We start from the raw sequence: 144179 nt of genomic DNA, 5'->3' as shown, positions 1-144179 counted from the left end.
TGATACTGCTCATTATGAATAAAGTTTATGATCTGTTTTGGATAATTTTCATGTCAGTTATATTTAGTGCGAAACCTGTATTTCTTTCATTTTTATTAAAAAAAAATAAGATAAATCCGGCATGTTTAGAAAATCATACTACTGTTTCAGTTTCAAAGTAAATAAAGAAATGGCGAAATATGAATAAACGTGCTTTCATGCTCTCCTATCATTCTCGAGATATAACGAGAGCATTACGACAGAGGAGGGAGGAATGAAAATGACGTATTGCATATAAATGTAGACCAAATTGCTTTTAATATAACATTTAAGGACAACCTCATTTTATCCATGCTATCATAGGTGCGTTCGTTTCACAACACCTAATGATACCCTTGATGTGTTTTGATAAGCTTTTACTAGTAGTAACAGCCTGGTACACCATTGAACGACCATATACGATCGTACCTTCAATGTATAGTAATGCACTTTGCTATTTGCACAGAGATTATCACACAGGGATAGGACATAATACGGGTACACTTTAAACTTTGGAATTTAAATCTTGTCCGTTGATTTGATAACATACCAATCTGTCTAAATGTGGGTCGTTGTCATGGTGTATTTGCCCTCGGATTGTTTTTGTTGATTGTCTCTATAGTTTATCATCAACTGTTATTGACATGAAATTTTATGAATTGACGTGGAACGTACACGTGGTATACACATAATAAAGTGCAGATCAACCCCTAAGCGATATATATTCGTGTCGTTACGCATGGGTCGTAAACAATGTACCCCATAGGGTGTTATTACAATAGACATTTCTTTATAACTCGTGGTGGAATATCATGGTCTTGTCTATTTAATTAACGTGTTTTGGTTATCGTGTTGTGATCACCATAATTAACATATTTCTCCATTATACGTGTGGTGAAATACATTAGTAAATGGGTATTGTTTAGAATATTATGTAAAATACCATTTGATATACACGCCTGACAAAAGTACCGCTGTTATATTATCTAATGTATATGCAAATTAGATGGGGTAGGAATACCACCTAGAGACGGGTTCAGGCAATTAGAGCCCTAGAAAGGTTGTAGAAATGGTTGATGCCAATTAGAGCCTCATAAAGGATGTATAGATACTCGATGCCACTAGGAATCCGATAAAGTTTAAAAAAGGGATTAATGCCACTTAGAGCCTAATAAAGGGTGTACAGAGATCCGATGCCACTAAGAGCCCGATAGTATTGTAAAGGGGATTGATGCCACTAAGAGGCTAGTAAAGGCTGTGAAGAGGGTTAGGACGCTCACAAATTGATACGAGGCTGTACAGGGGTTTGATGCCGTAATACACAGTTGAGATTTGCTATCACTACATAATGTATGCCTGTGAAGTTTTCTCTGATAATGCTTTGAAATAATATATTGATATTTGTTTGCTGTCATGCTTTCAGGATTTTATCGTTTCATTTCGAGACTGCACTTTACTCTAAAGAATTTGAAAATTAGTTATGTAATATTAAAAAATCCAATACTTTGATCATTGTTAGAAAAAGATTGAAAATAGCACAGGTTGGAACTACTTCATAGCTAGCTATATTACACACTGAAAATAAGTCCCAGTAAAGCGAAACTATTATAATGACACTTATACAATTTTCATCACAAAACATTTCTCAGTCTATCATTCACAAAATATTGAAGTTGGTGCATGTAATAATTTATCACCAAATGACGTGTTATCAAGTACAAGTTATAACCTTCTATATAAAATCTATACGTCTTCATTAATAAGTAAGACAATTTCAAGAAGAACGGCTTTTATTTCTCTCTTGGGAAGTTGACATGAACATACGATGAATGAATGAAAATGTAGTGTATTGTCGTGATGAAGCTATCTTCGGTACAGACTCTTACCCAGTTCTATATTAACATGTTTTGAATTTTCACTGTCACCATTGACGATCTATATACCTTCATCATCTAAATCAGACATAACATCATTTGATGTCAAACATTAATTATATATGTATATGTTATGTATATATTATTATTGTTGATAAAAACACTACGGCAGTATATTCTGTCTATGGTCTCCTGTTGGTAAGGATGAGGCCAAACATATTTTCACAAAAATGAGTAAAAACAAACAGATACATTTTGGCAGTATAAAATATTAAAGAAAGTATTTTAAAAGGAATTCAGTGGCACTTTATATAGGTGTATTGATACCTGTGGTACCACACGAGTCAATTGCATCTGGTGTCTTGATTAACCTTGAAACAACACACCTGGGACTACTTTGAAGCTAATAAGGTATAAAAGACAGCTAGGCCAAATGTATTATGTATACATTGTAAACCTGAGAAATATTTTAATTACGAAAAGTCTCATTTGGGATTGGTTGTGTACTAACTAGGTAGAGTCTTCCCAGATTTACCTGTAGTTTGTCGGCAGGTGATTGGCCTGGGGGAATAAAGGTATAGATTCCTGAACACTAAACAATGCTATAAACTTTGGTTCCTAATCCGGAGTTTATATTGTCTAGAAATTTAAGACTTATCCTTTCAATCGCTAACATTATTAATTTGAGCAGGCGAGGTTCATCACAAGTTCATTAATATTTGTTTTGCTAAACCGCACCCCGTGTTTGTTTCACAACAAACGTAACTATAGATTTGATACACTAGCTTAATACACACTATAATCTTTTTAGTATACGGAAACAAATCCGCGTTTAGAAGCGAGCTTGAATAACTCCTCTAAGTTGAATAGGCGATTGTCTTAGTGAAAGTTCAGATAATAAAACCAGTAGTTAACAGGCTGTTTAGCACTGGCTGCTCTCGGTCACTTGAGAGGTGTGGGGCCCCCACAGCCAGAAGGAAATAATATACGCGTTTTGTATTGGCCCACTCCTACTTCTACGTGGGGCGTATGTGAATAGTGCAAACGGTACAAAAATGTAACAAAATTTTAAGCGATCGGGTTTCTTACAATTTAGTTTGTTAAGGCATGAGGTGTTTTTTCTTGTACTCCATTTTCTGACGAAGCTCTGGACACCATTCGCTTTTACTTGTCATTCGTAAAAACATACATCTCTTGATAACTTTCTATCACTCATAATGCTGTTATAATATTCGTTTTGAGATAAATATCATCAAAAATAAGCTTTGAAAAGAAGCATATGTACAACAATATTTCTATCGATACTCAATTCAATCATAGAGAAGGAAGAGTTGACATGGTTGTAGGAAAGGCTCAAATGGGGACTAAAATAATACAAAGAAAGGCCCAGCAACAGAAAAAACCACGTTACAACAGTACAGTATAGACATCAGAGAAGGATCCAAGGCAGAGACGAACGCAAAAACAAACAGCCAAGATCGGCTATATGTAACAGCAGGAGGACAACAAATAAGGACTACAGACAGCAGATTGTGCACACCACAGAGTAGAAAAAAGTATAGGCATTATACAACTAATTTTTAACAGGGTACAGTCTATATCGATCTTTAAAGTCATATAGCGTGGTATATATTCTAACATTACCTTCGTATTGAATTCTAACATCAGAGCCTTACGACTGGCGACAGTTCTTAGTTCAAAACAAGATTTTTTATTTCTGTTACCAACATATTATTCATATTTTGTTTTTTTATTGTCACACACTGCTACGTCATTTCAAAGTTATGTTTGTTGTTAACAATTCGTGGTAACATAGCATTTGTGAGTTTCAAACATCCGGGTCCTTTTCGGTTTACAGTTTTTTTGTAATTAATTGTGTTTCGTAATATATTTTACATGGAAACGTGTCTCACAAACCTGCATATATCCGTTATGTTAAAAAAAAGTAAGAGGCATAAAATCCATTGTATAACTAGCTAGCATCGTGAATTTATTGTAATCTTATCTACTGTTACAACAATTATACCTTTAAATATTTTGTTGTATACGAAGATAAATCATCAATGAGTGTTCTTGTGAATTCATGAACTCATTTTACACAAATGTTTGTCAACTTAATGTGTTATTTGTTAAAACGTGTGTTGACTAAGAAAATAAAATGCGAATGTCCATGTATACCGAATAGATTTACAATAATTTAAATCATCGCAGGTAAGGAATACTCGTATAGAAATGTAAAACAAAATATAAAAATTGGACGATACTTTAGCTTGTGAGGGATGAAGCGTGGTGATATAATACCCCCTATGGTATACAGAGTGCATCCGCCTCTACTTTATGACGCATATACACACATTTATCTCGCTGTGAGATGTGATACAATTATTTGTGATTGGATAATGTTCAGCTGCAGAATTCAATAAGTACACCTCAGGTAGCAATGTTTTACAATTTACACAAAAGACCATCCTTTTGAGTTACACTATCGCAATTAGATTGCAGATGTTTTTAAACAACATAACCCGCTTTTGTGATGTGTTGTACTTAAAATGTGTTAGTCAACTCGACATGTAGCTTCAAACATGTAAACAAAATAAACAAGTAGGTCTAAGTTGGCATAAAACAGATCAGAATCGGGAGTGTTTCCGGTGCTTTAGTTTATTACGTATATCAAGCAGAGCCTCACAGCGAGTGACGTAGTATGGCGGATGTATCACTTACTTACCGAGTGTGTAATAGGCAGATTACACCGGGTTGGAATTGCAGATAAAAGTATTTCATACTACGTATATATACAGGTGATAGATACAGGTGTACTAGGTTCCCTGGACCGTACAGCAATTCATAGGCAGTTAGCTTGACAAAATAAAGTTTTGTGTATCAAGTTGAAACTCTACAAATTCATTTTCCTGGATTATTCACAACAGACACACAAGATAAAAGCACATTTTCAGTAAGAAAATAGAAGTAGTGTTGTAGCCAAATAAAGGATAAAATTGCATCACTTGGCAATTGTTTCGTCCTTCTTGCATTAGTCAGTAATGCTAAGGACCTGAATTCTTATTCCTGAAACCTAGAAAGCGATTGAGGAAACTTGAATAAGATGTAAAATACATACAATTATAATCAAATGATGTCATGAAAAATCTTACAATGTACAAATGATGAATGAATTTCGATAAATTAAGCTAACAATGCAGGTATTTGAGATAGTCTGGTGAACAAGCGTGACTACCACCATTAAAACGATGAATCGCAGCCCTTACGTAGGTAAAATGATTTATCACACACCGTGAAATAAACAAATTTATATCACTTGAAGGATGTAAACAAAATTTGTAATATTTTAGTCCTTTTTCACCCAATTCGGCAAAAGGAAGATTTTAGGAGGGGTTCGTTATCAAAATACAGAGGATGTTAAAGTTGTATATCTGTTGTAGCGAAAGCTATTGCTTCTACACTATAAAAACATTACATAATCATGAATTATACGAAGTTGTTGTTGTAATAAAAGTTATATATTCAACAAAAACAGTATATTTTCATCAATAAATTATCAATATGTAATATTTTAATGTCTATTAATGTATATACACATGTATATTTATACAAATCAGAATAGTTCTATTCCTTATATAACGCCGTGTGATCATTTCACCTATACGTCTTGCATGACTATGAAGTAAAATCGATGTTCGACACAGGCGTCACAAATTCAGCGTTTCAACATTATATCCATGCTGCATTTCCAGCTCACGCGATGAAAATATTTGTTATTCGTCAAGAAAGAAACATTATCTCTATAAAATGGCCGTTTGGTAAATTCTTTTAATATCTATTGGCAGAAAAAAAACCAAAACCATTCATTTGATATAACAGTGTATAATAATTTCACCCACACAGTCTACATGGCATTGAAGTACGTATGTCCCAAACAGGTGTGACAATGTCAGGCTATCGTGTTTCTTCCACACATCTGCTACCACATTGACAGTTAATGATGGATGTTTAAATTCAATTGAAATATGTTTTCCGTGGGTGTATAAATTTAAAATAGAAAGTACGTCGTTTGAAGTTCAACATATTCTTCATATAATCAGAAATAAGTTTACTATTGATCTTATAACAAAGTCTTAATTGGAAAAAAATAGTTCAAACTTAACTATGAATATCATCATCGGCATGATCGAAATAACATTCCATATGTTATGTTAACTATCTGATAAATGTAACATTCTTTTCTATGGAAACGTTTCATGATTAGAATATCACATATAGTTTTTGTCATCAAAGGTACTTCCATTAAAGATATCTGAATTGACTTGACACTAAAAGGTTTTTAATTGACTTAATCAATAGACCATGCGGGATAAGGAGACAAAAGAAAACACTGAATTTCTAAAGTAAGACAAATTCTTGTTATATAATTTCTTTTCTTGTTAGCAACAAAAATCTTTTGTATACATACTGTCCCAAATTTACCTGCAACACTCTGAGATATTTCAATTTATTTATTTAAATAAATAGAAAATGTCACACTTAAATAGATGTTACTACTTTTTAGTTAATAACAGATCTAAAGAGCAAACTGTTTTATACAGTTTTGATAAATAAAGCTGACAGATCTTACAATGAGTTGATCCAGCTGTCACCAAAATAACAGAGTTATCACTGGAATGTGTCTAAAAGGTCCTAAGTGGGAATGGATGATAGACACATTCAATACAGCTTAATTATAATGATACATTATAACAGCTCTTTATTGCATTAGCTAGAATATTATCGATAGCTTAACGATTGAAAACTTGACAAAAACTAAGAAAATTTAAATTTCTTTGTATTTCATGGTTTTCTACTATTAAAAGTATTTTAAATATAATACAATATAATATATATTGTACATTATTTCAAGAAAATAATTTTTGTCACCTTATAGCATTGAATGTTTCAGAGCTTTTATCAGATGTCTATTACAGATTCATCAATTTTCGCGGTTTTATTTATTTTCGTTGATAAATGTTGTACTCATAATCAACCAGTCCACGTGTCCATGAAATGTCAAAAACAGTAAAAGATTGAGATGACTTTATAAAACTAACGGATTTCGTGTGAACTATTTACCCGGGAAATAAAGAGCCAATAACATACTAAAAACTCTGAAATATGACTCCCAAGAAAATAGATAAATTTGCAGCGTTTTCTTTTGTCTCTAACAAATCTGTATATTTCGTTGAGGCTATGTCGGTTCTAGTCCTCATGTAATCGAATACGTGTGGAGGATGTTGAACTCTTACAAAATATGACTAGAGTGTCTAATGCGGAGAACCATGCAGTCTATTATTTGCTTATCAGGACGTCTTCCTTGACAATCATGGTCCCTCCGTTGTCAGAAGACTGTAGTGTGATGTGATACAATGTGAAGTTAAATGAACACAAGGTGTTATAAACTATACTGAACGTACACTACATCACATGAATATATCTTTATAACTCCCCATAAAACTAATAGGTAGCCACAAGGAAGAGACAGAAAAACTGTTCAGTACTATGGTGAATTTGAAAACAAGATTTCTAAACATTTTGGTATGTTATTGTTTTAATATATAGTGAAATTTATTCGTTTAGAGGTTTTCGGTCCTCTTGACATGTGGGGATATAAAAGGTCAGAGGTCAAGAATAATGGGTCACTCAAGGGCGGTTTGACAATGACATTACATTGAACTATCTTAACGTGGACATCAACACTACCCGGTCATACCACACTGACAAAGGTCGTACCATTCCTTAAAACATATCAATACAAACTTCGGTTCGTTTTAGGGTAGGACCTCATAACCTTTCAGAATTGGGCAAACGATCAACAACACTACACAACGGGAAGAAATGCGCCCTTACGAAGTGAAATGTTCAAACCCATTACATTGAAATCTTATATTCACATTTGACAAGAATACTGTAATGTAACCGCCTACACAAGACAGCTGTTTCCCTTCATGACACTCAACAATACAATACATGGTATTCTTGGTTTCATGTAAACATGGTTGATACGATACATAGACGAATAGACTGACAAAAACATAACATCACATGTATTATCATAAAGTGTTAGTACAAATCCAAAAGTGTATTAAAAATCAATAACTGAAATAAAATAGAATTTGGTAATATGACAGTTAGATTACCGGAAATTCAGCTTCGAAGTGTAAACACTTCTCTTTCTACGCATGAGGTAGTATCTACGTCTTTAATATATCGTAATGATATATTCTGTTAGAAAAAATGTAGTTATTCTAAAGTTACATTTTAAATTAAATTATCGCATGATTCAGACAGCTGTACATTGGCTATGCCATATGAATTTTCTTCATACGGAGAAAGAGAACATTAATTTTCCATCGCTTTATTTACACTACGCAATATCTTCCTGAACAAAAACCCACGTGTGTATTAGTCCGCCCTGTTCATTAACGGAGTTCTATAAATAACTACAAGATCAATTTCATATCAGATCGACCATACATAATAGACGTTTATGACAGCGGGCTCTGTCTGAGCCAAGTTCGCTACGATCTTGTTCTGTTATTGTTTACACCACAACAAAAATAGATACACGTGGAACATTGTGCGCAGTTACCAATGACGATGACGCAACAGCGCCCTCCGGTTTACCTGTGTCTATTTTAAGGTTTTCTAGGGGAGGTAATCGATATTGCTCCAACCAACCAATAAAAAAAGGGTTTTAACATATTTTTTTACCAGTAGTTTTATAAGGCAAGCTTATATTGATCAGTGTTATAATGGTTGGTGACCACTTTAATGGTATATGATTGACCACTGTATGGGAACGTAATGCTGACCATTGGGATCGTGGCCAGTTATGTAAAAGTATTAGTGTTGACCGAGTCACGGCTATTCATAGTCTCTGTTATAGCCTACTGGGATGACGCAGTACAGATCTACAGTGAAAATCGTGCCCTTGGGGTGGCATCCATTGTCTGTAGACGACCTTCCAAGTATGATGTAAACAAGACATTTGCGTAATCCTAAAGTAGTGGCGTGTTGGATTGAAACCGATTTATTTTTAAATGAAGTCTGAAAGATGCGTCCGGCTTTCTTTGCCTGTTAACTTGACAGCATGAACAGTGGAATATCTAATTTCAGTTTGCATAACTTTTATTTAATGGCGAAATTATCTCCAAGAAAATTCTTCATATACAGATAAAATATATCCTTCCAAAGTAGCAGGGATCATGATACATGTTATCTGAACTGTTGTTGATAGTTCCTCGCGCAGTTATACGAGTGAAATACATCCGTTTCTCCTTTCGAAAATCAAAGTTCAAATAAAAATGAGAGCCTTCAGAATGATTCTATGGATATAAATTTTATTATGAACACATTTGAATAAAATTAAGATGTTTTTATGAAATTAGTTTGACATTTCCATCTCTTTAATTTCACATTTGACCTTTGAAATTAAAATAAGAAGTTATGAACTGATGTGACCAATGCTAACCACTACGTAGAAAAGTGCTGAAAGTTCAAACGTGTTTTGTCCGATTCAGAAACGATCTGTTATTTTCCCGCCATAAAACACTCATACGCGCAAGTCGCATCTGGTGGAGATTTGTTTTCCTTTCAATGAAACATGACATGTGTATTTACAAGCATCTGTTTAAACTATTTTTCATATTGATGTATATGAGCGATAATTTGACAAGTGCATGGATGTCAATGCCATAATTAACACTAGCATCGTCAGTACAACTGATAAGAGCGGGAGGCTAAAAAGTTTTGGTGACTTTTGTTAAATTAAGGTAACATATGTTCAATATCGTGGAAAAAGACAAACAAACAAGAAATCAGTTAAATGTTGACATACATCATAAATAACCTAAACAAGTTCAAGGAAAGATGATGCAAATTTTAGTGCAAAGAGGTTATATCACGGTCGCCCTCTTTAATAAGAGAGTACATACCTGGTGGGATCCTTAGTCAGAAAGATAATGTCTGGTGTACAAGAAAAGATGCCTATTTATTACCTCACAGCAGAAACCTACAGCCCTGGAATGTCATGGGACAGTAGAAAGAGAAATAGGTATATGTTTTGTTGCAGACTTCCGCATTTAGAACAAGATTTGGAGAAATGCCAAGCTTCCAGGTGAAAGCTTTGTTTAGTAGATCGAGGGAGTTTTCGTTTCTTTTCAAGTATTATGAATATAAGATTTCAAAATAACTTTTAATTCCTATTTAATCAAACGTATTTTTATTATTTATTTCTCAAAACAATTCCGTACATTTCTTGAGTGTTTTGAAACAATATTTTGAAGACAGGAGAGGTTTTATATTGATGGTCAGGTGATAGGATGCCATTTATGTTATAGGCTTTAAAGATTAATGTTTTTTTTTTATCAGGAAGACTTTAACGATTCTATTTGCATACTAGCTTGTCCATGGAGTTTGCACAGCAGCTTGTCGACAGATTTGGCATTTTATCTTGTCCATAGAGTTGGCATAGTAGTTTGCCCAAAGAGTTGGCATAGCAGCTTGTCAATGGAGTTTGCATAACAGCTTGTCCAATAGCAGCTTGTCTATAGAGTTTGCATAGCAGCTTGTCCATAGAGTTTGCATTGTAGCTTGTCTATAGAGTTTGCATTGTAGCTTGTCCATAGAGTTTGCATACTAGCTTGTCCATGGAGTTTGCATAGTAGCTTGTCCATGGAGTTTGCATGGTATCATGTCCGTGGAGTTTGCATAGTAGCTTGTCTATAGAGTTATTTTTCAGCAGTCACGACAGTTCTCTGCATTCTTGATAACTTACTGAACTTTTCTTTCGGGATCCATCACTCAACATGCTGGCAATAATCAACTCCTGTTGTGTTAAATTTTATAGAGAAAGCGACAAAAAGGAAGGAAACACGTGTTTTGTTCGCAATTAAGTGTGTATGTACTGGTGAATTAAGGTGGGGCGGGGTAATCAACAGCGGCGCGAACGTTCTGGCTGACATAGTGATAGCACGACTCAGCGATCTGTTTGAACAGCTCATGTATATATCAAAGTTTGTTTACTGTGACTCTGACATTTGCTGAATATACAAAATTAATAATGACGACACGATTTATGTGATTTCCAAAAAGATAGGTAGATTTTATTAAAATCAGAAACGCCAGGTACTCGTGAAGATTAAGTTCTCACGTTCTAAGGTTTCTTACTAAGTTGTACCGAGAAAAAGACGTCGTTGGTACAATCCGAGAAAGCGATTAGCGAGGTACCCGACTGTGAGACCATGGTGACGTCCCTGTTTCTCAATATACTTTATTGACAGACAAACAGGTATATAAGCTTATTAATATCACTCCTAGTAAAAAATCGAACGTATTAACGAATCAATTAATATACTGTCCACAGATGCGACCGTCACAATATTGTCAACAACTTTTTTCCCTAGTTTCGTCACAAATATTATTCTGATTTATATTCACGCAACAAATGACAACGCCCTTCCCTTCTTTTTGAATGGAGGAGAAAGTGCAAAAAAGCTAGAAAAGAAATAAACAAGTTTTCTCTAGACAACATCTGTGATGTTACATAGTATGTTATAGAGCTAGTAAAATGAAAGGGATTGTAGCATATGACTTGCCCTATGTAACCAGTCGCGGTGACACCAGGTGTGGTTCTAACACACAACTTGATGGATTTTCTCAGTCAATAAGGTGAAACAGTTGTTCGTCGTATTACGTCTCTCGCCCACACATATTTTATTTACAAATTCAGGACCTTGCTTATAATGCTGAAGCTATCATGTATATAAAAATGGAACAGGAAACCATTCGCTATTTTGATCCCATACCACAGAATAACTTAATAGTATTTGTATACCTGCTGCTACACGTGAACCGACAGAATTTTTTTTTCATTTTTGTAACATAGTAACACGTATGATGTATGATGGAAGTAGCATGACCTCAGGTAGCCATGGCAACAGAAATAGGGCTCTGGGTATTTTTGACGACGGTGTTATGCCCTTTGGGTTTCAATGAACAGTAGTATGACCTTCGTTACCTATGAAGATAATGACTTATGGCGGTAGGTGTATGACCTTGGGTAACCATGACGACAGTGAAAACACCATTGACCACAGGGGATTGAAAATATCTATGGCGACCTTGGTTCTATTTCTATCTTTTTTTTAAATGCATAATTTACAGACATCTTGATAGGTATCTAAAACTGTTTATGTTTAGATTACACGACACATATTTAGAAAAATATAAATATATTTTAGACATTTTAGGATTTTCAAATTTAGACAGTTGGGACCGTTTAAAATGAGTATTTCAATAAAACTGACGAATAGTTTTTTTAAGGGAAATTACACGATTAATTGATTTCTTATCTATAAATACGTTAGTGACTAATTAACGCTTCACTGATCATGTCTAGTCAAACATGATTTCACTAATGAATATTTAATACGTTAATCGCAAACTTTCAATTGACACAATTATGCCTTACGACTCCAGTTTTTTGTTTGTTAACATATCCTCTGTCATGATTTTGATTATGAATCATGTCATCCAGAAACGGTTCAATATAACCTTTAGAGTTGAATGTATCTGCTGTCACGGTTCTAAACAAACACTGTCTCAATGTATAAATATATTTGCATAATAAGCATGAAAAAAAGAATAATAGAAATCGTGACACATCAATTATCCATAAATATGTAATATAAATATAATGACATATAAAAAAGACAAACAAGGTTATATGAATGAAACGGGGTCATTATCTGACTGAAAATAATATGTTCATGAATGATGAAAATGAGCGTGATCCCTGAATTTTCAGATATGGCTTAAACAGTCCCATCTTTCTATACTGAAGCTGTAGCAGGATGAACCAGGTTCTCCTGGCAAGGATAAGGATGAAGTGCAGTTCTGTTAAATTTTACTTGTTTCGTAGAAATTTGATTGGCTGTCTATTATGATTATGTAATAATAAAAATGAAACCAATCAGCACTCCTCATTTCTCACCTTTGTGTCCGTACCTATAGCACAATTACTTTTGCCTACATTTCAAAACAAGTATCATTGTTGGGAAATGTACTGACGAAAATGCTACAATTTTCTAAGGTATTCAAAATTGAATGTTGATAATGGGGATTCTGCCAGACACTGTTGATACTGAGGAATCTGCCAGACACTGTTGATAGTGGGGACTCTGACACACACTGTATAATACTGTGTACTCTGACAGACACTGTGTAATACTGGGAACTCTGAAAGACACTGTTGATACTGGGGTCTCTGACAGACACTGTTGATACTTGGGACTATGACAGACACTGTGTGATACTGGGACTCTGACACACACTGTGTGATACTGGGGATTCCGACAGACACTGTGTAATACTGCGGACTCTGACAGACACTGTTGATACTGGGGACTCTGACAGACACTGTTGATACTGGGGACTCTGACAGACACTATGTAATACTGGGGACTCTGACAGACACTGTTGATACTGGGGACTCTGACAGACACTGTTGATACTGGGGACTCTGACAGACACTGTGTAATACTGGGGACTCTGACAGACACTGTGTAATACTAGGGAATCTGACACACACTGTTGATACTGGGGACTCTGACAGACACTGTGTGATACTGGGAACTCTCTGACAGACACTGTAGATACTGGGGACTCTGACACACACTGTAATACTGGGGACTCTGATAGACACTGTGTAATGCTGGGGACTTTGACAGACACTGTGTAATACTGGGGACTCTGACAGACACTGTAGATACTGGGACTCTGACACACACTGTGTAATATTGGGGACTCTGACACACACTGTTGATACTGGGGACTCTGACACACACTGTTGATACTGGGGACTCTGACACACACTGTAATACTGGGGACTCTGATAGACACTGTGTAATGCTGGGGACTCTGACAGACACTGTGTAATACTGGGGACTCTAACAGACACTGTGTAATACTGGGGACTCTGACAGACACTGTTGATACTGGGGACTCTGACAGACACTGTGTAATACTAGGGACTCTGACACACACTGTTGATACTGGGGACTCTGACAGACACTGTGTGATACTGGGAACTCTCTGACAGACACTGTTGATACTGGGGACTCTGACAGACACTGTGTAATACTGGGGACTCTGACAGACACTGTGTAATACTGGGGACTCTGACAGACACTGTAGATACTGGGGACTCTGACACACACTGTGTAATACTGGGGACTCTGACAGACACTGTAGATACTGGGACTCTGACACACACTGTGTAATACTGGGGACTCTGACAGACACTGTGTGATACTGGGGACTCTGACAGACACTGTGTGATACTGGGGACTCTGACAGACACTGTTGATACTGGGGACTCTGACAGACACTGTTGATACTGGGGACTCTGACAGACACTGTTGATACTGGGGACTCTGACAGACACTGTTGATACTGGGGACTCTGACAGACACTGTGTAATACTGGGGACTCTGACAGACACTGTGTAATACTAGGGACTCTGACACACACTGTTGATACTGGGGACTCTGACAGACACTGTGTGATACTGGGAACTCTCTGACAGACACTGTAGATACTGGGGACTCTGACACACACTGTGTAATACTGGGGACTCTGACAGACACTGTAGATACTTGGACTCTGACACACACTGTAATACTGGGGACTCTGATAGACACTGTGTAATGCTGGGGACTCTGACAGACACTGTGTAATACTGGGGACTCTGACAGACACTGTAGATACTGGGACTCTGACACACACTGTAATACTGGGGACTCTGGCAGACACTGTGTAATACTGGGGACTGACAGACACTGTGTGATACTGGGAACTCTCTGACAGACACTGTGTGATACTGGGAACTCTCTGACAGACACTGTTGATACTGGGGACTCTGACAGACACTATGTAAAACTGTGGACTCTGACAGACACTTTGTTATGCTGAAAACTCTGGCAGACACGATATACCAGTTATTTGATGGCTACAAACACTTCAATATGGGTGGCATCTAACTCTCATTAAGTAGCATATTTTATTGATTAATTTATTTAATTCAGAACATTGGTTCCTTCAAAATTACATATTCTGTAATTAAAATATGCTGCATATTAGAAACGTTCCGGTTTATCTTCATTGATCAAACCTTCAATAAATCTTTAATTTGTTTGCCCGTGAGCTAATATGCATTATACAATTATCTAAGTTTTGTCAGATTGAAATTTATGCAAACTATTCCTATCCCGAAGCTGTGTATTGTCTTTGTCTAACAGATTACAACATGAAACGTTAATATTGCTGGTGGTGATGTGTATTGTGCTTATTTTTTGTGAAAATAATGGAAGAAACCCCCGATATGGTTTGTCTCTTAGATATCAAACTCGATATAATGTCCCTCGTTTACATACATTAAAACATATAAAGTCCACGAAAACTCGATATAATGCCCCTCGTTTAAACATACAAACCTTCTTTCAATTTCCCTTGTTTATATATACAAGCCTCCATATAATTTCCCTTTTTATATTCAGTAAAACTTCAATATAATGACTCTCGTTGATACATACAAACCTCCCGATTCCTCTCGTTTATATACCGTAAAACCCCGACGTTATGTCCCTTGATTTGAAATCGTAAATCTTCGATATATTGACTCTCGTTTAAATACTAATTCTTCAACATCATGCCCCTCGATTAGATACAGCAAAACAGTGGTATAATTCCATTCGTCTTTATACAGTAAAGCCTCGATATATCATCCCGCAAATATCGATATAAAAGCCCCCGTTTATACAGAAGAAAGTCTCGATATACTGCCCCTGTTAGATACAATAAACCTCAATATAACGCCCCTCGTTTATACGCTGATTTTTCGACGTAATGGCCGTTTTTATCGTCTTCTCCGTAATACCGTCATATTTAAGGTTGTTCTAATTTGATCAAACATCTCCTGAAATTACGCTCCCACATGCGACAATGTAAGAATCGTTTAGACATAGATTTTTTTATCTTTCCCGTATCCTAAAATTACGATAAATGCATTTGATCAGAGTCAGAATTCATTTCACTATATAATATCTGAGATGATATATTAACAGAAACTGTACTAATTAATTTGGACGAACATATACCATAGAGACGGTAGTATTTCCTATATAATGAAATTATTTTATTGCTAAATGATTCCTTATACTCAGAAAGCATATTAAAGTTCCAAAAATAGAACCCATCGGATTCTATTTGTATAACCACACAGAAATAATGAATAGTAAAAAAGAATCGCTGTGACGTCATAATATGATAGTTGTCTCCCTAGGACAGTCCTCGGCTATTGATATCGTCAAGATATAATGGTATACTTAGCCTGGGGCGCTAATGGAACTTGTTATATTTCATTTGACATCAATACTGGAAATCATTGGAGGGGATTTTCAATCTAAATAACAAATGGACAGTTTAATTGAAGGAAATGCTTTTTGAATATTTTATTAAACAAGTATTCTTTTTCTCATACATTTGTCTAATTTGCAATATTTTTTGCTCATATTACGCATAATAGCAATTTTTCATCAGATAAAAACTACAGTTGCCATGGTAACCGAAATACAATATTTACATTGAATGTTCGCACTTTCAAAAAAAAATGGTCGATGTATTGGCGATCAATATAAATAATCCATGATACCAGCTGAATTGATCAGACAGGGAAAAATCGGACGTAATCAAATTTGCATGGGCACACGTGCAGGAAAGGAGATTATAGCTGTGTAAATGTCCTTACGCCATTATGTTGGGTGATATCATGTCGAACTAAAACTTAATGGATAATCAATTGAAATGGCGGAGTCTGAGTTTAGAGGGATGTAATATTGCGTTTATTCTCCTCTGATATATCTTTTTATCCTTGACACAAATCGTTGGTTTCAATTCGTAAACCTAAATCATTCATGAACGTTTTTAAATTGCCATAAACACAGCCAAACGTTATGAAATGATGTATATCACGATCTGGCGACGGATGATCTCGATTATAGGTTACAACACAGTGGTATGGTTTCATTTCATAATACATGTAATCTGAGTAACTTAAATATCATGCTTTGATAGATATATCTGTCATCTACACGGTAACGAGAAACGTTGGTAACCTTAAACGACCTTTCATTATGGATGACGTTGAGATAATTTACTGCGCCAGTTTTACGGTCATCTAGTATTCGCAGGAATTATATTTCTATGAAATTTCTAGAAACTGTTCCGCCCCTACTTTGAATAAAATATAAATTTCTTGATTTTATTAGCAGATATTCTGTTTTATACAGGTGATTTAAGTTTTCTTGAAAGTTTTTTTTCTCGCTCGTTCGATGATTCAGCCAGTGAAACCGTATATTGTATGGATCATTCTATAGACTTTATATTTTCGAGGACAATCAAGACTTCACGAATTCTCTGAGCAAATTAAAACTCACGAATTAAAATAAATCAAATTAACAAAGATGATAATGAAAAACGTTTGTTCTAGAGAACTTTCAAAATCAAATCTGCACAGTGAATTTGGTAAAAAAAGATCGAGTTCAAGAAATATTGAATTAGTTTAATTTGCTTTAAACGCCTCATTTCCTATTGTATATATGTGTGTAAGCTAGCGTTAATATTTTCTACTGTATGGACTCCATTGCTAACTTTCCCAAATACGTTTCTAATTTTCCAACAAAATATCGGTACACACAATACATCAAAGAGACCGTGTTTGTACATTTAGAAGCGAGCGTATATTTTTTTTCTGTCAGTTACTCGATCATCATCAACTCCAGATGTCGTTGAAGAGATCGCAGTAGAGATGCTGATGCTGAATATGTATGGAAACTGGCGGGAAATCGTACACGTGCTTTCTCCGCGTACTACTAAGACCCAACAACTGGCTCTGTTATCGCTTGTTTTATTATTGAATTTTACGGACCGGGACGATTCTCTCGTGAGAAGCAAACATGTACGGGCATCGTAACACTAACCTAAATACCAAGATCGGCAGTACACATTGACGTATGGGGAAAGCCTTTTGTCTGACGGAGGCCAGAAAATCGATATTATAATGTACAGACAAAATTGTACAAAATGAAATTGGTTTGACTTTTTTTCATTTTTAGTTTGGTGGCCTCCTATTTTTAATATAAAGTTAAATAGAGTGATTTTTTCTAAGCCAGGGATCAATGAAAATGTATTACACATAGTACTGTATCGTTATCAACGTATATTAATGAAAAATGTAATAACTTAAGTAAAGGGTGTAGGGTTCCACCAATGATGAATTGATTGAGAAAATGAAAATTGATTGAACATTCTACATATGTGAATGCCTTGTTAGATACAAATCGTTTGTTAATAACCATTTAAAAGCGTTCCAGTACCATTCCACTTATCGAAGTGCACGTGGGAATCGCTGACCTTTCATGACAGACAGAAAACACTGTGAACATTAATAATAAGGTATGAACCATCCTTTTATCAAACAATTGAGAAACTATTTCCAATATTGACCTTTCCAAGAAAAAAATAATTTAATGAATAAACGCCATGTAGGTCGTGATGTTTTGAATTAAATGGGCGGGAAAGAGCATGATATGGATTCGATTTCATGTCTGTTTGCATTGTTCATTCATGATAGGAACACGTGTCCATGTATTATTTCGCAGCGATTTTAAAAATTGACCATAACAAAGGTCATTAGGTCATGCTCGAATAGTTCCGAAAGGTAAACAATGAGTACCAGTGGAATAAAGTGGCAGCATGGTAGAACAAATATCACGCTTTGTTTGTAGCTTTCACCATAAGTAGCATATCATAGTGTCATGTGTCGAGTTGAAGGGACGCGGAAGTGTATTGTATACAAAATCACAGAGGAGGCCGAATAACTCTCAATCCTTTGTCTACAGTCATGAAATATGCGTCATGGTAATACGTGTCATATTTCAAAATAAAGTAAATCCGAGCAGAGGGGGAGGGCGGGGGGTTGGGATTTTTTAATGGCGACTAAACACCCGTAGGGTTATTGAACGAAGAATCAACGACACTGCACCTCCGAAACAACGATACACACTTCAAAGGAGGGAGTGAAACTATAAAGATATAAACACGTCGGGATATTATCGAGGCACAATGTACAGAGTTATCTTGGTATTATATTTCATTTAACTAAATAGTTACAATTTTTATGGTGGAAATACAGAGGATACTATCTCATTGTTCCACGGGTGTGGTATTGGGCGCGAAATCATTGTAGCTCTGACCTCAGTTAATAGACTGGACGACGGAGAGAGGCGATAATCTCCTTTTACGGGGAATGGGGACAAGGGTTATTGGAAGTCTAATTGCGGACACAGAGTCAGTGACCGGAGTTTAGTAACCAGACTATTCCAAAGAGTCAATGATGTTGTAGACAGCTTATCATGGAAGTATCCGTATCGGGTCTGCCATACGAAAACCACACGTACAAGCTCATTCGAGTTTAAGCGCTAATTGGAACACATCGATTTTAGTGGAACATTTGATTTGCTTATTACTTGCACGATAATAGGAATAAAGCTGGATAAACTATTTCTTTACTATCATGTATGTTCCATTAAAATATCCTCTAAATTAACATGTCATGCAGTGCCCTCATATGAAATGAAATATAATTTTTTATTAGATTTTAACAATAAAGAAGATCAATAAAAAACATTGTATTGTATTAAAAATGAGGTATTTTAAATATCTTTTTCCTTATATTAAACATCGATAATCCGTGACAATATCCATTGTCTTTATCATTTGTCTAAATGTACAGGGCAACGTCTTGAAGGACAGCAGGCTTTTAAAATAAAGATATATTCTGGAAGGCCTTACAAAAATTAAAAAGAAAAGCATTGAAACATGGAAAGAATAAGAAACACTGTTTATCTGTTAGAATTGACAGTCACTTGTAAGGCTTCAATTTATCACGGGAAGTTTGCAAAAATAATTAACAGACTCACGTTTCCTTCTTGGCCTCCTTTTAAGTACTGTCAATGACCGAAATATGATTGATGACCGATGATAATTGAACAAGGTGTTATGAGTGCTTGTCATTGAACCGGCGAAGTCTAGGACAATGCAAAGAGTTAACATGATCTGTACAGTCCTGTACCCCTTTTGTTGATATTTACTCATCAGCTTGACGAATCGTGTTGCCACCAATGAACTTTGATGTGAAAGATAACCGACACTCCGGTCATGTTCAATTACTTGAAAACATTTAGCTTTCTGGATAAAAAATATAATTATATAATGTTGATTTTATTGATAAATATTTTTGATCCATCCCCTTAACGCCATGGCATGTTGGTGTCAAATAACTTGCTGCCAAAGCAATTGAAAGTTGTGTTTACCGTCAATGCAAATGATCATATCCCCTTTAAGATAAATAGTATTCAATGTGCTTTTTAATTCTTTTGGAAAGATAATTAATTATCGCTAGTTAGACAAACATGATAAAAAACGGCCTTGACTGACGGAATCGGTTTTTTTTTCAACATTGAGATGATATTGTGAAGAAATTTACTTAATTGCTTCATCGGAAACAGCCCGGAGGACCACCAATCGGTTTTTCTAATTGATACGCTATAACTTATATAAGCAAAGGTCAAATTTAATTAGTTCTTTGTGTCTGTTAAGTACATTACATGTGAAAAATAAAAACGGTGTTCAGCGCAAAGGATTTTACTAACAAGGTAAACGAAATAAAAAATATTGCTTATGCGTTCCAATGTTTACATTTAAACCAATTAAAAGTAAAAAAAAAAGATTCTTAAACTTTCATTTATGCTTTTATTTCATGTTTGTATTATTTTACAGATAACCCTGGAATTATGAAGGGAAATGCGATAGATTTGGTACTGCACGTTGAGGTCTTTATTAACCAGTCAACAGAAGATTTATCATATCAAAATGTTAAATTAGACATTCTATAAGAGTCGTGCATTGTATCGACAACTAGAGAAATCAAATGTCACTTAAGAGAAGTCACGTCAACCTATTTGATTTGGCAAAGAGCCATAATCAGATACCTATGTAAAAGTATTTATGTCTAAATTGTGCAAAACGAAAATTATTTTTAAGGGTAAGTGAGTGTTACAAATCGAATAAAAAAAAAGATACGGCTTTAAACAGCTTCGACAGTGATTCGCAATTCCAAGGCTCTTCGGATAAATTGTAATTAGAATCTGTTCTTATTCAACACACGAGGTAAATAAAAGAACAATAAATAAAAACCAGCTCCCTTGATGGTTACCTGCCGAAGTTACAAAAAAGCATCATGGGAAATCCGATTTACTGTGATCCTTGAATAATTGTTTTACTGTCCCCGAAACACCCGTTCATATATCAAAAAAGTACATCGCGGGAACAAATGTTATCCAATTTGTAAGAGGATTACATTTCTTGTACTATAAACGAATAAAATTTGAAAAGTATATCAAGTTATAAAAGACATCGGTCATAAGTTTTCTCTCTTGTGCTTTCCTTGTTATCGTTCTACAGCGAATAAAGTAACATTAACTAGCAAGCGTCGCGTTTGATTACTTAATAATAATTATTGATTATCTAATTATTAAAGTTTTAAATTAATAAGATTTCAGTATTAGAATGTCTTTACTTTGATTTATCATAATACAAAAATAATGTCCAAAACAGTGGAGTTACAAGCGTTTTCTGCTGCATTTGAAGTCGCCGTTTGTTATCAAGTATTTATCAAGCAGGGATTTTATCCAGAACGCAAAAATGACTAAGAGATTTGTCGTTTATGAGAAATATAAATGTCAAATTTCAATTACACATTTCGTTTTTTGTTACATTATAATTATTGTCCGTTAAACATTCACTAACCAGTTTGCATTATGTGTGTCTGTATATGATATGTAACACATATGAAATACAGTAAGGAATACCATTATATTCCTACATAGAAATAAAAAAAACAACCGAAGTCAATTTGAAATTTCAAAATTAAAAGGTTATCACCATTTCACAAGCAATGAAACTGAGTGAGAAAATTCTGCTGTTTCCCACGGGCGCCTGATAACCTAGTCACCCCTTTGACATTGTTGGCGAAGGTATAGAGAAAATGGTACTGACTTTATATCACGGACTAGTTAGTTCACGTGTACTATGTTGGTGTAGAAATAAGATGAGCGTTTACTTCGTTAAAACACCTAGCCATGTAAATATTATGTAAATCATTCATTGAACACTTAAAGAGCATGATGTGGGAAAACATGAGTCGTAATTAGAAAATTCATTATACAAATCTGTTCCACAACCGTGGTTAAGCAAACAGGTGGGTAGAAAATACTGCTCTATGTAAACCAACACAAACTAAACAATCGCAGGAAGTCTCGAACACGTGCACCATTAACAATAAATGTTATATAAATATTGACAGTCACATAGCAGATAATGCACTACCATGTTGATTGTTTACCGTCAACGTGTAAAATATTATCTCACACTGAAAGGAGAATAATATATGAGAGCGGACATTTCGGAATTTTGAATAAAAAAAGACACAATCATTAATACATTGTAAAGGACTTCAGAAATATATATTATTAAATTCACAAGTATATATAACGTGTGCACAGTGGAAAAGACATCAACGCATGAACGTCTACGCTACAACATAGAATGTATATAAAAGAATACATTCTCTTATGTCAGTATAACAAAAAATAAAGTATTATTGAAGAACAATGATAAATCGGAACAATTAAATTGAATTCTGAAGGTTTTCCATGTATTATAATCAATAAAAATAAGATTTACCATAGCAACGAATTCACCTGACATATGGTGAGCTTTTCTTCACAAGTACACAGAATATAGTACTCTAAAAGCCATGGTGATAAATGATTGCAATTGATTAGAATGACAGAATGTGATAAGCAATTTCATCCTATGTTATCCTCGTCACCTTTGTCACATTCGATCTCAGATCTCATCTCTGTTTAACAGTCATTGCTTACATATTAAGTAACAGATAAACCGGTGGTGTTAAACTGGTCATAGTTTGTAGTTCATATTTAGCCCGACGATAGTAAGTCATTCCACAGTTATAACATCTGCTTTCATAACTGTGAAGCAGGTGATACTTCTAAATATAGAACTCTGACATTTGGCGGCAAAACAAAGCACGCGGATGACGTGTCAATATCGATGTGTTGGATTTTCAGCGTCACCTTAACCACGTGGTCGTGTTGTTTGTAAACAAAGAGCTGAGGACTGGCTTCGTCTGATGTGAGGGAATGCGTTCGAAGTTGTCCTCAATTTCACCCCTTTTAATTTCTCTCGGGTCTACCTGCTTCCCATTTCAACGAAGCAGGTGTTTGTCATAATAAACCTGATACAAATGTAACACATTGTCAAATCAGTTTACAACCGTTTTATTTGTATCGACATCGGGATCGTTGGTGGTCCTGATTAGTTCCGGTCAACTGAAAATATAAAAAAATTCTACAGGTACGTATAAAACATGTTTTTCTACAACAGCTGATGCCATAAACACAGTGATAACATGTTTCAAACTTAAGCCTATTTTGTATTCCTTTTTTCATGGCTAATGCCAGTAAATTTGTTATGGAATATGTTTGATGTTTAATACAATGTACTATTCTAGATTAATTCTTGTAAAATTTCAGGTCCTGTACCTTCATCGAAAAATCATTAATATTTTGATAACAATACTGATATTGATTCCGAGTGTTCTTTGATCCATAGTTTATATTCAGTGAGCTATTGGCAATGTAAGTTATAAAATAAGTTAATTAACATTCCCGCAGGGACCTAAATGGATATGAATCACACATAAATAAACATTAACATAATTCAAATGTTGAAATTAACATTTTCTATAAACAAATGAAAACTAGACTTTTCCTTGACTCTCAAGAATATGGACAGCTGGAGAGATAAAGTGATAACAGCAGAAAGTGTTTCAGTGTGGTAAAGACAGATGATATATAATCTGAAGTCTTAGATGTTTATCTCTCCACGAAGTTAGAAAAATAAAAGTTGAAATTAAGAATATAAGAAAAAGAAAGATGTCAAATTCTTTCTGTTTACAAACTGAAACGTATAGCTCAATACAGTCTGGAGAAACATTGGACAAAAATGAAATTCTGCTGCTAAATGTCGCAAGAATTGCTCAATATTTTATTCTTAAAAATGTCAACTAGCTCATTATGGGACGCATTTGGATTAATATCACTTGTTTTTTTTCTGGTCAATAACGTTTATAGGCAAGCAGATAAATATACTTAAAAAGATAGATTTTGGTACCTGTCAGAGCGAAATTCCTTAAGCATGCTTGGCCTGACAAGGGCCGTTTTATGTGACTTTAGCTTCCCCGCGTGATCACGTTTTGATCATGTTCCGGCTCGCTATCTATGACTTACTCTGTATTTAATAAAACTCTCAGTGCACATGAATGAAAAAAACATAATTCATATTTGTTTCAGTGCAGACGTGACCCAGACAAGTTAAGGTTATTGACCACAGCGAGAACAGTCACCTTACACAGCATCTGGTAGCGTCCCTCCAACTCCTCCCCCTTCTTCACACATTGTCCGGGGCCACGAGTTCACTCAGGTGAGGATTGCTAATTTCTAGCTACATCGAGCTTTTACAGGTGTAAAAAGCCCGTTGACTTCACCTTATGGTCGCTCCGGCACGTGTTTCTAATAAAGATACATGCGGTATGGACAATGGAATCTGGGTTGAAAATGTTGCAGCGGAACCAGTTAATTAAATATTCATTTCTTATTTTCCTAATCTAAATTAATGGCTCTTTATCATTATTTAATCAGATACAGCTGACTACCTGCCAATGATTAATTGGGGAGAGTCGATCTTTGATTTAAACACTGCATTGAAATCGAAGGAGGAACGAAGGTATGCAAACACATATGTGACCAACAGAATGATGCTCACAAGTATAGTTCTGTCTTAGACTTGAACAAAAGAATCTAAATATGAATAGTAATGAATGATTGATCTGATTAATTAGACCTGTCTTTTTGCCATCAACACAAGAATAACATCCGATCTGGAAAATAAAATACTTCGTCTATCCAGATAAGCTGATGATATGTGATTGTTAAATATAATGTAGGTGATTTCCGACTTTATCTCGAATACCTTGTTTTCCGTTGTTGTTTACCTTGTTCTCGATTGGAAACGTGAAATTACTAACTTGGATTGACCACAAAAGCGTTTTTCTTTCAGAACACATGGTCTTATTCTTTTCAGGAGCCTTCATGTAAGTCCTTCTTTTGTAAATATTATGCCCTAGTTTCATCGCATTTAAGTCCACGTTAGGATTCTGTTGACATTTCGGTACTTTCTTCCTTGTCTTTAACACCACACGATTTCAAATTTGGCACTATATGCTACTTGAAACGACAAAAAATATCAAGTGTAATTTTTTTCCATTGGATTATGTAATGACGAAAACAAATAAAATTGCAACTTCCCATTATGTTTTTTAATGAAAGTAAAGTCTTGCGTGAAGAGTAAATAGTAACCAAGTGTTTTGGAAAACAGGTGGTTTTCAATGGTTTTCATGAAAAAATAAGTACTTTTTTCGAGAAAGTTTTATCAAAAATGTAATTTTCATTAAAACTCTTACAAGTCATATGACCTGGATTTATTTAAACGATAAGGTGACTTTGTCTTATTGATACAGGTCATGCATGTCATAAGTTATGTGGCATGGTCATATTGAGACTGTGTGTGTTCTTGAAGAAACACGAGTAAAGCTATAGAAAAGTAGTACTCTTCGTTAATATTTTACATTCTTATATATAATGTAACCACTTATTTATGAAAGCTTTGAAGTTCGAAGGAGTTTAATGTTAATGGTTTATTCTGATGCTTTTATCTATATTTCATGCCCGCTACCTTGCCAATCATATTCATCAATCGACTATAGAATATATAGAATATATGATGTACTTTAATAGTAGACTATGATCACCTGCTACATTCTCGCGTGTAATTGTGCCTGGGCGCGTGTGTCGGAATTTCAGGCCGACTTCTTTCATTGTTACAATTTGACCCATATTTCCTGTGTTTGTATTTAAATCTGTATCGGTATTCAACCGTTTTAGTGAACCAGCTGTCGTCTGCATTAGGCACAAACGGTTTTATCACCTGTAAATTTGAAAAAGGAGCAAACATCGAAATTGATTGGTTCCTCGGCGATACGGTAGAGAGCCACCTGTTTGCGGTTAGTAGTATAGTAACCATTTAGCTACATGTATGACATTTGGAAAAAACTACCTAATTATTGTTATGGTTTTAAGAACAGGTGCTGATGCTGTCTCGTTAAGCATAGATCTGCTTCTTTCAAGTTTTCTTCGTGCACCCTTTGACCTATAGCACAACAGTGCTAGTTAATACTGCCATATATATTTCTATAAATAATACAGAAAGCAATGAAACAACAATAATTGTGCTTTCGTTATCTATAGACCTTTTTCTAGAACATGTTCACTGCCACTCAGCAATAATTGTCGCCATAATGGCTTTCACATTTGCATTTTAACAAGAATTGGGGGCATTCATATGCGTTTTATTTCATCAGTTTTATCTATTAATCATGCCACTAATTACCATACTCGCTTTCTGGCGCCTTAGAAAATAATCCCAGTATTTTGTATGGATATTTCTCTTCAGAATCCTTACAAGCATATGTATGAATCTTGCTTTTGTACACACGCTTTTCAGCTAAATATTCTTCGAATATCATTCTATGAGATGTGACAACTGTGGAATCAAAGTCCATATATTGTAACATAAAACCATATTATGGTAGTTGATTATACCGAGATAACTGAAAGCGTTTAAGCCGTCATTGACCATCTCTCGAGTTCATATCCTCCCAACATGCAATCACATACTTGAAATACTAGTCTGTTAAATAATGAAATATGTAACCCATCATCAGCAATATTCACTAACTATTGTCCAAGTGATGGCTATCTAAAGACAAAGATAGACTAAGTTGTTTGATCCATACTTTATGAATGTTCATCACGATTGTCAGATTAGATGCTTCTGTCACGCAGGACCGATATTCCTACGGCCGTCTTTGGTTGTTAATCTGAAGAAACAATGAAGACGAAATATTCCTTAACCATAACCATTAATGTTATTGTATGTGATCACGAGAAAAATGAATAGATTTTTGACATAGAGAATGACAAATTATGACAGAATGTTCACGTGACCTTATATATGATGGAAACTATAAGCGTGTGGTCACGGGTTCAAGTCCCAGCGGTGTCATTTAGACACCTACACTGTAACCGAGACGAGTTTGACGGATCAGCCAGTTCACAAGGAAACTTGCAGGGTGGCCTCCAGGGGATCATTTTAAGAATAAGTGATAAGAGAGAAAAAAATCTCAAAAATCCCAACTTTAACATATGGTAGGTCTTATATGATGCTGTTAGATATTCATACGTAAATGACACTGTTTTCGAAATTATCAGGGATCTATTCAGGTTTCTCATATTCGTTCTTTGTTCCTACTTTGGGTGGGATGGCAGTGTGTCATTCTACTTGTTGTGATGTCCTCTCGATTTTTGTGCCTTTCGATAGGTCTGGTTTTGACAACGTTGTAATGGACATTCACAAAGACATGACCATTCACTTAGTCATTTACAGACTAACAACAGATGATATTGACCTATGTGTATTCTGTGTGAATCTTCTTAGAAAAGTCACTCTAGACGTGAACAACATTTCTTTAGATTCATGGCATTGCTCCTGGTAAGCATAACTGATTTCAATTAATTAGATCCTCCTGTGTCATAGAAATCAATCTCTAGACTGGAAGGATCAAAGACAGCTTTTCCTCGATTGATTGCCTGGTGAGATTTAGTTATTAAATACCGTGTACCCTCGTTTTGTGATCTGACCCAGAAAGACAAGTTAATAACCTACATCTAGACATGTTTACCCTGTCCTGTGTCCCCATCAACAACGAATAACCTCTCAAGGGCGTTCCTTATATGCTGTTTACCATTATCGCCCACATTTCAATATAGAGACGATGACCGTTGGAATGACAAACAGGAATTGATTTCTTGTTTACCAGCATGTCTTACCGGATCTCGCTTAATTAATGCGACTTAAGTCTGGATCAGATGTATGGAATCGATAATTTCATTCATATTTAAAAAAAACACTTGTGTTATGGTGTATTAGATTGATAATACTTGTTGACTACGTGGCACAGTTTCCTATGCGGAGAAAGGTTTTCTCAGCACAGCTTATAAACAGATTAGGTCGAAAAGATTGACGTGCTTGAAATGTGTCTCGCGCAGGTGCGATTCTGGATAATTCGTTTGGTAGGTGTGATAAAGTGTTCATTTAATATGGGTTTACGACTTCGGTTTCCTGTTCCAAACACAAATATGTTTTTGTCAACCTATCGTTGATGAGGATGCTTGTTCAGATTCAGCATACCCAGTTGTCAAGGCTTCGAGTATATTCTCCACTTAGGGAGATCGAACTGTATCAAAAACATATGACACAGGTCTAAACATTGTTTAAAATCTTTCAGTGTATATTTCATATGTTATTCTTGTCCTGTGGTGACATTTCAGCACTAAAGTTGTATGTAAAAAGTTTATTGTTAATCAAGGCCAACTAGCCATAGAATGATTTACATTAAGGCACTGGTAGCGTGGTGAAGTCAACAATGATAAAAAGAAGACTAGGATTACTGTAAATTGAGTGATTCTGCTGAAACATCATAAAATTATTTACTGATACACCTCATAGATCTATATCAGTGTTTGTGATTTATTTCGTTGGTAATGGACGCCATGGGCGAAAATCGACCTTTGATATTTAAAGAAAACGTGATATTTTTCGAGATATTTCATCAAGTACACAGTAAGATATTTGTCCATACTTCTAACATTATAAACTGTAGGGATTGAATGATACTTCATAGATTCATATACCATATGCTACTTGTCTTTCATTAATGATAAGAGCACGGCACTCTTTGTTAATGAAAACAGCAGTTTTAGCAGTTTTTACGTTTCCTTAACAATAAAAGAGTTTTAGAAAGTGGTTTGAGTCATTGTACTGCACATAGTTAATTTTTTCAATCAGTCGTTTCATTTGCAATATGCTTGTAGGTTCTTTCGGGCCTCCGTACAAAGTTGACTGGTCACAAGGGAAACTGCGGAGGTAGCAAAAGTGTTACGTGATTATAGGAAAGCATTACATAACTTTGCGACATCCTGTATGCCGAGGAAATTGTCTTCTCGAGATGGTGACATTTGTCTGGCACCGAGAAAATCACTCAAAACATATATCGTATGTCTGCAACTCAATTTTTCTAAGCTTTGCAAGCATACATTGTCAGCTATAGAAATACCATAATAATAGAATATCTAAAATGTTGACATCTACTGAAATATCTGAAACACGAGGTTAGGACTTTAATAATGACACGATATTTGTGGAACGTTGTAAGTGACGGTAGAGTAAATGTCACTCCTGATAAAACTAACAGAGCTTTATCAGTTCTTAGAAGAGGATCGAAGACTTATTGAGTTTAGAAACTCCCTCTGGAAAGTCTTAGTGAACATTACGGTATCTTACAACAAGAAGACATTTAATAGAGCCCTGCTATTGGGTATGGACAGATTAGATATGAAAAATAATAGTTGTCTGGAGGTGAATGTTAAATCATCGCATACATCTATAGATCACGCCTGGAAGACGGTCTACAATTAGATATTCTAGATATAATCGCAAAAACAATCGGCTTAAATCTAATTTTGATGTCTGCCTTTCAACGCAGGCGAACGTGATTTTTAAACCAAATCAACTAGAGACGGATTACTGGACAAAGATATAGCATTACACTTATGTACATAAGGTATTACTCTAAAACACGTGATCATCAAGTTTGATTCTTGAAATCTATGAAAATATGAATAAGATCATAGCTCGTGAAAGAGATATTTCTTTTATTTGTTTACAGAAACGAAAAAAAATAATCATTCTTCAAGAATTTCTTTCCCTTTCTGCTCAACGAGACAGAAATAATTATCTCAAAACTTGGGGATACCTTGAGGTCGTTTTAAGTCTTTATCTTAGAACGGTATTGTATTATTTCTCTTTGAAAATTGTCCATTTCTTTTGCCTTTAAGATGTATATAAATGAGTCTCGCAGAAATGAAGACGTCTATTAATAGTTCCACAAAATCCATGATATGAAATGAAAACACTAAACAAAGTTACATTTTGACAGTTGAATCAAATGAAGGAATCCATTTTGTTGTGCTTTTTACATTTCATGACGTAATATCATTGTCCTTATCATAAGATTACAATCGATTTCTGACAGTGGCAGTCAATGAACACTCCAGTGTATATTTGCACTAGTGACTTTTACTGGATAACAGTTCGATTATTTGATAGAAAGATAAACTTGAAATTCCAATAGAATGCACATTTATTAAGAAAAGAATAACGTTTGTTGCCCGATATCAGCATTTTAAGGGTAATGATGAAACCTAATACATAACTACCTTATGGACGGATCCCAATGAAACAATTACATAATGAAAGCCCACAAGAACAATAAAATGAAAAAAAAAATAAAAAAAAGATCCATATAATTCATATGAAGATAGTTTTAAAGTAAGAGTATGTTAGAACTCAAAACACTAGAATAAAATTCAAAGACCTTTGACGTCATACTTGTGGTACCATGACGACGGTTACCCAGGTGGGCGATTATGCTCAGACAAAACTAAAATAAAATCCATCGTTCAATGAAATGAAAGAAATGTCTTTCTTAACAATTCTATTTCAATGGAAAATTCAGAAGAATAGTTTTGTTTGCACGCTCCCTAGTGCAGAAAGACGCATTCCCATGTCTATGATTATTAATATCAAAGGCATAAAAACGATCATTTTGTACGTGTGACTTTTAACAGATGGGATAATATTATCTTTCTTTAAACAGTATTTTATTTCAAGAGTTCATTTTTCGTTTTCAATATTCATTACTTACCTTGTAGTGAAGTATTCAAGTTTGTGAAGTATTCAAGTATTGCCGATGCAATCATACACATGTTTTCAAAGTTCTTACGTGCTTTTCTTCGATCGTTTACAAATTAAAATTATTTTAGTGCAGACTAATACTTGACAACAAAAAGGCTCTTGGGACACATTCCGTCTTTTCGTAATGCAGAGTTATCTGCTCTTATGAGAACGTATTGATTGTTATACCATACGTTGTTGACATAACAATGGATAGCTATTAACAAGAAAAGATAACTCTGTTTTACGAAAGGACGGAATAAGATGTTCACCACAACTCCCAAAACGCAAACAACAGATGATCCTATTTTGTCTTGGTGACATGCCATTCAAAGCAATTAGATTCAAGTGTCTAGCCCAATGCCAAAAAACTACAACAGAAACCGACCTGTTTCTCAGTTTCGAGAGAAACACGAACCGTCACGGGTAAGGAGTGTCGGACCAGGTACCTCTTGACGGAGGTAACCTAGGCCAGGCACTCTAGTTGACTGAGTTATCATTTATGATAATAGAATACTGTCTTCATTCATTGGGTATACATTCTAGATATAACGCAAAATAAAGACACATTAGTAAGCAGTACTTACATGATTAAAACACATCAGATGCTGACAATCAAAAACAACTTAAAGGCATACAGAGTATGCAAACACTCTCTAATGGATTTCATATTTTCTGAATCATACAATTAGGTGGACCTTGATAATCTAAAACTTAAAAGCAACATTATGAAATTGTTTGTATGAATATAGGTGTAAATGCGCTGATCAGAATATAGTTCGCTTACATATCACATGAGATTATTAAACTTGGAGAGAATCCAGCAAAGTTAAAACAACACAAAGTTCCATTTAAGAAGTCTCAGATGAAATGGAAACCCTTTTAAGATTCTCTATGAAATCAATATGTTTCAACTATAGTTATATACACGAAGATTTTTTGTTGTTTCGTTTTAGTTTTATGGTCCTAGATATATAACTATTTCCTGAATCCTCTTTTCTTTAGAAGCACTATTGGTTGGGTTTGAATATTCACTCTAGACATTGACGGTTGTACACGGTACCTTGAAACGGCATTTTCTGTCCAATTCACATGAACAATAGCAATTCATCAGAATGACTGATCGATCAGTAAATGATGCCTTAAGTTAATAATATCCAAACAAGAAAGGAATAGTGTTTCGAAAACAACAGGATGATTTTCAAAAGCAATTATTTTCTGAAGACATGGATATATCTTTATCGATCAAAATTTGTCAATACGATATTCATCCCTATGTGTTTAATTCATTCGCCAATCCCAAAAACTTCGATCTAAATCTTCGACAAAAATACACTATTTTTTTTTTTAATTTTTTGGCATAACAGGAGCCTTGTAGTAAGTTTAACAATGGTAATGTTTTCGTTTTTACCTATTTGGATGTTCGGAAAGCCTCGCATGCAAGTTTGTTTGGTTTTATTTGTCCTTTTTTCTAGATTTTCAGTTGTCTTATCATAAATTGGTTATGCCATTTTCTCTTACCTTATCTAACAATATTTGGACAATTCACCGCATGCCATTCAGAGCGATCGAAAGGGGCAAGACCACAGACATGTCACTACAACTTGGTCTATTTCCAGAAACCAAAACTTCAACGTTAAGGATCGTCGAAGATCAATATATTCACAATGTGTTTGAGAAGTCCTTTTATAAGCTTCGAAATGTCATTTTCTCATTTATTTCCTCGTTGTGTTCAAGGTATCTTGATATGAGATCACGTCCCCTTCAGCATTGCCTTTGTGACTGATGAGACATGGAGGATTCAATCGGCCCTCTTTACTTTGATCTTAAAGACAAGAGTATATCAAACAGAATCATCATAACATTCAGGTGTTTAGAAGTTGTGACGAGCAATATGTGTCGTAAAACCCTTTGCATAGCCATCGGACAGCCATTAAACATAGTTACCATTAAGAAAAGTCGTCAAAACACAAAAGGTCAGAAATTCCTGAGTGGTTTTCAACTGATTTTTTTGGTATGAAAAAATAATGCATAACACCTTCTTCATTATACTAACAGTTTCACTATCTGGCAAATTAAAAAAAAATTGACGATTGCATTCACAACCAAATCATTCAATTAAAACATGTACACTTGGAAGGAATCGTTTACAGCTTTGAATGTAAGATAGGTACTAGCAACGTTAGTTGTGTTGATGTTCAACGATTTGGTGAATTCATATAAAACTTATTGTACGTATTATGAATTAACATTTGCTTGTTTTCAATATGATCAAAATGATAAAAACGTTGCCACGTGATACAGGACAACTGCATCACAATATAGTGGATATACCACTCTAATATATATCTGTACATTGTCATGGTGTCTCCCTCCACTTAAATTGATTCTATAATCTTTCGATAGCGCGTTGTATATACTATGACAAGGCACTGCACTTTCTGCCTATAAAGTAACATTACATCTTGCTGTTAGAAGAGTTGCAGTAAGCACGATACCAGAAACATTTGCTGATCTTGCTGGCTCTCGTGAAACTATGACCATCACAGTCATCATGCAAAATGCAGTGTTTATAATTGAGATGATGTTGGTATTAGGATGTCACCATATATTCCCAAATATGCATATCGGTCAATTTCACAATGGACGTCACCAAAGACACATTGATTTCTCCCTGCCAAGCCTTTCAGGATTGGTCGGTCAGATACCTCATGATAATACTTAATACTTGATTCATTCTATTTATAGATTATCCTTTATTTTTAGACGCTGACTGCAGGATATTTTGATTGTTATCATCCTCCTACATGTAGAGGGGGTGGACATGTGTTATGTGATCGGTGGTTTGTTAGCTTGGCCGCGGATTTATATTTCAACATAATTCTGGAATAAGATATAATTTTGCCTGGATCCAAATAAATAGGTTATTTATTAAGGTATATATATATACATATTGATAAATTTGATAAAATGTATAAAAAAGATTTCATAACTTCTGTTAGGTATAAGGATTTACTGATTTAGATCAGTTCAAATCAGTCTGTAACTAACTGATATACAAAGTTAAGATTTTCCAGGAATTGCCAACTTTATCATGTTAATTATATCATTGAAAGAAAGCCAAATCATATACACGTGATTCAAAATAAAATGTTACGTTCCACCGATAACGCAAATATGTCATCATACCTGAATGTTTTATAAAGCATTGATTTGAAATCATTTAAGTAACGAAACATTAATGAATTGATTCTTTGTTGACTGAATAGTAAGTATTTTCATTTTGAAAACCTTTGATAATAATTCATACTGATATTTATCGACTATGTTTAAGGAAGCTTAACGAGCTTACTGAGCCTGCTGACCGTTAATTGACCATTATCCATTATATACCAATTGTCTGTGACACTCCGCCCTTTTGCTGGCAAGACTGCATTGAGTAAAGTGAGGACGTCGATAGCTTCCTGGAAAAGTCGATATGAACCTTGATAATACCGCAGTCAATATATCTGTCTAAGATTAGACGCACTTCATATTACTATTGGGGATTGCCCAACATGATTAATTAATCTGTCAATAACTAATGCCAAAACGACGCTCCTTTCAATTTTTATGTCGTTGTAGATTGTAATTTCTTCTTAAACTTGCCACGAGCGCCCACATCAACATGTTTACTAATAGATTACTACGAATAGATAATAATAAAATTGTACAGCTTCTGAAGCCAACGTCATTGAAGTAACATGTTTATCGAAATCTTATTTCAATGTAAAATCACCCATATCGGGATGCATCTCTAGGTAAAGGAAGCATATAGCAGCATTGTAACGAAAAAGGCTTCCTGGTTGTCACATAGCAGGCATTGGGATGGTGGCACTCTGACTAGGTTGTCATAACGATCGAATATCACTCTGGTGAGAATTTGTTTTATCAATCGAATCAGTAAATCTAGCGTGTGTATGACGTCACAGATTCAGCGATATAATCAACGGATACAGAGTAAAATACGTAATATATCCGGCTGTGACCGCCAAAGACAAACACACGTCATTCATTCAAACGAATATAGAACTGTTTTATTGTTGTCCATTAAGGTAAAGAATAAATAGAATCAGGTCTGACACAGCGTTTTAATTGAGAATTTACACATCTGCGGCATAAAGAATCAATTAAACAATATACGTAAGACTTCCTTTGAACGAAGTTATTATGTTTTCACAAAATAGACGATGAATGTTTTATTGAGAAATCGTCACTTAAATCAAATCTATGAATGAATGGGGATGTCGTCATTACAATGATCTACTTTTATAACACTACACGAGGAATCAATTGACTTTGATGGAAACGAGTTCTATGGGAGTAAAGATAAAGCTTTCTTTCTGTTGAACTGAATTCGCCATTCCTCCTCATTGTGTATCTCATTCGCAGCATTAGCACATAGACGAATAAACAGCTTTGCTTTCTTGACAGAATCTGCGTAATTTAACCAACATTTAGTAAACTACGATAAAAAGGTCAAGGTCTCTTTGGAAGTGTTCCCGTCATGCAGCATTATAAACCCATGACCCGCCCTGCCATGTATATTTCGACAAGGTCAAGGTTTTTTCAACCTAGTATTACATAAGATTCCTCTCCAATATTGCGAACAATGTGCCAACGTCTGTTTATCACTGGCGGCTGCACCATTTGCATTCTGATCAAGGTCAAGGCCGCCCAGTCTACGTGCCCTTCGTTCTTACACATGTACAAATGATCTTACATCTTGACGTAGTTATATCACTGTTAGAGGAGATAAAGCTATGTGTGCCTCGTTGCGTAACTGCCATACACTGTTGAGGAGATGGATAGTTATGGCAAGTAAAACATGGAAACAGTATAATATTAATCTACATAGCCTTTGGATTCGAATTTAGAGAAAATTAAGTTCTTTTTGGACACTTCGGTGATGCTTGGGGCCTCAATTGTGAGATCGATGACGAAGAAAGATATCGAAATAGACATAAATAAAAATTTCATAAGCAAGTAGGGCGATCACCAACAAGAAAATTCAGGCGAGCTCTAATTTTTCTAATGGTCCCAACGATATCAGAATAACAAGAATATGCTCCATTGTTCACATGTTGACATTGATACAATTTATTTCATTTTGTGTTTCGCACACCAAACCTTTATCATATCAATGGAATGTAGATGTTAAGGACTGTATCATGACAAACGTCCCCGTTTCAGTGTTAAAGGTCGGTAGCACTGTACACACTTCCAAGAGTTTTAGAATGATCAGGATATCCATCATTATAAAACATCAGTCCGGAACTAAAACCGCACTATTATCTGGCTACATATGTGCCGTCTTGGTTCTGTTGTTCTTTGTCTAGAAGTTCAGGAACTTAATTATCTTGACGATGTAGGTATTTTTTTCACGATCTTTTAATGAAACTTTCTTAAAGATTTGGAATGTTAGTGACGTTTTTCATTATGCACATCTTTGCAAAAAAGACACGCAAAAATGGAAATAAGCGTGCAGACGTCCTCACACATATATTAGGCACTGTTTTGAAGTCATTAGCGACATTTGTAATGTATGAAAACGTCATTGATATACATAAGCAGGACAGGAAGGTCCTTTATCATCATAGTTTGGCCATTAAAAACGCCAGTCTATGCTATAAACGCACCACGTGATACACATACCATGTGTCAAGTCGTGAACGGATTTGACGCAAAGAAGAAATACGAGCGAGCGAAAAAAAAACCCAGGGGTACCAAAGGTCTTCTAACACATACCATATGTCATTACAGGGAAATTCTTTTGACGTAGGACTCCAAGGGTAAGGTGAGCAAAACAGAAGTCATCTATGTCTCACGTGATCAGCAGTGTCATTATGTACCTCGTTAGTGAACTTTATAAGACCAATTTCGTCAGACTATATGTTACAAATATTTTGTTACAATCATGAATAGTTAGCAGTATCGAATTTTAAAGTGTCATTCTGAATCGAACGTCTGATCACAATAGTAGTGTTGGTTTTTGTTATTTAATGGGTAAATGTATACTTCAGACACACGTATCATGACTTCTATACACCGTTTTAATGAAATATGCATTTTACGTGAAATATGATATTGTTGAAATTAATGAAAATCTATATCCTGCATACTCAGCGCTCTGTCATAACGTGGTGTTCGACCTCGTGGTTCTGTCCCGACAATAGTCAGAGATAGTGTGACATCATTTACATTGACGTGCTTCGAAAGACATTCCGTAGACACCGTGAAACTGATTATAAAAACATCTATTCGTCCATATAAGGAACATTATATTTCGAGGCACCGACATCACCACAACTTATCAAGGACACGCCGATCACGTGCTGTCTCGTGATGGTAGCCTTGCTAAAGTCATAGTTTATTTGGAATGTTAAAACTTCTGTATTTTAGACACGCGGATGTGATTGAGTAATGATAAGTGATCCTGATACACAGCGTTTAATCTCTAATAAATTACTGTATTTATTGAATGCCGTTTATACAATAAACTTCGCTTTTCATTTGCCCGTCTATTGCACTATTCTCCTTAAATGAGAATTTTTCACCTTGTTATAAACGGTATGCACTTGAAACATTCAGTTCCAGATGAAAAGATATCAGGATTCTTTATTCCGGAGAACATACATGAGAAAGGTGCTAAAATGTCCAAAAATGTTCAATATCCTCTGTATGTGCGATGTGTGAAACAATGCCCTTCGTGACACAAAACAATTTCGAATTAAGTAAACTAGTACTTTCTGTCACCCGTTATACATTATATGGTACAGAAGAAGTTATTCACGTCATTTTTGCTCGCGCATGCGCATCATAAAAGACGTTACATGGACTAGTAGAGCCTTCTCTCGTACAACAATCAGTCTTAAGTGAATAACATTATAATAAAAATGCAATTACAGTTTGAGAATGTTATTTCAAATCACTCAATAAATGCCGATATGCGAATTTTTTACAATAAATACGCATTACAATACACAGGGTTATGAACACCGTCCAGGTCAAGCACCTTGCGGTAAGTATTCTCCTAGCAACGCGAGCCATCGAAGGAATCCCCCCTTATTCCATTCAATAAAACGCTTGGTGGCAATCATAGAACGTATTCACGTGTAAAACATCTATAGGATACTGTACTTTACGTTTCTGGTAGTGAGTGACATTTAATACTACCTCACAGAGAAGAATGGCTACGTGATATGACATCGATAAGTGTAATGAATGTAACTACAATTCCTGGAAACCCAAAGACAGTCAGTACCGTAAATAACTGTCGCGAAATAAGGCTTAAATATTTCCATCTTATAATACAGAAACCACCGAGACTGTCTTATGTTGTCAGTTATAGAAGGTGTTGCTGAACATTTCAGCCATAAAAAAATCAGACATAAAAAAGCAGCGATGCGACCTGAAATTCACAATCCTCTTCTGATCAGTTTGATTATGTAAAGATTATACTTGACTCGATATCATCGAAACTTCTGGTATATGTCAAAACTGATAAAAGGGGACATCATCCTAACATATGCAGTCGTGATTGAAACCATGTGCTACTGATATTGACCTATATTCCTTACTATGCATGTATCTTACGTAACCATATGCTTCATGTAACTTATGAAAAAAAGGTATATTGACCTTGACCGTTTTCGGAATGCAAGCTGTTGAAGAGTATGTATATGAGATATATTTCTCATCCGTAGCTGATAATACTGGGCTGGCTATGGGTGAAAGATGCCTGTTGTATCGACAGTTCTAGAGCAAAGGTCATTATGACATATACTGTAATGCACAGTATATATGTAAAGTTGTAATATAGTGTACCGTCATCATGATTAAGACTGTGTATGTAAGTATTAATGATGACTGACGCCATCCTCCTCGACCCATTTATAAAGGACATTATTTCCATATATCTATCCCCGTGACATAAGCGTGTTTGCACGCATGACTAACTACAACTGTTCTGTATCTTTTAAAACGAATTAACCCTCGCTTAAGATGTTTTCATTCTGGGACACATTATCTATTGTATCACACCTTAATTAAGAGAGATAACTAACTAAATAATATACAAATTTTATCGACGTCGTGGATAACACATTAACACTGATAAGTCACACAAAGAAAACAAAAACCAAAATATGGAGATTAATGAATATCATTAGGTGACATGATATTATACTTAAAGTGTGTTGAACTTTTAAAGCGTTACATTTTTCCTTGTAACATACAATTGTGTTAGAACGTGAGGAATGTAAGAAGTCTTCGAAACGGAAGTGACATCTACGCATGATCCGTATTTTTTTATTTGAAGTTCTAGATATATCTGCATACTTGTGAATATATAAGAATAAATAAATAAATAAATAAATAAATAAATAAAGAAATAAAGAAATCTGCTTTTACAGCTCATGAGCTAATGAATGACATATTAAAGGTTGTGGCAAAATGTCAAACGCGACATAAACAAAATGAATACTTAACGGTGTTTTAAATCTATGCAGTACTGTGAAGCTCGACTTGTTACGAAATCCTTAAAGGCGCAATTACCTGTCCAAACCCAGATCACAAACGGAAGTACTGAATGCATGGTCTCCCATTCATGAAATTTGTCCCCAATATGAAATGATGGATGTCAGTTTCACCTTCGTCTGACGTACGTCACTCCGCTGGCGGAATTAAGCGTGACCTAATGACCTTGAGACTGCCTGTCACGAACCATCTCCTTGCCTTGTGAGTAATCAGTAAGACTACATAGCATTCACCTAAAACTGTTACACTCACATTTTCATGGCTGACTAGAAGTTCTACTTTGTATCTTTGTCTGTCTGGGAACTCTGTTAGATATCTTTCACACACTGAGGTCCCAGTATAACCAAGTGAATAGTCTTGTTTTTAATCTATCAAATTATAGGTACGTATTACAATGAAAGAAACCAAGCGGTAAACCATGTTGTTTTCTTGATGTCGTTAAGTGCAAGATAATTGTCATGACAGAGGCTTGTTTCAATTTATTCCTCAGTTCCGGAATCCTAAAATACGTCGCTACTTTTTAAAAAAATTTTCGGTGGATCAAATTTTCGTGGTTTTAGCACAATAAAAACAATAATATATATTATATCAATTAACATGCTATTGCTCTCTCCAGTGACATGTATCTATTTTTTGTGGTTTTGTTCTTCGGATATAGCGGTTTCTATTACAGTACGATAATAATTTCTATTACAGCACGATAATGGTCTCTAATTAAAAAATCAAAAGTTACAACATAACAAATACCTAAAAGATGAAAGAGGGGAGTCGTATTTGACTACTCCAAAGCAGAGTCACCATTTTGACTTTTGAAGAGATTTTACAGTTGTCCTAAAATATAATTTACGACTTGCGTGGGCAGTATATTCAAGTATACATAATATCTATGCTGTTCTTAAATGTCACATAAACTATTAGTTTATATATTGTTCATGTGATCGTTTGAAATTTCCCTGTCTATCTTTGTTACAAAATTTGCATAAATATGAATCATCTCGAAGGCTAATTAGCATTTAATTTATACACAACGAAGCAAGATGTTCATATAATTTAATTACTTTTATAAATATAATTTATCATTAAATAATGTGATATTTTTGGATGTCCTCGTTAAGAGGACGTTTTATGAATGACAAAGTTATGGAATTGTGATAAATTTATTGGGTTATGAGTCATTGGTATGTAAAAACAAAACTTGATTTTGACACAATTTAAACCAGGCTCCTCTCGGTCCAATGTCACACATAAAATCAGAACTACCTGGGATTTTTCCAAGAAACAAAAAACAACTAAAACGATTATTATATATCAAGGTGGCAAATTCCCCACGAAATATAGGATACGTATATACATTTACAGACCTTATGTCGTTCTTGTTCGGATTTCGTCCGTAAAATCCTTGAACGTTGAAAGGTCACACAAGCTTTGTAACTCTGATAGGTATTTCATTATTCAATGCATGGAGCAAGCGTTTCAGATAGCAACTCAAGCCAAGACTTTCTTCGAGATTGTATAATAAAGACACTCATGAACACCTTTCGATTCAAATATAGAATTAGATAGTGTACTGTACCAAACAGGTGTTTCTTGTTATACTAGGCAGCAATACTAAGGATCTATGAATTGTATATTGCGTGTGTTGTGATTGAAACCAAACTTATTTAACATAGATCAATGAGTAACCCCTTTTCACGGAATATTGATGCTTGTGATACATTTCAAAGTAATAGAAATGATTTATTTTTATATTGTTTGGAGGAAACTCATTCACTACACATTACTTGAATATTTCTTTTCAGTTTATGCCGAAAACCTCATCCATCATTTTTTTTTCTCTTTCCATTTTCATTATATGTGGGGAATTTATAGAACGAAATGATGTTCGCCGTTTATTACATGCTGAGTGCATATGTACTTGTGTCTTTTTTTCTTTCGGAATATACCTCGTGTCATTCTTTCTGTTACTCATGCAGGCTAACACACACTTAGTGAACCGGAGGTTGACAAATATATTTATAGCTGATTTGCATGTAAAGGAAATTTGGCGGAAATGTTAAACTGTTTTATCTTTAACGTACACGTTTTCACATTTTTAGCATCAACATCCGGATGTCAGTGATTCATCTGTATCTAAATTAACTGTAATATCATAACTGTCTTACTAAAAACATATACTTCCTCTCCCTATCACAGCAGTGAATGCCTTTTTTGTCTAAAGTAAAACCTGAGCTAAAGCAGAACGGCTCTGAAAATATGTTTATTTGTATGACCGGAAGTTAGTTATTTGCGTGGGTCACTGGTCTGTATTGTAGAAATATATATACCAGTTGTATGTTTACAAACACCGGAAGTGTTTCGCCCATATCCAAGTCCTAAAACGGAGATAAGATACCTATAAATAGATAAACATGTGACAAACGTCCTGTTTTTGTCTGAATACATCCTTACGTGTATAGTCCGGGAGATTTATTAAACTAAACAATTCCAAAGTTTTTACTTTTCTTTGCCATCCTTGTTTGTAAGTGTTGTCATAAATCATTTTACTTTCTTACACTTTCATATCTTGGTGTGTTTTTATATTAGTTGATGTGGTGATATACGAGGGCTGATTGATAAGTTGTGAGTCCCATATTTAAGGGTTTGACTTTTGGTGGACATATTGCATTATTTTTCAACAAAATCCTCTGTAGCATCTATACACTTTTTGTTAGCGATGTTTAAGGGTCCAATTGCTACTTTTAAAGAAGTCATTTTCTTGACCGTTCTGAAAGTCCTTCATTGCATGTAAGACGTCATCATTTCACCGAAAGAGGATACCGGAAATGGTCCCGTTTTCAATTTTGGAAAAGATGAAAATCTGATGGAGCGAGATCCGGCAAATAAGGCGGATGCTCAATAAAATCAAACCAACAATCGTTAATGGCAGCCATGGCAATGTTAGAATGACAACGACAATGTCAGAAGTCTTGTTACGTAGGACTTGAATGTACCCTTTCCTGTGAAATCCCAACTGTATTTACCTCTGTAACTCGTCTGTCAGCCATAACATTATCGTGGACAATATTGACCATTTCTGGGACTGCAATAGTGACAGGTTTTCAATGAAGTGCGTCAACCCAACAGCTCTGCCTACCGCGCTTAAAAACCGCCAACCACCTTTAAAGTGTAGCATATGAAGAGGCATCCTTACCACTTTAATGAAATCTGCCGTTGCTTGTTAGTAGAAATTTGAAATGAGAAGAGAATGTGAAATGGTACTTTAAGTTTTGATGGTGTGTTAATATGTCTTTGGTATATTGTGTGGTGTATTGATATTGTGGTATATTGTGTGATGTGTTGATGATGTGGTATATTGTGTGATGTGTTGACACTGAGGTATATTGTGTGGTGTGTTGACACTGAGGTATATTGTGTGATGTGTTGACACTGAGGTATATTGTGTGGTGTGTTGACAATGAGGTATATTGTGTGGTGTATTGATATTGTGGTATATTGTGTGATGTGTTGATGATGTGGTATATTGTGTGATGTGTTGACACTGAGGTATATTGTGTGGTGTGTTGACACTGAGGTATATTGTGTGATGTGTTGACACTGAGGTATATTGTGTGGTGTGTTGACAATGAGGTATATTGTGTGATGTGTTGACACTGAGGTATATTGTGTGGTGTGTTGACACTGAGGTATATTGTGTGGTGTGTTGACACTGAGGTATATTGTGTGGTGTGTTGACACTGAGGTATATTGTGTGGTGTGTTGACACTGAGGTATATTGTGTGGTGTGTTGATGATGTGGTATATTGTGTGGTGTGTTGATGATGTGGTATATTGTGTGATGTGTTGACACTGAGGTATATGGTGTGGTGTGTTGATGATGTGGTATGTTGTGTGGTGTGTTGATGATGAAGTATATTGTGTGGTGTGTTGACACTGAGGTATATTGTGTGGTGTGTTGACACTGAGGTATATTGTGTGGTGTGTTGACACTGAGGTATATTGTGTGGTGTGTTGACACTGAGGTATATTGTGTGGTGTGTTGACACTGAGGTATATTGTGTGATGTGTTGACACTGAGGTATATTGTGTGATGTGTTGACACTGAGGTATATTGTGTGGTGTGTTGACACTGAGGTATATTGTGTGGTGTGCTGACACTGAGGTATATTGTGTGATGTGTTGACACTGAGGTATATTGTGTGATGTGTTGATGATGTGGTATATTGTGTGATGTGTTGATGATGTGGTATATTGTGTGATGTGTTGACACTGAGGTATATTGTGTGATGTGTTGACACTGAGGTTTATTGTGTGGTGTGTTGACACTGAGGCATATTGTGTGGTGTGTTGACACTGAGGTATATTGTGTGGTGTGTTGACACTGTGGTATATTGTGTGGTGTGTTGACACTGAGGTATATTGTGTGGTGTGTTGACACTGAGGTATATTGTGTGATGTGTTGACACTGAGGTATATTGTGTGGTGTGTTGACACTGTGGTATATTGTGTGGTGTGTTGACACTGAGGTATATTGTGTGGTGTGTTGACACTGAGGTATATTGTGTGGTGTGTTGACACTGAGGTATATTGTGTGATGTGTTGACACTGAGGTATATTGTGTGGTGTGTTGACACTGAGGTATATTGTGTGATGTGTTGACACTCAGGTATATTGTGTGGTGTGTTGACGCTGAGGTATATTGTGTGGTGTGTTGACACTGTGGTATATTGTGTGATGTGTTGATGATGTGGTATATTGTGTGATGTGTTGACACTGAGGTATATTGTGTGGTGTGTTGACACTGAGGTATATTGTGTGATGTGTTGACACTGAGGTATATTGTGTGATGTGTTGACACTGAGGTATATTGTGTGATGTGTTGACACTGATGTATATTGTGTGGTGTGTTGACACTGTGGTATATTGTGTGATGTGTTGACATTGAGATATATTGTGTGATGTGTTGACACTGAGGTATATTGTGTGATGTGTTGACATTGAGGTATATTGTGTGATGTGTTGACACTGAGGTATATTGTGTGGTGTGTTGACATTGAGGTATATTGTGTGATGTGTTGACACTGAGGTATATTGTGTGGTGTGTTGACACTGAGGTATCTTGTGTGGTGTAACGATGATGTGGTATATTTTCCTGGTCATAGGTTGATACAGTTGTGAATATTTTGATTATAAAGATGACGGTTCACTATTCCCACCCTGACCTAGACAAACAGGCCTTCATATTAGTGTTATTTACATGGAACACACAGTAAATATCATATATCAAGTTGTTATTGTAACAGTTCGAGACATAACATCACACTCTGTCTCGCCTACTTTCAATTTCGTATCAATCCTTGATATACCTATATTGTCTTTCCTACATATTTTCAATAAATCACAATCAAATAATGTTGATGAAATGACACGTGATAATAACACGATGACATTATTAGTTACCTTCAATGCTTTCGTTACTAAAGTGTTAATTGTGACTTAGCGTCATGCAGTATTTGATCTGTTAATTAAACGTTTCTAGCACACCTGACCAACGGGATTCGATACAAGGTCATCAGATAATGACTGCAATTAGAAGTTCGAAGGCATGTCAGGGTAAAAAGTTCAAGATAAGAGGACACTAAACACGTGCAAATAAGTCTCGTTATCATCAGTATTCATCAAATATCACCTCATTCTGCTTAGGGTTTATGTAAAAAACATACAGTAAAAAAATGATAAAAAAGATAAAATGCGTTTTTAACCGAATTAAGGATAAATTGTGTAGGAAATGTATTGCTACAGACAAAATTAGTGATGTATTGTTGTAATTATTGTTGTTGCTGCTGCTGTTTCTGTTGCTGTTGTTTGAGCTGTTGTTGTTTCTGTTGCTGTCGTTGCTGCTGCTGCTGTAGTTTTTGTTGTTGCTGCTGCTGCTGTAGTTTTTGTTGTTGCTGCTGCTCCTGTTGTTTCTGTTGCTGTTGTTGCTGCTGTTGTTGTTACTGTTGTTGTTGTTGCTGTCGTTGCTGTTGTTGTTACTGTTGCTGTTGCTGCTGCTGTTGTTGTTACTGTTGCTGTTGTTGTTGTTGCTGTCGTTGCTGTTGTTGTTACTGTTGCTGTTGCTGCTGCTGTTGTTGTTACTGTTGTTGTTGCTGCTGCTGCTGTTGTTGTTACGTTTCTGTTGTTGTTGCTGTCGTTGCTGTTGTTGTTACTGTTGCTGTCGTTGCTGCTTCTGCTGTAGTTGTTTTTGTTGTTGCTGCTGCTCCTGTTGTTTCTGTTGTTGTTGATGTTGCTGTTGTTGCTGCTTCTGCTGTAGTTGTTTTTGTTGTTGCTGCTGCTGCTGTTGTTTCTGTTGTTTCTGTTGCTGTTGCTGCTGCTGTTGTTGTTACTGTTGTTGTTGCTGCTGCTGTTGTTGTTGCTGTCATTTCTGTTGTTGTTACCGTTGTTGTTGCTGCTGCTGTTGTTGTTACTGTTGTTGTTGCTGCTGCTGTTGTTGTTGCTGTCGTTTCTGTTGTTGTTACTGTTGTTGTTGCTGCTGTTGTTGTTGCTGCTGTTGTTGTTGCTGCTGTTGTTGTTGTTGCTGCTGTTGTTGTTACTGTTGTTGTTGCTGCTGCTGTTGTTGTTGCTGTCGTTGCTGTTGTTGTTACTGCTGCTGTTGTTGTTACTGTTGTTGTTGCTGCCGCTGTTGTTGTTTCTGTTGTTGTTGTTGCTGCTGCTGTTGTTGTTGCTGTCGTTGCTGTTGTTGTTACTGTTGTTGTTGCTGCTGTTGTTGTTGTTTCTGCTCCTTTTATTGTTTCTGTTGCTTTTGTTGTTGTTGTTGCTGTCGTTGCTGTTGTTGTTACTGTTGTTGTTGCTGCTGTTGTTGTTGTTTCTGCTCCTTTTATTGTTTCTGTTGCTTTTGTTGTTGTTGTTGCTGTTGTTATTGTTGTTGTGGCTTTCTTCAGTTTTCCTTTTTACAAATTTCAGGATTAAAAAATGTTCTGTGAAGAATGTTTTAGCTAGTAGGAGCTCGTAAGAATAAGTACCTGTTTTAGTATTTACAATGTTCATTGTTCAATGTTCAATACATAATACATTGTTAAATGTTATATGATGTAAACGACAAATAACAGAAGAAGAAAAGAATAAAACGGAAGACAAATCATCAACAAATTATTATTGGTAAAACAATTATATGGTTGACCTAGGAGATGGAAACATGATTAAACCAATGCCCTAGAGAAACTACATTATACCAGAAACACGAACCGGAGGAGCATATAAACTATTAGTCGATGATAGTGTAATTGGTATAAATTGTCAGATAGCTGAGAAAAAAAATGTATCGCTGATTTATTGGCCTCGGGCCGCATATTAACCTACTTCGGACAAAATCCCGTCAAAACAATGACCAGTCGTTGGCTTCCGACAAACAGGTCTGTTATGACGGAACGGGTAATAAAATACAACAACGACCCCAGTAACAGTGATCTTAATACTAGTGCCATGTACACAAAAAACAATCAAATCGTAGGTTTTTTCATCTAACAGGAAATGACAGGGCGAATTCCAACAGATCAAAACCTTATTAACGACGTTGTAAAAACCGTCTGACCGGCACAGTTCCGGCCGTGTCTGAGACCTAAGCTTTGTCGGTGTTTAGGGAAAACAGATATCGTGTCTAGTATAATTTTGATATGACATTTTGAACAGTTTGAGTAATGTTAACTGATCCCTTACTGTTCAGTTGGAGATGATCCTGACAATACAGGTATAGTTATCTCTAGTTATGATCTGATGAAATAAACCAAGAAAAGTTTGATAATTGACAACAAATGCACCCAAAATGACAGCCGATTAAAAATAAATAACATGATAGTGGAGCAATTTTAACAGTAGACTCCGGCAATATCGTGACATTAGCCACGGGCCATAGTGTGACAGTAGCCACGGGTCATAGTGTGACGGTAGACACGGGCCATAGTGTGACAGTAGCCGGGTCATAGTGTGACAGTAGAAATGGACCATAGTGTGACAGTAGCCACGGGTCATAGTGTGACAGTAGACATGGACCATAGTGTGACGGTAGAAACGGGTCATAGTGTGACAGTAGTCATGGACCATATTGTGACAGTAGACACGGGCCATAGAGTGACAATAGACACGGGCCATAGTGTGACAGTAGACACGGGCCATAGTGTGGCAGTAGGCACGGGTCATAGTGTGACAGTAGACACGGGCCATAGTGTGACAGTAGTCATGGACAATAGTGTGGCAGTAGGCACGGGTCATAGTGTGACAGTGGCCACGGGTCATATTGTGACAGTAGACACGGACCATAGTGTGACAGAAGACACGGCCATGGTGTGACAGTAGACACGGACCATAGTGTGACAGTAGACACGGGCCATAGTGTAACAGTAGACACGGACCATAGTGTGACAGTAGACTCGGCCATGGTGTGACAGTAGACACGGGCCATAGTGTGACAGTAGACCTGGCCATGGTGTGACAGTAGACACGGGCCATAGTGTGACAGTAGACTCGGCCATGGTGTGAGAGTAGACACGGGCCATAGTGTGAAAGTTGACACGGGCCTGAGTGTGACAGTAGACTCGGGCCATAGTGTGACACGGGCCATAGTGTAACAGTAGACACGGACCATAGTGTGTCAGTAGACTCGGCCATGGTGTGTCAGTAGACACGGGCCATAGTGTGACAGTAGACACGGGCCATAGTGTCGCAGTAGACTTGAGCCATAGTATGACACAGGCCATAGTGTGAGAGTAGACTCGGGCCATAGTGTGACAGTAGATACGGGCCATAGTGTGACAGTATACACGGGCCATAGTGTACACAGTAGACTCCTACGACAGTCTGATAGTAGACTCCTGTCAAAGTCTGGCAGTAGATTCCTGCCACAGTCTGACAGTAGACCACGGCCACAGTCTGGCAGTAGATATCTGCAACAGTCTGACAGTAGACCTCGGCCACAGTCTGATAGTAGACTCCTGCCACAGTATGACAGTAGACTCCTGCCACAGTCTGACAGTAGATATCTGCCACAGTCTGAGTAGACCTCGGCCACAGTCTGATAGTAGACTCCTGCCACAGTCTGACAGTAGGTTTCTGTCACTGTCTGAGAGTAGACCTCGGCCACAGTCTGATAGTAGATTCCTGCCACAGTCTGACAGTAGACTCCTGCCACAGTCTGATAGTAGACTCCTGCCACAGCATGACAGTAGACTTCTGCCACAGTCTGACAGTAGACTTCTGCCACGGTCTAATAGTAGACTTCTGACTCAGGTATAGACTAAGAATCACCTGTCAGTAGAATCTAACCGTAAATTCCTGTAATAACCTGACAAGGCGTCATTGTGTTGATGCATTAAATGTCAACAAATGCCAACGACGTTTACGTGAGAGTGATGGAGGACAGCTTTATTGTATATATCAGACGCTGATAATAGATATTATATATACACAAATTCCAGAGAAAGTTAGTCATGCCAAACACTCTGGAATGGAACGGAAACATTCATAGCTAAAGTACAGTCTACAGTTGTAAATATTTTTTTGGCTATTATCTGTAAACGTTCAATACAGTGACCTTTTGTTTGCTCGGACTATTTTATTTGCCATTGTTTGCTGTCATGTCATAGTACATGAAATTCTGAATTTATTACGAAGGGCAAGAATTCAGACATTTACATAAATTATTATACAAAACGACAAAGGAATTTGTAAAAAATGAACAAAGCAAATTATTGTTACAAATCGTCTCTGTGCGAATTCTTTCATATATGATTTTTAACGACCTAGTTTTTCCGATTTTACTCGCTTCGGTTCCGTTGACATATCAATCCTTTAATCTTCTTTTCATTTCCGTAGTAAATGGAACAAAGCTGCATTCTCACATATGTCTTTGCCTGGAAGATATGTAAAACGGGTTTAGAAACGAGGTATCCAAACTGACATCACAGTTACAGTTACTAGCACTGAATTGCTACTAGTTTCCGAGGACACGAGTCCTAATTTTGGTCCTACCAGACTAGTATGGCCTTAATCAATGACAAAAAGTCACGAGTGTGACAAATAGTGACACTTTGATAAAACTATATGTGTCTGTTTTTTTGTCTTATTTACTCAACCATCCCATGTATCATATGACATATATATATTCAGTTCCAATTGTTATGTTAAATAAAGAAAAAACAGATCCGTGTGCAACTAATTTGGAAATGGCACACTTGTCACGGAAAGAAATTACACTTATATTAATACTGGAATAAAAAAATCTCTGTTCATCTTTGTGAAGTCAATTGAGCATAGATAAGTTACTATTTTGCCAACAATAAAAAAACACTGCCCATTTGAGAGACGACTGAAAATGAATTCCGCTTCTCTTTTTTCGTATGAATGGAAGTAGAGCGTTCAAAAGGTAAATGCGTCATCGAATTAACGCGACTTATACAACGAAAGTTTTTATTGACCTTATCAATAAAATCATCAAGATCTGTTTATATTTTTTGAAGTGAAGGTCATGTCCTCAGTCTAGGTCTATACAACAATTATAAATCTACACATTCCAATCCTCAAATATATCATGTCGAGACCACAGTTCGCATTCCCTTTCCTTTCATGTCTTTCACAATTTAAAGGGACCCAGTGACTTTATAAACAATTTTATTAGGTACTGGGCCATTTAACAACATACATTATCAATAAAATCAATGATCGAGTATTTGATTAGGAAAAAAATACAATTGGTGTTTTCTTTTTTATTTGGTAATACAAAACACGCTTGACCGGATCCCTATTTTGTGTTTTCACCTAATTTAAATATTAATCAAGAAAATCGTATTAAGATATCCAATTAGGTTGTCATTGACGTCAGCAATGGCGGTTTAATCAATTACAAGAACCGTTAACTGCTTTTCTGGCCTGGGAAAGTGGTTTGGTTCACAATGAACAATCTTTGGTCATGTAAATACAATATATATTGCCACATACTTTGACTCATTCGAGGCTATTAAATCCAACCGTAACTATGAGCCTTTAAATTCGCCGTTGTTAGGTTGCAGATACAGACGCTGTGTCGTGGGTTGCCCCTAGCAACAATACCAACTGAAATATACATGTTTTCTGTTACCTATTTTAGTCAAGGTGAAGTTGAAGCCATGAATTTTTAAATTGACACTCCATTAGTAAGTATACACTAGTTCAGATATTGTCAATGTCAAGGAAAAGAAAAAACAGTACGATTGTTTATTTCATAAAAAGTACATCAAACTTCATTTTAATGAAAATGTTTTTTATATTTCGAAAATCTGTTTTTATGACACTCTGCTAAAAAGATTTTATGCCTGGCAATCCAAAGGTAACTTTAATACTTTAGTGTTAATATTTTCTTTTTAAACATAATATACAATAGAACTGGGATGTCAGTAATGTTCCAATCACAAGTATGATTGATAAGAAAACAATATTTCTGAAGAAGGTTGACCAAACCGTTAGAACGCAACAACCACCTCATTGAAAATCAGTTTCAATTATTACATTAAGGGAAAGAAAGACACAAAAAACACCTAAAAACACAATAAAACACACACACATACACCCATGGACAACAATTTTAGTGATAGAACAGGAAAGAAATTTAATGTTTGACAATAAAATAAATCTCTTGTGTGAATTTATTCATCAGAAACGGATGTTAGGTATTTTACAAAAAACACATCCAATTTTGTCCACCTCATTAAGTCCGAAATCCAATTTCTTATCGTGGTTCTAAGGACGAATAATACATCAAAGCTTTGACCAAGACTAACTCGATCCTTGAAATGTGTTTTGTTAGTGTGTTACTTAAAATATGATAGCAAATAAATGACGGACATGAATTCGAGATGATCTTTTTGACCTCAGCTTTCGGAATGTTATTATTTTAAGTGCAAAAAGGCAACGAAGTCGTAGCTGAACCGTTTGCACTATGGCTCAGTTAAAAACGACATGATGACTATTGTTACAAGTAGCAACCGTAATCCGATAAAAAAAGAAACAAGAAGTGTTTTTCTCATCAACTGAAATTTATGACACGGAAATACCGCTGATTCGCTTTGTTAACATTTGTTTTATGTAGGAAAACTATGTAGTGTTTGGGAAGACAAATATCATGGATAACAGTATATATGATGATGATAAATTGGCGTCATGGGCTAATAAGCACAATTTGTGTACATAAGCAGGCTGTAATAATAAGAGGCTGATGGTGTTGAGTGGTGTATAGTATTAATCCATGGAGAATTTTTACGGTTTTCTTTAAAAATATGATGTGTGTCACAGAACGCTCTATTGATTCTGTCATGATTGTAGTAGTTTTAACCTTCAGCGAAAACGATTAATTTTGACCTAGAAAAAATAGACTAAAGATTGCATGCATTGTGCTCTTTTTTCAATGTCGGCTCTTTCGTAACGTCAATACAGTTATGAATACAATACATATTGACGCTAAAACCAAAATGGATGACGAAGTTCTAAATCGATTGTTTTCGATAAAAAAGATTGAATTTAGGTATATATCTAAATAAAGATAGGCATGTAACATTATGAATTGTATAGCGTTTGTTTTGATTCACTAAATATTACAGATTACTTAGAAGTATATATCTCATTATTACTGTAGGTCATATATTTTCGTGAGACTTAACTAATGTGGATTTTCAATAATGATAATAAAAAAATCCACTATTTCGTGGATACACATGCCTCTATAAAATTAATATACTTTTTCAACAGCCCATTGACTATGAATTCTTGGATTACGAGTAATCACAAAAACAATGAAAATAAATCCCTCGCGAAAAGGAATGATTTTACAGTATTTACGAGTAAAACTATGTTTTAACTGTGAAAAAGTTTCCCAGATCGATAGTGTTTATAAGATATTCTTAGAAAAAAACTGTCCTCGTATACCAAATTTTACATCAGATTGGTTCATCTTTTTTGGGTAAGACACTCATTCCCAATAGCTCATCATAGCAAGTAGCTACCATAAGGAGACTCCGTTTCAGAAGGACTATTGTCTGTAGTCGATAAATCTAGTAAAAAAAATGGAAATACTCTTTTTTATCTCTACAAAACTAAGGTCACAAAACAGAGTAAATTAATAGGATTTCAAAATTTCAGACATATAATTTCACCTGGTGCTCGGTAAATAAACTATTTATATTTCACACGACACCGTTGTCAGGTGTAATTTTACCTAATTCCTACTAACCTTTACCTAGGTTTACATTCTTTCAAAGATATCGTGGTGATTTTTCATTTCTAAGTATACTTCAGATTTAATTATATTAATTCATCACAAAGTCCATGTGTTGTTCAATAAATCATTCATGAAATATTTGCGCGTGAAAGCAGATAATATGACTAAAATTCCTCTTGGAGACACAATTTTAGTAGCTGTTGAATGACTTAGTGGTGCCACGTATACAAGACACACTTAACGAACAAGCTGTATTTGAATTTATTTAAGGTCCTTGTAAAATAACTCATATTGCTCAGACGTGTTCGTTCTAAACAAACGTCATACGACACCACAATAAATACTCATAACATACATGCATATTTTCGTCGTTTTTATGTAGTCGTTCAAAAACAATGGTATCTAAAGATTTGCAAAAATGGGTCAATTTTCATTATCTAACTTGTTTCCATGGAATTCAATGCCAGTGATTCGGTGCCTTGAATAAAAAAAGCGAATAGGAGAGATAGAATCACTTAAAATAATAATTTTATTGGATGTTTATGTTATCGTTGATAATATCACTTCATCTTTTGTGAAACGTAACTAAAATAATAAAAATATCAGAAGTTCAATAGGATTAGTCTTATATCTCTATATAGCAAAAACAGCTGTTTCCAAAACATCAGAAAGTATTCCGACACGACGGAACTCCTAAAGCAATCATTGTATGGTAGCTTGATTCGAGGACGAGCGCAAGTCTTTTCCTCTAAAAATGTTAAATCTAAATTCGTAGTTATATGTAGTTAAACAATATAAAAACAACATTTGAAGGAGGACTATGTAACTTTTCCTTGCGTGTTCTGTTTCTACTGAAGCGGTATAACCGTGATGTAACCCATTTTCTTAGTACATGAATGCAATGATGCGTGTTCATGAACACAGCGATGCTGGGTGTGACATTCATTATGAAATGAGTCATAATGTGTGTTTCTATGATAAATATGTCAATCAATAAAGCGATAAGGGATTACTCATATAATGATTAAAACAATTAACACTAATTATTTCTATTTCCAATGACATATATTGAATTCATGAGTTTAGAACAGGAAGAATTGACGTCATCGTGTTAATTGGCGGAGGAACAGCAACACTTACTGGTGAAAAGCGCAATGATAGATATAATGATAGACTAATCACGTATTAATTTTATCATTGCCATGGTAACAATTGAACTGGTGCGTGTGGTAACCGTTATAATAAATTGCAAAATACAAATGAGAGTTCTGTATATGTAGATAAAATATATCAATTTTGATCAGATTTCATGATCTGTTCCTATGATATATATATATTACATCCTATTGAGGTAGGAAAAAACACAAAACCTGCTTTTTTTTCAGTGATACTTTGTATCAGGTGTATGATCATATAGAATAAGATTTCATCTTAAAAACCTCCTGAAAGTACAATTCAATATAATAATATTCTATCAAATTAAGCTTAAACTTTTAAAAGAGATCAGATTTATGTTTATAACAAACAAGAAGTCTGAAAAAATGTTTATGTTTTAAACGATAAAAACATAGCATTATAAATCTGTTCTCATTTCTTAGGGAAAAAGACAGGAAAACAAACAAACAAACAAACAAACCAACAAACCAACAAAGATGTGTAAGGAGGCATTTAAGTTTGTATAGTGCATCTACGTGGTTACGGATTTAAGTTTATTATTTTCTTTTGTGTGACACTTATGTTGCTGACATTGTGTGAAGTTAAAATATGTTACAAAATAACATGTAACAACTCGCGTCAACACTGTCAACTTTTTGCACTAAACAACAAAGCAAAGAAACTGATATCAAAACTTTAAGGCAGTTCACACGGGAAAACCAAATAAATATTATAAATTTATTGACAATATCTTGTCCTATATCCAGTATTCGTGCTAGACTTAAATCCTTATCAAATATATAGATATAGATTGTAGATAGATATGGAACTCTCAGGACAAGTTCGCATTTCAGAAGGTGATGTTACTAAATAATTAACATTCCTTTTTACAGAGGTCAGGAATATTAATATGTCCAACTCTTTTATCGTGGTAACCCTATTAAGGAACAACCTCGTAAATACTCCTACGGCAAATCGTAGTAATTTATACAAGTGGGTCAAATATTATCTTAATGAATAATTCAAAATCCACTTATGTATGTTCTACAAGATAGCTATTATTAGATTTTTACTTTTCGCTGTAACAAACATCTGTTCCGTACGGTACTAGACTCGGTGACATTTACTAACATCAGAACAATGCTGTAATGACATCGCGAATCACACCTTCAGTAATTAATGCCACTTGTAAACCGTCCAGCATATTTATTTTTTTCCGTCAATCTGTACAATGACCTTTACCAATAAAGCGCTGTCAAGTAACTAACTTAATAGAACAATAAATAGTATGTGTTTGAAGTAATTTTCAGAGGGTCTTGTTCAACAAGAAGACACATTTAGTAGTCATAATCTGATAATTTGTATTAATTACGTCGCAGTTAAACATTTCTTAGCACCACGTGATACTAAGGTTCATTTTTATTTAAATAAAGGTCAATTGAAAATGAACGAACATCAGTAATAGAAAGATCTAAAAAATATTCGCATGTTTTTAATACAATGTTTCGCTCAAAATTGACGTTCATAAAATTTTTCAGAGAAATTCGTTTATATACATTGAGGATTAATTGATAAACTGTGCATTATCTACACTACCATAAGACGTCCAAAGTGTGTTGATATTCTTTTCAAATGATAATTATAAAACATCACATTCATTTGGTCTCAATCTAGATATGAAAGTGCATAACTATACTTTCATTCATACTGTTTTTATTTAATATGTCTATTAAGATTATATTATGACGTCACAAGATACAATAACATGACGTCATGATTTAGATATGAATAAGGATTAAGTAGGTTTACATTTTGTATTGATTGGCATCCTATCAAATGACAGGGTCTCCCTATTTACGTGAAATAATACATGTATTGAGAGGGTGAATCTGTGAGATCTTGTTTGTCGTGATGGGTGTGGAACTGAAGCCGGCCTCAGTGTCAGTACGCTGTACTCACAGAAACCCCCAGCGGACACCTCACCTGGACACATCAATTCGACAACCGTATTAACAACGGGTTACACTACCACAAGTTTATAGATTCTGGTATGTCTCAGTCAGGGGACAGAATCCGAAATCTTCATCACGTGGGCGAACGCTCAATGAAGTACCAAGACTGGGGATAATCTCGTGAGACATTAGGACAAAATCATCGTTTAGAGAGAAAAGAACCGACTAGTTTATGTCGCCTCTTACAATAATGTAATGGAGGAAGTCGGTACAATTCACACACCCCACCTGCATGGTAAATGACAAAGCAATTTATAGATCACACTTCTAAATTTCTATCAATGGACTTTGGTAGATTATGATAAACAGAATACCAAAATTTCTCCGTACATATTTATTAGTTTGTACGTAAATTTGTACGTAAATGGAGACTTGATATATGATTAAGGCCAGCCTTCATTATCTTTATTTACACAGCAGCATCCCAACCCCGGGTGGAGTAGAACGACTGTGACCTCGCCTTGGTGTGTATGATATGTTGTGCACCCATATCACACTGTAATGTGTTATAAACATGATGCGCTAGTGAGTTTAACGTGTTATTGATGATAAGACTTGAATACAAATTGATGAAAAAACTTTCAAAGTTAACGTGCATTTTATGCTCTGTCGAAATGAGTTGCGTCATGCAAGTTTGGTTTTGTCACAAACAATTTTGTTTCTAGTTCGTTTAAGAACTTTTATCACCCACCGGATGTACACTGTAGCATGTTGATTGTGATCAAGCGAACGTGTACTCCTGGCCACATCCAAGACCGATGAAAGTGTCGTGTGTCAAACGCCTAGTTGTATATCATCTAAATGGGAAGGTAATTAGAAATATTGTAGAAAATAAGAAAAAAATTTGAAATGAAATATTCAGAACAAAGCGAATCACACATGCTAGGCTTTCTCTGGTGAAATGTTTACCAATTCTCTGGTCCGGCAGATCAAAGTCAGTGAGGTCACAAACAGGTCTTTTTTATCGAGTTCCCCAATTTAAATTGTTATAGCTAATGACAGTCAGGTTTGAAGTCATCTCGCTGGCTTTATGTGTAAACAAAAACATACATATATGCAACCAACAACAACAATAACAACAACAACAAGATAAACAGTTGGTAATTAAAAAAAAATCTTCGTATTTACAGTGATGTTCTGAAATTTTCAGTCGATATATAACAATGATGTTAAGGCAATCGACCTTGACCACAATCATTGTTGTTTACAATGTGATACAAGGATTATTTTTTTAATGGTGTTTTTGATGTTTCTCAATATGCTAGTGGATCATACCTTGTTGTGCACTGCTTTGCCGCTGGGTTGTTTTTATATATCGATATGACCTTATATAATTGGTTTGGTGATACCTCGGGTATGCAGTCCCATCAGACTAGCAGTAGAATGATGAACGCGGCCATCAAGTACACAAAGGTCGTCTAGTTCTTACTGCATGGGTACAAATGATTTATGATATTCAATAAATGTGAGATTTAAAGTTAGAGATAACGCGAGCAAGTGACTGTCATAAATATTTCATAGAAAACTATAAATCATTTGCTGATGATATCGGATTCTTCGCGTCTTTAATTAATGAGATTTTGAAGATAAATTTCAGTTCAAAGTACGTAATCAGTAACATAAACACTGAAAACAATCAAAAGATTCCTTATACATTGTACGGTCTGCTCGAATCGGACACGATCAACAAATTAAAGATGACAAAAAATAGCAGAAATCGAACAACTTTACAAAAAACATTTATTAATAAAATATAGGATTAATGTTATCACGATATAATCATTACTGTCCATTTGACAACAATACAAGGACATATAGACTGTTTGTGTAATATGTATCAAATTGGGGAGAATAAGTACAGAGAAATGAGGACAAACACTTAAATAAAGGATGAAGAGTACCTTCAACTGTTTCCTCGTATCACTTATCTCTAAACTATCGCATGGCAGTCTGTTCAGATATTGTACCGAATGACCTTTCCTTCCCATGAAGCGATGTAACAGTCGGAATTCGGTAAGTAAATTCTAATTCGTATCTGTTTTCGAAATTGATGATGATGATGATTCAGGTGATTAAGGTTACCAGTATCCATTGTGTCTGGATATTTCAGTTTTACGTCGGACATCGTTTTGGCCTCGCTTACCGAAGTAGTACCTTTGTCCTTAGGTCTTTATCCCCACTGTTTAAATAAATGGGTCCTGGAGAGGTCATGTGATACTTTGTTTAACATGTGTTACAGCTTTCACCTCATGTCCTTATCCACTGGTCATCATGTCTGACCTGACCCGACCAATTGTTGGGTAATTTGGCTGACCCGTGTCCGCCCCGCCTGGTTCAGCGATAATCTTGACTGTCCGAAATAATGAGGCAACTCTCTCAACTAAACCCGCATGAAGTCATGCGGAAACAATTTGATATATGACACCACGTCCAATCAAGGAACTCAAATTAATATTGACCGTTTTTGTTTTCTTTTTGTTTCTACCAATCATGAAGTTTGTCAGTAAAACTAAATATAATTACAGACTTTCAACACGTCTAAACAAAAGTCATCAAAACACAATACATATGTGGTTACACCTACTTTCCCGTGAGAAGGAGTTTCCATAAGTATATAAATAGTTTCACAGAGGGTATATGACCTCCATGACTTCCGTTTGGGGGACGTGACCTTTTCATACAAGTACAAATGTAGTAGCATCTGCTACAGGGAGTGGACAGACACCTGTAGCGAAGCAGACATTACGTAGTGGGGTTCAATCTGGAGGTCACATGCTCTTTAAAGGCTTCTGACATTAACGCGAAACATACTTAACTATTGGTCATCTCTACTTTGTCTGGTTTCACGAACCAGGTCTCTTTTTGCCTGGACCTATCAATAATGTGCGTTTTCTGGTCCTATTAGTCAGGTGTGATTTTTCTGGTCTCATAAGTCAGGTGTGATTTTTCTGGTCCTATTTGCCAAATACGATTCGCCTGGCCCTATTTGACAGGTGTGATATTTCTGGTCCCGTTAGTCATGTGTGATTTGTGTGTCCTATTATTAAGGTGTGATTTTCCTGGTCCTATTAGTCAGGTGGGATTTGCCTGGTTCTATTTGTCAGGTGTGATTTTTCTGGTCCTATTTGCCAAATATGATTCGCCTGGCCCTATTGGACAGGTGTGATATTTCTGGTCCCGTCGATCAGATGTGATTTTCCCGATCCTATTTGTCAGTCGTGATTTACCTGGTCCTTTTTGTCAGGTGTGATTTGCCTGGTCCCGTTAGCCAGGTGTGATTTCCTCGATCCTATTTGTCAGGTGTGATTTGCCTGGCCCCTTTAGTCAGTAGTGATTTCCCCGATCCTATTAGTCAGGCGTGATATTCCTGGCCCCTATAGTCAGGTGTGATTTCCCTGGTCCCATTAGTCAGGTGTGATTTGCCTGGCCCCTTTAGTCAGGTGTGATTTCCCTGGTCCCTTTAGTCAGGGGTGATTTCTCTGGCCCTATAAGTCAGGTGTGATTTATCTGGTCCTATTACGTAGGTGTGATTTGCCTGGTCCTATTAGGCAGGTGTGATTTGTCTGGTCCTATTTGTCAGGTGTGATTTGCCTGGTCCCTTTAGTCAGGTGTGATTTCCCCGATCCTATTAGTCAGGGGTGATTTGCGTGGTCCCTTAAGTCAGGCGTGATTTGCCTGGTCCCTTTAGTCAGGTGTGATTTGCCTAGTCCTATTAGGCAGGTGTGATCAGCTTCCGTGTTGCATTATTTTTGTGTGTATACTGTATGATTTATTTTCCTGGTCAACAAGGTCAGGTCGTTATCCGTTAATATATAGATATTTTAAAAAGAATTGTTTAAATACTATCCTGACTTCAAATATGTTGTCAGGTTCATAAATGCATGAGAGAATAACATGAAATACGAACGATGTACATTCAAAAATGTATATAATACAGATTTTAGAGTCAAGAATCAAATTGAGAAGCCAAAGGGACCATCCTAAGGGTGTATGACCAACGGCAGATACCAGAGTTTACTTGGGTCATTCGATCTGTCCAGGTCAGTGGGTCATTTCCCGTGGATTCTTTAACACTGCCAAACGTTCTCGTGGGACAACCGACTAGGCAAATCAAGAAAGTGTTCCAAATTTATGTCTTGTGGTATAAATTGAAAGTTTGATTTCCATTTTAAATAAACAAATGAACAAATAAATAGATAAATAAATAAAAAAGACAAGGAAAACACGAATGTTTACGAAAGAAAGCAATTTAAATAGATAAAGTTTACATCGTCATTTTTAATATTGGACTTCGAAAAAGTTATATTGTCTGAAACGGTCTGGTCTTTCACCTTGAGTCTGAAAACCAAGAAAACAATGAAAATCATTATTAAAACAGAAAATGAAAAAAGAGACTACGAAACATTTAAATCAAAATTTATGTTCGGTTTTATGACATAAGCCTCAAACAAACGAACTTATTTTATATGAAACTCTTGTGACTTAATTGTCAAACATCTTAAAACTTAACAATCAAATTTCCTAGTACAGACATTATAGCCAGTGTAATTTCTTTATCTTCATATTAAAGTCCTTTGATTTGTGAAAGTTATTAATCTTGTTGTAACTTTACTGCTGTTAGACATTAAGTAATATATACTGTACATATATATGTAGCTATGCACTGATGGGCTGTAAGGTATGAAGTCAATAAAGTGAATGAATGAATGATGTGTCTACACGCCTGTTCTAGAATATATTTTCTACCTGTACTCGTCGACACTGTTTCGCGCCTTTTTACGTTGTGTTTTTTCATTCACATATTCAGACCCAATTCCTATTTCTTATCGAGAAAACACACGTTTAATTACCTCTTGATATATCCAGGTAATTAAATCTATCACTGTTCTGAGTGTTGATTGACGCGGTAGTGATACTAAAGCACTACCTGTATGGAATATTTCCTGGAGATGACAAAGGGTAATTAAAAGAAACAGTCGAAACTGTGTAAGGGAATTACTAAGGGGAGATAATGGGCGATTAGAGAATAATAAATCTACAGAGATTACATCAACAACAATAGTACCTGTCGCTATGGGGAAAATTACCTTTCGATTGTGTCAGGGGAGACAATTTCATCGCCAGACAGAAGTTGACCAAGATATGGACGCCCCTCGGGGAGACGAACTTTCGAAATGGTTTGATCGATGCTTGTAAATTACGGTTGAAATATAGGATATATACTCTTCCTAGAAGGCAAGTTAGTACTATTTCCTGTGGGCACAGGGCACAGCTATATTTTTCACAGTATGATATCAGACATAGACTACACTTTCCTATCAGATAAGGCACGCGCGGGAAAAAAAATCCAAAAAACGTATGCCATTTAATTTTTGATATTGTGAAATAATTTGATTTCAATTAAAATTTAATGTTAGTCATATAAAAATTCGAACAATGTTATTAGATACCCATGCTTTACGACGCACCGTTAAAGGTAAGCGTCAACCAATAGTAAGTCACATTACGTGCTCATGACCTACATTTTACCTACGGACATGGCGATGATCATCGTTACCTTGAACCTTCTAGTCACAGAGTGTACATCGTAATATTGATTTCAAAAATGGGAATTAGCACATGCTAGATCTATTTCACATACTTGTAAATTCCCAGAGTGATTCAATCGTGACATGGACAAGGTTAATCCAATTTGGTCACGACACACTTGTCCAAGGCATTCAATCACCTTCCGAAAAGTGTCGTAAAATAATTGACCTGGATTTCTGTTCAACAATGTGTTATATGCCAACACTTAACAAGCTTATGGAATGGTAAAATACACGACTATAAGGTTACATTTTTCATACTCTCCTCTTTATATTTACGACTGCTGACATTGGCTCTGAAATGGCACTACTCTCTAAACCATTCAGAAATAAGCATCAAACACGTGACTCGATGTCGTCATCTTTATTGTAGTATAGTACATAAAGAGTGTAAGGAACGACAACTCTGGTAGAGATGTCAAAATGGCTGTTCAGCTTTTATCGCAATTTCTATTGAGTTACACTATTCACAAGACAATAGTTAGAGGTCATTCTTCAGGTGACCTTTCAGCTAACCAATCAAATCGCGTCTGACAAACATTCGACATATTTTTCATCTAATCGATTACTTCCGAGCAGAGACGTATATAACACATGTTTTATATACTGCTCTGATGTCCCAAATTTTACCGTTACAAAGGGAGAATGAGAAACAAAAGTGACAGTTCAGTAACTGAAACTAATTGACGAGAGGAAAAATAAACGATCAAACGTAGAGTATAATATAGGTTTCTGGGTCATACGAAATTTAGCTGAGTTGTCGAAAGGCTTCATAAACTGGAAGTTGATATGAAATATGTTGATGAAACTGCGATAATGTTTGTATATAATTATTTTGAGCCTTCTTGAAATGTATATATGCGATGTTTTTTCTTCTTAAGGAAATGACGTTAATAATGTTATTGTAACTTGTGTTCATTCCTTTTGCTTAACGGCAATAGAGTATGTTCAAACTATCAAACCTACGATAAAAGGAAGGGAACCTGGCATTTCCTTCCGAACAGGCGTCTAAGACACGCCTTTCGCTTGGCAAAAATGTATTTGATTATAATCAGTTATGGTGTGCATTACAATTCTGTATTTAAGTCAAATTATATTATTGTGTAGCATTTATAGTCGTCATCAATGACAAAGCGTTGCAAGAAAACAGAACATGTTGCTATGCGATCGCCTGCAAGGCTGTGTCATTTATACAGGTAATAAATTCCATAGCAATACAGATCAATGCCAAAACCTTTTTTTTTCTCGCCAATGCTCATAACGAGTAGAAAACCACACACACATATATACATGTATATATTAATATGAATACCGCTTATTGTGGTATTAAGACGTAACTTACCGAAATCATCAGTTTTGACCTCGTGTTCTTTAATCTGTTAATTGATTTACGCGATTTATTTTTGCGGTTGTGTTATCTATGTTGCTCTTGTTTAACTCAAATACTTCAAAACAAAAGTAAGTAAAAGGTTTTTTGGGATTATAATAATGAAATGAATTTCAGTACACTTCAAAAGAAAATAGATAAGTTGCTAGAAACTCGCGCTATTCGTGAGTAACGAGAATTATAGCATTCCCGCCAAAATAGGGTTGACAGTCCTAATTACCCTAACATCGCAGTCATTTGGCAGTTACTAGAGGTTACAGTAATGGTCAATTATCTTCCGGTTCATTTCGGGTGCCAGACCACTGGTCAAGACTTGACCTTACATGGCTGTCCAGCTGGGGTTTCAAATTACAGATGTCCTGAATGCGGTCTGTTCGTGATGTCACGTGGCCTTGTCAGGACGCCTGATGTCACGAGAACGTGGCCTCGCGTCAGTCTCTCTTGACCACGACATCTGGAGAAGTCAGGAAAATATGCCTATCAGAAACAACCATCTTGAATCATTTAAACCCGACCTCTGTAAATAATGTCCGTAATTTGGGCCATATTCCCAAATCGTTCTAGTGGACTGCGGTTTGTTTGTTGAATAAACAATGGTCATTCTCTAGAGACATAGTGGTCAATTAAAATCCGATGTTACAATCGAAGGACTCTTGACAGTGGTCAGTTATGTCCAGCTAGCCACCACTTCACACACTATTTAGCGAGAAAATATCAATTAGGAACTTAAGATTTATGAACTGATATGGTCTAACCTCTTGATCGGGCAATCTCATAACGGGTATCGGAAGGATGTGGAAAATAATGCTCAACTTCCATTGTATCCTTTGGCGGAATTCGAATCACAAGATCACCAACAAATGTAGAAAAAGAAAGACGTAAAGTACATATGTAGAAATGTTATCATATACATGCATACTAGTAAGATGAAACTTTAAAATGTCGATACAAATACATCATTGTTTTCCTTCCAGCTTTAGCAAATACTTTAATTCAATCCGTCGTTCATATTCAAAATACGATTCATGTCAATTTAAATTTTCATGTATTTCAATCTTTCCTAGTCAAGTAACATTTTCAGTAGATCCATTTCAACCATTTTCAAGTATCCTTTGTCCAAATGTTGAATCAAATACTGTATTTCAGATATTTAAGTTTCCTTTGTTCAAATATTGATTCAAATACTGTATTTCATATTTTTAAGCATCCTTTGTCCAAATGTTGATTCAAATACTGTATTTCAGATTTTTAAGTTTCCTTTGTCCAAATGTTGATTCAAATACAGTATTTAAGAATTTTAAGTTTCCTTTGTCCAAATGTTGATTCAAATACTGTATTTCAGATTTTAAGTTTCCTTTGTTCAAATGTTGATTCAGATACTGTATTTCAGATTTTTAAATATCCTTTGTCCAAATGTTTATTCAAATACTATATTTCAGATTTGTAAGTATCCTTTGTCCAAATGTTTGTTCAAATACTGTATTTCAGATTTTTAAGTTTCCTTTGTCCAAATATTGATTCAAATACTGTATTTAACAATTTCAAGTTTCCTTTGTCCAAATGTTGATTCAAATACTGTATTTCAGATTTTTCAGTTTCCTTTGTCCAAATGTAGATTCAAATACTGTATTTAAGAATTTCAAGTTTCCTTTGTTCAAATGTTGCTTCAACTACTGTATTTCAGATTTTCAAGTGTCCTTTGTCCAAATGTTGATTGAAATACTGTATTTCAGATTTTAAGTTTCCTTTGTTCAAATGTTGATTCAAATACTGTATTTCAGATTTTTAAGTATCCTTTGTCCAAATGTTGATTCAAATACTGTATTTCAGATTTTAAGTTTCCTTTGTCCAAATGTTAAATCAAATACTGTATTTCAGATTTTCAAGTGTCCTTTGTCCAAATGTTGATTGAAATACTGTATTTCAGATTTTAAGTTTCCTTTGTTCAAATGTTGATTCAAATACTGTATTTCAGATTTTTAAGTATCCTTTGTCCAAATGTTGATTCAAATACTGTATTTCAGATTTTAAGTTTCCTTTGTCCAAATGTTAAATCAAATACTGTATTTCAGATTTTAAGTTTCCTTTGTCCAAATGTTAAATCAAATACTGTATTTCAGATTTTCAAGTATCCTTTGTCAAAATAATGATTCAAATACCATATTTCTGATTTTCAGTATCCTTTGTCCACATGTTAATACTGTATTTCAGAATTTGAACAGGCACTTAAAAAGATTAAACAATTACTGATGAATAGATTGATATTGCAGCGCTTAATGAATTTTGTTTTTCCCCCTTTTCTTTCTTTTTATATCATTTTATCAATTAATTTCATCGACGAAAAAGTATGACGGTTACGTATTCCTAAATCTAATTTAGAAAACTGAACATTGAAACACGAAAAATATCACTTGTACCACTACATGAACCAAAACAACAAACACAAAACATATATATGTTTTTTTCTTGTTTCTAAGATTTCTGAGACCAAATTATGGTAGGTTGAGATCTCAACAGTGACGTCTGTTTCAAAATCTTTCTGACCCCTCATTACAGTGAAAATTGCCTTTGTTTGATAAATGTACTCTTTAATTGTACACGTGAGGTTTAAAACGTGATAAATTATGAGTTATTAATTGAAGGAGTTGCTTGATGAGAATTTAATTGCAATTATTCGCAGGAGATTCAAATTTCGTTACAACTTCTTAATGGACATTTTTAAACAAACTTCTAATATTCATGAACACAAATCACCGGACATTTAATTGTTGTATCAATATACACAACGAGCAATTAAGACGTGGTCTTTGATCTTTTTTTGGAGTTCCTCATCTATCTTTCCTTTGGAAATTGTCAGAGAACTTAGCAGAATATTTTCACCGGCATTCGTTGAATTATTCAACTAAAAGTGTGAACTATAGTTTCGTAAAAAAAATGATTCAAGCCTTTGAAATAACAAAATGGTTTTAAGTACCAGATGTACTTGTATACTTAATGAACCAAAGAACTAATGAAGACGAAAACAAGGTCCAAGTCACGTTTTCTCACGACTGTATTGGGTTTAAATTCAATTAACTATAGGAACGTTATCGAATCTAAAGCTTCAATCCTGGCAAAAACCAAAGAAACTGATGGTAACTATGCAATTCAAAATTACAAATGATTATTCTTTAAATAATTGTTAAGTTTTCAGTGTCGATACGAATTCCCGTGAGCCTTGGCGCGATGTCACAATTTGGTGACGTCACTTTTATTGTTATATTTCTAGAAATCAAAATTTACACCCCTAAATATAAATATACTTTTTCTTATAGGTTTTGGTTGTTAAAATGATTTTCATCGGTGAATTCTGATTGAAGTTAATCACTAACGCTTCCTTTTCCAAAACCTATACTATCGTTTTATATCAACTTGTCCAGGATGTTGTACAATCATATTCGGACATGTGTCGGCAATTGCAATCATGTGTTACCAGTATTAAAATAGACACACTTTGTCTTCCAAACCATGAGGCATGACAAATACCGTTTTGGCTTTGCTCATTAGCATATCAGTACTTAACATCGATGGAATTCAACATGTCCCGATCGTGACATATACCCTGGTCACCGGACACTGATGTATCACAGTGGCGAGTTAGATTTATATCACTGTCATATGCATGCTGCACGCGCTGTTGTCCAGAATGTCATGTCTTGTAAAATGGGATTGTGAACATTATTGTCCAAAATGTCACAAATGGTGAACATATGGTTCGGTGGACAGTACTCAATATCGGTAATTGCTTGTTACTGACAAACTGTTTCAACTTTATTAGCATGGTCAGTTCGGACTTTCATTAATATATATCTGTTTAATATTAATACCAATATGTCGATAAAAATGACAGTTTTTTCTGATACTAAAGCATGGGAAAAGATTGCTGAAGATAACATTTTAGAAAAAGAGGGGATGAGAACGGAATGTGGGGGCAGCTTCCTAGTCAAATGTATTTTTTATTGTCACAAGAGACAGTAAGCACATGCACATACTATAATGAAACAGGCGAGAAAAACTTGACGAAACCAATTGCAGAGTCTTTGATGCGGATTTTGGGGACATGAAAACATAATGAAATGAAATTCAATGTCTATAGTTGGACTTTTTGCGTTTTTCAGTTTCAAGGAAGTAACAACACACAGTACATGTAACGGAAAGTAAGGGGAGATAACCGTAAACACTGACCTTATACTGTTTGAAAATCTGATACAGTGGTTTGTGCCTCTATTTTAAGCATCTGTAGCCTACACGACCCAATGCAATGACGGAATAAAGAAACTTTTTTTTTATTGAAACCATGTGGAGAATCAGATTTAACATTTTAAGCCATCGTAAAACTGGGTGCGGCTGACAGAAATTCGGTGTACTACATATTTGTTTTCATTTCCTTCCCTGAAAATTGTTTACGACTTTTCTCTGTTATAAATAAAACATTACCAAATATAGCCAGTGAATGTATGAGGTGTAGTTGTGAGGTCTGCACCTTTGTTACTTGGCTGGAGAAGCCAGACGAACCCTGCTGTGACGCATGTCTGGTTATCCAGCGTCCGTGACGTCACTCTATCCTCTGTCCAGACAGACATGTTGGGTTATCGGCTTATGCGGTATGTGTCCACACCGCATGTGTTACATCTGGCCTTGAATTTTTGTCCTTTTGGTAAAAACAACATGTTTGGATATATTTTGTTATTTCTGTCGTTCTAGAGGTTCAGAGGATAGTATGTACGTTTTAAAGAAGACAGTGCGGTTGTAGAAATCCTGTATTGATTATGAGGAGCAGATCTCCATTGTTAAAGTACATGTAACTAGCTATCATAACCAGAAAAGAGAGCGTAGATCTAGCAGCTACGACCATTAAAACACTATTAATAGCTTTTGTTTCCATATATAGCGGTTCGTACCATGTTCATATTACTACTATACAGAGCTATTGCTTTTGGATATATAAAATTGTATGGATATATTCAATAACTTGAAGAGATATTTCATTGACTAATAAACCTAAAGACATCTCATTGGCTGGATAAACCTAAAACGACATTTTATTGGCTGGATAAACCTAAAGAGACATTGTATTGGCTGGATAAACCTAAAGAGACATTGTATTGGCTGGATAAACCTAAAGAGACATTGTATTGACTGGATAAACCTAAAGAGACATTGTATTGGCTGAATAAACCTAAAGACATCTCATAGGATGGATAAACCTAAAGAGACATTGTATTGGCTGGATAAACCTGAAGAGACATTGTATTGGCTGAATAAACCTAAAGAGACATTGTATTGGCTGAATTAATCTAAAGAGATATTGTATTGGCTGAATTAATCTAAAGAGATATTATATTGGCTGAATAAATCTAAAGAGACATTGTATTGGCTGAATAAACCTAAAGAGATATTGTATTGACTGAATAAACCTAAAGAGATATTGTATTGGCCGAATAAACCTAAAGAAACATTGTATTGGCTGAATAAACCTAATGAAACATTGTATTGGCTGAATAAACCTAAAGAGACATTGTATTGGCTGAATAAACCTAAAGAGATATTTTATGGGCTGAATAAACCTAAAGAGATATTGTATTGGCTGAATAAACCTAAAGAGAACTGAGATATTTTATGTGATACATTTAAGTGATACATTTGGTCACCAGAGCAAAAACCTTTTTGAGAAGAAAACAGGAAAGTAGCTTATTCAATATTTGTTTTAATACAGACACTTTCATTTATGACGTATATTTTAACAACAAAAATGATAATAATAAAAACCCAAAATACAAAAAGAATAGTATTTATGTCAGTATGATCAATGAAGTGATAACGACAGTACGGACAAGCGAATTATCAAATTTTCGAGGCAACCCGCCCCTTTATCAATACACAAATATTACATAGAATACATCACATACATAGAACATAAAAAATTCAAAGTTATAAATCTAAATCGAGAGCGGTGGTGTAAGTTTAGGTGTCTCGATAATACATTCGGCCGATGGACGCCGAAGGCCCTTTATAACTGACGAAAACCATCCCAAGTTCTTGTATGGAAGATGGTGATGAAAACATCAAAAATGCTTTATATCAATCCCGGTATGTTTTGCACTGTAGACACTGAGCGTATATGTTTCTAGTCCAGTGAACTGCAGTCATTTGAGCTTATTACGAACTATGTAAATACGTATATGTTCATTGAATAATTATATCGATTTCGAGATTATCAATCCCGATAGATACACGTGGACATATAAAGAAGAACACGAGTTACTCATTCACTTTCGATATTCCAGTGATTATACATGTGAAGTCACATAATGGCTTGAACTACCGTTATCTAGATGTCTGTTAATAATTGTACCTATAGCACCCCTAAACTCTTGTCTGTAAGTTCATTCTAAAATTGCTGAAATTTATACTTTCTAAAATTTCACCCATAGGAGTTATAGTGACCAAGAACTCTCTTGAAGCGACTTTAGAAATGTCACTGGGGCAAAACCGTAAACAATCAAACAAGGTGACAAAAACATCGAAGTTTAGCATGAATATTTAATAAAGTATTGCTTTTAGTTTAGTTTTGAAGATGTCGTAAAACATGTACCGACTGACTGCATTAGGGTGCATTAAAGTTATACTTAGACATTTGGCCCGGCAATATCATGGTATATTGACGAGATTGGAGAAAATTTAGCACCGGCACACGAGATTCCTAAAAAAGGAAAAAAATCTCCACAGTAATGATAACTCCCATTGGTCAATCTAAGCCTTAATTTGAGTTGTCTTCTGGTAAATTGTATTAAGAAATAGAGAGATTTCCGCTAGGCAGAAGAAGAAAAAAAGTAAGAGAGCAACAATCTATGTACATTTCCATTAAAACTTCACACTGTAAAAACAAGATTTGCTGCCATTTTCTGGAATCTGTGGCTTACTTTTTTCAGTGGTATTTCCAAGGCCACTGTGCATAATTAGTAGTGAGGCAGAAATAGGTTGTCGTATCAATGTTAAATAGTGAGATGTTGTACTCCTGTTTCCCGGATGTGCACTTCAGCAAGGGTTAGTACATGTTATTATGACATGCCTCATGTGTTACTCTCGTTCAATCCGAGATGATTGCCTTTTAGAAGACCACAGAGCCCTATATCAATGTCGATGGTATTTTGGTTTGGCATCAAGTTGCCGCTGTAAGCCAATGACTCCGACATGTCACGTGGGAACAATACACCTCTCGTTGCAATACCTGTGTTACATACCAAGGAAAAGGCAAAGTACACGCGATTTATCAATAATTGAACACCCATGTTTGTCCGAAGTCGAGGTCAGTTCAATACAAATCCGCTATAAATTCGTAACACGCACGTTCACCCACTGCCGAATGTTTGCACAAACCTGCACAACCTTAACTTACTACATCAATTTGAAGTTTCAATTTCACTATTTTGTTATAAGGAAAACTTTCAATTTTGTACATGTCTGTTTATAATTTTATGACAAGTGTTGCAATTCATATCTGGTATGAAAGTGAAAATGAGATTAATCAATCAAATGTAATTCATTTCACAAATACAATGTCATGTACAACTGTGTTACTGTAAGTTTAACCTGTCACAGTTTCTATATATAGCGTACGTGTGTAATGCGAATAGCGATTCAAAATAAATCTAAAGAGCGTGTCGTTTTGATATAACACTTTTTCACGTCAGTAAGACGTCTTTTCTTTTTTTCGCTTTTTTTTTTGGCTTGGCAGATATCTTCAGAGACTGAAAGCAAGCGAATGAGGACCGCCTGACACCAACTACTTTCAAATTTAGTATCCCCATTTTTGTCATGAAAGTCGTGAATGTGTTCCACGTGTTGTGAGTTTTTCTAGGGAGACAATCTACAACTTAAAGTGAAAAGGCTGCTGTTATTTACATTCCCATGATGAAAAGAATGGAAATATCATTTTCATTTATCAAAGGAAAATTGATGAGTTATTAAAAAATGAAGAAAAAACAATCAAAACATAGGTAAAATATCGTCATTCAGTTCAGCAGGAAAGTTGAACGTTTTGACAATTGGAATGTAATAGACTTGCTAAAGTTCAAAAACTTTTGAAATTAGTGTATCACGGACCGAGCACGCTGTTGTCCAGAACATAGTGGTCGAAGACCAGCTGTGACCGAAGATCCTAACGCCTGTGGTCACATAAGTAGATTCCATAATTGAAAACCCACTAAATGTCAACCATGGTTTTGCCTGAAGCAAGTGTGATCTATCACGACTTTGGTGACCCGCTGACCTCAGGCGCACCCGAGGTCAAGGTTATATAATCAAGGTTACTATACTAGCAAATCAATGAATGGACTTGTCATTACAACACTGAAATGTATATAAACCTAAATCCAAAGTTTGTAAATATTTATTTAATCGTAGATGATGTAACATCCTGAAATATCAGAGGACGCACATCTAATTCGTTTGGTTAACCTCGTATTGGATGAAATATAATTATAATTGATATTGGAACCAATTAGAACATCAAACGAACTATGACCACTAACGAACAACAGCTGTTGTATGATCAATGTTACATTGATGACGGTACTAGCCAGGGGCTGTGTACATTTACGTAGTTATGTAGTATGTATATAAACTAACCAAGAGTGAACTCTTGTTAACATGCAACGTTGTTATGACGTCATATTGTTATTGTGAAGCTCTAATATTCTTATTGATGAATACAGATTAAATCCACACTAGATATTGTTCTTCATTGAAAATTAATGTTTACCATATTTTCACGTGGTTTTTTTTTAGTTTTATGTCTAAATTTATTTTTTCCAACTTTTGTTTGTTTTTTTTCTTTCAGATTTCAATCGTGAATGGATCTTACCGGATTTTTTTGTCGGTGAAACAAGTTCTTAATTCTTAACATCAAATTAACAGTATTACTTATTTTTTAACTGAGATTCAGTTTCTTAAGGAAAAAATCGATCGCGTTAAATCCAAATGAAAATTGTCCTCCACGTTTCAATTTCCATGCGATAACGTTCCGAATAAACCTCAAGCGAGCAAATTGAGGTCAACAAAGTACGGATATGACGAAATGAACTTTACGATATAGACTGCCGATGTGACGTAATATGTCTTTATACTATTGAACGCATCACTGGGTTATCTTTCAATGAAAAACTGTTTCCTTTCATCCCTGGTCACACAATATTTAACTGCACAGCAAAACAGCACACGTGGCAACTGCACACTGAACGTAAAATAAAACATCAAATGAAAAAATCTTTATTAAAAAAAGAGTAAATGATTAATTACGGTGAGAAATAAAACTTGTTAGTGCATTTTGTCGTTTGAATTCGCGTGCAGAGTTAATATTGTTTCAATTTTCCAATGGTATTAAGAATTCTGTCGTCACGTTGTCCGTGATGAACCCATGACGATGGCGTGTTCGTAAACGCGGTTGCAAAGGAAGTACAAAACTAACGATCTCGTGCATGGCATGGTCAAGGACATTGTTTAACCAATGACAGGTGACTATCACCTACGTTGAGTATTGTTGGGACCATATGGTTCTGGACATTAAGTACGGCGCAGATTATTGTGTCATAGTTCAAATCTGGTCTGTATGAAAGATAGGACACATTTTGTTATTCTCAATTTTTAGAGAAAGTCAAAAGTATATCACTTTTTCTAGATGTTCGAATCAAGGACATTCATTAAAGCTCTCAATTACTTGTAGACCAAGAATTTAGATGAAATCCGAGGGCAAATTGAATTAAGTATTATCGTTCTTGTACATAAATCACGTCTCAATGTGAACACCTAATTACAAACAATACATTTCATGATTTTTTGACCTAAATGAATATTCTTATCCGTCACTAGTTGAATTTGATAAGTAAATACAGACTATTAACTGATTTAAATGTGTCTCTATCTATTTTCCACTATTTCAAACACCGTCAAATGTCATGTGCGTCATTGTCTGGGGCAGGTGTACAGATAGATGGATGTTCCCTCTCTTGACCCTAAACTTAAAGCCAAGAGCTCCGAGATTCAGGACAAGTGTACTCGGTATAGACCAGTATCTTATCGGCTGGACCTAGACTTTATTCTCGCTGAACGGTTTTGTAACATTTTATGTAATATAAATATTTACTGAGGGACATTATAAAATTGTTTTTGTCCATCATATGAATCTTTTAATTTACAGCGTGGAGTCTCTTGACCTCTCCAGTCGTTAAAGTATTCAAACAATCAAACAGAACTGGGGTGTTTTTTAAAAATGTTTTTTTCTTTTTCAAAAGACATAATGCCATATTGCTCCAATTTCCATGCAAAACCTGGATGGGTCTGAATCCCGACAAGTTCCTAGTTCTTATGAACGCAAATTAAATATTTATCACATTTGCTTATGCCTCGATACTGAGTTGTTGACTGTTTTCGTCATAGCCCGAGTTTTCGCTGGCTGTTACACCAGACGTTAGATATTTCTAGTCTTCTGCATCCTTGATTGGTCTTATTGTGCATTGTTTACTATAAGGTTGCTAACCATGGTTAACAAGTCAACATTATTTTTAACTTACTCTGGCCTGCCTCCTTGAATGAACAACTGTATGAAATATTCATCTGTCGATGACGTCAGAATGAGATAAAGGGTCGCTGGGTACAAACTACAGGTAACCGTTTACCTAAGTTATTGATCTGTTTACGATCTTTTTAAAATAAACAACATCGGACAATGTTGTGTTGTTTGAATAATTACTATTCCGGGTATTGCAAATATTTAAGACTGTTTATCTATCCCCGATGACAGAGAACATTTGCGCTTGGTTTCTAGGGAATTCGATCATCAACTTTACGGTGTGAGATAAACAAACCCACGATCCGTGGCAATTACCAAATGAACCAGTCTGACCTAATTTTGCCTTGATATGATGTCACTGCGCGTCTGTCATGCATGATGTGCGCACGCGCGTACTTCTGTCACCTCACGTGAACAATAAGATGAAGCGTGAATGAAGTATTTCAGTACACGTGTTACCTTGTGCTTTCAAGTTTGTCAACAAAGACCTTCGCATCAAGCAATCAAGTATTTTGATGTAAAGAATTATGAGATGATCTGGGGCCTAAAATATATTAACAATAAAAATGTACTTTTGAAAAAATATATACTTTGAATACAAGTCCATCCCTTGATCCGATCCTAACGAGGAATTGATGACAAAATCAATATATGTAAATAAATAAATAACGGCTTTAGAAAATAAAATATATAATGTAATCCGAAGTCGTTACCTAAAAACTTTCACACGGTCGTTGAAAGCTGGCTATGTTCAAGGTTGACCCGGTTTTAATATGAAAAGGAAAACAGGAAGCAGGAAACCGGAAGTCAATAAGCTACCCTTCAAACGAGACAAACATTGTGATTCTGGCGTTAACTGAATTAATACAAATACATTGTACTTAAAAACGATTGAATTAATTATTCAATGCACAACTATAGAAATAATTGTATACGGAAAGCATATCGTACAAATCGGTTTTTTCTTTGATTTTTTTTATCCGTTTTATTTTGAAATTATTTGAAACAAAAGCGTTCACTTTGACTGTAATCAACATAAATCATAGTTGAAAGTATACTAGATGACCTAAGCATGCTTTAAACTTCTGTGACCCCATTAGCTAGTGTCCTTACTTACTCGGCTGACCATCCTTGGTTTTAATCCTTCTAAGAAGATCAGTTTGTCGCGGTTTAAGAAAGCGGTGACGATGAAAGTTCCAAACTCTTTCCAAGGTTAAATCTCTGTTTCCTGACTCGACGTTCGTCTGAATCTCTGCAGGCCATATTTACGATTAGAATTCAAGGGGATTTACATGAAAAGCTTATAAAACTGTTCCTTTGAATTATTTGAAAAATTAACCAGCATGAGAACAAAATTTAAAAGTAAACTGATAAGTTGGAAACTATCAATTATAGCAGGGATGATCCGTTTGACTCGACCGGTTTTTGTCTTATAATCCGGTTGAAATGTCACCAGGGACAGTACACGCTAGTTACAACAATGCTAGGCGCTTACCGTTTCCTATACTGAAAAGGGGAGGTCAGTTCTTTGATCGGACGAGGTGTTACAAATGTCACTGTGAGGGAACTTAGTCTGAAATCAAGCAAACAACACATTATAGTGGTGCTAGGGACATTAAGGTCACAGTTACGCTAGTATGGTAATCTACTGTCACATATCTGGTTCGTTAGTGACAGGTAAAGACGTTTCGAGCACTGATTGTCCTCGTTGTAAAGGTGTAACAGTGGTCTGTCTGGGACTGAAGACTGTTATATAAAAAATAATGTCGTCATGTTATTTTAGAAATTTGAAATGACAACGACGACGATGCTGTCACTGAAGAAGAAGAAGAAGAAGAAGATAATGATGATGAACAAGAAGAAGAAGAAGTTGATGAGGATGATGTTGATAATGATGATGACGATGATGATGTTTTCACGTACAAATGCTACATACTAATATTACGATGATTAGTCAATGAACTCGGTAATGAATATGATCTGCCAGCTTCCAGCAGATTGTAGAGGTGTACGCCATGTGTAACGACTTTGAAGGTACACCTGTTCTTATAAATGTATTTTTATGCAACATTATTAATAAAGATCCTACTATCTCGCTTATAGCCCTCTTAGAAAATTCAAATGATGAATGAATAATATCAATCAATCAATCAATCAATCAATCAATCAATCAATCAATCAATATGTTAATTTGTAGTAAACTAAACTTTCTTTTTTACAACAAATGCGAAACCGGTCATAATATTATTATTTATCATTGATGTTAGTTGGGTGGAAGGAAGTGCGCGAGGGCTGTTACTGTGGGAAAAAACCTAAGTACTCGTGGAAAGCCCACATGGTTGGCAGGTGAACCCCGTGCCTTATCACGTCTATTCGAGAATCAAATCCTAGATGTCTCGGTGAAAGGCAAAAATCATTATTTTAAAAACATTCAAATAAATTTTATAATAGCAATGCCATGTATTCTTTACAAATTTATTGAAAAGTCTACACACTATCCTTATTTACCCAGGTAGACATTCAAACATTTCTATTTTAAGTGTTTTGATGATCGCATGGTAATTTGTAGAAGAATTCAGGACCATTACTTCTATAGGGTGACAGCATTTAGACAGATATTCAACCACGCTCTAGTTCGTAAAATTGAAGGTAGTCTGAAGATCAATTAAAAAGAGATATCAATATATTTTAGATGTAATTTTTTACTACGGATATTACCAGTCTCGTTCGTCAATTAGAATCAATTACAACATGATAAACTATACATATCTATTTGAAATCTCAAATTATTGTGCCTCGTTTGATGTTACATCGTTTAATAGATCACGATTTCTTTACAAATGTCTCCATTAGTATAAATGAAACTGTTTACATAATTAGATACCCGACGGTCTGGGAGACGGATCCGTAAATTTGTCGACGACATTCATATATTTTTGTTGGTTTTAATTTCCGTCTGAGGACTCTAAGGAAAGGGCTTGGTATGTACCGGAAAAATGGAATCTGATATACGACAGGAGTGTAACCAAATCATGTTCATGACGAGTTGTATAAAACGATTGTCATTTAAACTAAGCAGATCATTGTAAAGTGAAGTTGGTCTTATACAATACCTTTCTCTATTACTCAATAATTAGAAATTAAATGACACAGGTTTCGTTCGTTTCGTAAAACGAGCATTGAAAATACAAAACAAAGCACAAAGAACAATGACATCATTGCCTACATATATTTTCTTTGTGTTGTGTCCTGTGTTATATAGTTATGTTTATACGCTAATGTCTGGGTTTCATGGTAACTAGTGCAGTTCGTTCTGATCCTCGCACACAAACTCAAGTTCGAAGGGCGAGTTCTCGTAGGGTGTACTTTCTGTTAAAGTACAAAGTTTATCTGAGTACACGTTCTGTGTCAGGTTATCAAGACCGTATTTTATTACTTTTCGCGTCAAAAATTAAATATTTAAGAACACCAATTACCTAATGACAGTATGAGGTCTTTGTAATTGATAGGTAGCTTGACCAGTGGTCAGTCAAGCGGAGGCAACTCTCGTTAGCCAACAATAAATTACAGTCAAAGTACTGACAATCGTTGTAAGGAATCATTGTTGTCTAATTATAGCAACATCAGCATGAACACTGAATTTCTATTGGCCAGAAGACTACAACCGGCTTCTGAATGTTGCTATCATCAACACTTTGTACATCGTAAGCATCAGGTATGAATCATCAAGTGGAGAATTCTAAGATGAAGCTTGAATTTCAATTTTTCATTAAACTTTTCGATAGTCTTAAGACACCGGAATCATGATTTTTCCCATATTTGGTCATGGATGTCGATGTATCAATAACCATATATCTTAGAAGTTTATTTCGATATCGCGACGATAATGAAGAACGATGTACTTTGAATGTTAGTTATATACCTTAACAATGAATCCAAATGATTATTCTGGAAATTATTAATTTACATATATCTTGCAAAGACAATAGAGGAATTTAATTTAAAATCGCTGACCGATAACCGACCCAAAAATCGATGTGTTGATATCTAAGCTCTAAGGCCAATTTATCGAAGTCTGACAAGAAAATCAGTGTATCTATATGTGATGTAGAAAATAGGAAGTTTAACCACGGACTTAAAAAGAGGGGATCGATTATGAACCTTGATAAACCAGAATATCGATTATGAATCTGAAAACTGCTGTAGCAATATCTGACCTATAAAACCATTGTTTTAATATTTGATGTTCAATCAAATGTATTGAACTTTGACATAGAAAGTTGGTATGTTGTTGACATATGAGGAACAAAAATGTCATAAAATAATAGATATGATGATACTTGACCTCCGTGATCAATCTTTCATTGTTTGACCGATTCATTTTTTCGGATGGACATAGATGGCATGAACTTGTGTTTCTAGATAAAAGTGCAAACACACAAGAGGAGGGGTATGTGTACTTTGCCAATAGATCGAGTATTCCCACAAACCAGGTCACCAAATATATCACAATGATTACCACCGTGGGTGCTGACCAGAGGTCATCCATGGCCATGTCGCTCGTTATAGTGCAAATGAAGGTTACACAAGCGTCCTATTTAGCAGGCTCGTTTATGCAACAATGTCGTAATTTCATGAAGTTTAGACAGATATGCTAAAATCGATAAAATTTCCTCATTAAATGTAACCGTGCCGTTTAGAATCACCAAATTGTTCTCTAGATATCAGAAATACACGAAAAAATATATTCACTTGAAGGGAATTAATCTTCGTCTATATTCATGTGCCAGCATCGGACCTTTCAAATATTCAACCTTCAACCATTTGGTGCCCTTAGTCTCAAGCTAAAATCCAAGATGGCCGCCATCGTTACTCAGAAGTAAACATACGTCTAGATTACTCCTAATGAATTTTATCCTTATTCTGCAGGGACTTGATAACCTTAACCCTTTTCTTTACTAATAACACGATGCATTACCAAAATATACGAGGAAAATACTAACCAATAAGTATGCGATGTTTCAAGTACCGAATACAAGAGTTATTTGATTAAACTGATTGATAGACGAATTTTAATTTTTCAAAATGGTTAATTTTATCATGCATTTTAACTTATTTAGAATGAATGCCTGTCTGTTATACAGAATATTATTCATATCCGCGTGTCTTTTTTCATATTTAAAATATGAAATTTCAATTTCCTGTTAGATCACGTGACTTCCGGTATGTTTTGAGTATGCGTTTGCTATCATTGATTCAGACCCCTTTGTGTGGTTTACCTGGCATACATGATACGTCATTCGTGTATAGTGCTGTCTTTGTTCTATTATCCAGGTGTTTTATACACAGAATGTCCCTGTTTGATGTGGTTTTATTAAATTTTATCTAAACGAAATATTGTGTGATTTTTGTCAGAAGAGTGAAACCTGTCCACAGACCCTTCATATGATCATGTACAAGTTCTTTGTTAGAAACCAGACTGTTACAGCACAGAAAATACCCGATATTCTGTCTATTGTGACAGATGGAATTAGTATTTCAAAAACGACAAAGACTTTTGTTGCTATCCCAAACCTAGCACTAAAATAAATTTTGAAAGCCACTTCTAGATCCGAATACAACCCAGCCAGCTATTTCTGGTTTGGGAACAGCACATCAGTTTAAATATTTACTCTCGACTCAGATAGTTATTCTGCTTCTTAAACGAAAGCACTCGCAGTCCGCACGTTTCCTTGAAGTCTCTATAGACAATGACCTCTATTTCTTCTCCTACACACAGGTTTGCTATTTATTTCTAATGATTATTAAATAATTACGTAAAACTGTACATGCCCATTTGACTACTATAAAAGAGTATGGCCACGTGGACAGCCAAAGTCATTTTGAAGTCCTTGTAGAGGATGGTGACTTTCACTCTGAATACTATACTGAAGGCCCGATATTTACTATATAGGACACGGAGTTGAAGTGTCTTGTGCAAGGACACAACAACATAAGTACAGGACAGGCTGTGATTTCAGCTTCAAGAGAACACTAACAGTTCTGGGTAAGAATTCAAACCTCTTCTCTCGGAAATTCACCCGTGATTGCAATACCGTGCCAACTGTATTAAGGAAATTATATTACGTATACATATATAATTCACATGTATGTTTACATCCACATTACAAGGTTAAATTTGAGTCACATTGATAGCGTATCCAATCACATATAATATCACTTATGTTTTCATTTCCGATTTGAAAAGTTGACGTTTTGATAGTTGTTTGACACTATTCTTAGGCATGTCACAAGATGGCGTCGAACTCCGGTTTTCATTTTATGTTTTTATTTTCAATGTAACTAATCAATCAAATTTATCTTGCGTGTCACACATTAGCGAATATCGTTAACCTCTATCAACTGTTTCATTAGGCATCTTATCTCAAACATTCGTTCTAGACTGATGAATATTCCCACGAAAACAAGCCTCCCGAGGTCTGAGATTCATCATTGTCTCACACACTCTCAAGTGTCAAAGTGACTTCGAGATTGAGTTCCATGAGAACTGCAATGATAACAATTTTTTGAATATTTTATCATGACGTGTGATAAAGAATAGCCATAAACGATATAAAATAATTGAGCTTTCTTTTATGATGCTAGGGCAAGCAGGAACAAATCTCAGTCCTACAGAAAAGTATCAATTGGAGAGAAAAATGTATTGTAAAATGCCGAAGAAAATTTAGTGTAATCAGAAAAACTGTTTTTGTAGAACGAGAAGAATGTTATCCAAACCTAACTGGAAGTACCAATGCATCCATACAGAAAAAAAGTTTAAAACAGCATGGACTGAAAAAGATACCTCACCAGATGATTTTCTTACCCTCAATCTCGAGAAATATCCACTTAACTCAATGTAAAACTAACAACAACACCCTGAAAACTGTCTTATGAACAATATCCAAATGGTGAATATGTCCAGTGATAAGAATACCTTGTTAATATCGGAGAAACTTCTACCCAAACAGACAAGGAAACGTCATTTAATAACACAGTTTTGTCCTAAATGGGACGATAACTAGGTAACTAAGTCCAAGTTAGGAATACATTTCGACTTATATAACGTTTTTTAAAATACGAATTTGATTTCGTTACAATTGTCAAAATTAATTCTTGTTGAGAGGATCACAATACGTTTTTTCTTTTCTTTCAAATGAAGTTTAACTGTCTTTATAAAAATGTTAAGTTAAGACAACCTAATCGTTAGATATTACAGTTTCACAAGAAAATGAAGTGTTCAAGCTCCCATATCAGAAAGCTTCGTTATATATTAGAAATGTGATCCTTTTATGATCATCGTTATGTCACATATAGGTTTACGTCTTTATAACTGATGAAAAACAAACAAAGTATTGATACCTGTAGTTGAGGTTTAGTGGCGCTCTCGGACAAAGCAAAATTGCGTAATGAATGTGAATCTGCAGCTGGGCCCGCTGAACTTTAAGTCACCAACAAGCTGTTGTCAATAACACGCCTGTGTTCGCTCGTCTTTGCGGTTTTCTTTATTTACTGAGAAGTTTTATCAAAATTAATAAGACTGTGTACATTTGTCACAGCTGGTAACGATGGATGCCAATAAGGGAGGGGGCGAAGAGAACACGATGTTCTTATGCTAAGTCATTAAAATAAGAGTTCGAAATAATGAAAAATCGTGATTGTTTTTCCTAAAAGATTTTAAACTATTATAACGAGACCAAATAAGCGAAAATTGTACATTGATTGTTATTTCGTAACGGCCATAAAAGTAAATGTGTCAAGTGATCTCGCCGTGTAGGTTTCACAACACAGGTGTGACAAACCTTGGAATATAATCCCTATATATAATTCATATATGTATATATTATGAGTGTGTAACAATTGTGTGATTCTTTGTTACGTCCCATTCCATGAACTATTCGTGTATTAGAATGTGTTGCTTTGACCTTGATCTTTGTCTCACCTTTCAGGCGATTTGCTGGAAAGACAACACACAATGCAATTTATATTTGTCATAGTTTTAAACTATAACTCCTCAACTTTTTTGACATGAGATTGTAAGTGATTTGAAATAAAGGAATGCGGTTTTAGTGTTCGAATATAAACGAAGACAACATACACAGCCATTGTAGTTTCTACCCTTTTTATATAACAATATAACAATCCTTTTACCTAACAATTTACACCCGTTTGTCAATTCGTTTAGGTAACTCACACAAGAAACACAAGTTTTAAACAAAACAAAGAACTTCCGGTAAGCACTTCCAGTTAACAGCAAGTTCCGAAAAATAACAATGCGGATGAGGAGTGAACATTTTATTAATTTTTATTCATAATAAAATATCGCATACAAATGATACCAATACATCGATTGAGATATAATGGTACCCAGTGTGATTAATTCCACAATATTTGTGTTGTGTTTGCAATAACGTGACACGTCCTCAATTCCCTCATCACTTCACCGCGTGTGTCAGCACGTGTGGCATTCATCTACACAATAGGTCCCATCATCAGGTTTTATAGTACAAGGATACGCTTCGATGCAAATGTCAGGCTAAACATGGCGACGTTGCTTCCGGTGTTGTTCTTTTTCTGACCAGTCTGCCCAGGGTTTAAATTAGGCACATACGTAGGGCAGCAAACATAACACTAGAACAAATTGGTTAACTTGTCGTTTTGTACGTTGCTAGGTTTTATTATTTTTGCCAGGGTAAATAAAACCTTCTGTATATACGGATACACATGAACGCATGCGCAATGTTTCGATGTTCAGGGGAAAAGGAGAAGAAAAAAAACCTGTTCCGGAAATATAACATAGTTCTTGCATATACGTTTGGTGTGGTGAATTCAACTATCGCGTTGAGACAGTAAGCGTTCATTATGGTGCTTGCCTGCAAAATTTCTGTCATTCATACCGATCATAAATATTATAGAAAAAAGTAAAATATTAATTTTAACATTAAAACATAAAAAATATAAACGACGCTTATCTTTAAAAATTGGGAAAAAGAATTTAAAGTATAAGTTGAATATTTATATCCCACATGCTTTTTGCTGTCATATGACAATTATAACTAAAATATATTACTCATCGTTGACAGTTTAATTCGCAAGTCGAATAGTCATGCCAGCACTAATGATATTGAAATGGTTATGCGTATGTATCATTTATAGCACTTTTAATCACACTTTTTATCTAATTTCGTAGCATTGTCATGCAAATGTAAAAATGCATGTATAATGATGTCATTTAGCAGAAACCCAAATACTCAGTGTACATAAAACCTTGGCAGGAAACCGTGGGCATATAACACCTCAAGTTACATGTATCACATCGATGTGACTTTGAAGTAAGTACGTATACCTGCATATTACCTGTAAATGTATACTGATAAAACTAGTCGCAGATCTTATGTTGTATTTTCTGCACGTAGCACAACAGTTAAAGTGACAATAGCTCAATGTGTGAAAGTGCATTTTCTGTGATTGATGTAGCCAGATAAGTCACTTACATTTGTAGAATACGTCCAATGGCATTCACTTGACCTTGAAATCTGGCACGTGCACAAGGATGGAATTTTAATCGCCAACATCGAGTTGGTGTTTCTGATTTAAGAAGGATCGTAAAATGACTTTAAATCGGTTTTAAGCTCACCCCGCTGACATTTATACTGCAAAGAATGAAAAGAATTTCAACTTATTTTGAAACGAGTTTCACTTTTTTTCAGAACAAACACATTACGAAATGAGAAGAGTTTATAAGAAACACTTTACATCTGACCTTGAAGATAAATTCAATTGTTTATCGGATTGACACGCATGACGTAACCAAAACGTTTTTTACGCAAGCAAGATAGTGATAGAGTACTTTTCGGACAATAAATACTTTCAAGGACGACGTAAACCTCAATGTTATACCTTGACTTTAGACAATTTTCCCACCAACAGACACTTTAAAGCAATATCGAATGAATTGTGATGGAAATAGATTTTAACTAGTGTATCTATCTCTGTTTAGAGTATCAAACAGCGAAGGTCATATTACGGAATGGGTTTGTGTAACAACATTGATAACGGGACCACTCAAGGCAACGTAAAGTGAGGCCACTCTGAAATGTCATGACCATGTAAAATAACATCACATCCGGTCACATGGTACTCAGTGAAACGTTCAGATCACAATGGAAAGATAATATACATATGTAATTAAGCCGAAAAGGAAACAAGGTGACGTATATGGGGGTATGCACGCTCATTAGATAATGAACGTGCAACAACATCGAAGAATAAGTACGTTCCATGACAAACTGTAAGGTGTGCCTTCACCAGACTCTGTTGTTGTTGACCAATTTTCATGTAACCGAGTATTAAGCGGGACACATCTGGTAGAGAGATTGTATTCTGACATTCAGCATTGATATAAAGCTTTCAGTAATCAGCAGAACAACAAATCACGGAAATAGGAATAAAAACAGAAGAAAAGGTAGACAGAATAGTTCAAATTAACTATGATTCAGTGTTTAGTACGAATGTTCGGTAGGCAAGTTGATTATAACTTCATATGGAAGCTGACCATTATAGTGTATTGCAGATTTACATACTGTAAAGGAAGCTATAACGTGTAGGAACGGCCCTGGAGCTTCTTTGACAAGATTTCATATAAAAATGAATCCTGCAATGATTCTCTGGTAGAATTATTATATAGTAGTAATGCATAAAGGATGACCCCGGCACATAGCAACACAAATCATAGGAAAATTGTTATCAAAACCATACTTTTTTAATGCTTCAAATCATATTCGACTTTTAGGGTTGATTTTCGAGTTGTTTTTTCTCCACTCATGCGTCCCTGAAAGGTATCAAATGTTCTTCGCTGCATCTGTTACGCAATAAGATGACTGTGGGTCTGTATAGGTTAGGTGACGCAAGCATGTTATGGTTTACAAGTCAGCGCTTTCTTAATCCCCATACAACCAAGGATGAAATGCGATTTCACAAAACACTACACATTTCACCATTAAATCAAAAACGATATTCTTTTATCGCAATGTTCCAATTTTTCAGCTCAACTATATCATATTTTATCGTCATTTAAATGTTTTCTCTTGTATGTAAAACCTTTGGTCGTGTGATACTTAGCATGGCGGTTTCTATGGGGTTCATCAAGGGGTGAACGCGTTATCAGTTATACACGAGGAGGATAAATACGGCATGGACAACGAAATTTTCTTATATATAATTAGACTCTTAATAATAGATAGTTTAAGATAGTTTTATTTGTGAAAAAAGTTGAAAACAAATTCATGCATACGTTTTCCTTCAGCTACACCTCCTTCGCTTTGTTCCTCGAACCATGTGTTCAACATGCATAATATATTTGACGTCCGGAAGATTAAAGACTGAACAAATGCTAATTGATACGGTGTTTATAGTAAAGAATATGACTGAAATACTATAGCCATTATATTTCAATAAGATCTCATTTCCGGTGTCTGAAACATGTCGCGGGGATTAGTCACTAAATAATATATCACGATAGAAAAATTAATCCTAGATGGGCAAATCAAGACCATTCTACTATGAAATTAATGCAATGGTATGACGTTATTAGTTGACTTCATCAAAACAATTCGCGAATAAAAATAAACCCATAAAAAAAAAAAAAAAACACCCTCATTTGAATAATTTCATTTCAAAGTACGCCCTCTTCCATACCATGGTCATATGCAGTGAAAGATTAATGGTGACAGAAGTATCCTGTTTACGTAAATGAAAACTTTGTTGCCGTATTTCTAATCGCTTCACAGCGCGATGTTCCCGATATTGTATAACATGTGAAAGACTCTATCCTTTTAAAAAACACAATAGTGCTTTCAAATATATATACCTTCTTGGATACCATGTACCTAGATGTACAGAGTCATTGCAAGCTGGTCTTAACAAATTCATTTTATTCTCAATCGAAAGTTCTACACAACGAAGATTTAATGTTATAGAATATAAAAAGAACTCAAGTTTGTACCACGCATAAGAAGTTTGGGTGTTTTTGGTCTGTTTTTTGTTCGGTGTATTGCCCCGTGAGCAGCCATGAGCATTTTGAGGCTACCTCACTGAACAACATGCGGGAGTCCATCGCATGTCACCCAGAGCAATGGAGTTTCTTCCTTCAGGACACAACCACGACACCAGAGACTGGTCTGTTTCCGTTTGGAAAAACAAAGCGGTAGGGATAGGGAGAGTCGAACCACGCACCCTGAAGATATATATCAATGCTATAACCGACTGAGCTGTCGCAAGCCCATGTTTAAACAAATAAGAAAAGCCAGTTTAAAAAAAGCGCATGCCTATCGGCTTATTTGGAGTGTGTTTAATGTCATGTTGTTTTACAGCCATATTTGTTTTGCTCCTGCTTTTAATCATTTTTGCATTTTTTTGCAAATTTCAGTTGTAAATTGGACAGAATGCAAAATTGGCATAAAGCCAATATCGGAAGGAAAAAATCGCAATTTTCATCATTAATTCAGATAGTGATGTATTTGCTTACGTGGTCGAGTGTCCGACCGTCTTTATCACTAATCCTTTGTCGCAGGTTCCAAGCCTACGTAGAACAGTCGCAAAGTACTATTGTTTTTCACCGGGAACTCCGGCTTTCTTCCAGCACCCAAACCCGCCACGTCCTGAAATGATCCCTGACTGTTAACAGGACGTAATTAAAAAATAAAATAAGATAAGCAATGTTTCTTTATATATATGTATTCTAAACAAATCTAAACTTGAAGATTTAGAGTTTATCAATCGTACACGTATCAAGTTTTTAAAATACGTACAAACTTCCTGGTCCTTTGAGGTTTAAACTCGTGGCATGTCACTGGTAAGTACCAACACTGATTATCGATCAAACAAGTCGTTTGCCAAATGTTATTCTCAAGGTGCAATGTCACGATTATATTGTAAATTACTACGTATTTATTAAGAACTAAAACCCTGCAATCTTAGCGGTTAAGGGTGGTATTTAACATACAAGTAGCTCCTAGATAATGGATTCGTGGCCAGGCAAATTATTGGACACATTCCTAACATTATGTAACACTATCTCGCTATGCTTTGATGTACGCATGGTGCAGCTTTGTTTAAAATTCATATGAATGCATGGGTAGGTTATACCACACAAAGCTGCAGTTTGAAAGGAAACTAGATAAAATGTATATGGAGACCCCGACCTGTCTATAATGCTCGTGATTCTGTTGTGCCTGACTCGCATGCTAGGAATTGTGCAGTGCAGTTTTGAAACTTTTTTTGGACTTTATTGCTGCGCCATATAGGATTTCTGATAAAAACCTCTTATATCATATACATTCATTTGGTGCATCTTCCCTGCCCTTTGACCCCGTATAATCTCATTATCTTACTGATTTATGATGGAACGAATGAGGAATATAAAACATGCAGTGGTGTGGTATCATGATAACAGAAGCGGTCTATGTTACAAAACAGATTGTGACAGCTTTAAATGACATGTTTACTTACCCTTGATATGTATAGGAATTGTTGAGATATCAGCTACCCGGAAGTCTCATTATAACCTCTAGCATATTTAAAACCTGACAGGTTTAATATTTAGGTTTACGGAAAGTATTTGTCTTTTTTCTCCATATTTGTTTACTAAGAGACCAATTTTGTTTATGATAAGATTATCGAGATTTTTGACAAAGATTTGGAATTTTGTGTACACGCTTTGATAGAAATGTATAATACTGACAGTGCTTTGAAGGCCTAAAGATTTTTTCATAAAGAAATATTCGAAATATTTAAATTCGAGAAGGTTGTTGTTGGTGTGAAATACGTGCAGGTCTCTGTCGGAGCCGACATATTTGTCTTTCCAACCCGCCAGTTTGTAAACCTACACTCGATCGAAATCTTGTGAGTCGGCTTAAATTTGAATCTTTCAATGCTAAGATTGCATAGGAAAAATCAATACTAACTGAACAGACGAATCGATTTTTCCAGTTTTCATCTACACTTTTTAATGGTTTTTGTTTGTTCTCAGATGCAACGACGCAGCCTGAAGTGTGTGCACGTGCCCTTCACGTGAGACCGGTGTCAACACTGACTACCGAATCTCGTGCTGAATGTACACTGAAGAGAGTACGTTACGGTACAATTATGTTTGTGTAATGGATTACAGTTACAGTATTTATGCATGCATTTGAAGTATCGATTTGATAGCAAGATTATGTCCGATTTAATCATTAAAAATATCAATTCATGTGTGAAGATGTAGGTAGATCTTTTGTCAACATTATTTTTTTCGTTGGAGGTTCCGACAGGAAGCATTCATATCTAATCTGTTGTGACACCGCCAAGTATAAAAATGAGGGTCAGTTTGACGACACAGAGAAACATCTATATGTTTACAAAACTGACAAATTTATCTCCGAACATGCACAAGAACATAACGTACACAGAACTATAAATATAACCACATGTGTCAGTGCACACGACTTGTGACATTGCTATATAGGGTTTCGTGTCGGCCAATCATATCAGGTCACATGACGAATGACTGCAACTTTTGGTAGACATATGTAAAAGCACTTTGAAGAAAGAGAAAGCAAAAATGATGGTGAAGTGATGTAGGCCATTATGATAAATGTTTTAAGAAAGACAAATTGACGTAGATGTACAGAAACGGTTTCGCTACTGTCCATCCCGATACCACGCCATTTCATGTCGATTCTATCCTCTTATTTACCAGAGACAATCCATTAATCTTTAATCTGAAAATGTTAATAGACTAGTATAGTATAATCGTGAAATGGTAAAAGTGTCGGTGGTGTATATTTCTTTAAGTTGAATTAAGAATGAAACTGTGACGATTTTAGGTAACAAATATCATATGCAGCATGCAGAGTTCACTGACACTTGGACAAAAAATCTCATTTTCTACACAAAGCTTTCCTATTCTAATTGCCCGTCTTTCATTTTATGCAGTCAACCCTGCCCACAAAAGACACGCAATGAAACAGAGAAAGGGTACATGTGGCCTCCATATGGATGTTTAACTACCATATATCGCATCACATTGAAATATAAAATAGCTAGTCTTTATGGACAGAAAGTAGAATAAAGAGATTAAGGAGTGAAGGATAGATATGTAGGCGTAAAGGGTAGTGGTTTAGGTGTGAAGGATAAATGTTTAGGGGTGAAAGATAGTGGTTTAGGGGTGAAGGATAGAGGTTAAGGGATGACGAATAGAGGATTAGGGGTGAAGGATAGAGGTTTAGGGGTGAAGGATAGAGGTTAAGGGATGACGAATAGAGGATTAGGGGTGGAGGATAGAGGTTTAGGGATGAAGGTTAGAGGTTTAGGGGTGAAGGATAGAGGTTTAGGGGTGAAGGATAGTGGTTTAGGGGTGAAGGATAGTGGTTTAGGGGTGAAGGATAGTGGTTTGGGGGTGAAGGTTAGAGGTTTAGGGGTGAAGGATAGAGGTTTAGGGGTGAAGGATAGTGGTTTAGGGGTGAAGGATAGAGGTTTAGGGATGAAGGTTAGAGGTTTAGGGGTGAAGGATAGTGGTTTAGGGGTGAAGGTTAGAGGTTTAGGGGTGAAGGATAGAGGTTTAGGGGTGAAGGTTAGAGGTTTAGGGGTGAAGGATAGAGGTTTAGGGGTGAAGGATAGAGGTTTAGGGGTGAAGGATAGTGGTTTAGGGGTGAAGGATAGTGGTTTAGGGGTGAAGGATAGTGGTTTAGGGGTGAAGGATAGAGGTTTAGGGGTGAAGGATAGAGGTTTAGGGGTGAAGGATAGAGGTTTAGGGGTGAAGGATAGTGGTTTAGGGGTGAAGGATAGTGGTTTAGGGGTGAAGGATAGATAGAGGTTTAGGGGTGAAGGATAGAGGTTTAGGGGTGAAGGATAGTGGTTTAGGGGTGAAGGATAGTGGTTTAGGGGTGAAGGATAGTGGTTTAGGGGTGAAGGATAGAGGTTTAGGGGTGAAGGATAGAGGTTTAGGGGTGAAGGATAGTGGTTTGGGGGTGAAGGTTAGAGGTTTAGGGGTGAAGGATAGAGGTTTAGGGGTGAAGGTTAGAGGTTTAGGGGTGAAGGATAGTGGTTTGGGGGTGAAGGTTAGAGGTTTAGGGGTGAAGGATAGTGGTTTAGTGGTGAAGGATAGTGGTTTAGGTGTGAAGGATAGAGGTTAAGGGATGACGAACAGAGGATTAGGGATGAAGGATAAATGTTTAGGGGTGAAGGATAAAGGTTTAGGTATGAAGGATAGTGGTTTAGGGGTGAAGGATAGTGGTTTAGGGGTGAAGGTTAGAGGTTTAGGGATGAAGGATAGGTTAAGGGATGAAGGGATTAGGGATGAAGGATTTAGGGGTGAAGGATAGAGGTTTAGGTGTGAAGGATAGAGGTTAAGGGATGGGGTGAAGGATAGTGGTTTAGGTGTGAAGGATAGTGGTTTAGGTGTGAAGGATAGAGGTTAGGGGATGGTTAGAGGTTTAGGGGTGAAGGATAGTGGTTTAGGTGTGAAGGATAGAGGTTAAGGGATGAAGGATAGTGGTTTAGGGGTGAAGGATAGTGGTTTGGGGGTGAAGGTTAGAGGTTTAGGGGTGAAGGTTAGAGGTTTAGGGGTGAAGGATAGTGGTTTAGTGGTGAAGGATAGTGGTTTAGGTGTGAAGGATAGAGGTTAAGGGATGAAGGTTAGAGGTTTAGGGATGAAGGATAGTGGTTTGGGGGTGAAGGTTAGAGGTTTAGGGGTGAAGGATAGTGGTTTAGTGGTGAAGGATAGTGGTTTAGGTGTGAAGGATAGAGGTTAAGGGATGACGAACAGAGGATTAGGGATGGAGGATAGAGGTTTAGGGGTGAAGGATAGTGGTTTAGGGGTGAAGGATAGTGGTTTGGGGGTGAAGGTTAGAGGTTTAGGGGTGAAGGTTAGAGGTTTAGGGGTGAAGGATAGTGGTTTAGGGGTGAAGGATAGTGGTTTAGGTGTGAAGGATAGAGGTTAAGGGATGACGAACAGAGGATTAGGGATGAAGGATAAATGTTTAGGGGTGAAGGATAGAGGTTTAGGGGTGAAGGATAGAGGTTTAGGGGTGAAGGATAGTGGTTTAGTGGTGAAGGATAGTGGTTTAGGTGTGAAGGATAGAGGTTAAGGGATGAAGGATAGTGGTTTAGGTGTGAAGGATAGTGGTTTAGGGGTGAAGGTTAGTGGTTTAGTGGTGAAGGATAGTGGTTTAGGTGTGAAGGATAGAGGTTAAGGGATGACGAACAGAGGATTAGGGATGAAGGATAAATGTTTAGGGGTGAAGGATAGAGGTTTAGGTATGAAGGATAGAGGTTTAGGGGTGGAGGATAGAGGTTTAGGGGTGAAGGATAGTGGTTTAGGGGTGAAGGATAGAGGTTTAGGGGTGAAGGTTAGAGGTTTAGGGGTGAAGGATGAAGGGGTGATAGAGGTTTAGGGGTGAAGGTTAGAGGTTTAGGGGTGAAGGATAGAGGTTTAGGGGTGAAGGATAAATGTTTAGGGGTGAAGGATAGAGGTTAAGGGATGAAGGATAGTGGTTTAGGGGTGAAGGATAGTGGTTTAGGGGTGAAGGATAGTGGTTTAGGGGTGAAGGATAGAGGTTTAGGGGTGAAGGATAGTGGTTTAGGGGTGAAGGATAGAGGTTTAGGGGTGAAGGATAGTGGTTTAGGGGTGAAGGATAGTGGTTTAGGGGTGAAGGATAGAGGTTTAGGGGTGAAGGATAGAGGTTTAGGGGTGAAGGATAGTTGTTTAGGTGTGAAGGATAGAGGTTAAGGGATGACGAATAGAGGATTAGGGGTGAAGGATAGTTGTTTAGTGGTGAAGGTTACAGGTTTAGGGGTGAAGGACAGAAGTTTAGGAGTGAATGATGGAGGTTTAGCGGTGAAGGACAGAGGTTTAGGGGTGAATGATAGAGGTTTAGGGGTGCAGGACAGAGATTTAAGGGTGGAGGACAGAGATTTAAGGATAGACGGAACGTGGTAGAGGGTAGAAAGTAAGAGATAGAGTGTAGTAGGTACGGTAATATAATCAGGTACATTATATACAGATGGTCTTTGAGGCAGCGTTAACTAACTGTGTAGGTGGCTTTGTCGCTACCTTCATTTGATTTTTGCATGGTCATACCATCTTGGCTGCCGTCTAGAAGACTTTATTGGAACAATAAGCAAACCTTTTCTCCTACTGCGCTTGCTAATCATTTCTGTAACAAAGTCTGTAAAAGTTATTAACTGATGGGATAGATTCGAACTGTATACTTAGAACACGAGAACCCTTCTTAGTACCTAGTACACTTCTTTTTATCGGCAGAAATATGTTGGTTAATTGGTCGGACACACAACCTAATGTCAAATATCTATCTAACAAAAATATAAAAGAGGAGAGAAAAATATTAAAAACCAATACAAGAAAATCAGATAAGAGGTGTCGACAAGATCACAGACTGTAACGAGGTGGTGTATGTTGTCCCAAGAGAATCTCTTTAAACTTGTTCCCGGCAGCTGAAAATGTATCGCAGATATTTGCATTCATGTTGTAAACGGAAATTTGATTGTTTTTCTAGTAAAATTGCGTATTTTCTAATGAACTGGTAGTTTGAAGCTGTTTTTCATTGTGATAATGGTAGACTCGTGGACTCCTTTCATCCCCAGTATCATCGTTTTATCTTACACGCGTCCGTTTGTCTCCAATTTTACTACGAAACGTAAATAAAATTACTACGACTCGTAGGCTACTATATGGAGTTGTTTCGTCCGTGTAAACCAGAATAGTTTGTCTGTGGGTCGTATTGATCTCTACGAAGGCGCCAACGAGCTTCTGATGGAATCTGCTCCTAGTTTACATATACCGAAATCATTGAAACACGAGCTAAGCATATCGTTGTATCTAGCGTTGTACACTATGAAATACGAGTAGACATATTAGGTAGAAATGTCATTGTCCTATGGGAACTACAATTCCATCGACCAATTTATCAAGCTTTGCACACCATGGAAATATCTTAACACATTCAAACTTATCAACCAGTTTTCAACACACAATGCCTTGATACAATTATAAAAAAAAATAAAAACAACCTTTTAAGATAATCTAAAGAATCACCGATCCAGCTCGATTTATCATAGAATATTTTTAATATACTTCAGTTTTTTCAGACTTCGATTTTTTTCGTCATTAACTGTGCAGTGATATATAATATGAATACAAATGGCTTAGAAGTCATTCTGTACTGTAGAGGAAGCTGCGGTGACGTTAGACCTTCACGTGTGCGTTTACTCCGAGAAGGCACGACACACGATAAACACGTGATGTTGGTGCCAGTGTGACTGTGCGTTGAGATAACATCATTATACAAAATTAAAATAAATACACGAGTAATTAAAACGACGTGTTAAACTAAAGGAATCTAATCATAAATAAGACTTTTTTTTCATAAATAAATACGATGACTTGAGAACTCCGAATATTAATTATCTCACTAATTGATAGTTTACCCTGCTAAGTGGTCGTAATGATTTATTGTGTTTTAATGACGTAGTTGCCTCATACGAAATCATGTGACTTAATTATTCAATTAATTATTTATTGTTTAAGGTGACCAACGTAAGATAAGTTCGGTGAATGATCACCTCAAGGGCGGTCAATGTCATGTTAGACTAGCTTCCACTAAACACACAGATTGTGTCAAGAAAAAAAAACATTCGGCGGTATCGTTGTGTATCGCTCTTAAATTCATCGAAAGAACTCAGGCTATCTTAATTGTAATTATCATTTCTACCTATATCCACATATATACATAAGATTGTACTTTAATCAAGGGTTTATTTGAATTAAAATATCCCACGACTGCTGTCAACAGCATTACGGAAACTTTATTTGCTGGATTAACGTTCAGTGAACTGTCGTGGTCATTTACAGGTCTCCTTGTAATACCTGGTGGCGACATCATTGAATGTCATGCGGGAGACGCACTAGATGTTATGAAGAGCAATTGGGAGTAAAGCGTTTGCTTCCAGGATACAATCACGGCAGCATAAGAGTTGTCTGTGACCCCAGTTTACTGAAAATCATAATCTGCAGACCTCGGCTCTTCACCTGATGTTATAAAGACTTTACAGATTGATATGTCATTACACTTTTCGTCATCACGGGGATAGTTATGCATTACGACGTTGGTTTGAATTATATCAGTAGTTTTCTGCACAGTTCAAAATTACGTACATATGCATATGTAAGGCTACTGATTAATTTGCACTGATATACACCAGTTTCAGTTATAAAAATAGATTTAAGTCTGCATAACTTACACAGGGTTTACGTTACCGATTTGTGATTTTTCATCTCATTGAAACGTGGACTAATTTGACAGTACCATGTCACGAGGGGTACCCGATGATAAAGCTTTTATCTACATTTATTCTGTTACCTGGTGCATGGTATCAAATGTATTAACCTAAAAATCAGATACACTGAACTTGACCTCTCTGAGGTCGTAACCCTACACTTGTCTCGTGATGACCCTTGTCACGTGCTTGTAACACAAGACCAGAGTACACTATCTCTGCACAATGAACGCGAGACATTCCTAGGCGGGACGAAATATGTATATACATGCTCACTGATAATAAAACTGAAAATAGATTTAGTTTTACAAGGAACTTGATTAAGAATTGATAAAATAATAACAACCGGAAATCCTCGCTTTGGTTAACCAATAAAATCAAACGGTAAAAGGACACATTTTATGTGATGTATTGGAGAATAAAAAAACCAACAACCTGATTATACGGCAAAACTTTCCGAAATAACATAATTTAATAATAATTCTTTTTATTGAAGTTTCATTTCTCGCAAATCCTCAGAGTATTATGTTGACACTGAATTACTTGATGAAAAATTGATAAAATAATAATTTGATTAAGAATTGATAATAATTATTATATCCTCAGAGTGTTGTGTTGAAACTGAATTACCAGTTTACAAGTAATATACATATTTACTTTACATATTGAGCAATGTGAAGAGACGACATCCGGAAACCGAACCTGCATGACAAGCAAAACAACTATGGTTTCTTAAGGGTACTGAAAGTGTTGTTTATCGATGTATTTTTCTCTTGATATTTGTGTATATACAAATGTAACTTCACAAGCAATAACTGTTTACCTCTCTATTTCCAATACTGTAGAGGGTACTGAAAGTAGATGTTATCAGACATTAGATTTGTACTAAAAACTCATCGTTATATGATTTTACAACTCTCTGGATGAGCGAACGATTGTGAACTAGCATAACCATCAAACTCTTGTCCTGTAAGTGTATTCCTAGAAAGGTGACCTGTACTGTTAATGAAGGAATCCTATCAAGTACAACAAGTAAAGGCAGTGGATCTATGTAGGCAGCATTCCTGGCCTCTAATGACAGCACTTCGTCTATATTTATAACAAGTCTATATTTATAACAGGTCTATATTTATAACAAGTCTATATTTATAACAAGTCTATATTGATAATAACTATATATTTATGACATTTCAGATCTATATCTATGACAAGACATGTCAGTATAAATGACATGTCAGATCTATATTCATGACATGCCAGGTCAGTATAAATGACATGTCAGATCTATATTCATGACATGCCAGGTCAGTATAAATGACATGTCAGATCTATATTTCTATATTTATGACATGTAATGTCAGTTTAAATGACATAACAGATCTATGTTTATGACATGTCAGGTCTATATCTATGACATGTCAGGTCAGTATAAATGACATGTCAGGTCAGTATATATGACATGTTAGGTCTATATTTATGACATGTCAGGTCAGTATAAATGACATGTCAGGTCAGTATAAATGACATGTCAGATCTATATGCATGACATGTCAGGTCAGTATAAATGACATGTCAGGTCAGTATAAATGACATGTTAGGTCAGTATAAATGACATGTTAGGTCTATAATTTTGTCAGATCTACATTTAGATGTATTTTGTGTTAGGTCTATATTTATGACATGTGATATATATATATATAGATATATTTATGTTCAGTTAGGTGTATATTAAGACATGTCAGGTCTATATTTGATATCTAACTGCAGTAGTTGCCCTATAACTTTACTCTAACAAGTCAATATATATATATAACCTAATAAGGACTTTAATTTGTAACGAGACAAAATAACATCCTTGTTAATAAATTCCGAGAAAGTCCAGGGTTCCGAGAAATCCGATGGACTTGAGACTTCTTGAGCACTTCGCTCGGGTCCGATAAGACCCTTCAAAAATATGCATAGTGCCACGGGCAGGTACGTAAAGGATATGGTGACCTCGGCGTTCTATACCTGATACGAACACTTCAACATGTCCATAACTGTTTTATCATCCTTATACACCCGATATCAAAGTTTTAAAAAGTCTTCCGCTTCATTTAATTTTCAAAATTTCATTGAAGAATCGCACCCTTTCTACAAAGAAGTAGATAATTTAATCCCTATTGGTACCAGATGGATACAAAAATATTGAAACATTCAGGTAAAAACCTGTTTTAAAAAAGGTGTATTATCATAAAGAAGTTTTATGTTATGAAGGGACGTCCTTATTCGTGATCGTGTATATTTATATAACCACGTCAACGAGACAGGTAAGGAGTCCAATAAATCTGAAGACACCCTTAGTGACGTCATACCTGACCTATTTCACGACCAGGAATACTTACTAATGTAAAGAGCCACGTTTACGAGTCATGTTCACATTTCACTACTACACAAATATAACCTTGTTATGATACCATATTTTAAACCCTGATAAATGACGTAAAAGATTTGTCAACTTTATGAACCAGATTTCACGAACGCACCTTGGTTACCTACTTAAAACAAAACAAAAAGTAAACATTCTTTAAAGAATGCATACCCTGAAAAACAAATAAAGAAAGGAAATATTATTGTATCTTAAAAAGTTGCAATGTAAAACTCTTTATTTCAAGATTTTAATCAGTAAAGAAAAGTACGAACTATTTTCATTTTTCAAGATGACATTGCAGTACGTGTTTGTACCAGTCGTGAGCTGTCCCACCTACCCGTTCATTCATGAAAACAGTTCCAAAGTTCTCTTACTACAACTTACCTATACCTGTTGTAGCGGGTACATACCTACACCCTACTTGAATGAAGGGATGGGTTTCCGCCGGTGCTTCTAATTTTACTACCATACAAAACAAACGAAGTAGAAAATCCGGTTTCCTTTCAAAGGAATGATAATAATAAACCGCCCAAGAGAGAGAGAGAGACAGTAAAAAAAAAACGTGATGTGCATACTGAAACCGAGACCTTGTTGTACTTGACAACCATGCTAATCTGAACTCTTATCTGAAATGAAAGAATACTATATAGAATATAGCTAAAAATACACGTTTGACCTGGGTCTTAGTTTAAAATGTACTTTTATCGAACACATGCAATAGAAAAATGATAAATCATGTTTATACTATGTTAAAATGTCGGGGTGAAATCTGTCTTGTACAGTGTACATTCCTTCAACAAGCATAGCTGACTGGACGTAATACAATATATTGTATAAAACAATGAAAAAACTTGTACTGTAACCAATATTGACATCCATCGAGATTGATATTTGTTGGTATTCATGAACAAACAAACAAACAAACAAACAAACAAACAAACAAACAGAAGATTATGAAAAGTTACAATTATTACAAATTAAATTTGATTTTCCGAAGTTTCGAGCGAAGAATCCTCGTGGTTGTCTGATTTCACATGAGAATGGGTCATCCACGAGAAGTCAAACCAGACTATGTTAGCCGTAGGCTTCGGTGACCAATTGTGGCCCTGCCTGTAAATATGATGACGTCATCATACACAGATAGTAATTTCTGCGTGATTTGACAGTCAAAGGATAAAAGGGTCCCATAACGCCTATGCTTTAAGGTGAAAGCGAGTCATCAAAGCACAAAACAAAAACATTCTTGCTTCAGAAGATGAGTACAACTTTATATTAGTCGGTTTGAAAACATTAGTGTACTACCTTTATTTGATAGGTACACATACTTAAATTAGAACGACATACCATGCATTTATCAGCAAATGTTCGAATACAAAGGAATAACATCAGAAGCGAATAAATCCACGACTAAAATGGAGATAAATGAAAGAAAAGGGATGAAAACAGAGTAAGATTTTACAGTGTTCGTTTTGCGTCAGTAGTTAATATGTCAATAATTAATCGTGATTAGTTCTTGTCTCATACAGACTACTTGGAAGCAGTTTTCTTCGTCTATATTATGTTTTATTGGCTTGTGAGAAATATGTATCTAGTGTTTCACAAAGCAGTTTGAGGGCAACGACGTTTGGTATTTATTGATGAAACGTTTGTAAAGAGATCAAACAAAATAAATATGATCACAAGACCAACAACATAACGAATTGTGGCCAGTTTGTATTGTAAGAGGAAACTTTGCATGAACGTATAAATATGCCCTTTTAATTGGGCGTTAAAACAGTAACCACTTACAAAGCAATCATCATCATTATCGTCGTCGTCGTCGTCGTGGTGTCGTAGAGCAACAGCAGTAGCTATAGCAACCAAAACCTGCAGTAAATAGACTCCTATACAAAACGTTACAGTGATAATCAATTGAACGTAATAAAAACACATTAACGTCTGGAAATAGACTATTTTTTCTTCCTTCTAGAGAGCAGCACATACAGTTGTCGTGTTATTCAGCGAATGACACAATCCCATTTTACCAATCATTCCGAGAATGACATAAAGCTTTATAAAGTCTGGTCGAGTAATTATGGAGCAGTCAAGATATTAGAGAAATCCCAAGTTACACGTATGGATTACAACCGGCTCTGCCACGTAAAAGAGGGGAAGCCATACGCTGTGTTATCGCGTTGTGGGGATCGCTCATTCTATAGGTTATTATGCCTTCATGTGAAGAAAAAATGACGAGGGCGTCAACGCCTACGCAAACACAAACTTACATTTGTGTGGTTTGAGCGATGGTTTTACACCATTTTAATTAGTTGTAATCTATTTTACACAAGTTTAAACAAACACACAATTCGACAACTTATCACTGATAAATACTGACAGTGGACTTAAGTGACTTTCGATAACATTTGTCTGCTCTAGACACGTTTTCATACAGTTTCTTTGTTTGAATGATACATATTCTTTCTTACAGTTATGGCATTGTCGTTATTTGCAGGAAATCATCTATTGATGAAAAGGTCAAACTACAATTACCACAGGTATCGTGATATGTAGGCAAAACTCTTTAAAGTCTGACAAAACGCTTGACATGCATAGAATCAACGGCTACTCTGAAGAAAGGGAAAGTTCACGACTGTTCATGGGGAATCAACACCACCAGCTTAAAATATAGATTGGCAGAAATGCCGAGGTAAGCTGATAAAATTAAATGTGTTCCTTTTGTGTTTAGTTGTGGGTTAGGAGGGCGTGTAAAGATTATCATTATATGGAGAATCTTCTCGATACCGAAAACAAGACAAGTAGTAATAAAGTAAGGGCATCGTTTCCGACGTCAATTTAAGGATACATTTAAACTGGAATTCAATCATAGGCAGAACATATCGTTGTTTTCTGATTAGTTTAAATCAGTCCACAGCCTTCTATATGTTTACCCTTATAGAGAAACAAAACTGTCACGTTGATAAAAACAATTGTAATCAGAATGACATATAAAAGTTACTGTTAAAAGGAATTTGGCTCAAGACAGTCTCCTGCATGAAGTGTAAAGTTATACAATACGACCACATTTATCGATAAACTGTCAATAAGGGGATTGAAAAAAATGGTTACAAACGAAAGGTAATTGATAAGGATTCTCGTGAAATTTCGGAATCCAACACAAACGAAGCGTGTTTGGCAAACATGGGAAAGTTATTTTATTAAGCAAACACGTAGATGATTGATATTCATATTCAGAACAGAAATATCAAAAGTGTAGATAGATGTATACGTTATGAACAAATCATTAGTCTCAAGAACGACAACCAATGATGCAATCTTCCCTGACAACCAACATCTTACAGAATTTTCAAAATAAACATGATTCAAGTCATCTTCACATGACCGACGTGGAAGTCTTTGTAAGTTAGTTCAGTGGTATTTTGTTTCTATCATACGATGAAACCAATCATGTCTATATTATGTTGAAGACGACTAATTCAATTTTCCTTATTACTCAATTAAAGAACTACTCCCTGTCTAGACTTCTAAATGTTCACAGCACGGTGACAAGCTCAAATTGATTTAGTTTGGAAATTATTCTCACATGTCTTCTGTATCACGAAACAAAAAAGACATAAATTTTAATCTTTATTCTGCTAATGAATATTTTTTTTTCTACGAAACGCTCGAAATGTTTATGGTTATAGTAATTAGCCGCAAAAAGCTGTGAAATCATATATTTTCGTGGTGAACTTACACTACAATAACACAAAACAATTTTTACCGGTTTTGGAGGATAACGAAAATAAAACGCCTCAGAACTCCATAGATCGTTCATGATATAAGCTTTTGTTAAATGCGCTGCTCCTGCAGATTCTAAATTTTGCTTTGATGCCATAATCTACATGTGTGAGAGGAAAGGACTTGTTTACCATGCTCTCCGTTTGGGAACATGACATCACTTATCAGGGATGGTCAATATTTACACAGCGGGTGTCGTCGATGAAGTAGAATATTTATGACCCCGGTACACATGGTCTTATTTTCCTTGTGTTTTGTGTTGGCACGGAGATATTTTGTTTTGATGTAAAACATACTTACAGTTATTCAGTATTAGAAACTACATGGTTTTAATATAACTCTCTAACTTTAGGTAGATTTGCAAAGGAAAAAAAGTTATGTTTCCCTTTTTTGTGTAACTAAATTAACTAATTCATTAATCAACATACTAGTAAGTGATTAGGCAAATGTAAAAAAAACAATTTAGACATAATGTCACTGACATATTTAATGTAAAGTTACAACTACTAGTAATAGTTATTGACATTTTGTGTGATAAACTTTCATGTCTGATGCAAATGTGTGTAAAAGTAATCGAATTTTCCTATTAATGGTTATACATAAAGGTCAGAATAGTACTGAAAATAACAAATCATTTGACATGTGGTGACTAGATCTATAATTCAACAAGAGACACACATCTTTGTACTCTCAAAATATCTTTTAAATTAATTGAATACTTAATTTGGGTCGCTGTAATAGATTCCGTCTGTAGAGGAGCTGTCTCGTGACATTTTCTGACTTGAATGACGTAATAAAAGTTTGCAAAGGTCAACAACCAAAGGAAAAGTACCAATTTTCGTTAAAGATACTAATGAATAATAGGAACCTGTCTAAATAGTCCATAATGCTTAAAGAGAAGTGTTCCACCTCTTATGTAAATAGAAAATTTTACACCAGTCTACAGTCATATAAAGTTCTGGAAACGAGTCGAAGACTTTTTTCCTTTAGTGGCCTTCCGAAGACAAAAAAAAAAATGGAAACGAATGAAAGATTCTGTTTATCAGATAAATGTACTGCTTGTCCAAACATTCATAAAAACGATTTTATCAAGTTGATGACCACACAATGGAAAAATGGGAACCTTCAGCCAAGGGCAGAATCGCTAGGTCATATTACATGTGTGTAATAACCAAAATGTAATTGGTATTATTACATTGATAACATGGAAGTTGTGTTATGGATGGCGACCATATATATATATATAACATTTAGCACATCTGTGATTGGCTACTGGATTCCATGGGCTCAGTTGTGATGTAATATCCTGATAACTCCAAAGACAGAGGTCTAAATTAAGCAAAAATACCACCAATTTTACATCAGTCTAATATAATATTGTTGTCACAAAGACTGAAAGATGTCAAATTTATGTGATAAACAGAACATTACTTTCGTTTCAAATTCATAAAGAAAATCATGTACTCGTTTTATAGATTTCGTAGGAAATGTAAAATTATACAAGATCCTCTATATTTGGACAGGATGGGGATTAGTCTGGATAAGCCTACATTCGATACGTGTAGGCTTGGCACCACGTAACTAAGCAGCGACATTTCAGCATCAATGTAAGCTGATACATACAGTGGCTACCACGCACAACAGCAATTCAATTGAATTAGGATTGCACATTGTGCAAAGTTGAACTCTGGTATTTCCACACTCACAAGCCTAATCTTCTCGTAAGCCATTCATTCATAATAGCTGAAATTATCTCCTGAAAATGTCAAGTACCAGCGCCTCCACGTCGATACAAATAGAAGAAAATACGTATGGAAGTCTAACTGCCTGGAGAGGTTTTAATAGCATTTCTGTAACACGTCAAGGATATTTATACGAGATCCATTACGTGATGTGAATGGAAATTCACATTTGATTATGTCAGTCAAATTTGAAAATAACGAAGTCCATTACTAGTATCATTTTCTTTAGTTTCAAAATATATGAATGTCTTTAAATTTGATTCCTGTCTGTTAGTAGGCGGATATCCGTACTAAATACAATTTATATTCCTCCTGTTCGGAGAAAGGTGAAGAAGAAAATAAAACTTGTCTTAGCATTTTTCTTTACAACAAGAGACAAGGGAACTTTCAGGCAATTTGTAAAAGTGCCTATTTGTTTGTCTTCTGGACTGATCGTCCGTTAGAACAACCAGGGTAATTTTGAAGTGATGGTTTTTCCACAGATCAATTGCTTTAATACGATGTTCTACTGATTGAACTCATGCGTAACCCGAAAAAAACATTCGAGAAACAATAACTAAATTATTAAAAAAATGAGAGTGATTTTTAAAAATATTTTCACGGAACATTCCATCTTTTCAGAGCTTTATATGGGTTCTGAAGATGTTAAATTAACAAATTAAAACACATAATTCATTTGTTAAAAAATGTGAACTACTTTCAGAAATGAGATGAAAGAATCATCTTCAGGTAGCATATAACTATAATTGATAACCTCTCACCCCGAGGGTTTTACGAAAAAGCGGTTATATATAATATCACCAGTGACAATGCTTTCAGGAAGCAGTCTTTTATTGGGTTTTCTCGCTAGCATTAGGGAAAGTCTATACTTTATGTCTGCATCTGTGATGAAAACGTTTTTTTCCCTCACACTTTATCACCTGAAATGTCTAGACGTTTCTCGAGAGGATTCCTGGAGGTATAACGAGGTCGTGACCACAGACCAGACAGGTGGCGACACCTAGACGCATAAACCAAAGGCCAGTAGGACAGTCTATCAGTTAAATCTTCAAACGATCGATTTTCAATAAAAAAAACGGCATACAGCTTACGTAATATGAGTTCATTGTTTGTTTTAAAAAATATGAGAGACGTTTTTCATCGTGTTATTCACTCAAGTGACAAGAACGCCATATTTGGTGTCATTGGGAATGCATTCCGCAAAAATCATAAAAGAGATTGTTAGAATATGCTATTGAGCCGCGCGTCACGAATTTGCCGTCTGAAATGAGTTGCCAATCTTAATGTTCAAGAATTTACACCGTCGACTTAGTGAGAGGAATGCACACACATGCCGTAATATTGCTTATCAAAGAGAGATGAAAGGGAGAATGCTGAAGCAGACATCTCGTTGTGTAATTAAGACATTTACGTCAGAACACCCGTACTGAACTGCTCAAATTCCTCCTCAGCGTAAATTCATTTTGTCTGGTTAGCTCAATCAAAACAAACGAAAAGAAAATTAATTATAATTTCAAAATGATTTCTCTGTAAATAATCTCGACTTAAAGACGATTTCACAGTAGTTTTTGATTAAAGAAATAATATTTTCCGTTCTTTTATCATATAGAATAAAAGAGATGATGTGTTTTTTAGCTGTAAATACTAACAAATGTAGTAGCTGTGATAGTTAAATCCCCTCCGTCCCTCTGACGTCATAGCGAAGATTAAACGATCGTGGAGGGACATTTTCCTGCATTGCTTTGCTCATTACCCAGGCGATAATTATGCCAGACAACCGCGGGATTCACCCCCGGGGCAAGCATTGGGATGGCATCTGTATACACTATAGTAAACCTATCACCGGAAGTTAACACAAGCAATTCTCAGTGATAAACTTTATCAAAATCTGCATTCCAAACATTCAACAGCGATCCAATGTTTAATGTTATTGGTTTGTGGTGAGGGGGTGGAAGATGTCGGAGAGGACTAGGGGGAGGGGGAGGAGGGAGGAGGGAGAAGGGGATTTCCCAAAATATCATCATTTCATTATGTGTGTGTCAGTCAGAGACAGTATTAAAATATTACATAAACCTTGTATTTATAAGTTTTAGTTTGTTAGTTTTTGAAGCCGTATCTGATTTTAGAAATTTTTTTTGCGAGTTTCGAGAAGAACATATTCTTTTCGTCCCGCTGTAAAGTTTGTAGGACCAGGGTCGGGTATTAGGCGTTTTGTCATATTTTGGATGTATCTGTTGGCGTGTTGCTCCCCGCGCTCTCTTTTTCAGATTACATAAGTACTCCAGACATAATCTTTTGATGAGCGTGGTTGTTGCAAGGAAACAGAACAATGATAGTATACTTTAATCGTACCTTCAAAATCAATAAAGATATATGAGGTGCACGAAAATCTACATTTTCTTGAGTAATGATGGCTCAGGAGAGAAGTTACTAGGTATAAAACCAGTGTAAATACATGCTTTGATTCTTCACAAAGTTAGTTGTTTGTTGAGGTTAACGCCCCATTTACAACCATGATCACTTAAAGGCGGTGTCTGATGATAATGTATTGTGCTTACCTCAATGAACAACACACGAGAGGTCTGTCGCACGCTAACACAGTAATTGGGGGTAAAGTTCTTGCTCAAGGACATGACCAAGACAGAACAGACTAGTCCGCCTGTCAGCTCGCTGGAAAAAAAAGCTGCTAGGGGTAAAGTAATTCGAACCAGACACCTCGGATCATCGCTTCAGGACGCGTAGGGCAAGTCTGAACCGGTACAAAGTTGATAAACTTTTAGAATGGTCATAATATTAAACAAGACGGTTTTGGACAGGTCCGATGACATCTACCAACTTTTTACACGAAATACTTTGAATGATTTTAAATGTTTTTCATGCCTTGATATAATAACATTTTGCTGTAAGCAATAACGCAATTCTAATTGGCATGGAATTTACAAGTTCATTATACATAATATACATGTGGATAAAATGTTACCGACAACTTACCTCCAGGGAATATCTTTTACTATATACGTCATTCGGCAAGTTATTTCCTGTATAAACAAAACAACTGTAAATAATTTTTCAACTGTATATAAGAATATAATTTCTCACAAACTGACAGAAATTAATTAGGTTTTATTTATTTTTTCTACCTGTCAGTAGCCAGTGCATGACACACGAGTATACAGAACCAGGCACGTGGAGGAACGATTATGACGTCACCTTGGTGTTTTTACCTGAACATGAAAGTCACCTGTAAATAATGATGTTTACGACAAACAAATTGTCTGTTATATTTGTGGTCATATGATAATAAACATCGTCGGTATGATGATATAATGAAAGTTATGACAGAGGAATGGTTTTTCTGGAATTTTGGGTTATTTTTAACTGCATGTTTTCCTTGTCGTGTTTCAAATGTTTCAATCAGGATTTAGGATTCTTCTTCCTCATTTTCATTGGCGGAGGGGGAGGTAGGTGAGGGGGTCTAGGGATGGGAGTAAGCTATTATCTATGTATTAATGTTGAATCTAGGTTAATCTTCACGTGTGCGTATGCTCCTTTGTTAACACAGAGAGATACTTTGTTTAAGTGTTTTTGCCTTTCCTTATCATTAACCTTCAATAAAACAGACACATACGATGATAAATGATATCAACAAAAAAAATCGATTATTAGTAGCAGCCTCTGCAATGAAAAATATGTAGACACTGGCTATGCAGAAGCATACTTAAAAACACATATATTGTGAACAATTCTTAAGTACCTGTAGTCGTCTGATGTATCTGGAAAAAAGACCCACCAATCTTTACGTTTGTAATTACCATGGAGATGTTGAAATCCCGTATCACCTTAGGCGTCAATTTAGCATTACAGAAACATATAGCTGTATATATACATCGTTTAATTGTTAATGGGACTACAATTGACTCTAAGTGGAATCACGCTTTGTTGCGCACAAATCTAACAATCATTCATTCGCTTTAGTACTGTCGATTACTCTATGTGTTTCATGCATGTTAAACCTCCTGTGACCTTCTCATTTTATGAATGACTAGGTTTTGACATCAATTCAGATATACGATATGGTGATGTAAATAATGAATGATATCCACGGGAAAAATGATTTACGTTTTGATATGACACCATGAGGATAGCGAGAGAGTAGATACATGTATCAACACGGGGCCCCACTCTCTGTCTCAAGGACATTTTTTGTCCATGTTCATGGTTTCCGAAACTGTCATGGATCGCCCTTCGTTACCCATTGTCTACGTTAATAGACGTACTTGGGTTTTAGCTTTCTGGTTGCATAATTGATAGGCGTGCAAATGATTCCCATTTGTCTTGCGCTCCACCTATTGTAATGCTAGGTCGAACCCTACATCAAGACATTATTTGTTAGTCTCAAGGACAATCGATGTATGCCTCATAGACGTACTTTGTCTGTTTCACCCATTGTTTATTTGTTTCTATGGTGTTTTCGATAGTGTTATCGACTCTTTGTCAGCGTGACCAGAAGTTTATCTGGGATTCCCTGTCTGTTGCACGTGTTTTGCCATTTTCTCAAGGATAATCGCAATCTGTGTTAAAAATAACATGTTTCTTTTTTATTCCAGACTGCTTGTTTTTTTTTGTTTTTGTAGCTTTCTACTTGTTCGACAAATATTCCTTTATAACAAACGAAACAGTGTTTTCCGACTGTACGTTTGTCTGTCCTCCATTTGTCCGTCCGTCTCTCGGTTTCTTTTCTTTGTTATTTTCATTATTTCACTGTCGCTGCTATGTTTCTTGTTTTGTATTGAATCATTGTTTCTTCCCGATCGTGGTTTGATGTTATCGGTGTACCTTAACTGTGGAGCGTCAGACATACTACGTAAAAATGTGACCAAAATGCACTATAGACCATTAAAATACAGGTGTTACATTATTTTTATGATATCAGCACATAAATACAAAGATCACGTGATTGTACCTTATCTAAATGCACGTGTTGCCCTATTGGCATGCAATGCACGATGTTGTTTACTCTCGATGCCGTATTAGAAGATATTACGTATATATTTATCCGTGCGCTGATTACATTTCTATTCACGTAAAAATGCAGTCGTGTCTGAGCTATTCTATACACGAAATAAATTTATAATGATATTAACTTCTCTTTCATATAAATAATGGCCACTAATGGATATTTCTGCTTTATTTATATATATTAAAAGTAATATAAACAAGAAGACAGCTTTGTGAAATATCGTCATATATGCTTTTTTCAGTAGGTAAAGCACCGTGAAACGATTTTTTCAATACGAGCATAAATCAATGTCATAGAAATGGATCACACACATTGATAGCATTTAATAGAAATAAAGGTAGTATGACGAGTGTGGTCCCTAGTTAAAGAAACATAAATTATAGATAAATCAAGAAAGATAATTTATCTATTCAGCTAAACTGAAAAAATATTATATTGTGTTTTGCTTAAATTATCGGTGAAATTAAAAGGTGTCAGGTGGTAAAGTAGAAATGCACGTGCAAAGATGATGAAACTTGGTAAGTACATTTATATATAATCACATTTTATATCTCATCAAGCGACGTGTCAGGAATCCTGAGTGTTAATTAAAACACGTTCATTTTCTTTAATGTCTGCTTAATTGAAGTCTAGTCGATGTGGACGATGAAACCTCTATCCAGCGTCCATTGAAAACTATTATCGCACGAATTAGCAACTAATAGTAAAAATTCACTCTTAAAGTCGTTTTAAGAAACACATTAACAACTGCAAATTACCTTTCTTTCCTGATATGCACTATCTGCACTGATATTAATCAGTTTGGTATACATATTTCGCGAAAACCTTCAAACACATTCAGCGATTGATAACTATATTTGCGAGCTTTGAAAATCGCCAGCATATCAGCGTCGTCCTAATAGCACTCTAATACTGCAGGTAGTCTGAATAACGGCTGGTGTTTCATTAATTTGACCCCTTATTGGATGATATTTAATACATGTCAATACAAATTAATAATTTTATTTGCATCATACCGCTGTTTCGTCCTTTTAGGACTTGTCAGTGATACTAAGTGCCAGAAATGCTGAAGCCTAGGAGCCGTTAGAGAAAGATCTTGATTAATTTTAATAAAAATAAAAACTAAATGGTGAGGTGCACAATTTTCAATATGGAATGATTTCAAAATTACACGAGTATATTCTGAAACGTGTCACCTTTTCAATGAAGTAGTATTAGGAGTGAATGTTACGGCAAACCTGTGGGACTTAAAAGCCTACCAGTAATATCTACCACCTGCAATCTCGAAGATTGCAAAAAAGACACACAGGTGAATGACATCTATAGTAAATCGAAACAATGAATTAAATTGCACTCTACATTTCTACCGTTATTTTAGGACTCGTTAATCTTAATCAGGGTCTAACTTATCGAAAATACATATGGAGCCCGTTCCTCTGATGCCATGCCGTGAGCAATTACACTCATTAATTTACATATAATGAATCAAAAACAATAATTTATTAAATGATTTAAATAATTGAAATAAAGAGATAATGAATCATTGTGATTCATACATTATGTCACATGGGTTTATAACTTAACCAGCTTTCTACAGATGCTTACGTTTACCAACAACTGTGCATAATAATCAAAACCGTTTTTAATTCTACACGATTTATAACGTCTATGTTCATTTGACTCCACGTTTTAGTGAAATAAAAACGCTATCGAAAAAGGCTATGGAGCGTGTTTCGCGGAAAATTCTTCAAAAGACAGGGAATAACCATTAAGAGATTAACCGGAAATGTTTTAATAAATATTATCTGGGAGTTATCATGAGTTTATCTTTATGATAAGTAAATGCAAGATTCCAACCAAATGACTCATATAGAAAAACTCAGCAATCAGCTTTTTCATCTTCAATACACATAATAAGAGAAATGCTTACATATCACAGTCATATCAACAGGTGGTAGTTATCTAAATGACACCGTATTTCACCAGTCATGGTATAAAACTATACATTAAAAAGTCCGAAACGATAAAATGTCTTCTATTATGTTAACGCGCCATATACACAGCACGATTTTAATAATTAATAAATTCTTAGCTTATTACAGACCAAATTAAGTTAATCGCACATTCTATATATAGCAATATTAATACGTGTACAGTAAAGTTAAGGTCAACTCGGACAAATTCCGAACTGTCATCTATGGGGCAATGTTAACCATCAATCCCGGAAACAATTGTATACTGCATTTTGATTGGTCAGCTGCTGTTATATGCACTTGAAGGTATGAGACTGCATTCAGTGTGTCATTATGCAAACCAGTGGTTACATAATATAACATTAATGTGTCATCTGACAACTTTTATTATTGTTTAAAATGAATTGGACAATTTCCATTCATGTATTTTATACGCAAGCCTGAGGTGTCAGATGCCGGAACGTTAGGAGGGAATATGAGTTTTAGATTACCGTGAAGTCATTAATTTCGGTGTTGTTTTATTTTCTTTATTTTCGCGGGTTGCCTCAATCAATACATTCATATGTTCACGAACTGTTTAGTCACGAAAGCAAGTGTCTATGAAAAAAATCTTTTTTGGAGGAAAAAGAATAATAACACACACGAGTCACGTGAAAATATCTTATTTTACAGCACATGTAAAATCTTCCGAAGTTATACGTGCAACATTTAATCATTCTAATCAAGATTATTTCATGACGAACTTTAACATGTTGTTGGACTAATCAAAGCTTAATGATCATTGTCGTCATTGTAGCATAGACATTCTCCTTTATGATAAACAATAGTAATCTTCTATATGGTGCTGCTTATGTAAGCATAAACCTACTTATTTCATGTCAAACTTAGATCCACGACTTCATTACATGCCTTACCAACTTGTTTAGCCTTAAAATGTTGAGTCCAGACCTGTTATTCCATGTCGCCTGTTCTGTGCCTAGTCTAGACCTATGGATCAGTTCTTAGTCTATACCTGACGTTCTGTGCCTAGTCTAGACCTAATGGTCTGTTCCTAGCCTAGATCTGACGTTCTGGACCTATTATGGACCTAGAGGTCTGCGCCTAGCCTGGACCTGACGTTCTGTGTCTAGTCAAGACCTTTAGTTCTGTTCCTAGCCTAGATCTGACGTTCTGGACCTATTATGGACCTAGAGGTCTGCGTCTAGCATAGACCTGATGTTCTGTGCCTAGTCTAGACCTATAGTTCTGTTCCTATCCTAGATCTGACGTTCTGGGCCTGTTATCGACCTAGAGGTCTGCACCTAGCATAGACCTGATGTTCTGTGCCTAATCTAGACCTATAGTTTTGTTCTTAGCCTAGACTTGACGTTCTGGGCCTATTATCGACCTAGAGATCTGCACCTTAGCATAGACCTGACGTTTTGTGCCTAGTCTAGACCTATGGTTTTGTTCATAACCTAGACCTGACGTTCTGTGTCTATTCTGGAAATTGTGAAATTGTGAGTTACAATCGAGATGACTATAAAAATGATGAATCTAGATTCATTATATAGATAAAAACATGATTCAAACATTATCATTTATTGACATGGTGATCCACAATTAAAAAAAAGTTGACATAAAATAAGTGGCTCGGTAAATACTGATTACACACGAAATCAAAAGTAGTTTCTGTTAGATCCTCACCAGTGGTTTTAATACGCGTTTATAGTGCTTTTTTTATATCCACAACATATTGGTGTTAGATTAATCACGGTCATGACCTTTTTACTCGTCTGTAAAAATTGTTTTAATGTTGATACTACTTGTTGACCTTTTGATCGCTTACCCCTATGCTATTGTTTTCGTTGCAATTTGATTCCTAATAAATTTGATGACCTTTGTAGTTTGACCCCAATGGTATTGATTTCTTTGCTGGTACCCGGATGCATTGATCATCTTGTTTGTAACTTGTCTTTGAAACCTTCTGAAATTAAAACAATGATATTTTACATTTACTTTACTCGGTTGGACAGACAAAGATAGATATACTATATATTTACAATTGGTCAAACAATAATACATGAAAAAATAATAACGTAATAAATTACAAAAAAAAAAAAAAAAAAAATGAAAGAAAGAAATGGCATAAGTTATTTCATTAAATTACTTTAGAAGTCATATACATTTCAGCTCAGAACTCAGCAAATTTAGGTTTAGGCAGCAGGAATTTTAAGCCTATAGAATATTCTTGCGTACTTTTCTTGCATGCTAAAACAGATTAATGGGGCGTTTGGTGATCTACACCGAATGACTTGCTTTCCTCTCTAATGCTGTAATCACCTTGGTAACCACAAAGGATATGAGAAATGTGTCGCCAAGGCAATCTGGTATATGACTGGTACATCGTTTGTGACATAACGTGATAGCTGACGTAGAACTTGTACTCTAGATCAGAACCCAATGAACTGTAAACGGCATGGAATCTATAGCTGTGACCAACACGAGATAGAATGGTCTCGTTCATACAAACTCTTACAAATAAACACATATGTTTAGCTTGAACCTAAATATAGCCGATAGCACCATTAAAGTCACTTTATTGTACGTTCCGTTTTAAGTCTAAATTCGTTCTAGCAAGGGCTTTATTATAAATGCCATCACAGATTGTAAGCATAATTAAGGAAGATTGTGATACTCCCTTTCTGGCGTTTTAGAAAAGCAATTTCTTTCAAATCTGTTGCATTGTTTGATAGTGACGTATTGAAGCTATCTGCTCGGTCTAAGAATTCATTTCAGTGCAGAATTAGAGAAGACAGAGCGATACAAGCGGATTGTCAAATCTATTAAGGAATGGTTTATAGTACTCTGCAAAATACACGGAGCATATGCAAAGTCTATTAAGGGAAACGGCGAGGTTGTCGCGTTTTCTGCCATATTTAACACCTCTACCGGCTAGACGGAAGTATAAAGATTTAACCTCTTGATTTGACCTTTAGGTGTCGTCTGCTGTTGTAGATTTATGCTCAACCTGCAGCAGTAGTGCAGACAGAAATGGCGTATGTATGGATTATGTAATTCAACCTTTGCTAGGTTGTCTGCATGTGTTACCAAATGTATTCGTAATTTTCTGCAAGCTAAATGATACTTTTTCCTGTCTCTCTAAAATTGACTACATCTCGGAAAATTTGTCATATTACATTTTATTCTTGACAATGGAAATGACATTTAAAGGTGAATAAACCATGAGGTGTATAGTTACGCAACGAAATGGAATTCTCCTCGGACGGTTGACACGTGTTTTGCATAATTTAGATTGGGAAAGGACTAATGCGAGGTTTTACATCTAAATATGTATTATTCATATAGATGTATTTGGCTTCTCATGATGAGTTTTAATATAGATTTAAAGTGAACATATGTTTGTAATCCATAAGAAAATATTAAATCTTCGGTTCACGGGAATACGTTTCTTGTGTTTGTGGGTGGTAAATAGGAATTTCTTTAGGTAGATCTTTAACAAAAGCAAAATCTGAAGCATTATTGCGTTTATACAATTTCATTTTACTACCTGTAAGGAATCCAGAGATCAAGTTGTGTTAACATCGATGTAGACGCTATTTACTCTTAGTCAAAGTCAATCAGACATGGCTTTATGTATATTTACTGTGTACGTGATGGAAACATCTGCAGCCTGATAGCAGAGCGTATATCTGATCATTGACCGGTCTAGACGGATTGATTTTGTAAATATATGGTTATGTTCGTATAATTGGTATTTCGTGTTGCGATTTGAAATTTGTCTTGATGGTAGAGTCGGTATCCCACTTCCCCTCCAATCTCATCTCGGGCGCCAAAGCTGGCTGGTGTGATTCGAGATGCTACAGCTTCATCTTCTCTTGTCATCACCGTCTTTCGCGATAACGAAGTGCATACCGTGCAGTCAACTATTTCTAGAGCTGTAGACATATCTATCGTCGCCACTAGGGGCCAGTGTCAATATGTACCGTTACTAAGTCAGGGGCATTACTGCTGGCAACTTGCACCTTATGGGTTTTAAAACTACAAAATTGCACCTGCGGGTTTGCAAATAACAGAACTACACATTGGGTGTGAAAACTATAAAACTACAGCTTCGGGCTTTATAACAACAAACTGCACCTTCGAGTTATAAAATAACAAAACTACTTTAGTTTTTCTTTTTCTTCTGAGTTTTATAACACTCCATGCTAACACTCACTTCAATAAATATGGATTTAAAACAAGCTTTAATATTGAATTAAAAGTGATATGATTAAATATCATAATCATAATGTTTAACTTCAGAAACATATTTAATAACATATGTCATTTACATGATATTTTACATGGTCATAAATTTTTAATTTGCTAATTTTTCCTGATTTAAAGAAAATAACTCTTTCCTGGTAACACATCCTAAATAGATCTACTTATACCTATTTAACAGTTCGTGGACATATATATTCCTGGATTAAGAGTAGCCACGAATTCAATGAAAATAAATTCCCTATCGAAGTCAGTGATGTAATAATGCTACCGTTTAGGGAAAAAATGTTTGGCCAAGGTTATATTGACAAAGCTTAAATTCGCCAAAATATATCAGCATAAATCTCAGCTTGAGTTTTAGTTCACCAATATAAAACAGTAACCAAAGTTTCTCCTTAAACAGTCAAACTAATTCAGAGTATGAAGCATTTGTGGTGTTCTTTATTTAAACGTAGGAAAACTGCCGTTACTGGACTGATTGACCCAAGAGAAATCTTCCTTATAAGTTTCCTACCACCGACAGCTGATGTCTTACTTCACTCAGCACTTGTCATGCCTGGCGTCCTTTGCCAAATGACCTCGTCTCTTTACGGATACGACTACCGAAATGTACACATATAAAACATAAGAGGCCCTAATGGTATCTACTAGATTTGTCAGATATATTGAATTAGCTACTCTAAAAGTGTTGAACGCATCTGTTCCACTCAGGGAGTCGATTTATCTGTCCTTTGACACAAACCCTATCCCTGGCATACTTGCGGTGTAGGGCTATCTTCGCATCATAGAATTTGGAAGTTTGCATATCTCCAAACTGATTGTGTCTGCGTGTCATGTTTCGGCAGATTCTGTTTACTTTTGACAGAAATTCTCATTTAAGCCGCTCCTTATCCCCTCCCATTTCCCCTACCCATCATATGAAACATATCTCACGTGCAGAACACTAGCGCGTGAACGCCGCGCGACCAGATGTGTAAGATAAGATGGACATCTGTGTGGCTCTATCTAGTGATGATCTGGTTTCCAGAACGTCAGGTTAGAATCAATGTGGACATGACATACCGGAGCCATCCTTTGTCATGTGCCGTAAATCGTGTTAGATCTGTCTATATGAAATAAATTGCTATTTCGTATCATGTTTGGGACATAAATTCTTGGAATAGCAACTGTTGACGACATAAAATGATCATGAAGTAGCAATGAACTTTTATCCTCATTGTTTTGATATCGAGTTGCATGGTAACAGCCTTATCATGAAAGAATTGACTAGAACTTTATGAAAACAGAACAACATACCAGAGCGAATCATTTAAAGAGCTTAAAAATGAAATACAAAGCACAATATTTATGATTTGTCTATTTCGGTAGAATAAAGACCAAAGAAATCAAACACTACCTTTGTCACGTGTCGTGAAATGTGTTGACGTGATTAGAAAACAAGAAACACAATATTGAATAAACAGTATCACAACAAGGATCAGAACATAATTTCGTTTTATTAGTTTACTATTGTCTACTTCATTTGTTTCTATCATTATTTTGATAAAAATATTTCATTTTTTTAATGAACCATGGTTTTAACATTGCATCAGGACTGACGTTGATGATCGCTAATCAGATTTTTGTAGGACATGTGTGTATCACGCTGACAAAAAGAGTTATATAACTAATTTCCCGTTGGCGTTTGAAGACCGCGACACATTAACTTCGATCAAAGGTGAGATGACGTAAAACGCTATACAATGAAGGTATCCATATCAAAAGCCATTAAGCTGCAACAGCTGGCTATTAAATGTTTGTTTTTACTTAATAATGCTTCGTAATCCATGTTTTATGCACCCATAATCAAGATTAATGTCTATATCAAGCATTCGATGAACTAAATCTCATAAAGCTTTTGTTCCCGCACGATTTGGCAGATAGGAGTTTGGATTAATAAAACATTGTCGGTGCACGGGTGGGGTTTGCACAGATCTATAATAGATCACAGAGATAAGAACTTGCCATTTATATGAAAATACTTTTGTTGTAATAACATGCACGTCTTATGTAACTTTTGTATCCGGTCAAACATCAGTAGCAACAATCTACCGGCTTATCCTATTTCGCCTAAAACTTTTGCGGATATGCAACCAAACGAATTTCATCCATGTGAAATACTTTGTCTGCTCAAATAAGACATTCTTAACAATTTAAATAAATAATGCGTATTCTTGTTGGCATAACTGAAGTTGTATTATGCTTACTCTGTGTTCCATGATATCCTTATTATCTCATGTATTGCATATTTCCTTTACGTTTATTGATAGCAGACTGCCACACTTGCTTCAATATTATTTCATACCCACATCACTGTCATTCTCCTTAATGCCCATTAAAAGTTTGCCGCATGAGGAGAGGAATTCATAAAAGCTTTTAGCTTGTTTTGTAATCATCTCTATCCCTTATATATTAATTTGTGTAGTTGAGTTGTTGGAAAATAAGGACAATGTTTCATCAACGGGTGATACTTTTTGGGCATAACTATTTATCCTTAATTGATTTAAATTGAATCAACAGGACTGCCGCATGCTATTCAGCGAAAAAGCAACCAACATGGCTGTTCGCGAAGTGATTGATTCATCAAGCAAGCACGCAAACAAACATGATCGAAAATTATTCGAAAACAGAGGCACAAGTCAATGCAAGGTACCAAGCATCATCAAACAAAGAAAATATCGATAGGAATGTAAGCGACGAAGGTATGGAAATAAAGTCTAGGATACCTAGGTCACTATAAATGGTGTGATACAAAGAACAAAGACTCATGACGATTACTACATTTTTATAGAACAATGATAGCCATAACATAGACTCTTAGAATGACTACCAACTACAAATACACGTCTCTGACTAGAACTGTAACGGAACAGACTATTATGGGCAAGTATATAGTAAATATTTAATAGAACCAGACTGATTTAACCTATATACGAAGGCACAGGAGTCAGATTTAAGTAGGTAGTACACGTAACCCTTTACCTAGAAATATAGTTCACGTGGAGCATGTAGTCTTGTTTAGATTCACGTTTGGTGAAAAGGTAGTATAGCAACACTTACAATTAAAACTATTTTTTTTAAAATGCAAAGTAAAGTTTTAAAGTATGCATTGCTGGGAGAAGCATTCTAATACCACAGAATCAATTGAAAATTAAATTTATAACACATTACAATATCACAGTCATAACAAGAAATAATTTTGTATGTATTCACAAAAATGCTCTAATGTAAATAGATATGTTACACAACGGACAAGAAAGTGAACACCATCATTTAGATAAATAGCTACCAAGGTGTGTTGGCGTGTGATTCTTGGCAATTCCAAAATTGTTCTGGAATGTAACACTCCAGTGACATGTTATATAGTAGTCGACCTTTACCTTACTTTACTGCACGTAGTCCAACTATCCAGATTATTTTGACCTTGACCTGGAAAATCCAACACAGTTGCCAAAATTAGCATTGCATTACACTCGAAGCATTTCATTCCGGCTATCTTTCTGTCGAGTCTTACAGTTTGATTGGCACGTGATGTACTATCATTTGTGACGTGGTTTATGATCTACATTTACACAATTTATCATATGACTTCTATATATATTTTAAATGTATAGATAAGATTATCATATTACAGCCATATCCATGTACTTCTGTTAATATAGCTTGAAAATAGATGAAATATATTTCTGCTTTAAGAATGCCTTGACTCTGAATTAGACCCTACCCGAACATAACACTTACGTGTATTTATGCCTGATGTCTATCTCGAGTGATTGTCTGTACGTAAGTTGGTTTTGCCATTCCTAACTGTTGATGATATGGAACAGCGTGCTTCATGTCTGATACACAACTGCAAAATTCTGCATTCCTCGACCGTAATATTACAAGTGGAGAATCTGTAATATTACCTTAATTATATTGCTACTGTCAGTTCAAATATTTTGGAACAAAAAATGCACTAAATCACTTGTAAAATAATTATTGAAACATAAATACAGATTTTTTTTCAAGACATTGAGTGCTTTACAAATGTTAGATACTTAAAGCACCTTGACTTAAGTGATGTGATAGGATCAAGTGAATTACTCCAAGCCACTTCGTTTACAAGAATACGAACCGTTCACGTTTCTTGATGGTCATGTATCGATAACTAGCAAAACCATTCCCATCGGAATCCATGAATTATAGCACACTAAGTTTTCACTTAATTCATGACGAAAAGGAAGTTCACAAAAAACGAACTTCATTCAGTTATTCAGTAATACATTGTTTATCAATGGATGCCTGTGTTTCTGAAGCAATAAAAGCTTCTCCAATTAATCCATAACATTGTTTGAAATATTATAAAAGAGGGAATAAAATTCTATTCATAGTGAAGCATTTCCTTGAAAAAGTCGTGATCACTTCTGTTTGCGGACCGTAATATTTAATTTAGCTACATATTTTAACGAATCGTTAACTTGAAAAATACTTATGATTTATAGATTCTGATTTTTTTTATCAGAACCTGAATGATATACTGGGATGTGTAAGTAATGTTTTAAACTTGTCTAACAGGATATAGAGTGTTTATAACTAGCGTCTTACACGCGAAGCTCTTATAGAACGGTTTGTAATAGCCCGAGCATATTCGTGTATTAATGGTGCTAAATGCTGAACAGACAGCTCTACTTTGTAAAACAGAAATAGATAAAAGATGAACCTGACCAATTTATACAACTATTTCAACCTTTTATTTTTTCTACAAACTTAAATGGTAGACACTTGAATGTGTCTTTGTTGCGTAAACAGAGCAAGTTTTGATCGGTTAATATGGAATATTGCTTAAAAATTGATTTCTAACATTTAGATGCAACAGGAAGAGAGAAATACGTTTAATTCAAAGATAAGGCGATTTTGTACCGTATAGTCAAACGACAGTGGTACCATCAGCTGTGAGCCGCAGTAAGACCAGATAATAAAAGAGATAATAGGTAATTTACGTGCTTAATTCTGATATGCGTTACGTGCATTCACTCCATGTCGTCTGATGTGAACCGGAAGTTAGCTACCCTGGAGGCACTTCGTACGTACGTGACCCACTGGTATACTGACCTCTAATTCAAACGTTCGTATGACCTCGATTTAAATTTCAAACGTTTCCAAGATGTTTTGACTGCACCGGAGGGAAGAGTTCATTTATGTTATGATTAATATACATTCGGTGCAGACAAAAATACGTCTCTGATGTTGAATCATGTATCAACAAGTCGTGTAATTTCTGTCTGAAATAAGGTGTTAAACATTTATGTCTATGCACGAAAGGTCATTGCTCTTTGTCTGCCTGTGATTTGACAGGAAACATGTCTTTACCGAACACAGATCTGTACAAACAAGATTCGTTGTACACCGTCCATCAAACGTAATGGCTATGACTTGGTGTTAATCGTCCAGTTTATGCTTTTAATGTAGTTTGTTGTCTCAATATTTGTTAATTTTGTCCTACACGAAAAAGTCATTCTGTCGCCAGACACATGTTAGCGATGACGTTACAGTCAATTTATAGGTAAAGAACACAACATATATCTGTCTCCAAAACACTCTAATGGGAGCTACAACCTTAATAATGACTTGCTCAAATAAAAAACCAGTCATCAATTCAATACAATTACAGTCCCTACAGAATTTATTGTTGAAAAGTACAGCAGTGTAATTATCATTGGTACTATGGGTTCAAGGTGATGGACGCTTAATAGTAATTTTGTTTTTAAAGTACAGCAATGTAATATTCATTGGTACTAAGGGTTCAAGGTGATGATTATGGAATACTTAATATTAATTTTATTGTGAAAAGGCAAGTATAAAAACATATTTGCCAAAGAAAAATTAAGAACATACAACAATATTAGACATATAGAGTAATCGTCTTAAATTATTCTTATGTCTGGTTTATCAGTTATTTACTAGATGTATCACCCCTTAGAAGGCAGTGTAATTTGTAATTTTGACGAGCGATATTGAAAATGCTGGTGGCTACCTCACAAAACATTATGCAGAAAACCCATCGAATGCTCTTTTGAGTAATCAGGGAAAACTGTCTTGTCAAACAGCATCACTACAACAGAGCATGAGGGTATGTAACATCAAGTTACCTGAAAACCGATACTAGAAAAGTCGAAATACACACCTTCGGTCTATACCCGAGGATAAATACATTCCGACCAATATCGAAAGTGGGGTTGTTGTTGTGAGAATTGGACACTATATGTAGATATTACTGGCTATGTCTAACAAACAAGTCAATTAGCTAACACCTCTGTTATTGGCAGTGTAATAATCGTGGTTTGTCTCTCAACCTCATTTTAAATGACAATGATAGCTTATCTAGTGACGTTTGATGGGTACTGTCTAGACAGACTAAACATATTACACTAACTAACAACATGACATCCGTTATGTCTTCCAGATTTCCCTCTGCTTTGAAACACCAATATGTTGACAATACCAGTCCCCAGTTTCCTTTTATGCTCATGTCCATTAATTCTGACAATTAAATATTCTGTTTGATTTTTCCACTTAAAATAGAAATATTTTGAAAAAATTGAAAACGATTTAAAAACTTAAAAAGAAAAACAAAAACAGATTGTTTGACTCGAATTAGATTCTTTACTTGCGGTTATGACTTCTTCTAAAATATAAACAGGAATGAGGTTTCAGGGATGATTTGTAAGGAAACTGACAAATCGTGTGCATGAGAATGCTGTTAGTTATTCGTTCGTTATCAAAATCAACAGTAGGAAAATATATGTCCAACTTTAGTTTGGTTTTAGTTGTAATCTCACCTATGCCTGTAAGTGTATCCCTATCGATAAAAAATAAAGCACAATAAGCGACTTCATGTTGATAACACAACAGAAATATCCATTAACGCCACCTCTTGTTAATTTGTGTTCCCTGAAATAGAAGGAGATAAAGGATGAGTTTTGTTGTTGTTATTTTCTTCAATATACTGCCGTTATACACAAGAGATTAAGAAGTTTCCTAATTTAGACTGACTAAACGTTTACCAGATGCTGAAGTCTATTAGAAAATTATTACAATGTTTATGAAAGTCGCATTCTGATTATATGTTTATTATTTACTAAGAATTTCAGACGACAAAGCAAGTCTCATATGACCATCTTTGATTGGTTTACCATGGCGCTGACGACGAAGGTCAGTAGCTGTATATTCTAGATGCAATTATTTCCCAACAAAATCTTAATTTCACCTTTTTTTGATGTGAGAAAAAAAATCGAAATTTATTTCAGAAAAAGATACAGAAATTAAGTAGAACACATTATGTACTCAACTTCTGTATTTTATTTCAGGATACAAAACACAGAAATTAAGATCGCATTGTGTACTCGGCTTTCGTTAGGATATGAATCTGGTTCATCACAAATTAAATATCGATTTTCATAATTTTTAATGAAATTCGTTAGCATATTTTTGTAAATTAATCTTTATCAGAATCACATTATGTAAATGAATACTTGGTTTTACATAATTATCGGTACAGCCCAAATGGCTAGACGATGACAGGCATGGCGTGAATATATAATGCTATTAAGACGTTGGGGAAAAATGATTTTATAACTGTAGAAAGTTGAATACTGAAATTCAAATGTACATCACGAAAACGCTTTAGAATATAGCGTACAATCTTCTTTAATAGAACAGCATCGATTTTTTGTTTCTAGTTAACTAACAAAATTGGCAAAGTTGTTTTGACAAATCATGCCAACCAAACTGTATTCGGTACTAACAGGATCAATACATTTTAAAAATACATTATTTATCGAACGAAACCTGTATTTTGTTATGTAAGAATATTGTTTACATCTTCCAGCGATAAGTGAGTATTTCGATATAGTGATCATTAGTCTATTAACAAAAATGCCTCACAGACGCATCCAGCCTATCAAGTCTGACATTTATTCTAATTAAGAAACCAAGCATTTTCTTGGTAGCGTTCAGCTCATTCCATAAAAGGATAATTGCTGACATGAAATGCTCTATCATCTGAATTCTGCGAATTGTAATGTGTTTACCAACAATAAAGGTATCACCATGGTACAATTTGATGAGAGTACAAATATTGTATCGATGTTATAACAACGTATCTAACTGGCAAAATGTTTTACGTGCCTATGTTAAAAAGATTGTCATAAATACGTTTCCTTACAGAAATACACTCTCCGATTTAATGCCAATGGTTTTATTCATATTGACGAAGTGTTTCTTTTCCAGGATCGTGTGGTGGTTGCACAGACACTGGTTGTCATGCATTTTTTTGTATGTCACACGGAAGCGGGCACAAACATTATTAGCGGTCTTCGACGGCGTGTTGACATCCCAAGCCCAGTTCTTGATGCGTCATTCCAAGTTGTGTTGCTCTTGATCTCCTAATTAGGCCCCCTGAATCCTATTCTGCGCGTGCGTGAGTTCTTTTAATTGATGCTGTCAGGACCAGCAGACCTACCGCGTGAACTTTGTGGACGTAGTTATTGAATGCATTGCCTTTCGTTTCTTTTGTTCCAGGTGATAATGTCGCTGGAGATAAACTTATACAAATTAAAAAAAAACCTTACTGCGTGCCTTTCTGTAGTAATAATAGTACAATTCTAAATACCCAAGAGAAAAAGCGAGAGAATAAGACCATAGGCATAACTTTCAATTGAGGTTTTCTCTAAAGACACGAAATGCACTCTATCTTCAATGTCGGCAAAGAAACTGGATCTCAACGTTACTGCTTCGGGACAATTACTGACCTTAATCTTGATTTTTCTTTCGTTTTTGTTGTCGTCCGTTTCTCTAAGCTTAATGTTTTCTTATCAGTGTTTCGCACTTTTTAATGTTTTTTGAACAGATGGAGTGTTTCTTCTTTTGTGATAATTTATGTTGTTTCATCTTTTATTGCATGACTTGTGTTTTCTTGTCCTTTTGTTGTGTCACGTATTATTTCCTCGTCCGTGTGTTCAATGACCTCTGTTCCATTGTCCTTGCATTGTTCTTGTTTCTTCCCTCGTCCTTGTTTTATGCTACCTCTGCTTCCCTGGCTTTGTGTTGTGTGACCTTCTGTCCCTGTATGGCATGACCTCTGTTCCGTTTGACTTATATATCTCCCAGTTCTTGCGTTGTGGGACATGTATTTCCCTAGTTTTGTGGTATTTGATTTTGTATTTTCCTCATTCTACGTTCATTTTGACATACATTCCCCTCTATCCTTGTGTTGTGTAACCCGTAGTTCCTTTTTCCTTGGTTATCGTGACTTGTGTTTTCTTACTGCCTGTGTTCTGTGACCAGTGTTTCATTCTTGGGCATTTTTCTTGCACTTTGTATTGTATGGACAGCGTTTCTTCTCATAGTGGTGTATGGCCGATATTTAGTGTGCATTTTGGGTGTGGTCAGTATTTCCTTTTTCTTTTCTTTGTGCCCAGTTTTTCTACTCTTTCTAATGTGTGGCCAGTATTTACTGTAATGTATTATGTGCATTTCGTGTTTCCCTGTTCACCCTGTTGTGGGCCTGATGTTTCGTTGTTGTTGTTGTTAGTACTTGGTGTGTTTTCCTTGTTCCCTGTTGTTTTGACAGGGCTTGTTATTTCGATATTGTTATGATATCAATTGCCAAGAGCTTGTAACATACCTACATTTCTATTTCACTGAACCACTGTTTTCTTTAGCTTACCTCCCAGCCAATCAATCAAGATATCAAAAATTAAGAACACATTTCGATGATGACGTCATACACAAAAGAGCACTGTATACTTTGTTCAGTCAAGATATCGTGAGATGTTGCATTTTTGACCTTTGACGTATCATTTAAATTTCAAGCAATATATTAAAATAATACTAAAATTGTACTTTGTTGATTTTGAGACGGATATTTACAAAATGACCTCTGACTGGTCAAGTTTAATGTGTGTGCAGTTAATGAAAACATATCTAATTTTTTTCAATAAAAAAATAAAACAAGTAATAAAAAAAGGAAAATGGTCTATTTAGAGTACACATCGGTAATGATTAATAAACCAATTTAGTATATAGTTCTTAATATTGTTGTTACATGCGTTTGTTTACCGTTGGTTTACATGACCTTGTAGCACCTACTAATCCTATGGTGTTTGGAGTTTCATGCTACACTAAGTCACTCATTAATAATTGACGAAATAGTGGAAATGTTTACATGAAATGAATGGACCTTGACAATAATTACGCTGACAGAAAGCGGAACGACTCTAGCTAATTAAACTTGGAACGTACACAGATATGAGAATTGCTAATTTTACAATGGGATCTATTCTCGTAATTAGAGAATTATTTACACATCAATAATCACTGAGTGATGGAAAGGGACATTGGGCTTTGTTAGTGGCACAAGACAGTTTCTTCAGTGCTTGCAAGCTAGATCATATAAAAACGATGGTTGTGACGTTTCATCAGTGACAGAGTATCCACAGAGATCTTGTCTATAAATGAAGATATTTTTTCTTTCTAATTCTTTGATTTAGATCGTACAAAAGATACATAATTGGATTGTATCTTGTAATAGAAAACTGCATGCTTATGTTGTTTCGTTCTCCTGTGAAGCTGGTGGCACAAAGTGTATATATCAGGATAGAGTGGCGCACGAACTCAAATACAGTAATTCAATATATTTCAATATCAACATCAAATCTATTTCAGTATTACCAAGTGTTTTTTTTTCATATTTCGAATATTAGCACTAGGTATTAAAAACATGGTTAAAGTTACTCTACAAATACTGCCTATTTAAGTAGAGGAGGTATTGATTGTGGACTGATCTGGCCATCATGACAAGATAAGATTTAATAATAATGATATTTTGATTTATTATATTTTTTGGGTCATATATTTCCTCAAAACATATATAGACGACTTTGATCCTACGAATTATTGCTTCAAATAAAGAAATGTACCTGTTCTTTCACGCAGTCAGTTATATTCGGGTTTTAGGTTTATTATAAGTACATAGAGTTTACAACGACACCAAAATTGTAAATATTATGATAATCATATTTTGATATATCACACAAAATCTAAGAAGAAAGATGGAAGAAATTAATAAAAAATGTATGTCTATTTCTGCAATATTTCAAGACTATGTCTGTTTAACTGAATGTTAAAGGATAGTTTGACTGTATTCGACTCTCAAAACTGTGTGAGACGATGTACTATGAAATCATCTATTTTCGTGCTGATCGAGTTTCATGGCCTTAAGAAAATTTGGATAAAGAGAATTTAGAAAATAAACTTGTACTAAATGGTGGTAAAATACAAACAAATTCAATGAAAAAACACCTTCCCACGAAAAGTAATGGTATTTAAGTATTTAGTTATGGATGTATTTCTATGTACATAAGCGATACAGCTTTTTAAGTATTTAAGTATTTAGTTATGGATGTATTTTTATGTACATAAGCGATACAGCTTTCTTACCTTTCTAAAGAAAAAAACGAACCTTTCGTTTCGTAACTGATTTTCTTACACGCACTACGCGTATTTCTGTGTTGTGTTTTCTGGACAGTGTCATTTTAACAAAATTAATCAAATCTGTTCTGGTAATTCGAAAACCTATCAAGCTTTGGTAAAAACCTTGCACATCGTTTATCTCATATAATGAAATGTCTTAATCTTTCATACGAGTATAACCATTTCACGATTGCTCGCCTCTGTGATAGACGAGGAATTGAGAAACCTCATATGGATATATCTAATCATGATTACCTAGTAAAAACATTAATTTACGCAGATCACCTGTTAGATATATTGATATGAACGGTATAATTATTTAGCGTGGTGTTACTTGCTACAGACAACCTTCGGCAGAAATCCACTAAATGGAACATTGCAATTAAGATTTATCGTTCAAATCGCCTTATCCATCATGTTTTGATTTCAATGTTTTGATAAGGGCAATACTGTAACATAGTATTTCAGTTAAATTGTCATTGATCGAACGGATAACAAAATCGAAATTCTGATAAAATTCTAATTGGAATTTCATTCTAAAATATAGATGTCCTAAGGGAAAATGAAAATGTCATATCAACATATAAAAACATTAATGAATTTCATGGTTCATTCAAAGCTCGAAAAAATGGAAATATATTGGCACTGATATCACATTAAAACTGTTTAAAATCGTATTTTACTTTATTCTTATTGATTTTCTGTGTCAAATTAACTTTAAATTTGAGCGGTAGACTATATCTCATCATTAATCGTAAATTCTACATTTCATCATCCTTCTAATGTTTAAATATCTCGTTTCTAAATTGGTTTCTATCATGAAACGACACCAACAGCTCGTGTAACTGCATGGAGTTGTCCTTTTCTCTCAATATATGTCGACCAAACATGACGCATTATGGCTAATTATGATAAAACATAGATGACTTAAATTTTTAAATTAATGCATGGAATTGATTTGGCAAGGCCTTTTTTTTGCAAAATGTTGCAATATATTATTGTTTTATAAGTAATATTCATTTCATTGAGTAAAAGTTTGAATTTTTATCAGGTCATCGTCTAGGAATATTACCTATTTAATAGTATTTTTAATCAAAATGCATTAGTTATATCTGTGTTTTCTTAATATTCTACGTAAATTTCGAAATATATCTCGTGAAGCAGAGCCATGGAAAGGATGGACTATTGCTTCTCGGTGATAACAACCATTTTTAAGTATCATATGGTAATGGAATTGGCGGGCCGACGTGTTTTTTTCTCTCGACAGGTTTTGGATTGAAATCAAATCATGTAATAAATCACAAGAAAGAAGAACATGGTTACTTTCCAATGTTGTCAAAATGCGAAAAAAGGTCCTTGCGGATTTAATTTCGAAATATAATGCACGTGTTGGGAAGTAATCTTGTGTCATTGTGTTAGTGTTGTCTGATTGATGAACATACAGGTCAGACATCTCGGTGATGAATCTTCATGCAATAACGACTGACAACCTATCAATCTATCGTTTCCTTATGCATTTACATGTGCAGCTTACCTGTAATGAGGATACATTCCATAAGTCTAAATGTGACACAATATAACTGATCACTGAGAAATGCAGGGCGATAGAATTGTGCTTGGGGGCACCTTGATTTCAAGGGGATGTGAAATGAGGTTTAAATTGTGCATGGAACAATGGTAAAAAGCTCATACCATCTTGGCAACAACTGGGCTGTCAATGGAAAACACTGGCGACTTGAACATCCATCCAGTCTCTTAAGATAAAAGGAGGGGGATTGTTTTATCTAATTCGCTTCCATTTCCAAATATAATAGTGTCATGTAGTATGAGAGGTAGACAGGCAAATCAGGGAAACAGAGAGTACTACAGTAATTAAAGTAGTAGGAGTAGGAAAGTCATTGTCTCCTTAAAACTTCATAAACAACAGAGTGCTAATGAATACATTTATTATACAGCGAGATGATAGAGATACATTGTATTTCAACAAAATTGTTTAACCTCAAAATCGACAATAGGAGGCCAAAAGATAAAAGAAAATAGAAAGTAAAAGTTAATGAGAACAGAGAAGCATCCACTGTTTTGTCGACGGCGATCTTGGTCAATCAAAGTAATGTCATGTTCTAAAATGAAAACCAAACGAAGAACAAGCAGGCATACTTAAGAGTATTAGACATATCTAATTTATATCGCCTGATACAAAAAAAAAATAATGTTTTCCAATGAACTTGTAAGTTTTTGATCAATAATCTCTCGAAACTCTATCCAGCAACTTTCGAAAACTTTTACAGAAATTGTGGTATTTCGAACAAGCTCAACATATATCTAACATTCTAACATCAACAAAAGATACACAAGTACATATCATTTTAACATGAAATAAGATACGATGCAGAAAAGCCAAATCACGAAGTAAACTGTACCATACAGTTGTTTCGTCCTTCAAGGATTCGTCATTGATTTTGAAAGCGAGTAAGTGACTGAGGAAAGTTCAAAGTGATTGAAAAAAGGTCAAAATCCTATACAGGGAGGAGAATTAAGCCTTTGAAATAAAATATAAATTTCATATATCTAACTTCTTGCATATGTTAAAGATAACTAAGATAGAATGCATCCAATTCTAGAGGTAGCTCAAAAGACAACTATCAAAATGGTCGTAACATAGATATACATTGTAGATATTGGGAAAAATATATTCCATTTACTTAAAATGCGTAATTAAAGCACCAATGTCTTAGTAAATATCAGTGAATATGTGGTCGGGTGGTGCAGTGGTTATGTACGTGTCAAACACTTAGGTGACCGGGGTTCAATTCCAAAATCGGATGAGAAAAGGTATAGGGGCACCTGTGTGGTTTATTTGGGTTCTCCGATTTCCAGCCACAATAAGAAACCTCGCGCGCTTCAGTGTAATTATTGTACAGTTAGTAAAGTATATAGTGAATATGTAAACTAATTCGAATTTCTAATAACATTTTTTTCTTAAACGGACAAAGTGTGATTCAAAACAATTTAAAATCAGGTGTCATAATGAAATACAACAGATTAATCATGTGATAGACATTTCATGTGGAATTAATTAAAACATATCAAAAGATGTCACGATTTTGCAGTATTCATTGTTTTTTAATTGTAGAATTGGTTTTGATTTTTATCCAGAAAATAATGACAGCTTTGAAAAACCATTTACATTTTTACTTAAAATTTACAGAATAAGGATAGACGTAATATAAATTTTTATCATACAATACACATGTTAATCGTTACATGATTGATTTTCTAACGGTTCTTTAATTTTGTTGCATACTTTATCATATCGATCAATTAACGAAATGTTTAATATTCATTATTGTATTAATTCAATGTATTGTTCCTATGACAGCATGTCATGATTGTAATCTGTGCTTATCGTTTATACGATTTCGTGTCGAGTCATTTTGACACCTCGGCACTTGATGCTATTATTGGAAGGGAAAAACAGAAATGCATCAACGATATATGGATAACAGCACTGGTTGTTACAGAAGTGGAAGCTGTTCATCGTAGAAGTAAGGATATAGTTTGATCCTTATCCTCTAAAAATAACATTTCTTTTGGTAACTGATCAGTCCCTAGGAAACCCAACACGAACTGACGAGTGGTTGGGTTGTACGTTGGAACGAACTCGTCTTTCACTTAGGTGTCCGGGGTTTAATACCCGGAACGGATATGAAAAGGTTACCTGTCCGACCATTTTGTTATTTCTCTGGATACTCCGAAAGCACCGTTGATATTTTGAATGATATTACAAAATATGTTTAGAAGAAAATGACATATATATATCTAAATCCTGAATGATAGACATTAGTCCATTTCCTTTGTTTAATGTATATTCGTTGACTGATCTTTTTATCACCACGGATAACAAATACAAGTATTAACATAAATTAATAACAAACTCAATTAACATATATTTCCATTCATTGTAATTATGCGTACACGTATCATATAGTAGATTCAGTTCCCACGTGGACCATTTGTCCATAAGGCCATTAATATTCGTTTTTATGAATATTTATGGGGTAGATTAATGACTCTTAAGTCAGGTAAACAGAAGATATTAAACTGGTTGTGTCCAGAGACCTACCAACTATCAATAGACATGTAACGTTTGTAAACCACTTATGAATAAGTCAAACTTAAGGTATAATCCGCCAAAGCGCTATACCTTGTATACATAGAAAGGCTGAACTCGTGTGTATTGCTACCATTCATATAGTAAACGCTGCCTATTCAAATAATCAAAGACAGAAATTGTATGCTCGTATTCAGCATCTGGCAGGTCATCAACCTCAGTGCAGAAGTCAACATATTTCCCATAGGACATGGCATTTCTAGCGTCCCTATCGATCGGAAGAAAACATACCACACGATCTCTTTTTTTTGTAAATGTTACCTTTCAATTGCATACTGAGACTCTAGATTTCTGGCTGAAAAGACCTGATGTATGATTAATTAACTTTATCTAAACCTACGTTCAAAATGCACTAAGATTAATCGTAGGTTCATCGATTCTTTTATATCCATTCACTTTTCATGAATGGAAACCAAGCTGCTAAGCCAGGGCTGGGCTAATAGAATACACTCCCAGACACACAGGTGGGAAAGTAGATTGACGTGTTCGCGTGTATGTTTATAGGTAAGTGTCCATTGGGAATACCTGACCCTGATAAACAATCGGGAACTGAAGAGAGCAACTTTGTTCTTTTTCATCAATATTTTATATATAATGACATCATAGGTACGGGTCAATAAAAAACGCAAAGATATGCGTAGGCGTTCAGTATCCAGGTAAATTCACCCGATAAACATCAACACAAAATAACTCTCGTGTTTGCTTTTAAATGGTCGTCTAGGTATTCAGGATAAATTATCTAAACTTTCAAGACAATTACTTGACATGCATGCAATGTTGCTCTTGAATTTAAACATCTTACATTAAAACAGAAGTGTTCGTAAATAAAATAATAATAAGTGTTTCTCTAGTGTTACAATGAGTGTTTACAAATAAATAAAATAGCACTTAAGTTTAAAATGTGAGATGTAGATATATAATCTAAAGACATCTGTAGCAGACAGTAATGTGCACCTGTATATACTGATCATAACAGTTTATTTACTGTGACAATCACGTCTGAACTAGTTAAGAACAATACGCATGTGCATCAATATTAACATACACTTCGTCCTGTACAATACAAGACGGGTGATCGCGCGACAGGTGTACTGTGGAGCCCTGGTCAAGCTGACATATTGTCGAGGTACTGGACCATACAGATCGAAAGTTTGCGTGAGTTGTGGTAAAACGCACTCATGCTATCAATTAATTATAGCGATCAATCAACTAGATTCCATGAGAAGCTAATCACATTGTGTGGGCTCCTGATGGGGACACACCATTGATGTGTTGATGACGGCTTACTGTCATATAATTCCTCCACTTGAAACGATAGAATAATAAGCTGATTTTGGTTCTGTAGCGGGGGTTTAGTTACAATACGTTCTGGAAATAAATACGGGTAGAATAAGTTTTCTGGTCTAAGACTATATTTAATTAAACTAAATCTATTTTGCCTCTGGAAAGAGATATTCGTTACAATCACTAGATTAGATGTTAGAATCAGGACCAGAGTTACAGGAAGTATATATATTCATGCTGTCACACGAGGAAGAGTAACAATTAAATACCTTTCATTAGGATTTCGGAGCCTGAAAATGGTATGATTCTAAATACTTATTTGAATCAAATAGAGATATAGGTTAATATAATATCTATATAAATGTAATTATGCGTGTGCAGAACTCATTGAATTGAAATGATGCAAAAAATTGTAACGATTAATAATATACATTATACAAACAGTTCACCATTTGTTATTTACATCTCTCTTCTCGTGAGCCTCAGAATAACACTAGGATGTAACAGTATTGTAATGGCTTTGTTCAGATTACGTTGGGTACACGACAATGGCTTCCCTCAAAAATGGTACATCTGTCATCTGTTATATGTTATTAAGTTGGAACATTGAAGCATAACCAAATCTTAGATAGAAACCAGTGAAGCGAGACACATCGTCCAGTTGGCCAACTGTGTTTTTTTTTCTCTTTTGTCTGTTCCAACCTCCGAGACATAAATATCGAGACAAATCATATAAAATTAAAACCAATCGTTAAGCAATGTATTTTTGACAAAATGATGATGAATTTTAAGACACATGTTTTTTTTTTGTCTCTGGTAATAATATTACATGTGTATGCATATATGGTTGTATTGCCGAACCGGTAGAACCATGTAGTGTGAAAGGATAGTGACAATTTTAGTCTATATCTATACATGTTCTTAGTGAAAGCTGTCATTGTTTTTAAGCACCTGTAATCTTCGTTGATAATGTTTATCAGGTGATCTCCGTTCAATTTGTTTTCTCAAGTGCTAAATTCGCCCAAAAGATCTAGGAATATTTCTCTGAACATCATCAAACTTCGGTCCAAACTTTTATAGGAATAAGGAAATGTTATCCTATAGAATAATCACGCCTGTGATAAATACATGTCGTATAGAGGTAATGAACGTAGAGGTAGTTTTTGCAAGGGACTCGTTGCATGGCATCTTTTCTCACGGATACCATTTATATACTTTATATACCCTGTGGAATATCATTATACCAATATTCTGTATATCTAATATGATAAACTGCATATCTTTCCAACACATGTTGTATTATCCATAAATATCACATCGAGTAATAACTGTGTGTCATGTTTCATATAGCATATGCATATGCAATAATTATCTGTTAGTTCAGGTATATTCAAGTGTATTCTCAATAACAAACGAAACGAGACTGAAGTACGTTTTTGTAATAATCTTTATATCTTTTTTTTAGTTACTTTTTCTTTAAGATATTACCTTAATTATTATCTGATATCAAAACAACACAGAACAAACAGGCATGTCAACAACTTGGCGAAGCATGATTTTTACGAAGTTTCTAAAAAAAGTGCAGAATAATAAGACCAGGTGTTACGAAAGATGAAGCGTCTTCTGCTTCCACCATGTAAGCATAGGTCAATCCAATTAAGTAATATCATGTTCTCAAATACGAACAATGTAAACAACAATAAAACCAACAAGCTTACTAATGAGCTTTATACACGTCCAGCTTCATATCGCATAGAATATTTCTCAATATGATCATTGTGACGACAGTAAACCTTACCCGCAATCTTCATCAGCCAGATGGAATGCGTTTATTATAATAACTACTAATATGAAATAATGATTTTGATATTTATCCAATTGTTGATGATTTGTTATAATTAGCGCCTATGTTGTTGGCTATGGTACGAGCTTGTACTCAGATGACACGTCTATTAACCTTCAAGAATAATGTGTTTATTTCTCTCGTTCTGCACTGATTGTGATGCAGTTAATTAACGTCCTCCATGCGTGATGTGGTTCATGAATCATCATCGACATGCTTAAACATTCCCCCATTTCCGTCCTTGCTGTAAAACATTCTAGTGACAACCTATCTAGTCTCTATATGACTATTTCAGAAACGTGTATGTGGTGACATGCATATCCATATGATATTCGTCCAATTATACCTTTAAATGGTACCAAAGGAAAACAAACTACCCTGTCTAATAATTAAAGATACTGTTAATAGGTTTTGTTAATATGACATTTGCATATTTATGATTTTTTCTTTGTTAACTTACAAACCAGTCACTTCCCTGGAGAATACAGCGTAACGATATATGGTTCACGGGTGATTTCCCTCGTTTGTTTACCGTGACAGTTGGAAAGTGCAAGGTGACATTAAAAAAACAGGTTTATTCTCATCTTTTATAATGTTATAATACCTTACCTAAATCTCAAAACGTAATTCAAACTCGAAATATGTCCAAAACAGGAAGTAATTGTATGCTATTTTTATCAATTCAGAGAAATGTCATTCATGCGTTAACCATTATGTGTTATATAATGTATTTTCCGTTCAAACTTGTTCTTTTTTTTTAGTTTTGATGAAGGTAAACATTCAATAATTTCGAAAAATAACACGTGACATTTGTTTATTCGATTACATTAATAAGGTCGTGCTCTCCTTGTACTTAAGTTTATATTGTGTCTTTTTTTTACGAATTCGAGTTAAAACATTGACGTTTTATTGATCTGATTCTTTATAAGATATGAGATGTGACCAATGCAGTCCTATGAGTTATCCACACAAGATAGGTATATTAATAATGTTTATGTATGTGTTTAAACTTAAGGCTGTATGATGCAGTTGCTGGATTTTCCTCAGTCGAATTTTCAACATCTAGGCCGTTAGTATCACTGACAAGTCTTAGAAGGACGAAACAGGCAAGTGATGCAGATTAATTCATCGTTTGGTGCCACTATATCTAATCTTCATTTTTATAAAAAGGTGCTGACGACTTGTGTGTCCTTTGTAGAATTCTCTGGAAATTTTATGGTAGTTCAAAAACAAACCACATTACTGAAAAAATTTAATTGATTATTGACAAAAATAAACTAATGATTGTCAACATAAAAAAAAAACGGGCAGTTTACTTGAAGTGATATAAATCATAATAATGTTGTTTTATAATGAACGAATGTTTGTCCATAATGTATGAGCTTCGTAACAGTTTTCGTCACAGCACAGAGCAAAAGCGTAAACAAATAGCACGCACCCATTTATACTGCTGTAGTACATTCGGAGCCGGCCCTGTCATAAGTCCCTCATCAATATTCGAAGGAAATGTCCTGTGATAAAATCTTTGTTAAATTATGAACGTCTTTCGTTTGATTGTTTTACAAACCGGATGAAAAATCGGGACAGCAAAGGTAATAATCATCCGTAACGTGGCGCCATATTAAAACGTTTAATTCTGACGTCATAAACGAATTGAAGTGTATGCCCATCAATATTGTATTGTTAAATGGGACATTATTGAGGGACTGCTTTTGAATAAATATTCATGTCTGAGGATGGCGGAGAATCAATATTAGATTGCTTTTCTTTTATATGTCATACACGATATATTTCGTTTTAAGTTTGTCTGTCCGCATTGCACTTTTCATACCAAGTTCACATTTTAAAGAAATTAACAATAAATGGAACCACTTCCATTGCAACGTCATAAAAGGAAATGTTGCAAGTACAAAGCTATGGAGCAAATACTTTTAAAAAAAATGGAAACACTCCTATAAGAGTATTTTCTATAAAAATACATGTTTAAGTCACATATATGTAGGTTTGGTGTCGTTAATTATCATTACCTGGAAATATAAACGAGAGCGGCCAATGCCCTCCAGGAAATGCTCAAACGTGCAATTAATTGTTCATGCTATGTGTTTATGTGAAGTGCACGTGAAGTCAATGACCGACCTATGACACGAGGAAAGTTGAAGCTGCTGCACTGTTGGTGGTCACCAACGACAACTTTCCATGCATGTGAATGTTCTTACGAGTTCACGTCAAGTAGGCACAGAAGAGTTAAGGAAGCGTGGTAATATTTGTAACGCGTTGTTGATAAACTGCACACACGCCCGCTTGTACTTTGACTTAAACCTTGACCTTAAAATACATAATAAATCAATAGAGCTTATGGGTCATCATTTGGGGTTACAGGAGGTCATCTTTGGCGACCAGGAGCCTCATCAACATTCACACTTTGAGAGACTATGGACTGCTACTTATCCACCAAAATTAATTAATTCCGGCAGCGTTATTGGGGGAATGGCACTTCACCATCTTTACCAATTACAGACACCTTTTGTTCACGACTTCTCTGTTTCATATCCGGATCGCTTAAAGCAATTACTTATGCGTTGTCTTTCGGTCATTCGGATAATGACCTGACCAGTGTTTTGCAGGCCAAGGTCAGAGTTAAATTAAAAGAATGTCGTCTCTTGAAGGTCTAATCCAGTTTTCTAATTATACTCTAAGATTACCTCTGGGTTCATTGTATTACCTTGCTTATACCAAGTTGTATCTGGTTTAATTCTGATATCCATGTTCATGGATCAATTGAGATTCCTGGAAAGAGCAATGGATCACATACTGTTCCTTTAATTATATTTTAAAATGTTGGACCTAATGGAAGTGACTTTTTGTGATTATGGAAGTAATTGGAGTATGTTATAAAAATGCGGCCGATGGACAAATTACAAAAACTACTTGTAAGATTAGTAGATAATGCTTAAGAGACGTGGGTTTAATGGATTTTCTTGTCACTTACGTCCATTTTATAGCCAATGTAACCAGATAACAGAGTTAATAGGGCTGATCTTGTAGGAGATATATTGTTATCATTATGGATCGATGAAGTCATTTAATAAATCAAATTTTCGTATTCTCATAATCCTTACTCGTCCTTCGGTCAAAAAGTCACTCACTCGGTACTGCTGCATTTTTGTTCTATTTTTATTTGCTTTACAAGGCACATATCAACATGGAGACAGTTGAGTGATGCTAATTAGGATCTTCTATAGAGAGACGGCACATCCCAAAAGTGGAACCTGGATAATAAAAGAAAATGGGCAATGCATAATTTAAACTAGCCGTCATGTCCGTCTATTTTTACCGCAGAGAGATGTTTTTTGTTAAGTTTGTGCATTCTGATAGCGTTTTCTCTGAGACATATACTGTATTAAATTGTTCAACACTTCGAAAACATAGCACTGACCAGTAAGCATTAAGAACTATTTATGTATTCTATCTCCCTTTCCCTGGTTGAGAAATGGACTGATCTGTGCTGACTTGTGTCCTTGGGAAAGTCACTTTACGTTAATTGCTCTGGATGGCACTCGACGGACATCCCGTGTGTTGTTCAGTGAGGAAGCTACAATATCAAAAATTCTGATGCTACTTTAAATGCAAATGATTGGATCTCGTTCTCTAGAATGATGGAATATAAAGATATGCGACTAATTGAAAAAAATTAAATACATGAGCAGGTAGCTTCTTCGGCCTCGAAACATAGGAAATTCGACCTATTGTTATTGAAATAAAGGAAAATTGTGTGTCGTGCTATCAGGTATGCCTTCAAAATGAAAATAAAAACAACATAATCCTAGTATAAGCAAGGCTTTAAGAATCGCCGTACACATCAAATACGACCAATGTTGTCAAGTTTTAGTTCAAAGCACTCGTCTTAAATTTATGAGAAAAAACTTCACTGACAGTTTCAGGTTGAAAATCGTCTTTCATGTTTCAGAAATTTATTAATGATAACAAGCAACACAAGATTTTAATACTAGCATTACACCTTTACGATTTGAGGATAATTTAGGAAATAATGAGTGATAGTCATGTTTAAACACTATAAAACAACTATTCAATGTAATTACTTTGAAGGATTTAACTTTTCTGCTTAATTTTGCACTTTTCCTTTGAAGATAGTTCAAACAAAGACCAAATAGTATCAATATTTTATGAAAGGTCTGTAGGAGGCATGTCTGATGAGCGATTTTAGTGTCGTTTCCCGGTAGATACTATGGAAAGTTGTATGGATCTTTTTGATAGGACGCTATGAAATTTTCACCAGGTTTTGAGCAACTTCTAATTTGGGAACGAGTCCATCGTAAATCACTTTCTTTAATCAGACATCAAGGCAGAATATTAATTAATCCCTAGAATAGTCAGAGTAGAGAACACTACCAGTAATTACTACTCACAATTTCTCTAGTCGTCCTGCGTGATCAAACGCTATCAATGTTCGACATTGCCTTGGTTCACCTTCACGAACTCGCTCAGTCCGGTTATTGACCGTCTGGTGGCCATTTGTACCCATAATTCCCCAGCTGGTCGACATTTCCCCATTAAACTTACCTGGAATTAGTCAGAGAGACCTCTAGTTGTAGACGAAGAACAAATAAACCATTTTCTATGATCAGTATTATGTACTTTAGAGAATTTTGAAGAAAGGTCGATCATTTTGCATATTTGAAGTAGCCATTTACAAAAGTTTAATTTTCCTCAGAAAAACCAAACTCGATATCTCGTCTGAGTGATGTTTTTCTGTTCATACTGATATATTTCAATTACATTTGATAAAAAGTACCATCTCGATTACAGTTTTTGTTTTCTGGAATGTCACTATCATAACGGTTCCTAAAGTGTCTTTTACAAATGACATATTGATAAAACGTCAATGTAAACAAATAATGCCGTTCTGTTAAAAACCTTCTCACATGGCACTTGAACGAACCAATAACAATCCAGGAATCTTGCTTCTCCGGTCACTGACCCGTCCAGCTGCAGTTGTTGTGACAGATCCTTAAGACCCTTTTATCAGAAAATAGGGGAGCCCGTTTTTTAAACCATCAACAATGTGAACCGGGGCGATCAAATATGTGGTGTCTCACTAAATAATATCCGATTCAATAAGATATTGATTTCTTTTATTAAAATGATTAGTTAAAGGAATCTTAATTTGGCTGTTCAACGTAGTTTAAATGTTTCCGTCTAGTACCCTATATAAAATTGCTATTTTAGGTCTTTAAAGGTCGTGCTCTTTGCGCATACTTTACAATGTTGAATAAAAAATAACTATTACTGGTACAAAACGTAAATATTTATGGACTTGTGGTGTTAAACGAAATCAAATGAATTCGAAAGGAAAATATTATTTGAACAAAAGGATACCAAATGAAAAATGGGTCATGGCACTTCTTTTTTAAAACGTTTGACCTATAAATACCTCTCACCCTGGGGACACATTATACATCGAAAAAGTGTCCCATTACTATTGTGGCATTTCACATTAGTTCTACTACCTAACAATGATGAACAGTAAAGGTGTCCATTGTTTCTGTTTTTATAGAAATACGATTCCGTTTGACATTATGTGGTCAGTGTGATTCTGTTAAAGCGACATTAATGACAACGATTATTCAGCTGCCGATACATTCGTGTAAATATTACTTGTTGTATATTCCCATGTGTCTTTAACGACGTCGCGTGGTGTTAGACCCACGGCCAATCACACATATATATATATCGAAAGTCTGATGCTGGGTAGGATTCGGCGGGCGGTCATTTTGTTTTTATTAGGGCTGTACGACATTGATAGAGGGACATCAGTTTGTGGTATTTTAATGATCATTGTCCGTCGTCTGGTTACGGACAAACAACTCTATTACTAGACGTCTGAAGATGGACGTACGTCTTGAATACATTTGTCTGTCGTCCGGTAATGGATACAAACTATTTTGAGAAAACACCGGACTATTAATTGGTTTTACAAATCATTGAGATCTTGATCATAATTAGACGTGGCCGATTTACACACAGCCAGCCTTCTATAAACTGCTGCTATCGAGAGTCAGTTCAAGGACAAACAGATATTTCCATATTGCCATCACATCACACTGGTCATTGGTAAATGACATATTTTGATATGTATGTATATAATTGTCCTCAGTGGTATGTATAACGTGTACCTTGGTGGTATGTATATTATTGTCCTCAGTGGTATGTATAAAGTGTACCTTGGTGGTATAAAGTGTACCTTGGTGGTATGTATATTATTGTCCTCAGTGGTATGTATAAAGTGTACCTTGGTGGTATGTATAAATTGTACCTTGGTGGTATGTAAATTGTACCTTGGTGGTATGTATAAAGTGTACCTTGGTGGTATGTATAGAGTGTACATTGGTGGTATGTATAACATTGTCCTTGGTGGTATGTATAAAGTGTACCTTGGTGGTATGTATAAAGTGTACCTTGGTGGTATGTATAAAGTGTACCTTGGTGGTATGTATAAAGTGTACCTTGGTGGTATGTATAAAGTGTACCTTGGTGGTATGTATAAAGTGTACCTTGGTGGTATGTATAAAGTGTACCTTGGTGGTATGTATAAAGTGTACCTTGGTGGTATGTATAAAGTGTACATTGGTGGTATGTATAAAGTGAACCTTGGTGGTATGTATAAAGTGTACCTTGGTGGTATGTATAAAGTGTACCTTGGTGGTATGTATAAAGTGTACCTTGGTGGTATGTATAAAGTGTACCTTGGTGGTATGTATAAAGTGTACCTTGGTGATATATATAAAATGTACCTTGGTGGTATGTATAAAGTGTACCTTGGTGGTATGTATAAAGTGTACCTTGGTGGTATGTATATAAAGTGTACCTTGGTGGTATGTATAAATTGTACCTTGGTGGTATGTATAAAGTGTACCTTGGTGGTATGTATAAAGTGTACCTTGGTGGTATGTATAAAGTGTACCTTGGTGGTATGTATAAATTGTACCTTGGTGGTATGTATAAAGTGTACCTTGGTGGTATGTATAAAGTGTACCCTTGGTGGTATGTATAGAGTGTACATTGGTGGTATGTATAACATTGTCCTTGGTAGTATGTATAAAGTGTACCCTTGGTGGTATGTATAGAGTGTACATTGGTGGTATGTATAACATTGTCCTTGGTAGTATGTATAAAGTGTACCTTGGTGGTATGTATAAAGTGTACCTTGGTTATATATATATAAAGTGGTCCTTGGTGGTATATATAAAGTGTACCTTGGTGGTATGTATAAAGTGTACCTTGGTGGTATGTATAAAGTGTGTCCCTTTACAGTGGATAACGTTGTCAGTTGTGATAAGTTATTCGCTTTGTCTTTCCAATTTTTGCAGATTGATGGCCTGAACGAATCTATATCAATGATAAATTTTCTTTGTGGAATCATTTAATTTAACCATATTTAGAAAATTCAAACAATCGAACAAAGGTTTTAACTACATACTACATCGTTACAGCAACTCCATACAAAACTATGTTTGAATATCTCAATTAATTTCTAAAACAGTATGACAGAATAAAGTTTAATCAAGTTAATTAAAACTTGAAATACTCTTTCAACTGTCAATCAGACTTAAGATTTGCTGTACATGTACATACTAAAATTACTTGACATGCACAGGGTTATCAGAGGCTAATGAGAGCGATGTAATCCATCAAGGTTCTATGACAATCGTCTAAAGCGTGCTTGTGTATACGATTTCCATGTCGTTCTCATTTCCTTCGTAGCGATGACATCATGCTGTGTAGTGCTGCAATACTAAAAGAGATTCCTAAATGGAAGAGCGACATCATTTATTGATAAAAAATTTCAGCGTTAAGGTCGACATCACACGCAGATTTCAAACAGATGTTTCCTATTTGATCCTGATACTGTGATATAAAACTGCTCCAGCTCAACATCCCCTCTCCCCTTCTCCAACTGATTTCGACAGCATACCTTAGAATAAAGAACTACTACAGCCGAGAATGTTTTTTCCGAAGTGGGCCTGGAGGAAACAGATGGTACTCCAGAATCTGTAACTAGATACACGCTATGGCCCAGTGATACAATGACCTAGTTCTAGCACGCGCGATGACGCATGCTAGCATTATGTAATGGCGGCAAAACAAATCTGGTTATTGTTTTGATCATGACGAGTACAACGCTGTTAATATGCATTTTAATTAAGTCTTTCTAATTACATCTGATTGTAAGATTGATATTAAGATATCTAGCGATATTGTTATGTGATTACTGAAAGCCCTACTGGCTATACGTTATGTAAGGATAACAATGGTTTTAGCAGTAATAGATGCAGCAACACATGCATGCATCCAATTTCTGATCACAGTGATCTGCCGATTCTGTGATGTCATGGCCTGTCTCGGTACAATGTGGCAACGCGTGCTAGATCGAGAACTAAGGACGTCCGCAGGCCATGACCAGTGACACTATGTTGAACTTTCTCTGTAAAAGGTACACTTTAATTAATGTTAAGATTTGTGAAGGTGTTTTTTTGCATTCAATAGCTAATATCTTACGTGGGGTCGAAAATAATGGGGCGCCAGATAGGTCATGGCCTAACTGGTCTTCAGTGAACAGCATGATAACTTTATGAGGTCATACTGCACTTAACTTTGTATTCCGATCTTACTTAGTGTATCCTGGGCTCACTTAGTGTATATACAGCATTTTGGAAACTTTGTATCCTGGGCTCACTTAGTGTATCCTGTGCTCACTTAGTGTATAGAAAATTTGTATCCTGGGCTCACTTAGTGTATATACAGCATTTTGGTAAATTTGTATCCTGGGATCACTTAGTGTATCCTGTGCTAACTTAGTGTAGAGAAAATTTGTATCCTGGGCTCACTTAATGTATATACAGCATTTTGGTAAATTTGTATCCTGGGCTTACTTAGTGTATCCTGTGCTCACTTAGTGTATAGAAAATTTGTATCCTGGGCTCACTTAGTGTATAGAAAATTTGTATCCTGGGCTCACTTAGGCTCACTTAGTGTATAGAAAATTTGTATCCTGGGCTCACTTAGTGTATATACAGCATTTTGGTAAATTTGATTTGTATATACAGCATTTTGGTAAATTTGTATCCTGGGCTTACTTAGTGTATCCTGTGCTCACTTAGTGTATAGAAAATTTGTATCCTGGGCTCACTTAGTGTATAGAAAATTTGTATCCTGGGCTCACTTAGTGTATATACAGCATTTTGGAAACTTTGTATCCTGGGCTCACTTAGTGTATCCTGTGCTCACTTAGTGTATAGAAAATTTGTATCCTGGGCTCACTTAGTGTATATACAGCATATATTTGTATCCTGGGCTTACTTAGTGTATCCTGTGCTCACTTAGTGTATAGAAAATTTGTATCCTGTGCTCACTTAGTGTATAGAAAATTTGTATCCTGGGCTCACTTAGTGTATATACATCATTTTGGAAACTTTGTATCCTGGGCTCACTTAGTGTATCCTGTGCTCACTTAGTGTATAGAAAATTTGTATCCTGGGCTCACTTAGTGTATATACAGCATTTTGGTAAATTTGTATCCTGGGATCACTTAGTGTATATAAAGCATTTTGGAAACTTTGTATCCTGGGCTCACTTAGTGTATATACAGCATTTTGGTAAATTTGTATCCTGTGCTCACTTAGTGTATAGAAAATTTGTATCCTGGGCTCACTTAATGTATATACAGCATTTTGGTAAAGTTGTATCCTGGGCTTACTTAGTGTATAGACAGCATTTTGGAAAATTTGTATTCTTGGTTTATTTAATTACTGTAAATACAACATTTGGATCAACGTCGTAAGAACATGAACAAAGCTGATTAAAGACAAAAATCCAAGGTGATACTGTGAACTTTCATGACCCCCTGACATGAATAGTTCCAGTTCTGAAAAGAAAATAATGAAATCATATTGTCAGTGTTAATTCATAATAAAATTTTAATTACAGTCATAAGCATATACGCAAATGTGAATTTAACATATACATGTATATAATTAGTTTATAATTCCTTGAGATGAAATGCATATATAAATGTTGATGATGGTCACACTACCCAACCCCACACATGGCAAATTTGTCCTCCACAGATGAGCTAGCTGACATCTCCATAACTTTCCTATGAGAATGACTATGAAACTGTTTCACTTGAGACAGACAGTGAAAAATATTTCATTTCAAAATCTACTCAGCCCAGATGCTACTATACAAAGTTGCCTACTGTTGTGGGCGTGCAGTTTAAAAACTTGACATTTGGCTTTGATGTAGATACACATAGGGACTAGTCAGTGCCGTGTATGTTCCCTTACTCTCTGGTGTTCATTTACACGTACATATTTTCGTAATTTATATGCGTGTTGGAGCTAGTGGGAGTCTGGTATGGGAGGGGGATAGGGTATTTATGGCACTCCTCCAAAACGTCTGGAAAAACCAGTCGGACCTCTAGCTTGGCTGGGAGCTTTGTAGCAAACAGAAATATATGCATGGTAAATCGTTCAAGAAGAGAAGTGAACTGAGATTATTCCAGACGTGTTATTCTTACTATTAGTTCATCCTAGTATGACTTCTTACACAATATCTTGTTATAATGATGTGAACATTACATATATTTGTTCGAGATTTGTCAAGTAGCTGGAAGATAATCTTCATTTTCTGCTGAGTTCTGATTTAAGGTGTCATCTGTCCTTCTGATATACTAAATGTGACCTAATTAGTGTTATTTTGCTATTGCACAGTCTTCCGTTTTACCTGCTTGTCAAATTATTCAGAACCCTAAAATGCACATGTGTATGATTCATAATGTAATCATGTAAGAACTATGTAACCCAGACAGAACTGATTTCATATTCAAGGAAAGTGATACCGTGGTGTGCAAAAAACAGCAGAGTGACACGCTCTTTTTGACGCTTAGGATTAAGTTCGCTTGATACTACTTCAATAAATACAGAATTTCAGCAAATTCGGAGAAATGTCACAAAAGGAATGTGTTATATGAAGCTACCGACTGTCACGACGATTTAGTAATTGTTGAAGAATCTGTCCAGTTTCTCGAACAAATTTCGTGTTGTGCAATTAGCCATTACCGATACTAAAGCAAGCATTTGTTGCACACAATTCAATTATTTACATTTTACTTACGGAATTGATATATAGACTTAGAGGTTTATCTTCAGATAGAGGTCATGCTCCAGTTGATAGTTATTCTATACAGAGAGTGAACACACGAGTTAAGCACGAGGTCAACTACTGCACATATATGTAATGTCTATCCATATTTGGATATACACACATGATCTTGAATTATCTTCCCATGAAACTGTTTACAGTTGTTATGGAGCTGAGTGAAAAAATGGATAGTGCGAGATATGAAACGTTTTGTTTCATTTAAAAAGAGAGAGAAATAAAGTTTTAAAAATACTCGATGCTTTTCACCCGAACTATTATGGTTGAAGTGTATATTCAAAGCATGTCAGATAACTGAAAATAAGTGCTGACAGGATTTTTACCTGTAGATACATAGGTAATCCGGTGTAATTCTAAAAAAAAAGGTTTTTAAAGTATGACACCCCTTTCCTTCCTCATCAATAAAGCAATGTTGTCATCTCATGAAGATTAAAAGCGTGATAAATTTTTAACGTTTCTGACGAAATCGATGATCTTTTTCAAAAATATACAAGCCTAAAAGGATTTATAGGCTTAAGAGCTTATTTATGGTGCGGCCTCAATATAATTGTGACGTTTACGGAGATAAAAGTTGATAATGTGCATGTCTCTGTTTGATATACAATAACCCATGCCTGACAAGTTTTATAATGAAATTTGTTGAATCATGTTAATGATTTTCAATTATCGATTTAAAACGCTTTTTACAGATACAAAAGTCGGTATAATCTTGATGCAGACATACTAAGACCCATTCTTTATTTTTATTATTAACGTAACGTCAAAGACATCCATAGAAAATATACAATGTTAAATTGTAAACCTACACTTACGACATTTAAAATGATAGGTGTTTCCTTTCATATCATAACA

General features: G+C 35.4%; 1 long non-coding RNA gene across 2 annotated transcripts; it reads right to left on the bottom strand.

The window, feature by feature from the left end:
- Positions 1-60363: 60363 nt before the first annotated feature.
- LOC132561539 (uncharacterized) lies at positions 60364-117100 on the bottom strand. Of its 2 annotated transcripts, XR_009554715.1 has the most exons (6): positions 117019-117100; positions 116658-116706; positions 110801-110938; positions 104971-105017; positions 104538-104649; positions 60364-60431 (listed from the first exon to the last, which is right to left on the bottom strand). It is a non-coding gene; the product is annotated as an uncharacterized LOC132561539 (long non-coding RNA). The 2 variants fall into 2 exon arrangements; XR_009554714.1 differs by lacking the exon at positions 110801-110938.
- Between the last annotated feature and the right edge of the window lie 27079 nt (positions 117101-144179).

This window comes from Ylistrum balloti, unplaced genomic scaffold, assembly GCF_031769215.1.
Source record: "Ylistrum balloti isolate Yb309-2 unplaced genomic scaffold, AGI_CSIRO_Ybal_v1 Utg371224, whole genome shotgun sequence".
NCBI classification, from domain to species: Eukaryota; Metazoa; Mollusca; class Bivalvia; order Pectinida; family Pectinidae; genus Ylistrum; species Ylistrum balloti.
This window is presented reverse-complemented; position numbering and strand designations above follow the sequence as displayed.